The 144179-nt window shown below is 40.6% G+C and overlaps 7 protein-coding genes across 21 annotated transcripts; 2 read left to right on the top strand and 5 right to left on the bottom strand.

The window, feature by feature from the left end:
- Positions 1-26971: 26971 nt before the first annotated feature.
- exd1 (exonuclease 3'-5' domain containing 1) lies at positions 26972-29170 on the bottom strand. The gene has a single exon (XM_058415866.1). It carries the CDS (start codon positions 29112-29114, stop codon positions 27663-27665), a length of 1452 nt encoding a protein of 483 aa, XP_058271849.1. The 5' UTR covers positions 29115-29170; the 3' UTR covers positions 26972-27662.
- A 2710-nt stretch (positions 29171-31880) lies between these two features.
- On the top strand, positions 31881-45971 carry smpd4 (sphingomyelin phosphodiesterase 4). 3 transcript variants are annotated; one of them, XM_058415386.1, is made up of 20 exons: positions 31881-31957; positions 32340-32429; positions 33475-33561; positions 33745-33881; positions 34328-34403; positions 34478-34574; positions 34671-34723; positions 35348-35499; positions 36012-36144; positions 37135-37206; positions 38322-38411; positions 39473-39621; positions 40117-40207; positions 40463-40563; positions 40759-40922; positions 41264-41469; positions 41904-42134; positions 44015-44146; positions 44512-44640; positions 45117-45971. In XM_058415386.1, exons 2-20 carry the CDS (start codon positions 32388-32390, stop codon positions 45435-45437), a joined length of 2463 nt encoding a protein of 820 aa, XP_058271369.1. In that variant the 5' UTR covers positions 31881-31957; positions 32340-32387; the 3' UTR covers positions 45438-45971. The 3 variants fall into 3 exon arrangements, with proteins under 3 accessions (XP_058271369.1, XP_058271371.1, XP_058271370.1); XM_058415387.1 differs by lacking the exon at positions 31881-31957 and adding an exon at positions 32043-32063; XM_058415388.1 differs by lacking the exon at positions 38322-38411.
- A 1993-nt stretch (positions 45972-47964) lies between these two features.
- Positions 47965-86300, top strand: sptan1 (spectrin alpha, non-erythrocytic 1). 8 transcript variants are annotated; one of them, XM_058415379.1, is made up of 56 exons: positions 47965-48119; positions 58951-59190; positions 60064-60189; positions 61648-61788; positions 62013-62293; positions 62409-62553; positions 62640-62794; positions 63068-63203; positions 63333-63434; positions 63645-63782; positions 63918-64028; positions 64127-64204; positions 64303-64458; positions 64573-64777; positions 64890-65071; positions 65406-65649; positions 65734-65856; positions 66064-66281; positions 66556-66648; positions 66746-66880; positions 66992-67140; positions 67967-68026; positions 69035-69233; positions 69319-69423; positions 69621-69653; positions 69757-69792; positions 70028-70075; positions 71123-71214; positions 71325-71469; positions 71937-72118; positions 72303-72402; positions 72489-72686; positions 72842-72988; positions 73069-73172; positions 73265-73427; positions 74230-74244; positions 75523-75654; positions 75940-76077; positions 76172-76276; positions 77259-77467; positions 77550-77670; positions 77754-77875; positions 77979-78111; positions 78426-78524; positions 78610-78769; positions 78863-78939; positions 79109-79318; positions 81802-82098; positions 82321-82433; positions 82777-82794; positions 84366-84420; positions 84828-85024; positions 85134-85187; positions 85328-85474; positions 85564-85711; positions 85864-86300. In XM_058415379.1, the coding sequence occupies exons 2-56, from the start codon at positions 58954-58956 to the stop codon at positions 85987-85989; spliced, it is 7443 nt and encodes a 2480-aa protein (XP_058271362.1). In that variant the 5' UTR covers positions 47965-48119; positions 58951-58953; the 3' UTR covers positions 85990-86300. The 8 variants fall into 8 exon arrangements, with proteins under 8 accessions (XP_058271362.1, XP_058271364.1, XP_058271363.1 ...); XM_058415381.1 differs by lacking the exon at positions 47965-48119 and adding an exon at positions 52750-52890; XM_058415380.1 differs by lacking the exon at positions 47965-48119 and adding an exon at positions 56059-56214.
- dync2i2 (dynein 2 intermediate chain 2) lies at positions 73564-92020 on the bottom strand. 2 transcript variants are annotated; one of them, XR_009207226.1, is made up of 10 exons: positions 91595-92020; positions 89977-90237; positions 89782-89891; positions 88939-89096; positions 88436-88545; positions 88084-88251; positions 87723-87955; positions 87489-87646; positions 86894-87184; positions 73564-74843 (listed from the first exon to the last, which is right to left on the bottom strand). XR_009207226.1 is itself a non-coding variant. In XM_058415389.1 (9 exons), exons 1-9 carry the CDS (start codon positions 91670-91672, stop codon positions 86952-86954), a joined length of 1509 nt encoding a protein of 502 aa, XP_058271372.1. In that variant the 5' UTR covers positions 91673-92020; the 3' UTR covers positions 86329-86951. The 2 variants fall into 2 exon arrangements, 1 of the variants encoding a protein (XP_058271372.1); XM_058415389.1 differs by lacking the exon at positions 73564-74843 and having other exon boundaries at positions 86329-87184.
- An 850-nt stretch (positions 92021-92870) lies between these two features.
- Positions 92871-115416, bottom strand: LOC131369028 (calcium/calmodulin-dependent protein kinase kinase 2). Of its 5 annotated transcripts, none has more exons than XM_058415416.1 (18): positions 115251-115416; positions 109394-109464; positions 108460-109089; positions 107257-107304; positions 106056-106109; positions 105564-105615; positions 105298-105431; positions 105172-105208; positions 103772-103793; positions 103195-103283; positions 102905-103104; positions 102689-102742; positions 102488-102561; positions 101876-101963; positions 101517-101648; positions 100855-100955; positions 100584-100634; positions 92871-98126 (listed from the first exon to the last, which is right to left on the bottom strand). In XM_058415416.1, the coding sequence occupies exons 3-18, from the start codon at positions 109030-109032 to the stop codon at positions 98054-98056; spliced, it is 1782 nt and encodes a 593-aa protein (XP_058271399.1). In that variant the 5' UTR covers positions 109033-109089; positions 109394-109464; positions 115251-115416; the 3' UTR covers positions 92871-98053. The 5 variants fall into 5 exon arrangements, with proteins under 5 accessions (XP_058271399.1, XP_058271401.1, XP_058271398.1 ...); XM_058415418.1 differs by lacking the exon at positions 115251-115416 and adding an exon at positions 115103-115174; XM_058415415.1 differs by lacking the exon at positions 109394-109464.
- A 574-nt stretch (positions 115417-115990) lies between these two features.
- Positions 115991-120155, bottom strand: snrpd3l (small nuclear ribonucleoprotein D3 polypeptide, like). Its single transcript, XM_058414814.1, has 4 exons — positions 119998-120155; positions 119108-119242; positions 118306-118498; positions 115991-116398 (listed from the first exon to the last, which is right to left on the bottom strand). The coding sequence occupies exons 2-4, from the start codon at positions 119231-119233 to the stop codon at positions 116331-116333; spliced, it is 387 nt and encodes a 128-aa protein (XP_058270797.1). The 5' UTR covers positions 119234-119242; positions 119998-120155; the 3' UTR covers positions 115991-116330.
- An 11897-nt stretch (positions 120156-132052) lies between these two features.
- adora2ab (adenosine A2a receptor b) lies at positions 132053-143757 on the bottom strand. The gene is made up of 3 exons (XM_058416108.1): positions 143549-143757; positions 139040-139655; positions 132053-134185 (listed from the first exon to the last, which is right to left on the bottom strand). Exons 2-3 carry the CDS (start codon positions 139369-139371, stop codon positions 133243-133245), a joined length of 1275 nt encoding a protein of 424 aa, XP_058272091.1. The 5' UTR covers positions 139372-139655; positions 143549-143757; the 3' UTR covers positions 132053-133242.
- Between the last annotated feature and the right edge of the window lie 422 nt (positions 143758-144179).

Raw genomic sequence — 144179 nt, 5'->3', positions numbered from 1 at the left:
CTCAATGACCAATCACTGATCCCCAGTGTTTCTCAATGACCAATCACTGACCCCCAGTGTTTCTCAATGACCAATCACTGATCCCCAGTGTTTCTCAATGACCAATCACTGATCCCCAGTGTTTCTCAATGACCAATCACTGACCCCCAGTGTTTCTCAGTGACTAATCACTGATCAGCACTGTTCCCATAAATTGTCATAGTCTGTCCACCTGCACATTTCTCTCTTCTTTCTTGAGAATATTTATGGTAATAAAAGCAGGTTATTCCATCCCTAGTCATAGCCATATTTATCTCCAGGCTCCTCACTACCACTGCTTGATTTGGACTCTGTACTTGCTAGAAATGGTAGAATTTGGTAAATGCGTAAATCTTTTATTTTCTAAGCTAAACATTCTATCCTGTTCTGTTCTAAGTGTCTTCTAAAAATCTTCCTTCTTCATTTTCTTTTGCAAATGTTCATAACTCAATCAATATGCAAACAAATCTATAATGTCATCCCATGACTTCGAGCAACGTTTTGAGTATACATGAGTTACTTTCCTCTGAAATGATTTGGCACAACTAGAGTAAACATGGGCTTGGCTGATCTACACCAGGGTAAAGGAGGGCACTGTGGGTAGATAATTGGTTTCCAAACTATTGCTTTACAGAACTTTCCAATTAATTAGCATTTGCTATTTTAAGTAAGGCCTAACTTGCTTTAGTAAGTGCTGTATTGTATATTCCATAAATGGACAAAATCCTTTTAAAAGCAGATGCATTCTTTAAAGTATCTGAAGTGCATATGCAGTTTTGTAAAAGAAATTGTGCTGCATGTCACTTCGCTCTGTGCTTTTAGATTCATTTTTTATTCTTTGGCATTTTGATCTCTCTCTCTCTCTCTCTCTCTCTCTCCCCCCTCTCTCACTCACTCAGTCACTCACTCTCTCTCTCTCCCATCTACCAAATTCATTAAAAGTTTGGATCCGACGTTGAGAGGAGAGTGGACGTGAGGTGTTTACCCACTGGCCCCGGCAGCTGTCAGGGTGAAATATGAAAGCGCTTAACCTCTGTGAGCTGAAGGAACCGCAGGGAACCCGGTGCGTGCGCTGAACTGCACGGCTTGCATGTTTATAATGAGAGGAGAACTGCTGCAGAACATAAAGGAGCGAGTCTATTGCACATTAAGCTGCTGAATGTTTTACAGACGATAATAAACTCGTGCCTGGCTAATCAAATTCACAGAAAAAACGCCATCATTCAACTGACTCTAGATCCCATCCTGTATGGAGTTCTGTTGATAAGCACTGATTAAATAGGTTTAGCTGAAAACGCACAAAGTGAAGTCAGGTACATTGGGACATCAGGGAAACTGGGACAGTTAAACTTAGTAAGGTTTATGAGTTGGTGACCGAAAGTAAAAACTTATGTGTCTAATTCCTTTGCAGTGGAAGTGCTTGACAGAAATGACATGATTTATTTCACCTAACATCACAGCAGGAGCGGTGATTAGCATGGAAGTTGACCCCAGGATTCTTTCCCCTAAGGTATAAAACATTGTCATGACTAATATAATTCCACATATTTATGATGCATACATACACATATAAGAAGGACATCTATAACAAAGCAAGCATAAAATACTGCAAATCGTGTTTAATATTTTTGCCTTTAGTATTCTTTTAAAATACAATAAGTGGAGCGAGGGAAAGGGAAGGCAGTTAATGGATGTATGAATGGATGCATGAAACATCATCAGGTGAATGATGCACTGATGGATTTTATGTGGATTAAATGGCTTTACGAAGCATCTTAAAAAGCAGGGAATAAGGCAGACTGGGAAATATAGAACATTACTCAGGCTTATTACTGAGTATGCAGAGAAATTTATTCCGCGTACATAGTCTTTAAGAGATTGATGCTGGGGTTTCATTTTAAAAAAGGCTCCTGTGTTTTGTCGCTAGTGCAAGCAATACATTATGAAATGTTACTAACCGTTGTTTTTTTTTACTGCCTTTTGCCTGGATTTTGCATTATCTAGTTTGAATACATTTCAGAAAAGGTTATGAATTTGGAAAATACTGATGGATGTTTTTTTTTAAACCGTGTCATTGTTGTTGCTTAAAAAACGAATTATAGTATTAAAGTTTGTTGCGTCTTAGTCAATGGTACCGTGTTTACTGTTTATACAGTATTAGAATAGGTTGATGATGAATTTGGAGAAGATCTTTACAAGGTCTGACTGTGAAAAATGATTGATGTCATCAAATAAGCATGCTGCACATAAATAACATTACTCAGGATTAAATGAAAGGTCTAAACCTAACAAATCAGCACCCTAACTACTTGGTTATGTCGGAATCGACACTGAACTACGTTACCCATCGGCCCCAGCATGTCACATGTCCCTCCCACCTGTTAAAACTAACCAGCATCAGCACCCTAACTACTTGGTTATGTCGGAATCGACACTGAACTACGTTACCCATCGGCCCCAGCATGTCACATGTCCCTCCCACCTGTTAAAACTAACCAGCATCAGCACCCTAACTACTTGGTTATGTCGGAATCGACACTGAACTACGTTACCCATCGGCCCCAGCATGTCACATGTCCCTCCCACCTGTTACCGCTAACCAGCATCAGCACCCTAACTACTATGTTTCATGGTCTAGCTTTTGTTGTTGTTGTTGTGTGTCATATGTTGGCCTCACTCAGTCTTTCATTATCTATCAAGATTAAAAAGCACAGAAAGACTGAAGCTGCTGATGAGTACATAAGCTCTGTCTCTCTGTTTAAATCTGACAGTATTCTGATGAAAGGCGACCTGCCCACAGACCCAATAGCACACGTTTAACCTGACCCCACGTTCACCTGCACCTACACACGTCCTGATCGTCACAAACAGGAGGCTAATCGAGGTCATTGTTAACTGAGCGCAACTGAGCGCTATAACACATGCTTCAGTGTGTCGTATGATTAATCAGGTTCATACACTTTCCAATTATTAATGCTCTAATCCATCCCTCCTTCCTCTGAGGAGGCTCCTGGGACAAAGAATAAACCTGCTTGGTAAGATGTGTAAATAAAATCAGCACTTTTTTTTTTTGCTTAATCAAAATTGTGTGTGTGTGTGTATATGTGTGTGTGTGTGTGTGTATATGTGTGTGTGTAAGATCTTTCTACTGAGCACATCTGTCAGTGTGTGTTTCACTGTCTGTCTGTATGTCTGTCTGTCTGTCCGAATGTCTGTCTATCTGAAAGTTTGTATGGTTATCTGTCCAAAGACATGTCTATCTGTTTGTCTGTCTGTCTGAAAGTCTGTATGGTTATCTGTCTAAAGGCATGTCTGTCTGTCTGTCTGAAAATCTGTATGGTTATCTGTCTAAAGGCATGTCTGTCTGTCTGTCTGTTTGTCTGTCTGAAAATCTGTATGGTTATCTGTCCAAAGACATGTCTATCTGTTTGTCTGTCTGTCTGAAAGTCTGTATGGTTATCTGTCTAAAGGCATGTCTGTCTGTCTGTCTGAAAATCTGTATGGTTATCTGTCTAAAGGCATGTCTGTCTGTCTGTCTGTCTGAAAATCTGTATGGTTATCTGTCTAAAGGCATGTCTGTCTGTCTGTCTGTTTGTCTGTCTGAAAATCTGTATGGTTATCTGTCTAAAGGCATGTCTGTCTGTCTGTCTGTTTGTCTGTCTGAAAATCTGTATGGTTATCTGTCTAAAGGCATGTCTGTCTGTCTGTCTGTTTGTCTGTCTGAAAATCTGTATGGTTATCTGTCTATAGGCATGTCTGTCTCTCTGTCTAAATGTCTCTCTGTATCTGTCTGTCTAAAAGATGGTCTAAACAATTGTCTTTCTGAAAGTCTGTCTGTCTGTCTGTCCAAATGCTTGCATGTTTTTCTGTGTCTATCTGTGGGAAAGTCTATCGGAAACCCCGTCTTTCTGAAACTCACTCAGCCTGAACATCTACCCGTCTGTCTGAAAGTCTGGATGTTTGCCTGTCTGAAAGTATTATGTATATCTGTTGATCTGTCTTCCCGAAATGTTTATATATCTGTCTCTCTGAATGTCTGTTTGTTTGACTGAAGATCAATCTGTCTGTCTGACAGTCTATATGAACGTCTATTATGTATACGTCTATGTATGTCCAAAGGTTTGTAGGTATATCTATCTGTCTGTTTGAAGGTCTGTCTATCTGAATGCCTGCTTGTATGACTGAAGGCCAGTATTTTTTGTCTGAGAGTCAGTTTTTCTGTCTGTCTGAAAGGCTGTCTGTCATTTACTCAGTCTGTTTGAACAGCTACCTGTCTGTCTGAAAGGCTGTCTGACGGCCTTGGAAAGTTAGGGTTAGCAATTCTGTCATCCATTCAGTCTGTCTGAACATCTACCTGTCTGTCTAAACGTCTGTATGTATATCTATCTGTCTGCATGAAAGTCTATGATAATGTTTGTTTGTCTGTCTGTCTGAAAGCTTTCTGTCTATCTATCTGTATCTTTAAAATCTTTTCTTTCTAAATTCTTGTTTGTCTGACAGGAGGTCAGCCTGTCTGTCTGAAATTCAGTATGTATATCAGCCTGTCTGTATGAAGACCAATCAGAATGTCTGTCTGTCTAAGATCTGTCTGTCTTTCTGAAAGTCTGTCTGAAGATCTGTCTAAAGGTCCGTTTGAAAGTCTGTCTGAAGGTCAGAATGTATATCTCTCTGTCAGACTGTTTGAAAGTCTGTATGTATGTTTGTCTGAGCATCTGCCTGAAAGTGGGTTTGTCTGAAAGTCTCTCTGCCTGAAAGCTTATCTGTAAATCTGTTGTGCTCTCTCTCTCTCTCTCTCTCTCTCTCTCTCACACACACACACACACACTCTCTCTCTTTCTTTGACTTGCCTGTCTGCCTATCTACCTTTTTCACATTTATTTTTCTACTTAGATAAGATGCTTTTTATTTTTTATGTGCTATAAGTAGAATAAAGGAGTAAAAGATAAAATGGAAGCAATTACGCACCGTTAAAAATAGTAATGCACCATTTAGCTGCCACATCAGTTGTGCAAAACATATGTGCCGAAATACCCAGAATGTAAAGATGTGCTGAGAGAGGGTGTGTGTAATGTGATAAGTGATTTTAAAATGCAGCTCTTATACACGATGCACAGTATTATCAGAGAACAGTTTAATAAGCTGTGTGTGAGAGCGAATGATGGCTTGGGAAATGTTCTGCCTGCTTCTATGTCCTTTGCCATCAGTCTTACAGCAGTCAGGGAGAAGCTGTCGGTAAAGCCACTTCGGTGGGGATTTTTCTTTTTTCTTTCATGTAAGATATTTTTAAAAATTGAAAAAAGGTGAATAAACAGATTAAAAGATGTGTTTAACCTGAAGATCCTCACGTTGTCCAGGACATCATTCAAGATGGAAAACTGCATCATTCAAGATAGAAATCTCACTGGAGCCAATTAAGGAAAACGTTCAGTGATATCTGATAGAAAAAATATACACATTCAAATTAAAATATATTATTATTACTTACATACATCACATATATATACACTATATTGCCAAAAGTATTTGCTCACCTGCCTTGACTCGCATATGAACTTAAGTGACATCCCATTCCTAATCCATAGGGTTCAATATGACGTTGGTCCACCCTTTGCAGCTATAACAGCTTCAACTCTTCTGGGAAGGCTGTCCACAAGGTTTAGGAGTGTGTTTATGGGAATTTTTGACCATTCTTCCAGAAGCGCATTTGTGAGGTCACACACTGATGTTGGATGAGAAGGCCTGGCTCTCAGTCTCCGCTCTAATTCATCCCAAAGGTGTTCTATCGGGTTGAGGTCAGGACTCTGTGCAGGCCAGTCAAGTTCATCCACACCAGACTCTGTCATCCATGTCTTTATGGACCTTGCTTTGTGCACTGGTGCACAGTCATGTTGGAAGAGGAAGGGGCCAGCTCCAAACTGTTCCCACAAAGTTGGGAGCATGGAATTGTCCAAAATGTCTTGGTATGCTGAAGCATTCAGAGTTCCTTTCACTGGAACTAAGGGGCCAAGCCCAGCTCCTGAAAAACAACCCCACACCATAATCCCCCCTCCACCAAACTTTACACTTGGCACAATGCAGTCAGACAAGTACCGTTCTCCTGGCAACTGCCAAACCCAGACTCGTCCATCCGATTGCCAGATGGAGAAGCGCGATTCGTCACTCCAGAGAACGCGTCTCCACTGCTCTAGAGTCCAGTGGCGGCGTGCTTTACACCACTGCATCCGCTTTGCATTGCACTTGGTGATGTATGGCTTGGATGCAGCTGCTCCGCCATGGAAACCCATTCCATGAAGCTCTCTGCGCACTGTTCTTGAGCTAATCTGAAGGCCACATGAAGTTTGGAGGTCTGTAGCGATTGACTCTACAGAAAGTTGGCGACCTCTTCGCACTATGCGCCTCAGCATCCGCTGACCCCGCTCCGTCAGTTTACGTGGCCTACCACTTGGTGGCTGAGTTGCTGTCGTTCCCAAACACTTCCACGTTCTTATAATACAGCTGACAGTTGACTGTGGAATATTTAGGAGCGAGGAAATTTCACGACTGGATTTGTTGCACAGGTGGCATCCTATCACAGTTCCACACTGGAATTCACTGAGCTCCTGAGAGCGACCCATTCTTTCACAAATGTTTGTAAAAACAGTCTGCATGCCTAGGTGCTTGATTTTATACACCTGTGGCCATGGAAGTGATTGGAACACCTGATTCTGATTATTTGGATGGGTGAGCGAATACTTTTGGCAATATAGTGTGTGTATAAACAGTATATATATATATATATATATATAGTGTATATATATATATATATATATATATATAGTGGATGGACTATACACTATATATATACTATATATACACTATATATATATATATAGTGTCTGTAAAAACAGTCTGCATGCCTAGGTGCTTGATTTTATACACCTGTGGCCATGGAAGTGATTGGAACACCTGATTCTGATTATTTGGATGGGTGAGCGAATACTTTTGGCAATATAGTGTGTGTATATATATATATATATATATATATATATATATATATATATATATATATATATATATATATATATATATATATAGTAAAATTGGATCAAAAGGGGGATTTTTAAACATTTAAATAGAATACAATACTATGAAATAAAATGAGAAAAAATCTAAATGAGATAAAATCTAATAAGATGAAGTGGAAACACATTATATTGCCAAAAGTTCCAAATCATTGAATTCAGGTGTTGTTTTTCAGTGGTTGGGCTTGGCCGCTTAGTTCCAGTGAAAGGAACTCTTAATGCTTCAGCATACCAACACATTTTGGACAATTTCATGCTCCCAACTTTGTGGGAATAGTTTGGGGATGACCCCTTCCTGTTCCAATATGACTGCACACCAGTCCACAAAGCAAGCTCCATAAAGACATGGATGAGCGAGTTTGGTGTGGTGTTTGGTTTGGTGTCGTCTAACATCAGTGCCTGACCTCACAAATCCATATTACATTAATGTGCATGTAAAGGCAGACATCCCAAAACCTTTGCCAATATAGTGTAGCTGTGAGTAGCAAGTGAAATAAAATAAAAAAATTTTAAAAATGCAGCATATGAAACGAAACAGTTGCTGATGAAATACGGTGATATGAATATAGGATGACTGTGATGAATAAGTGTTATGACTAGCGGCAGAGGTTTCTAGGTAACGACATGATTATATAAAGCATGATGCACAAATAACGGACTGAAAGGTCACTTCTGTTGTTTTAATGTAAGCCACAACGGTCTTGCCCTATAAGATAACTCTCTGTACCCACTTGGCTGAGTCTCTCCTGCTTAGTGACCTAAACTCGATTGCTGGAAACTCATCAAACTGCTGAGGTGGTTTAATATAAATGAAACTCTGCTCGCTCTACTGAGTCTGATGCGGATGGGGAGTTTCAGGTCATAAAAGTTTTACAGGCACTCCGTAACCATTTCCGTCTGTACAGGAGGGCATCTGGCAGAACTGCATGCTCAAAACGAATGGTCAGGAATTAGCAGGAATTGCAGGCTGTCGGGCTACATCCCAAATTGCTTCTGTACTAAATAGCGTCCTCCTGCGACCTGGACCTGTTGTTAAATCCAATTTCGTCTTGCTATCTGTCACTACTAACACTGATAACTGCTGAAAATAGGCAATGTCTTGGAACATGAAGTAGATTGTGGGGGAAAAAGTAATTGGAAGACAACATGGGATCTAACAAGGATAAAAGAGTGTGCTGTGAACATGAGCATCTCAAAGATAAACAAAGGAGCAAGAAAGGTCTTGAGCTTATAACAGGGTAGGACAGAGAAAACTATTGCATAACTTAATTGGATTTGATTTAATTAATTAAATAAATTGATCTCCGCTTTTTTTAGTTTTAGTTTTTTAGTTTGCGTAAAAAAAAAAAAAAACAATAATTCACTTATAGATGTCATGTTGATCTTTTGTCCTCTCTGCTGTGTCCTTAAATCCTAGCACTAAAACTTCAGTGATGTTTTTAGATCTATAACGTCTATTATTTATAATGTTTTTTTAGTTCTGTAATGTTTTATCGAGTCCAACTGATGTCTGAGAGCATTTGTTTTGTTCTGTTTTTTTCCATTTAAAATAACATATACAAAAAGTTTTAGGATTTTGAGATATTTAGAGCAAAGAAACAATTTATTCACCATCTTATATTAGTATATTTAATATTCAAAAATTCCGCACTATTTCTACTCCCCATTCAAAACGTCAGATTTTCCTCATGCCTAATCCTAATCATTTATTGAAGACGCTCGGGTGGATTCGATCTAAAATGGATCCTAAGTTTTTTGTACAAACCTGTGGAGGCCGTGCCAGCTCGAGTGCACACTGTCATTAAAGCAGAAAGGGGGTGTGGCAAATGCTAAGAAACATGGAAATATTTCAGAGATTTGACTTTTCACTCAAATTACATTTTATAAAATATAGGGTGACTTGAAAGGTGACGGGGATGACACAGTGATTGAGTGAGAACACTTAACAGTAACTCGAGAGACTCACTGTGTCAATTTAATCTTTCTACATTTTCCCAGAAGATTGAGAGGCATCAGGGGAAAAAAAAAGTTTCTTAAGGTTGACTTAAGCCCTTAAAAGCCCTTCAAAGGCCTCAGTGGGCTTCTTGTGGAAATTGAAACACAGCTTGGAGAACAGCTATTAAGTGTCAAGTAGGAGACAAAGTTGATGAAAAATTTGAAATTGTTCTTCAGAAAGAGCATCTTCATACCTGCTCTGTCCTCGTCATCTTTCTCCTTCCTCTTCCTCCTCCTCTCGCTCCACTTATGTCCTGACAGCTGCCGCGACTGGGCCGGAGCCATGAAATCCATCATCCCACTTCACCGCGCCACTCGCCCTGTCTGATCAATGATAGTGCTAATAATAACCGCCACACAGCCTCCTCCGGCTCACTGCTGGAGCCGCACGGCTTGGGGCCACCGCTCCAGATTGCCCTGTCCGATTAAGAGCCCATTACCAAACCTGTTTACTCATAAAAACCCCTCAGGCTTAGACCCGCAATGTTTATGTGAGGTGACCTTCTGAAACTTCATTCAAGGCGATTTTTATTTCTCTTTCATATACAGTGCATTAAATGTTTTAATACACTTCCAGCACTTCTATGTGGCATACACATTATTTGTAATACTATCAAGAATTTATTTTTTTAAAAAGCTAACTATATTAAATCAGTATGCCTACAGATGACCTTAGTAAGATTTAGAATTTATATTTTATCCCATTTATTTTTTACATTATAATAATAATAATAATAATAATTATTATTATTATTATTATTATTATTATTATTGTTGTTGTTGTTATTATTATACTTCACAGTGGCATGACACTGCAGTCTGGATTCTGATTGGTCAGAAGATACAAACTGACAGTAGTGCAGAGTTTCTATTAATGTGCTTATTTAATATATTATCTTTTAAATTGCACAATAGCAAACATTGTTATTTAACAAAGACATAACTGCTGATAATGTCAGGTTTTCAGTAGTAGTCTGTGGAGTCAGTGTCAATGGTGGGACACAGCTGGAAAATCCTCTTCTGCAAGAGATACAGTATTTATTAAAAATATACACTGATCAAGCGATCAAAATGGACAAGTGTAAGGATTTGAGCGAGTTTGACAAGGGTCAAATTGTGATGGCTAGACGACTGGATCAGAGCATCTCCAAAACTGCAGGTCTTGTGGGGTGTTCCCGGTCTGCAGTGGCCAGTATCTATCAAAAGTGGTCCACGGAAGGAACAGTGGTGACCCAGTGACAGGGTCATTGGCGGCCAAGGCTCATTGATGCACATGGGGAGCGAAGGCTGACCCGTGTGATCCAACAGAGGAGCTACTGTTGCTCAAATTGCTGCAGATGTTAATGCTGGTTCTGATAAAAAGGTGTCAGAATACACAGTGTATGATGAGTCAGGGCTGTTTTGGCAGCAAAAGGAGGACCAACACAATATTAGGCAGGTGGTCATAATGTTATGGCTGGTTGGTGCATCATAATAATAATAATAATAATAATAATAATAATAATAATAATAAAGGAATAATTAAGGGAGGTAGTGGAAATTTGTGAGCAGCAGTATGGCTTCATACCCAGAAAGAGCACAACAGATGCAATTTTTGCTCTGAGAATGTTGATGGAGAAGTATAGGGATGGTCAGAGAGAGTTGCACTGTGTGTTTGTAGACTTGGAGAAAGCGTATGACAGGGTGCCAAGAGAAGAGCTGTGGTACTGTATGAGGAAGTCAGGAGTAGCAGAGAAGAGTTGTCAGAGTGGAGCTGGACAGTGGTGAGGTGTGCTGTAGGTCAGACAGAAGAGTTCAAAGTGGAGGTGGAACTGTGTCGGGGATCGGCTCTGAGCCCCTTCCTGTTTGCTATGGTGAGGGACGAGTTGTCAGAGGAGGTCAGACAGGAGTCTCCTTGGACAATGATGTTTGCAGATGACATTGTGATCTGTAGTGAGAGCAGGGAGCAGGTGGAGGAAAACCTGGAGAGGTGGAGGTTTGTGCTGGAGAGAAGAGGAATGAAAGTCAGTCGTAGTAAGACTGAGTACATGTGTGTGAAGGAACGGGAGGGAAGTGGAACAGTAAGATTACAGGGTGAAGAGGTGAAGAAGGTACAGGAGTTTAAGTACTTCAGGTCAACAGTCCAGAGTAATGGAGAGTGTGGGAAAGAGGTAAAGAGGTGAGTGCAGGCAGGTTGGAATGGGTGGAGAAACAAGAGAAACCGAGAATCAAGGGGAAGGTGTACAGGACAGTGGTGAGACCGGCCATGCTGTATGGTTTAGAGGCAGTGTCAGTGAGGAAGAGACAGGAGTCAGAGCTGGAGGTAGCAGAGCTGAAGATGTTGAGGTTCTCTTTGGGAGTGACACGGTTGGACAGGATTAGGAACGGGTACATCAGAGGGACAGCTCATGTTGTACGTTTGGGGGACAAAGTTAGGGAGGCCAGATTAAGATGGTTTGGACATGTCCAGAGGAGGGAGAGTGAGTATATTGGTAGGAGAATATTGGACATGGAGCTGTCAGGCAGGAGGCAAAGAGGAAGGCCAAAGAGGATGTATATGGATGTAATAAATGAGGATATGAAGCTAGTGGGTGCAAGTGTTAAGGATGCAGAAGATAGGGATAGGTGGAGAGAGATGATTCGCTGTGGCCACCCCTGAAGGGAAAGGCTGAAAGAATAATAATAATAATAATAGTGATTTCGTGTGAGTATAGAGGCAGCACTGACACTAAAAATAAAGCACTTTCCCTTATATTCTTGGTGATTATGGATAAGGAAGAATTACAACTGATACATAGTTCAGGAAGACATTATCCTTTTTAAATCATAGAATTATAGTTAAGTAGCCTTTCCAAGGTGATGGAAAAACTGTTTTCTGGAAAAAAAAAATGAAATGTAAAAAAGAAGATCTAAACAAAATAAAACAAAAATGCATTTCAATTACAATATATCTTTGTAATAGAGGATTGTTCTGCATGAGCTTCTTCAAATGCATAATTGAAATCTAATTTTCTATTGTAATTACTTCATATTTTCCAAGCTATGCTGTCAGCTACATCGCACAGAGTTACGGCTTTATTAAGGTTCTGATTTACACGTAAGTTCACAGATCACTTTTTTATTTTTTTTAAATAGAGCTTCACAAATAATGCAGGTATCTAAAGATGGTTTTTAAACATCTACATTAAACCGTCCTAATATTAAATGTACATTAAATATAACTTTTTAAAGCAGTTCTTTGGAAAAAAACAAACATCTTAGGCTCACTGATCAGCTTTCTATCATGTCTAATAGGAGAAATGGGAGGCAAGAGAAACATTTCTTCATTACCGTTGGCATTTATTTAACACATGGGTTATTAATTCATTACAAACCGTTCAAGTGAAGGTGTTCAGTCAAAGCTGATCATTATCAATAAATCAGTATTTTCTGACCTCTAGTCTGTGAGTGATTAGAAATGTGGCTGATGTGGATATATACTCTTGCAGCACTGATGTGGATGTGATGAAGCACAAGCTTCATGGATTTTTTAAGTGTCCATTCCTGATTGAAAAAAAAGAGTCTGGAAGCCCGGTTGTTAGCGCTTCCTTAATAACCAACAGTCCGCAATCATTCGGTCTCATCACTTAGAGCTCTACAATCAGCTGGAGTGGATTTGCAGACCGAATGTTTTACTATTAAACTCGACCACAAACATGGACCAGACGCTCGAATCCAGCTTCACTGCGGCGTGTGACCCAATTACAGCACTCAAATAAAATCATCATTACAGCCTGGAGAAGAACCGGCAGCTCTTTGCTTTTCCCTTTTCCGTCATCAGTGTCTCACCTCTGCATAGAGACCAACAGATCTTTAATCTTCTCTAAACAGCAAATTCAATTTCACTGACTTCATTCACTCCAAGGTCCATTTCTGTGAGGATAATGAATGGATAATGAACACTGCACGGCTCTGTGAAGTGCCGCTTTATTTATTCGCTGTCACAGTGCAGGAATCAACTGGTGTGATCATGCTTTTTGATATTGCTCTTACAGAAGAAAATCACATACGTTTCATGTGCGATTATGTGGGACAATACGTGATCACATGAAAAAAAAACGAAAAGGGATTTCAGGTCATTATATGTCAAGTTCTGAAAATGGGCACGTGTATAGCCTATACACATGTAGCAGCATCAGTGTAGCGTGGGTTCATGCAAAGATGAATAGTCCATGTGAGAAAAACACGTCAGAAGAATAAATGAATCAGGTGAAATAACCAACATGTCAAAACGAACAGTGTAACACTGGAAACGAATCATCTGTGAAAGGAAATAAACCGTGAAATTATATCTTCTCAAAATAAACGAATTATAAGAGTGAAGAGTCAAAATGTCTTTTTAATATAATAATGTGAACCCACAGACAAATAAAAAATAATACCAAATCTCACGCAGTGCAACATTAACATGCTTATGTCTAATTCTATTTAAACCACATTTGAATTGTTCATTTATTATTCAGTCATTATTCAAGTTCATGTGACTTTTCTGTAAGGATTATAGAGCAACCGAACACCAGACTTCAAATTCTTAATGGTTGACTGACATTCAGTAGAAAATAACCGCTTGCGGCAAAAATAAAAAGCAAATAATGACTGCATCCTCGGTTATGAATGAGACTTAAGATGTCTCTTATGTCAGGATGTCTCAATAAAGACAATGACTTAATCTTAAGACATGGAAATAAACACCTTTTGAGAGTCATGTATTATATTTCCCAGTTGTTGTTGTTGTTTTGAGAACACGCCCTCTTCTGGATTACAAGCTCAGATCTCATATAGGCATGCATCTTATCTGCAGCTGCTTTTACTGTAAGCTAAATATCAATATTAAACTTTCTAGATGTAAGATACACCTCCTCCATGCCCCTCCAAACAGCAGCGCTGCTTCTCCAGTGGACTACAGCAGCTTCGCTGAAACAGAGCAAGGTTTAAGACGCCCGTCCTTCTTACCCAGACTCTACAAACGAGATCACGGAGCTATGTGGACAGTGGAGACGCTTAAACATGTCTACTGATTTTGTACAACATAGTGTCACTGCACATTCTTCCATTTACAGTTCTATTCACATTTATGACTTTTCTTATGACTACTATACATTTTTTTGCATACAGATTACCACAGCTTCTCATCACACATGTCTAACCTACAGTTTCATACATGATGAATTGATAACAATAGATATGGAGTCTATTTTTATTCCCCTTATATTTGTAATATATTGTTAGTTTATTGATACTCAATGTGGTATAGTGTCAAACAAACGTTGGATTGGTCTTCGTCCTCACTGTGTTGTATCTGTTTCCCCTAGGGGATTAATAAAGTACTCTCTATCTCTCTATCTATCCATATACCAGTGTGATTTAACCAAATCTATCTCTACACCAGAATTTGAATAAGAGTAATACACAGATCAGGCGTAACATTATGAGCAGTGAGAGGTGAAGTGAATAAAACTGATGATCTCCTCATCATGGCACCTGTTAGTGGGTGGGATATATTAGACAGCAAGTGAACATTTTGTCCTCAAAGTCAATGTGTTAGAAGCAGGAAAAATGGACAAGCATAAGGATTTGAGCGAGTTTGACAAGGTCCAAATTGTGATGGCTAGACGACTGGATCAGAGAATCTCCAAAACTGCAGCTCTTGTGGGGTGTTCCCGGTCTGCAGTGGTCAGTATCTATCAAAAGTGGTCCAAGGAAGGAACAGTGGTGAACCGGCAACAGGGTCATGGGCGGTCAAGGCTCATTGATGCACATGGAGAGCGAAGGCTGGCCCGAGTGATACGATCCAAGCTACTGTTGCTCAAATTGCTGAAGAAGTTAATGCTGGTTCTGAAAGAAAGGTGTCAGAATACACAGTGCATGCCAAGTCAGGGCTGTTTTAGGTGGACCAACACAATATTAGACATAATGTTATGCTTGGTCAGTGTATGTAATAAATAAATATACCTTTTTAAAAAATAAATTGATTCATGTTGAAGGTCTGTATTCACAGTAGCTTACAGAATTTACTACCTACAAACTCTCCATGTATTGAAAATACTCTGCGGCATCTGAAGCAGGGATCGAACCCAGATCTCAATGGTAGTCTCGATCGCCTGCATTACAGAGCTTCAGAAGCATACCCAGACATAGCTTTATTAACATAACACAAAACTAACACGACAACAAATACAGATACAAAACAAATGAGACATTGGTAACAAAAATATGACTACTACACGGATACATGGAATCACAATGTTGTCACACTGAATCACATGTACACAAAACAATGACTGACAAAGACTGGGCTGGTATACATATAAGAAAACATTAGGGAAAATGGGGTACAGGTGACACGGCGGGAAAGCGGAACAATAAGAAGTGCATGGCACGACACACGTAAGGAAAACCTAAACAAAACGCAGTCTATGGTGAAACAGCTGCCAGCACCCCCTCTGGTGGTCTGGCAGGGAAGTGTCCCAGTAGCTCCTGGCACTTTGTGGTTAAAGTGTTTGGCCTACTGATTGGAAGGTGGCGAGTTTGACCCATGAGTACCAAGCTGCCCTTGAGCAAGGCTCTTAACCCTCAATTGCTCAGTAGTAAAAAAAGAAATAAATGTACGTTGCTCTGGAAAAGGGCGTCGACCAAATACAGTAAAACAAATAACGGTGTGAAGCTTTTATTGTCATTTCAACCATTTATAGCTGACGCAGTACATAGTGGAATGAAACACCATTCCTCCAGGACCACAGAGCAACATAACCTACACAACACAGAGCTACACACTAAAAAGTTAATCTGGCCACATAAAGTGCATAGTGTGCAACCCAGTGCAAACAACAAGATATAATAAAATTCAGTGTAGACAGACAGCACAATACGCTACAGGACAGATGTTTTAGCATGTCAGTCTAATTCAGATGTAGTGGTTCATCCCATACAGAGCTTTTAAGACACTCATGTCATGCCTGTTCCAGGATGTTGATTTTCAACGTATTGAATGAAGGTGCTGCAGTTTGCATACTGGGTTTTTCAGACTGGGTTGTCCATCATAAATAACCAACAAACAAATACACAAACACAAAAACCAGTGAAAACAGGCCAACAGTACATGTTCAGTATAGTGCTTTTCCGAATCACTTGTCTAATGGCCCTCATGGAAAGCATGAAGTGTTTCCAGATGGCCAACGTTTCACTGTTGACCTGCTGCTCAAACTGACGCTGAAGAGCAAATTACTGGGCAATTATAATTAGCACCAAGGTTATTTCTAAAGTGTTAGATTGGCACTTTATTATAGAAATGTTTTTGGCACTTAACTATAGATAATTTTTTTGGCCTTCTTGTTTTGGCCAAAAACTGAAAGTGTCATTTTTTCTGACTATTTCCAAAGGAGATTTTTTGGTGCGTCTACAAGACAGTCATGATCTTGAAACATTCTTTATTTATCTTGAAAACGATTGCGCCACATTTGTGCATTTTTCTAGCACAAATGCTAAAAAATGACTAATATGAGACAGGGGGACGAAGCTTCCACATGTCAGTTAATCCTTTAGACGCAGATGTTGATCAGTTCATTTTGATTACTTATTTATTTATTACTTACTTATTTGATTACTTATTATTTTGAAGACAACTCTTTTTTGTGGTGCTCTTGCACAAAATGCATAAATGTTGTGAAAATATTTCTTTCTTGGTATTTGGTGTCTCACCCTTCACCTGCGCCTCCCTGCGGTTCCTGATTCCTGCTTATTTCACACGTACAGTGACTTGCAGTGACAAACTGACCACAGATCATTCATTCTCAATGAGTGCTCTCGACTGACGGTGACCTGAATGATGGCAGTCATCGGTGACTGGATGTGGGCGTGTCCAGTGATGTTAAACTTGTAAATATGGAGTGAGTACCAGTGGGAGTGAAGACAGTAGAGAGCACATGATCCATGACAAAGAGCACAAATTACTTCTCCTACATCTCCTATGATATGACTGCTGAATTTTATACATAAACCCCAAATCACCCTCCACAATGTTTTATTTTAGCAGCAGTTTTTTATTAATACTATAGTTGCACCACCCACTGAGAAACATTGTTACCATGGCAACCAGTTGTAGGAACGCCTACTGACGACTTCGTGGTGAATTGCAGCCGCAAAATGAACGTAGCATAATTGGGTCTTGAAAGTGAGGGTGACTTTGACATTTTGTGTTTTGTTTAGTTGAGTATTCTCCTTTAATTCTTTTTAAACTTTACTACCAGGTCAAAGACAAAACCTGCATGATAATTTTTTCCCTGTTTCAAGCAGCAGGATGAGTTGAATGCCATTTTCTCAAAATTCTGACATTTGCCATAATTGCGACTTTTTTTTATCTTGAAATAATGACTTATTATCACAAAGTAATTACCTTTCCCCCCCCCACAGGTATTACTTATTATCAGTGGTGGAATGTAACGAAGGAATAATTTTGCCCACGTCTCTTGGCCACATCCCTAATGAAAATCAGCTTGTGATTAGAGACAGACGTCTTTAGCATCGAGACTCTTTCTTGTACTTTCACCTTCGGACATTTAAGTGGATCTAGCTGTTTGTACCATTCCACTCTAACTTGAATTAAGAATTAGGCGATTTACTTTCATTTGTACTGATTGTACCGATTAGCGTTTCCACTTTTATTTGAATAACAGTTTTCTGTACAACTTCCACTTCGGGGAATGTGCTATTGCATTAAAATAATCACAGTTTTACTGTAACTGCTCAGTGTTTATTACTTACATAAGTAAGCCAAAAGCAAAACATTTATCAACATTAAGGAGCCTTCGTAGTTCCTCTGTGGGAATCCTTAATGGTTCTATGTAGAAGCCTACAAGAAGATGTTTCCCTGTTTATCTTGTGAATTATTAAATGAACCTTTAAAGAAAGAAGCACGTATCTAAAATGAGTTAATATAATACTGCAGTAGCCTGAGAAATGAGAATATATTACAGTTCATCTTGATACATCACAAATTATAATAGAAAATAAAATTGTGATGCACTTTCTTCGTCCTTTTGCTCTTTTCCAACTTTAAATGTTGAGGTAAAAGAGTTCCTAATAGACTGCTATCATCCCTCCAGCTGATAACTACAATAGAGGCTCAAAGCTCTGATAGGAGACTGGAAAGGGAAAAATAGATGCATTTCCATCCATCTTTTCCTCCTCTTATCAGCCAGCATTAGTCTCCGCCCATTGCCAGGAAGACCCATCCCCTCCCACACCCACCTCCCATGAAAAACCCCCAAGGCTGCCCTCTCCATGAGATGGGCTGTTTAACTTTCCATTAAAAGTCTGGCTGTACTCTGAGGGCCAAGGGCAAATAAGAGACCTGTTACACTTTACAGTTTTAGTTTTAAAAAGTCTACAGTGGACTGATGTAGCAGTTCAGCTTTAAATAAAAATGTCTCCAAAGTTCTCTCTTATCACATATATAGTCAAGCAGCTAAGACGTGTTTGGTGTCTGAAGTTTGCTTCTTTAGTTTTTCACTGCTACAAGCCTGATGTAGCTAATATGTAATAAACGTTTACAGCCTCCATCATAAAAACTGGATTTCTGAAATCGTGCTGAATGTACTGGCATAACATTATAACCACCTGCCTAATATTGTGATGGTCCCCCTTTTTTCTGCCAAAACAGCCCTGGTCATGCACTGTGTATTCTGACACCTTTCTATCAGAACCAGCATTAACTTCTTCAGCAATTTGTGCAACAGTAGCTCGTCTGTTGGATTCAGGGGCCAGCCTTCACTCCCTACGTGCCATCAACGAGCCTTCCATGACCCTGTCACTGGTTCACCACTGTTCCTTCCTTGGACCACTTGTGATAGATACTGACCACTGCAGACCGGGAACACCCCACAAGAGCTGCAGTTTTGGAGATGCTCTGATCCAGTCGTCTAGCCATCACAATTTGGCCCTTCATCAAACTCGTTCAAATCCTTACGCTTGCCCATTTTTCCTGATTCTAACACATCAACTTTGAGGACAAAATGTTCACTTGCTGCCTAATATATCCCACCCACTAACAGGTGCCATGATAAGGAAATCATTAGTGTTATTCACTTCACCTCTCACTGCTCATAATGTTTTGCCTGATTGGTGTATATGAGGTCATGTGATCATTAAATAAAAGCTCATCACATGTTGGCACATCGTTCGTCTTACTCGCTGATTTTATATTACAAGTACATAAAATGACCCCGAATAATCGTTAACTTTTTTTTACCAAGATTCTATGTCACTTAATTTGAATGTCAAATGAAAATATAAATTATAATGAAGCTGTCATTAGTTACCATTCAGCACATTAGGGGAGGAGAGGTATTTTTTTTTTTACACAATTACTTTTAACCAAAACATAATTCCGATGTGTTTTCTGCATTTTTCTTAAACCTCCCAACTTTCTAGTAGTAATATTAACATTTGCAGCAAGTTGCAAATGAGTTATTTGAGTTTGTGCAAAACGAGGGCACATTGTAATATAATTCCTGAAAACATGTAGCTGTGGTTCAATAGACGGCTACATTTCTCAGTTTTGTCTTAAGTTCCTAATTTGCATTTTTATTTTGTCTCTATTGGACCTGCATGCTACATTGATGAAAGAGATTTTTATATAAGAATGTACATGTTTTGTTGTATTGTACTAGCCTTTATTTTAATATGTCCCCCTATTTGGACAGGATTTGATTTACAGCTGCGCTAGGGTAATACTCTGTGTATTTATTTCCATCCCGATAGCTCTGTCATGTGATTTTCTTCCTCCTCCTGTAAGAAACTTTTCCAGTATATTCAGCAGTGGTCTCATCATTTTAGCTCAGATTTGTCTGAAAGAGTGGCGATAAAACTGCAAAAGTGTATCACTTTATCATGGAGGGATCATTAAGAGAGTCATTAATATGAATAGGAGAAACTTATCTATATGATCTGGCCAAACGCTTTCGGAGATTTTACCATTAGACCCATATGTGCTTGCTGAACATCTTGTTCCAGGTTTAGTCTCCACTTTGCTCTTATAATAAGCTCCACTCTTTCAGCAAGATGTTGGAGCATGGCTTTAGGAATTTGCTTGTTCATCCACTAGAGCATTAGTGAGGTCAGACACTGATGTTAGGCGAGGAGGTCTGAGGTGCAGTCAGTGTTCCAGTTCATCCCAAAGGTGTTCAGTGGGGTTGAGTCAGAGTCAGGGATCTGTGCAGGACACTAGAGTTCGATCACTGCATACTTAACAAACCATGTCTGTGTCCAAATATCCCTACTACCTCAATAAACAGTTGTAGTGTATCTAGTGGTACGGAATTGACAACATACATAAAGAGTAGGTGAGAAATACCATTTATAGATAGATAGATAGACAGATAGATAGATAGATAGATAGATAGATAGATAGATAGATAGATAGATAGATAGATAGATAGATAGATAGATAGATAGATAGATAGATAGATAGATAGATAGATAGATAGATAGATAGATAGACTTTATTGATCCCATTAGGGAAATTCATGTGTTCATGTGTTATCGGTGTATATATATAAATACATATATATATATATATATATATATATATATATATATATATATATATATATATATATATATATATGTATTTATATATATATACACCGATCAGGCATAACATTATGAGCAGTGACCGGTGAAGTGAATAACACTGATTATCTCCTCATCATGGCACCTCTTAGTGGGTGGGATATATTAGGCAGCAAGTGAACATTTTGTCCTCAAAGTTGATGTGTTAGAAGCAGGAAAAATGGGCAAGCGTAAGGATTTGAACGAGTTTGATGAAGGGCCAAATTGTGATGGCTAGACCACTGGATCAGAGCATCTCCAAAACTGCAGCTCTTGTGGGGTGTTCCTGGTCTGCAGTGGTCAGTATCTATCAAAAGTGGTCCAAGGAAGGAACAGTAGTAACCCAGTTACAGGGTCGTGGGCAGCCAAGGCTCATTGATGCACGTGGGGAGTGAAGGCTGGCCCGTGTGGTCCGATCCAACAGACGAGCTACTGTTGCTCAGATTGCTGGTTCTGATAGAAAGGTGTCAGAATACACAGTGCATGACTGGTCAGGGCTGGTTTGTCAGCAAAAGGTGGACCAACACAATATTAGGCAGGTGGTCATAATGTTATGCCTGATCGGTGTATACATACACATATAAGCACAAAAATATAAGAAGAAAGAAGAAAAACCTTAAATATAGGATACAAATAAGTTAAATTAAACATAGCAGTGCAGATATGAAACACAGTTGTGGATTTAACCATATTTATGTAAGTATTTACATTATAGTACACGTGCAAATTGGCAGTAGATTATAAATATGAAGTAGAGTGTGAATAGTTGTAGTACTGTAGTGTGAGAGTGTTATCAACTGTCATTGCGAATGTTATGAATGACCTCCTGTAACATTCTCTGTTATTAACGAATCTGAAGCTGACTCTTAGAAGTGTGCTGTAGAGTGGGTGAGACAGATTGTCCATCATGGAGAGCAGTTAGTTCAGTGACCTCCTGCTCCTCACTGACTTAAACGTCTCCAGTTCGTATCCAATGATAGATCCAGCCTTGCGTATTAGCTTGTTAATCCTTTATTTAGCTCTCTTTATGCTCAGAGGTATTTTTGAACTGGAACAAGCATGGTTCTACTGAAGGGAAATCATAATTCTACAGCATACAAAGACATGTGTAACTTAGTGGCAACGGTTTTAATGAAGGGCCACATATGGATGTAGAGGTAGAGGTCAGCAGAGGTCACTTTTTGCCATGTAATGTATTTGTTCCTTCTCTTCCCTACCATTAGAATTTCCTTCACTAGTTTAATACAGACTTTAGTGTCCTACTGAATCAGAACAATATTTCTAGCAGTAAAAAATGTTTAATCCAATATTAAATCCACTACACCGATTTTACAAGCAGGTATGATGAAATGATGGATGTTCTGGAAGACATAAAACATGAAAACTGCTGTCACTTTATCTTTGTTCTGTGAGACTGAAAAAGAAAGAGTACGACGCCACAAATTGATGAACTTGGTCGTGACAGATGCAGCTGGTATAAAGTCTGACTTTTATGAGCATATGCCATAATATCATGAGGGTAATGTGCTGTAAAAAATTTATAATCCAATAATATGAACCTACCACCATGTGTGTCACCAACTCAAAAACTGGATTGCTCGTCCCGTGTTCATGCTGTATATAGTCATCAATAGTCAGATGTCGGGCTGGAAGACCTTTATTATGAAGGAGACGTGAAAATGTTTCATTACATGACTTCATAAAAACAAATCCTGTCCAAATAGACACCAGAACACAAAAGGAATTCCTTGCACATCCTGTACTTGTACAATATATAAAGGAGTGTGGAGCTCTTTGATGGACAGGATTTCACGGTGTGTATTCCTGCCTTGTGTTCCAGATCCACCGTGACCTTGATCAGGAGTGAATTCATATAAAAATCCACCTTTACTACACAAGTGATATCCGGCTCCAGCTCAAAAAAACCTTGTGACATCTCTGGCAGTGGTGGAAGGAATACAAAACAGGCTGACTTGAGTAGAAGTGCAGCTACTGTAGTAATAATTCACTTGGAGAAATGAGGTGATCAAGAAGTTTATTCAAATCTGATTAACGAAGCTATTGATTAAAAACGATTTAAATAATGACTTTATAGCTTTTTTTTTTTTTTTTACTTGTCAATTTTCCACCTCTATTATCACCATTTTAGCTGATAAACAAACTAAGGTTAATTAGGATCATTAGGAAGCTAGTTTATGTCAAATCATACACGTTGCCAGGAAAATCCAGGTAATAAATTGTTAAATAGATGCCTATAACCTCTACCGTGCATATTGATTATTATAAATTGGAAGGACATCTTAGGCTAATAAAGACCTTTTAAATAAGTAAAGCATCGAATGATCTGGCTAGCTCACTCAGCTAGCTAAAAGCTTCCCTTCCTATGTTTCTGGAGGTTGGGATGCTGAGCTGTGAAATGCTGATGTTGCATAATTTGCAGATTATCATAAAGGATTCAAAAAAAGATCTGATAAATTGGGGCTGGGATGTTCATCTGTCTCCACGCAGACATTGTTGCTGCTGACTAAGCATTTGGCACCTGAAGTGTAGACATTTGGCAAGAAACTGCTTTATTTTCGATTGGGTCTGGAAATTGAATTATATCAAATTTGCACACACTGTTTTTTAACTGGCGCAGTGGGCAGGGCTGCTGTCGCCCAGTTCCACGGTCCCCGGTTTGATCTTGGGATATGTTTGATCCAGGTTACTGTCTATTGGGATTTTCATATGCTTACTCAAATAAAAGTACCATCATTTAATTCTATTTTATTTATCACAGTGAAGCAAGTACTATAAGGAGAGTACATTACCTTCCGACCCTGGAAAGTAAAATACTGCAGCTCAGGCACAGATATGAATTAATTTAGTTAAGTCGAGATATAAAACAAAGAACATTTGGATTCAGTGAAAATCACATTCTATACAGTCCCTGAACTATTAAAAATAAAGATGCCTTTGATTAATGGTTATGTCACAGAGAGAGAGAGAGAGAGAGACAATAATGCAGCTGCAAATCAAGGTTTACAGGGTATTAAGTTTCTTGTTAACCATCTGCTATTGTTTTTAGATATTTGCGATTAAAAAAGTAAAGTTTGTAAGTGACATCATGAGGCTTGTCTGTAAGGACATGATAATTTTACATCCATGAAAGGAGTCTCCAGTGTCAGGGTTTTTGTAACAGTCAGCGTGTATAAATGGGTATCTCTGCATTTTCTGCAATAAAAAAAAAAACGTCTTCAGGATTCTGTGTGGTTTCTGGGTCCCATGACAAACTTTCTGAATGAGGAAAAATGAGGTCAGTTTATAGCTCCTGTAATGAAAGTAACAGGAACGTGATTCATGAACATTCCAAAACATTACAAACGGATCAGACTGGTGTGTTGTAAGAACTTTGCAGTGGCAACAATGACTCTGCTTTATCACACAAACCTGTCACTTGGTATTTTACTTAGTTGGGTTTGTTAGCAAAAATACATTGTGCAGTCTTTAGTAGAAGGTGTGCAGTCATTACACTCAATAAAGCAACAAAAGCCCTCTATGATAAAGACACTTTTACCTCTATGACAAAAAGGCACTATTGTTCCCTTCTAAATGTCTTTACAGCTACAGTGAGGACATAAAGCAGGACAGAACAGTGAATGCTCCTTAAAACTAAGCAAAGTGTCATGCTTTGGCCTTCAAAGAGGTCAAGAGAAGGTTGCATCAATCACCGGTGGAAAAAAGGCCTTGTGTCGGTCCTCCTGCTCTCACACAGCATCTGAGTGATGACGGCCTTGCTCCAGATAAGAGCCGATCCATTGGCCTGATTTGTGGGCAGCAGACCAATTTCAATACCCGTCTGTGTGCTGATAGATGAGGCATGCCTTTGATAAAGGGCCAATTTGCCGCAGGGCCGATGGGAACGGAATTGCTGCAGTTGCCTTTATTTTGTCTTTCTCCGCATTTCAGACAGGAGCAGAGCAAAAGAACGGAGAGAGAGAGAGTGAAAAAAACAACACAGAGTGGCAGGGAGCTTAAATTACCACCGCCTCTTTATTAGCGGAGAAGACAAAGCTATCTTTTTCTTTAGTTCACTGACTCAGTTGAGGGGAATTTCTCAGACGTTTAACGTTCCAGACGTTTACAGAAAGAAATGTATGTGATAACGATAACACGTCTCTGGAAACCTCTCAGCATCACGCTGTGGACGAAAACTACAAGCGCTTCCTGGAGTAATCACAAACGGCCGGAGGCATGTTATGTAATTTCATGCTTCTAACTTCCTAATGAGATCATGCAGGAAGAGAAGGACATCTATGGACAGAAAATTCATTAAAGTGGAGGAGAGACAGTTAATCTGCCATCGACAGGCTGGTTACCTTCAGTTTATAGAGTACAATTACATAAATATAGGCAACATTTACTACATCTGAAGAGTGAGGACAAGGAACATGGGTCTGTATTGCATGTTAGGGAGGATAAAATGACAAGAAATAAACGTCTCTCATTAGCATCTGATATTAATCTGTTAATCCAAACAAAAGATAATCACATATATACACCTCAGTCTCCTGAAACAGAAGGTCAGTGGTGGAACCTCTGCGGGTCATTAATACTCATAGTGTTTCTCCATCACATTTTATTAAAACTCCTACACACACGTTCCTAAATCTCTATTAATTTCAAACCACAGCGATCATTAAAATATATACTCACCGTCCACTTTATTAGGAGCATTCATGCAGTTATCTTATCAGCCAATCATGTGGCAGCAGTGCAGCGGTGTAATGAAAAAAAAAAAAAAGAGGAAGCATGCAGATACAGGTCAGATGCTTCAAGTCATGGGGAATGGGGGAAAAAGTGTAATCTCTGTGAATTTAACTGTGGAATGATTACAGCTACCAGAAGGGCTGGTTATAAAATTGGGGAAATCACACACAACAATCTCTAGACTCGAACCGAGCTTGCCAGAGAAAATTGGTCAGATTGGTTCAAGCTGCCAGGAAGGATATCATAAATCATATAATCACTCTTTACAACCATACTGAACCGAAAAGCATCACAGCATGCACAAAACATTGAACATTAAATGAATGGATTACAGCAGCACAAAAGCACACTGGGTTTTCACGCCTGTCAGCCAGGAACATGTATCTGAGCCCATCATGTTTCCCTGGACTCTGCTAAACTGGACAGTTAAAGATTAAAAGAAATAATCACCCGTCTAGTTTCAGCGCATCTGTGCCCATGATGGCCTTAGATTCTTGTTTTCCAAAATGAGAAAAGACAGAGGAGTTTGTGCTTTGTGGTTTCTTGGTAACCTCATTAAACCTCAAGACAGAGGAAAAAGAGAGGCTAGTGAGGGAACGACGGCGGTCAGCGATATCAGAGAAATAAATTGACTTTGCGGACATTCCCCTAGATTAAGATAAAATATAAACCATAATAAATAACCAAATAAATGAGGATCTCGTTATTTCATTGGTTAAACTGTTGTGGTCCATGGGGAATTAAACATTCTGGCACGTGTTTCGTTTTTTTCTTTATGGGAAAATACTCAGTAGGTGTAGTAAGAGGAACTGGGCTTCATGGATTTTTCCATGAAACTTAGTTGCAGCTTTCCATCTTACAGTTACAGAGAGCTGAAGACACTGGAGACGCCTTCCATGACATGTGAAATAAACATCTCCTCACAGAACACATCACTAAATCACCAATTACGCTTTTCTCTTCGTTAAATAACGAGATACTTTGAATCTGTTTCATTTTAGCCTATATGAAATATCCAACCTACAAGTCCCTGTGAATGAGCTGTTATTATATAAATGATACCAGACAGAAATCGGAGATTTGCAACCCCGCTATTGTCAGAGCAGCTATTATAGAAAATTAATGTGCCTCCATTGAACAGAGCTATAGAATAAGCAGGTCTATCATCTCTGACTGCGGATCGGATAAAAAGCAGTTGCCAAAAGAATAAAGCGCAAATGGGATTAATCGCTCAAATGAACAATGAACTGTGAAGATATTTGTGAAAGATGGGTGACTTCAGTTCAGGTCTTTTTACTGAAAAGTGCAGTAGTGCCTCTTCATTAAACTCTTTTTATACACAGTTGTTTAAAAAGGGTGAAAATGACAGTAGGCTCTGACAGGGCCACGCCTCAGGGATCACTTCATTATGGAGTGACTTTTTCAGCCACACACTGTGTTAGTGAAAGGAAGAACATCAGTCAGTGTGAGGTTTAACAGCTGCAGACCGCTGGGCCTGTCCACGCTGACTGAACGGCACATGATTAAACACGACACTGAACATTTATTGTAATGAGATACAGTAATGAAAACAGGGGCATTACAACATTCCTGCTGCATTAGTATCGCCCTCAGAGAGCTACAGGGACATTTAACACTAATTATTAATCAGCTACTCGTTAACTAAACGGATTAAACTCAGCTTTTGAACCAATTTTTTTTTTTTATTCTGTAAACAACACTGCCCCCTTCTAACACAACAGCGGTACTGCAGCTCAGTCAGAAATAAGAAAAAACTTCAGCCTGAAATTCAAATTGAAATGTCCTTGAGCTAAAATAAAACAGCAGAGGCAACAAGGCAGATGCATGAAATTAAACAAAACTAAATTATTTCTGCCATTATTCTTAATCACAGTCGAAAGTAACATGCTTAAATGTGCATTTAGACCAAAAATCAATCTTCAATACTGCTCTTTTTTACAATCTAACTAGAACTAAGCCACTAGTTTAGCATAGTGCATGTGTAAATAATCACACAAATCATATTCTTGTACACAAATAACTTCTAACGTATAGCTATGATGTCAAATCTAGGCCACGCCCCTTATCTGAGATAACTACGAGTGAACAAACAACTTCGTTGAGCCAGCTGAGGGAACATCAGATGGGATTATGACATGTAGGTACAATGCATATAGCTTTTTATTCCTCCTTCATGTCCTTGCTGATTTGGGACTACAACGATTTGTTAAAGAGTCCTCTCCCCATGACTGGCAGTGAACACATCCCATTTTGAGCTACGCCTCGCATGATGGAGACAGGTCCTGCTTCTGCAGGGCTCTTCTGGAGTAGTGCACTTTCTCTGAAGGGTACGTCTGGGGCAGGAAGTGCAAGTCCCCGCCCTAAACTTGGCATCGTAGTGGTCTCTTCACCTGGCACACTTCCTCTTCCTATTGTTGACGTTACAGCAGGATTTGGATCTGCTGGAGTTTTTCCAGCAACTATGCTAGAATCCAGCATCTCAGGCTGTTCCTGAATCTCTAAGTCTGGCTCTGAAGTCGGTTTGATGCTGAAGCGGTCCAGAAGTCCATCCTCTGTGAGGTTATATTGGTCCACAGCCCATTTCTGTCTCTTACATTTGATCACCTCAATCTCACGCAACTCCTGAGGGAGCTCCATGTCAGTCTTGCCAATGTCTTCCATGCGAACAGGATTTTCCTGGCCAGTCTTCAGACAGGAGTCTACCAGACTGGTGTAGTCAGACATCAGGGCATCCAGAAGCGTAAGACGAAGAGGCTGCAGGTGGATCACAGACAAAGCCATTACTCTTAGAAGTGGAGCTGGACAAGGACGGACATACCACACTTCTTTGTTTTCCATACAGAGCTGATCTTTGATTCTCAAAGAGGACAGACGGGATAAAGGTATTTTTAAGTGAAGGCTAATGACCTCTTGGAGCGTGCTCACCCGTGTGGGCAGGAAGCCCCCGGTCTCTGCGTAAAACTGCATCACATCTGCGACCTGCGTGTCAAACACGTTCGACAGGTTCACGCCAAACTGCAACATCAGACACCAGGAGATCCTCCGGCAGTCATGCATGACCTTTAGGATGTCTGTGCTCTCCAGAATGTTAGATAAACCATTTCTAAAAGCTCGAGCTCCAAGCAACAAGATGTCAAAGAGGTACACCTTGTTTTTTACAGCCACCTGAAGCCAGCAGAGCCTCTCGCTCTGGAAAACACCCACTCCATCCAGTCCAAGCCCGATCACCTTCTGCTTCCGGATGTGCATGATTGCAGGACCAAACTTCTCATGGAGCTCATCTACAACCACGTAGTTCACAAACTGCTCTTTCTCACCATCATCATCTCCATCACCTAACAGCGTATTTCTGTAGGGCTGAAACTCAGCCAGGCTCAGCTGGCCCACCTTGTCATGATCCTCGTTTCCCAGGACATCTTTGTTAGATGAGGAAGCGAACTCAACATTCACGATTTCATGTCCGAAGAAGAGTTTAGCTCCGGCAAACCGGCTGCCGTTCTGATCCTCGACCACGTCCTCTAATACGATCGTTTTGTTCAGATTAATGCGCTGCACAACGCCGACAAACGTGCCACATTTGGTTGTGAGCCGGATACGTTTCCTTTTAAAGCTCTCTAAAAACCGATAATCATCCAAAGACACCATTTTTATATCTGTAACGAAAGAAAAATATATATATACCCCTCGTTCTTGATTTTTGGTTTGTGTGCGTCGCAAAAAAGTGACGTAAATGTATCACGACCACCTTTACAACAGAAAGTTATGTTAATGTCAAAAGGTTTGATGGGAATAAAACGGTAGTATACACTGTAATCCTCTTCCAAATGTAATGTCCTTTTTTTTTTAAAAGCAGTTAGTTGAAGCAAAATAAAAAATAAAATAAAAAAAAAGATTGTGAAAGTTTGCACATAATGCCAGAGGACATTGAGATGCTTGTTGTGAGGCTGCAGGTACAGGTACAGCTGTGCAAAACAGAATATTGTATATACACAAAAACACAAGAAGATCTTTAGATAGGAGTCTTCCAGACTGGTGTAGTCAGACAGCAGAGCATCCAAAAGCGTAAGTCGAAGAGGCTGAAGGTGGATCACAGACAAAGCCGTGACTCTTAGGAGCGGAGCAGGACAACGGCATACCACACTTCTTTGTTTTCCATACAGAGCTGATCTTTGTGTTCAAAGAGGACAGACAAGATAAAGGCATTTTTAAGTCAAGGATAATGACCTCTTGGAGCGTGCTCACCCATGTGGCCAGGAAGCCCCTGGTCTCTGCGTATCAAGAAGATAATGGGGAAGGAGAAGAAGAAAAAGGGGATTTGTTATGTACAAATTCAATATACACTCACACTGTTTTATTATTATTATTGTTTGTATAAGAAACATTATACTAATAAAGAGTCGGACCATGCTCGCAGGAGTTCTTTGTGGCATGGCTCCACAAGATGTTGGAAACATTCCTTTGAGATTCGGCTCCATGTCGATATGATTGCATCATGCAGTTCCTGCAGGATTTTCCAGGAGCACATTCAAGCTGGCACTAAATTCTGACGCTACCATCAGAAAAAATAAAGATTCATCAGACAAGATTATGTTTTTAACTGTCCGGTTTTGGTGAGTCTGTACCCACTGCAGAAGTGGAACCTGACGTGATCATCTTATGCTGTTTGTAGCTCATCTGCCTCATGTTGTGCATTCTGAGATGTTTTCTTTTCACCACAATTCAACATAGTAGTTATCGGAACCAGCTTGAACCGGTCGGGTACCGACAATCATGGCACGATCAAAATCACTGAAACTGATCGCTGTATGCTTTGCACTGCTGCCACATGATTTCTGAATAGATTATTGCAGGAATGTGTAGGTATTCCTAATAAAGTGCTCAGTGCTGAATATATTAGGCAAACTGATATGCACTCCTGATATTTAAGTAGGTGAAGTGTGACTGTAGACATGTATGTACAGTCTCAGTATGTGAACAAGAGTGCAGAAAATAAATTGTGTTGCAAAATGTAGTGAAAATAAATGTCTAGTGTTTGATCAGTCTTCTTTAGACATAAAAGAATGTAAAAAGCAGATCTAAAAAAAAAAGTATACAATAAACTGGATGTAGTACTATACTGCATGTAGTTTTAATAAATATGATCAGCATATTGCAAGAGAGACCTTGGCAGCAGTAAAGTAGTAAGTAGTGCCCTTAAAAGTGACAGCATCATGTGAAGGCAGAATCATGTGTTGTGGTGTTTTTGTGAGCCTTCTTTAGACTTTGTATATGAAAGTTGTTCTGTAAGGCTGGGAGTTTGTTGTAAAATGATAAGTTCAGCTCAGTCCAGACAGTAGTGGACCCACCTCTATTCTAAGGTGATCAAGCTATTTGGAGTGACACCAATTTTCCTAAGCCTCCACAGGAAGTAGATTCACTGACGAGCAGATTTCACATCTGTCTTTGTGTAAGGGGATCAGATATGGGCATCAGTGAGATGCACACCAAGGAGCTGGAGACTCCTGACTTTTTCCACAACAGCTTCACCGGGATACAAGTGGACGTGGAACTTGAAAATGATACCTGAGCTGTGCTTGGTGACACAGTGGTGACTGAACAAGAAGTACCGGGTGAGAACATGTCCCTGTGGATCTCCTGTGCTCCGTGACAGTGTGGAGTAGATGCGGTCACTGGGGTCTGCTCATCAGAAAGTTCGTAATCCAGTTGCATGAAGATTTCAGTACTAAATCCATGAGATTTGCAATGAGATTGGCCTGAATGATGATGTAAATAAAAAGGACAGGTTTTTTTGTGTGTGTGTGTGTGTGTCTGCCTGTCTGTGTGTGTCTGTAAGAGTTACAGTAAGTGATTTACCCTGGTCTGGGTTGCAGTGGATTCTGAGCTTGTTTTAGGAACACTGTGTGTATGAGGTCAGGGAATGCACTCTACAAGGAGCACATAAGGCTAATTTATCTTCGCCAAGCCAGCTACTGGAATGTTTTTGGGGTTTTCTTTAGGTTTTTTAAATGCAATGGATTATCTGTTTTAAATTCACTAACAATGAACAAGCAATACAAAGAGAAACCAACATATAAGACATAGAGGAAATAAAAAAAAGGAGGAGTTAATGCTTTAATGGTCTAATTATGTTCTTGTGAAATTTAGATTTAATTTTAAAAAATATTTATTTATTTATTTATTAGACTGAAAATTTTTATTAGAAAAATTTATTAGGAAAAAATCAGAAAACAATATTATTTTTTTTAAAAACAATAATGGCGTAAATAATTAACAAAGCAAGACAAATATGCGCATAATAATCCATATAACAATATAACACACACAACATTAAAAAACATTGTAAACAAGTAAAACATTGAAAAACATTAATTGCTAATATTTTTTCATTTTGTTTAACGGAAGTTTGATGGTCTTCATGGAAGTGACGTCATAAGCTTAGCTTCAAACCGCTGCGGAGGTGGACGCGGCATTTTGGAATTTCATCTTAGGTCTATATTATTTCCGTGTATATATATATTTTATTTATACATTGTACATTGCTTATTGTATTAAAAAGAGTTATAAGCTCGTTTTGATTCGGAGACGGTAACCACGGTGAGATACGGTGGGGTTAGCTAAGTTAGCTAACTGTAACTGTATGCGTGCGTGTGTTTATTAGCTGATAGAGTTAGCAAGACTAGCATGCCGAGTAGAAGTAGCAGTGATGGAGTTTACAAGGATGTTACAGGGACATGCCGTTTGCAAGAGTATAACAGTATGAGTAGGACGTTGTGTGAATATGTATACCTCGTTATGTTTATGCAGTAGGGATTGGCTTTAGTGTGGGAAACTTTGTTAGCTGGCTAATGAAACTTGTGCCATTCGGATTAGGTTCAACTGAGGACGCTGGCACGAGCGCCTTCATCCGCGTGAACAGTGATGGCTGCTCCTGCTGCCATACAACAGCCCAGTTATCTGCTGGTAAGAAGATCTCAAAGTACATGTCATCAACACACTTAGGGTTCTCTATGGATGCAGACAACTTTTGGCTTTATATTTGCAAGTTTGCATTATTAACAGGCAGGTTTGACAGACAGGCAGCTGTCCTGCAGGCTTCAGCTTTAAGCTTTATGCAGCATATATAGGGTTAACAAAACAAGTCTTAATCTTTACACACGTTTCATAGTAGTTAATATAACTTGGGTCTTCTTTTTCAAAGGTAAATTGCATCCGTAGCAAGTTTTATTTTTGGTCTCCACATCATCTCAGCCTCGAGAAGTGAGCTGGGGCTGATTTCTTTCTAGCACAGCTGTATGTACATTCATGCGACCTGTCAGTGACCGTCAACAGGATTACATAGAGTGAAACGTCCGCTACATATGATCTGCATTAGAGCTAATAGGTTTAAACAGTGATAATGAAGGGCATAAGAAGTCATCTTTTAATGTCTCCCCAAGTCCCTTTGAAAATAAATAGGCTAGATGTGCACTTGTCCTATAAAAGTCAAATTACAAAAAAAAACAACAGTTGTGGGTTTATGTGTTTTAACTTTTCTGTCGTTTATAGAACACATTTACATTTCTGGCGTTTGGCAGATGGCCTTTTCCAGAGTGACTTACATTTTATCACATTTTTGTACTGAGCAATTGAGGGTTAAGGGCCTTGTTCAAGCACCCAGCAGTGACAGCTTGGTGGACCTGGGATTTGAGCTCACAACCTTATGATCGGTAGTCCAACATCTTAGCCACTAAGCTGTCAATCAGTTGGGCATTATGAAATTTAAGCTCTTCAAAAAAAGAGAGAGGAATCATCAGCGATTTTGAGACTTTGATGTACTGCATTGTTTAACACTAATATTTTCATTATTCAGCTATTGGTAAATATTTTAGATTCTAGCTCTCACTTATGACATCCTCATAACCGATCACTGCTTTATCCTGTCCCAGTATTCACACACCAAATCACTCATACGTGTGAGGACACATGGCCACTAAAGCTGATTCTAATTCTGCTTTATTTGGAACAGGCAAATCTTAAAGCAGACTGGAGCACTAAGCCACTACTTCATCAGTGTCAGGAGCTGGTGAAGGTGATAGACGACTATCCTGCTAAGGTACAGCACTCTACTGTCATTACGGTAGGAATAATATACACTGGGAAAAATATAAATAAGCTCTGGGTTGAGGTGGGTTGTGGAATTTGTAATTCTTAACATTTGAAATAGGGCTTAATGTATATGAGCAATAGGGAAAAATGACAGGTATTTCAATATGTGACTTGACTCTCCTCCAATCAGGAGCTTCACCTGGTCTTCCCCTGGCTGGTTGAGGGAATCTTTGGCAGTCTGGATGGGGTCATTGTGGGCTGGAACCTGCGATTTCTGCATGCTCGCATGAATGAATATAACATCGTTCTGGACTTTCTTGATCCATGGTTAGTTTGCCTGTTTTTTGTTGTGTCTTGGTGTTTAGATACATTAGTGAGGTCAGACAATGATGTTGGGTGGGGAGACCCAGTTCAGTAAAGGTGGAATTCCAGTTCATCCCAAAAGGTGTGCAGTAAAGTTAGATATTAGGGGTAGGGGTAAAGTTAGATATCCACATTGTTATGGCACTATAGTGTATTAGACATGTTTTTTGCATATAGTCCTGAGATTATCATGATTATGACTTACTTCCTATGATGCCTACAGCTTATAAAACTGACTAATTTCAGCCTCAGAAGTCTTTTCAGTATTCAGTTCTAAATGTTAAGGTTTTGATGTATACTTGAACTTAACCTGCATACCATTCACATGTAAAAATTCTCACTTAATGATTTCATTTGGACTGCTGTGTATACATCTTTCATGGTGTGTTGATGTAATGTTTTCCCTACAGTGGCCCCATGATGAAGTTGGTGTACAAGCTACAAGAAGAAGACTACAAATATGACATCCCCATTAGTTATTTGCCAGTAAGTCTAACACACATTTCAGATGTCTTGATATGAGACCAGTAGTCTATTTGCTGACACTGTGTTCTATTCAGGGTCCTGTGAAGGCGTCCATTCATGAAGGAGTTCTGCCAGACTGCCCCCTTTTTCACAATAAGCTACAGTTCCCCATGTCGGGCCTCATCACCTTCAGTATGTCTCTAAAGCTAAAATATTTCATGTTTTTTAGTCTACTCCATCATTCTGTCTGATTCCCATACGCTATCTTTTTTCCTTAATCTTTCCCAGATCCGTTTGAATACTACATGTTCAACTTTGCTTCCAGTCTCATTGCACCAAAGGTATGCTTATCTAGCTTCTTTGAGTGAGAAATGTTCCCTGAAGAGTATATCAGATAATCTGTTGTAAACCAATGGGGGCATGTTTAGTGAAGCTGTTTTCCATTTTTCTGAGAAATTTGTAAAGGAACAGTGAGTATGGTTAATTCTATGGGCATTGTGAAGACAAAATTCAAGTGAAAAACAAATGGCAATATGTTAACGATAGAAAAGAAAAAACCTTATTAATGTACTTTTTGGTACATATGGTTTATAGAGCTCCCAATGATTCTCTCAAACTTGAATATAGCCCCAGTTCCAGCTGAAGAGATGCAGCCCCATCTTGCTTTACTGTGGGTGTGGTGTTCTTTGGGTTATAAGATGCCTTGTTTTTGCATCAAACGTATCTAATTAAATAAAATTATGCCCAAAACATCTACTTTGGTTTCATCAACATTCAGCACACACCACCACCACGTCACATGGTGGGCATTTTTTAAAATATATTTATTTGTTTATTTATTTTTAATTGATTTGTTTTGCCTTTTACGATGGTAAAAGTTACCATTAATTTTGTTGCTTGCTAGTTTAAACCCAGATTTTTTTTTTTGTTCTTTTTTTTGTTCTTTTCTTCAATAACATTTGCAGAACTATCCTCCTGGGCAACATGGCAGCTGTTCAGACAGTGCTTACTTTGTGCTTGTTGATGCCTACCTTAAGCACTTCCTGCCCACAGAGGGAAATGTGCCTCCACCTCCTTTCTCTGATCCCAGGGGCTCTGTAGCCTCTCCGGCTCCACGGTATTTTGCTTTCAAGATATCTTTTGTTCTTTATACCATTATATAGCTTTATATTGCATTTAATTTTAATAATATGTATAAATAAGCATATAACCATGCTGGAACTAGTGATAAGTAATATATAGTAGAACACTGGAGCACAATAATGTATAATACAGTCCAGTCATTTTTTGTACTGTAAATGTTTTTCATGTGTCTCACTGTGTTCAATCTGCAGTAATATGTAATTAATTATGACAAATAAATAACAAACTATATGGTTAATATGTAAGCAGCAGTCTCCAGGAGGTTTCAAAACCCCTGGATATGCAGTATTCATGGAAAAACTCCTTCTTGGTGACCTTAAATGGATCTCTCGTGTTTCCTAGACTGAGTCTTAGGTATCTGGTTTTACAAATGAACAGACTGCAAGAAGAAGGATTCTTTGAAATATTAGTTCCGTGCTACTGGCTATTTAACAGTAAAAATAAAAATAAAAAAATCAGCAAACCTTGGATTTCTCTCTGCCCCAGATCTCCCAGTGTGCCTTATGTTGGCTATGGCGTCCACAGCAGCAGCCTGCTAAAGCGACACATATCCCACCAGCCCTCAGTCAACGCTGACCCTGCTGCTCAGGAGATCTGGAGATCTGAAACACTCCTACAGGTGAAAATCTCACATGCATCAGACAAAACTCTAACACTCATTGATTTAGAGTGAGAGGGGTTCAGTCAAGCGGTTCGTGTTAAATTCAGTTAACATCAGTTTTGCTTCAAGTACACAGTGTAGTTGATCAGCTGTGACATGTTTAGTTTCCAAAATTTGCTTCCTTACTTCTTGGGTGTCAAAATGATCACAGGGTTTTAATGAAATTTATATTGATTTCTCATTAGGAAAATAGTCACTAAAATTTCAATAACTGTAATTAGTGGGTATTATATGTGGTCAAAAATTAAGAACTAATAGGTTTAGAGTTTTGCTGATATAAACAGCACCATCCACTTTATGGCCAGACATATAATTAGTATAATTATCGAACATCGAACCCACATGTGTGTCTTTCCCAAACTGTTCCCACAAAGTTGTAAGCACGAAAAGTCTTTATATGCTGTAGTATTACAGTTTCCCTTACACTGGTACTAAGAGGTTGCAACATGACATTGGCCCTGTGCACCAAGTGAGCTCCATGTAAACATGGTTTGGAAAATGTTGTAGTGGAACGACTCGAATACCCTGCAGAGAGCCCTGACCTCAACCCCATTGGGATGAACTGGAATGCTGGGTCTGTGCTTATAAGTCATTGCACTAATAGTGGTGTGGGTTTGCCATAGGTTCTGTGCCTGTCCTGAGAACACTGGGCATGTGGCACTAAATGGGATGTCATTCCATTTTAGCCAGTCCACCCTAAAATTGTTTTGGGAGGTAGAAAGGAGGAGAATCTTGAAGAAACCAACATGGACACGGGGAGAACATTCAAAGGCTCAATCCATACACTTTGAAGCGTTGAGGTGTCACAGCTACCTGCCGCTGTCATGTTGAATTACTTATTGAAGCCAAAGCTATAATGTTATTATTTGTTGTTAGACAGTGGTCTAATAATTGTTGGTACTTCACTGGAAATCCTAATATGGGTTATGTTCCTGTTTGGTTGTGCAGGTGTTTGTAGAGATGTGGCTCCATCACTACTCTCTGGAGATGTACCAGAAGCTGCAGTCTCCTCAGGTGAAGGTAAGGCTGTAGCATGGATCTCCTCTTCACCATTCTTTCTCCACCGCATGGCTGACCAGCTGAGCACTTCCACCCTGCAGCCGTGCTTCATATGAGGGGATGGGGGTCGCTGCACGAGTCTGTCACAAACAGCGTGCTGTTTACTACACTGCAGTCTGCTGTTGGCCTATTTTGCTAATCTCTGGGTGACTAGATTTTAGAGGAGCATTTTAGAATTACTTTCAAATTTTTTTGTCTTTTGCTTTACTTGTAGATCAGTCAGATTCTTTTAAAATGGGTAGGGCCATGCTTCAGATCACATATTTAGCTCTCTAGCATGTGGTTCTGGGAGTATGACATCTTTATTTTTTTTTATTTTTGTTTTGTTTTCTTCAAGCATGATATCTTTAGAATCTGCTTTGTCTTTTGGCTGTAAGCTTTTTTGCCTCTCTGGATTCTGAGCTGCTGTGGTGTGGTTATAGCATGGTGTAGGTCTGCTGTTAAAATCAGAGTTTTACCAAATGTTAGCATGCCTCCAGTCAGCCCAAAGCACTCTACACCTTCATATGCATTTTACTTTACTACATATCACAGATTTAAAGGTAATCACCAGTTTACTTGAAAGTGCTTTGGATGAATGCTTTTTTTTATATAAGACATTTAAAGTGGCATCTGCCTTCATTATCATCTGTTTACAAAAAAAAAATCAAGATGCAGTGTCACCTTTTCCTTTCTGTTATTATAGGCCATTATTATTATTATTATTATTAGACACCTACTGGTTTTGGGTTTGTTTTCATAAGCTGCCAAATGTGCAGCCCTCAGTAAATAAAATGTCTATAAACTTGCTGATATTGATATGTGAGAAGGGAATCTGCATCTTGCTAATTTTCATAGCATTGTGGTCAATATTGTTTTGTTTTCTTCTGTTCTTTCTTTTCCATTTTTGTTCATTCTCATTTCGGTTCTTACTTTGTCCAACACTTTACTATTATTTCCTTTCTTGGATTGCACTCTTTTCCTTTTTCCTTTCTATTGTCATTTTCACCTTCCTCCTCGTTTCCTCTCACCTTTTTTTCCCCCCTCCTCTCCTCCGTTGTGTGTTCCTTCTCCCCACTTTATGATGGGTCCTTCAGCTGGCGTTGCTGCAGTACCGCCTCAATATGTCCAGCATGCTGTGCCAGCCCCCGGCCCCACCAGGCTCTGGGACCCTCCACACATACCAAGTACTTTTACCTTTTCATTCGGGCTTCCTGGAGGTAAACCTAAGGGAATGTTTCCACTGCACTATCCTCCCGTACCAGCGAAGTGCTACCATGGGCTATCATGTTACTAAATACTACCTACTAGCCGTTTATTTCCCCCCTCTCAACCAAAACGTTTTTACGTTAAAACTACAGTGAAGGCAAAATGATATGCTATAATTAAACCTTTGTCATCTGCTTAACTGATGATTATGAATCAGTTCTAGGTAGTAAGATAGGCTAGTTATTCACTGGCAAGTGCGTTGTTATGATTAGCATGTATGCGTCACGGCAAGACATTCTTTCCATATCAGCACAAATGCTCCTGTCGGTGAAAATGAAAGTATTGTAAGTGATGGACTGAAAGAAGCTTGAAGCTTTCAGCCAGCTTCTTGATTTTACCAAAAATGAGTAATGTGGCATATTAATAAAAGGTTTCTACACTACAAAAAATTCTTCATTATAAGTAATTCAATTGCAGGCAACATGAGAAGACATGTTATAAGATATAACCAGAGTTATATTGTGCAGCTCCTACTTTGGACTGGTGCTTGTTTTGTGATGTGCAGTGGAAAACCTCTTAAGTGTGCAGATAGCTCAGGGGTCCTGGCAGAGGTCTGTGGGGTAGTGTTCTATTAGTCCATATGGAGCAGTTCAGGTTTATTGGCCTATGGTTGCTGTATAGACATGTGAAGTAGGAAATCATAACCAAGGTGTCACAATGAAGAAAACTACAAAACTTTTCTGGAAGCTCATTTCTCTCTTTAAAGAGCATGCGTATTATATTTTAAACGTTGTGGGTTTTAACATGTCTTGTGTGTTTGCTGTGTGTTAAGTGCTTTTTCTGACCGTATGTACAAACAACTTTTTTTTCTTTTTTTTTTTTGGGTTTTCTAATGCCTAAAACAATATTTTGTCTCCTAGTAAAGAAATCTATAGTAGTATTTTATTTTACTGTTGTAGTGCAAGTGAGTGTGTTGATGATACAGAATTAAGTGTCTATATTACTGTGTGTGTGTGTGTGTCTGGTGGTACCACCTTAGGAACCCTTCAGCCCTACAGAGGAACATGTCCTGGTGGTGCGTCTGCTTGTCAAACACCTGCATGCTTTCTCCAACAGTCTGAAGCAGGAGCAGGCCATGTCCTCCCCCTCCACACACTCGCATGCCAGCCCACTTGAGGAGTTCAAGAGGTGAATTTCACAAGCAGCTTCCACAAACTCAGCAACACCTCCCCAAAGCACACAGCAAATATTCATTACTAACATGTACTATGTGGACAACTGACACCTGACCATCACACCCATATCTTCCCTTCACTGGAACTAAGAGACCCAAACATGTTCCAGGCTGGAAATAAATGTAACATTCTCATCCTAGTAAACTGTACAGTCAGTGTTATAGATTCAACCAATTAATGTGTGTTGATTGATCAAAAGCAAATGCTGCTATTATTTTATTTGAAAGTAGGGCAATGTAAACTGTTAATGGTGTAGGCAGCCATATTGACATAATGTTGAACTGGGTTGGGGGCACAATATTTAGGGGCAATTCTTTTGTTTTTCTTAAGCAAAGGTTGGAAATTCTCAGTTATGAGCTTTACTTGAACACCCTGGCTGCTGCAGTGATGATCCTTTACTGTTTCCTTCACTGCTCCTTCATCTTCCTCTGCTTTCTTCTTTCCACAGGGTAGTGGTGCAGAGGTTTGTTCAGCAGAAGCTTTATGTCTTCTTGCAGCACTGTTTTGGTCACTGGCCTCTGGACGCGTCATTCAGAGCGGTATGCATTTGCCCTTATATTTTAATGAAGTGTTTTACAGTACATCTGTTAATTTATTTTCCTCCATTTTACATGGCAGCAGTGCTACTGAGACAAATTAGGGTTTGAGTAGAGTGTGTGATGTTTCACACCGTTACTTGTTAGCAACATTAGCCCCGTAATTGTACTGCTATATTCAGCATATAATTTACATTTACTCATAATAATGTATGTCTGATTACAGTTTCTAAGATCACTTTGCTCTATGTTTTTCAGGTGTTAGAAACATGGTTGAGTTATATCCAGCCCTGGAGGTACACAGGAGAGACAAACAATCCAAAGGCAGAGGCTCAGAACAGATCAGTACCTGATAAGTGGTAATTTCTACATGGAAAATAACATCCACATTTAGTTGTCATGTTAATGTGCATGGATGTAGGTAAATGTAATCTCTACCTACATGTTATACAGCTGTAGGGGGCATCCAAGTGCTGTTTTCGAGACAATACAGACATCATATAGAATAAAAGTAAGTCACTTGTCTTTGGCATAATCAGGCTTTATTTTCACAGGGCTTCCTTTGTACAGGAGAATCTCCTGATGTACACAAAGCTCTTCCAGGGTTTCCTTAATCGGGCTTTACGTACAGACCTCGTCAATGCCAAAAATGCACTGATGATATTCAGGGTTGCCAAAGTCTTTGCACAACCAAACCTAGCAGAGATGATACAAAAAGGTAAGCATCCAGATTCTGTTTACAGCACATTATAAGAACACTGTGGACAGAAAAAATGTGAGCATGCACAAATTGAGCATACTGTACATAAATATTTCAATATTTTCTTTATTGGAATATAGTTAGGTGTTACTACACTGGGCGTGGAGATAAGAATTAATCTGATGATGATTTATTGTATTTGAATATTTATTACAGAAAGCTTGTGTTGTTTATGAAACCTCATTCAAGTTACTTTTGCATCCAAGTATTGCTTATCATAACTCATTCATGCACCAAAAGCACACACAGATATTCTGATTGTGAAAGCTTTGTACAAATACTGCCTGTCTTGCATTCAGGAGAACAGCTATTCCTCGAACCTGAGCACGTCCTCCACCACCGGCAGGCACGTGTCTTCCTCTCTCCTGCACATGGCGGCAGCTTCCTGTCCTCCCGACAGCCTGCAGGGACAGACGCAGTTTTTAAAGTCAAGAGTCATGTGTACAGTCTGGAAGGACAGGACTGCCAGTACAAGCAGATGTTCGGCAGTGAGCTGCGTGGAGTGGTGAGAATAACACTGCTTATAATTACACTTCACTGTTTATGTTCCTCGCATCAGTAATACACGGATAGCGCGTGACAATGCAACAAGCAGGTTCTAAAATCTATGCCATCATTGTTTTCTTTTAGCCGAATGTTGCCATCTGCTTAATATTTTTTACACATCAATAGAAACATGAATGTAATAATTCAGCCGTATCCCTGTATGAATGGAAATGGAAATTTACAAATATAATAAGTGTTTCTTCACCATAAACATCACCATATTAATAATTTCTGTAATGGAAAATGAATCAACACTATCTACCCAGTCAGATTTAGGAATTGAACAATTCCTAGGTGCTAAAATATAGCTTAAGATTTATAATATTTATAAGCAGAATTTATAATGTGCAAATGTATTCCCACCATAATATTCTGTGTCTGGATAACATGCAGGTGTTGAAGCTGGTGCAGATCATCGCTCAGGCAAGACAGACGGCAAAGCGGATCTCGGATCAGTCTGCCGAAGTGGCAGCGAACAGCTCATTCCTGTCGTGGTTCAGCGTGGGCTTCTCAGATCCTAACTACACTTTTAATGGAGCAGAGGCTGATGAGATGGGAGAGTGTGTGAAAAAGACTCATGAATTTCTGGACAAGGCCCTGGATTACCTGTGTCTCATATTTCGGGTCAGTTTGCAAAGTTCTAAAACATTCCTGAATGTGCTTTTCTGAAATTTTTACTTGGTGCTTCTCAAAAAATTTTCACTGCTATCCATGTTGTATGTGCATATATACTAGAGAGAGATGTATAGATATAGGTACACTATATTGCCAAAGGTTTGGGGATGCCCCTCCAAATCATTGACTTCAGGTGGTCCAATCAAGCACCTGGAGTCACACAGTAAAAGAAGTCGCAAACTTTCTGCAGAGTCAATAGCTACAGATCTCCAAACTTCATGTGACCTTCAGATTAGCTCAAGAACAGTGCGTGGAGAGCTTCATGGAATGGGTTTTCATGGGCGACAAGCTGCATCCAAGCCTTACATCACCAAATGCTATGCAAACCATAATGCCGCCACTGGAGACATGTTCTCTAGAGCAGGGGTCCCCAACCACCGGGCTGGGCCGTGGATCATTTGGTACCGGGCTACAAAGAAACAATAAACGTATATTTTTATATGTATAACTTAAAATTATATGTATTTTGTTTAAAAAAAACTTCCGCCCGCGACCCACTCCCGCATTTGACTCGGTCACGGGTTTTTCCATACATCAGTAATGCCGAGTTCACACTGCATGATTTTAGCTCTATTTTCACTCGCCGACAGGTTTTGCGAAATCGCCAACAGATGCCAAAATCAAAGGCAAATCGGAGCTCGTGCCCGTGAGTGACAGTCGCGCAGTGAGAGAATCACTGATGACCTACAACAGCCAATGAGAGAGCGAGATACATGGCAGCGGGCAGTTCGGTTGGAGCACAATATTAGTTTATAGGTTTTTATCAGAAGAAAAAATGTCTTAAATATAGTTATATCAGAATAAATAAGTTTTACAACAGCACCAAACAGAAATAAAGCAGAAATATTTACTTGACCAGTCACATTGGCAGCAGCACATTGCAAAATTATTCATTTGGTCAATTCTGCAGAACACACAATCCTTGTTCCTCGCACTGACCATTTGGATGGCGAACTTTTTGCAGGGTTCCATTTCCAGTCTCGCGTGAGAACTCTGATCTCACGTGTGATCTTGCTTTATTTCTTTCACTTCTCGTGTACATTCGGTCGTGAAACGCAGTTTGCGGACCAGACAGAGTTGTTGGCGAATTCTTCCTATTGTGAAGTCCTGCAGTGTGAAAGCTCCCGTCACCAATCCATAGTCCCGTGTGAACACAGCAGAGACTGAATGCTACCCTAGATAGTCATGCAGTGTGAAAACAACCATGATCCGACCGCTTTGAAAATCGTGCAGTGTAAACTTGGCATAAGTCTGCAAGCTAACCCACGCTAAAATGACCAAAAACAAAGGTCACTAGAGAGCTAACCCTAACCCCTATCAAACAACCCCCACAGACCCCCCAAAGCAAGGTCCATAAAGACATGGATGAGCGAGTTTGGTGTGGAGGAACTTGACTGGCCTGCACAAGGTCCTGACCTCAACCCAATAGAACACCTTTGGGATGAATTAGAGCGGAGACTGTGAGCCAGGCCTTCTCGTCCAACATCAGTGCCTGACCTCACAAATGCACTTCTAGAGGAATGGTCAAAAAACACATTCCTAAACCTTGTGGAAAGCCTTCCTAGAAGAGTTGAAGCTGTTATAGCTGCAAAGGGTGGGCCAACTCCATATTAAACCCTATAGATTAAGAATGGGATGTCATTAAAGGTCATGTGCATGTAAAGGCAGACGTCCCAAAACTTTTGGCAATATAGTGTATATGCCGTGGTTTACTTCCCAGAACATAAGTAACAAACAAGTTACAGTAAAACCATGTAGTCCAGTTTCTCTTATACAAGTGCTTGATTTTCATTTCCAGTTAGATTTCACTCTCCACTGTGTCTCTTTAGCTGAATTCGGGGCAGCTGGCTCAGCTGATGGTGAATATGACATCTACAGTTGATGACAGTGAGTCGAAACAGCTGCCTGATTGCATCCCGAGTGACAACGGTCCCGTTCTCACAGATCTGGGTAGGATGCAGGTAAAGATTTACAGTTTCTGTCTATATATTGGAAAGTATAGAAATGTATTTACTATCACTTTAAATAGGTTAAAGTGTTTATATTGTTGTCTGAACCTATATGTTAAAATTAAAGTTTTAGGGTTAACTCATCTATTTCTGATTGTATCGGTTTGGCCCAATTTTTAAAAAAAAACTGATTAGGGGTCAGAGCTACATATCAAAACAGTGTCTAACTTTATTTTGGCCTACTATTGGCTGAAAAATCTTTTTGTAGGATCATTCATTGGTACAGAACCTTTGTGCTAAGTTAGTTTCTATATAATTCATGTTGTTATTATGTAGGTATGTTAGAAAACTATTCGATTTATTAACTCTTGTCTCAGATCATCAATGGCCTTCGCCGATTTGAGATCGAATATCAGGGAGATCCAGAACTTCAGCCAATAAGGAGCTACGAAAACGCGTTCCTGGTGCGAATGTTGTACCAGCTCTCCTCTTTCCTCAATGAGCGGGTATGTATTTTTAATGGTAAAAATGAACTTTTGCATTAACTGAACTGATGCATGTCTGTAATATTTCGCTCCAGATGTCAGATTTCAGTAAAATTTACAATCAAAAACACATAGTAAACAAGAACATGAGGTATTGAAATGCATGTGAATATAAATGAGTGTATAATGCTACAGTGTGCATGCATTACCAGCAGCTTCATGATCCAAGCACTTAAGATAATGTATCACTTTCTAAAGTAAATGTAATCATGACCACAGTATCCTGATATTTAACTTGATTTTACATCATTTGCTGTCTTTTAACTTATGGTCTGCTGTTTCTCTCTATTGTTTGATTTAACCTATCTGATTTCTTAATTTTTTTTATATTATTCTATTGTCTTAATTGTATACTAATTTGTTACTGCACAGCACTCTTGGTTTCTTTTTAAATGTTTTAGAAATAAAGATTACTTGACTTGTCATTTGACCTGTAGTTGGGAGGCCACATGGAGGCGCTGTGTTCACGGCAAGACTTCCTGGGCTGCGTGAGTCGACACTACCTGAGCGCATCACCAGCGTCTGATCAGCGATGGAGGAGTCCAGCTTTGCGTCAGACGAGAGGGCGAGTTCGGCAGCCACGACTCAGTCTGCGAGCACTAGCCAGCTATCGTACGATGCTCACTGTGCTGCTGCTCTACCTCTTGTTCGCTTTGTTCTCATTCGGCCTGCTGTCCAGCACTGCGATCATCCTCCTCATCAGCCTTGTGTATGAACTGCTTCTGCTTTTACTCTCTAACAAACTCAAAACTCACTGACTCACCAAATTGAGGCTTTCTATTTATGAAAATACTCTCTTAGTTCAGATTTAAACGTGACTAGTGTGAGATTGAACACGGACCGTGTGATGCCTTGCACAAGTATTTAAGTTTTACTACAGTTCAGCCCACAATGTCCATATTGTCCTCTTTATGCCAAATGCCTCCAGTCAGCTAGGACCAGGTTTGTAATGTCTGAGGTTTGCTTCTTTGGGTCTGCAATGCTAAAGATGTATGATGATTTTTGACCATGTGCCATGATAAACAATGATAAAGAAAGATGCTCCTAGTTGTAAGCTACATTATCGTAATAGCATTTGGTGTGAAGGGACATTTGTGGACACTTTATGGTCCATATACTACCAGATGCTTGATCGGTATGGCAGCCATTTTGTACCATTACATTAAAATGTTACAGAGTGACTAAGCTTGAACAATAACATAAACATACTCCTAAACAATCACAGTTTTTGAGTAATACTACACACAAACACATTTGGAGGCAAAATGAAAGTGTTGATTTTAATAAAAATCTTTATCTTTTTGTTAATGATTGTAGAGTCTTTTAATTCATTCAACTGCACACTGACTGGATGTTTGATATAAATTGCTCTGCACAGCCTCTGCACTGTCTGTGGGCTGATTATTCAGCAGAACTCACTGTGCCTGCTTTAGGGCGTCAGCAAATTATGCAGGCCTCAAGAATCAGGCATTTAAGCACCCTGCTGAGTATTGCATTTTACTTGTAAATCTACTGCAACCTTGGTGTAGTTCTGGACAGAAATCTGTCCCATATTTCTATTGCCATATTGATTATTGCTGCTTGTTCCTGGCAGATCTTCCCTTGTGATCAGGGAGAATGCTGGACAATTATCCAGCCTGAAACACACAGAGTTGTTTATACCCTCTGGACTTTTTACTTGTTTCTATCCAGGTGTGAAGAGCTGCTCCATGTCTATGTCCATTTCACCTTCCCTAAATTTTTGATTGTGCAGCAAGGGGTACCTGTTCAGCCCTTGCAACTGATCCAGAATGCGGCTGTAAGGCTTGTTTTCACTCCAAGTTCTCTCCCCCCATTGCTGCATCCCCTTCACTGACTTTCTGTAGCTGCTGCGTCAGATTTAAAACCACAAAGCCAAAAATGGACCTGCCCACACATAAAAGAGGGCACTTTTTACACCACACTCTCTAGCACAACTCGACTAGACCCGCCATCCCTTACCGTAAAAGAAATTCATGCGTCAGGATACTTGGCACCTAGGTGCTGGAATGAACGTGCTGTGGCTGAATTGCTGAGTCACTAGCAACCTTCAAGTGAAGTCTAAGGAACATCGTCACTTAACACTTAAGCACACGCAAATATTAAATAAATAAAACTAGAAAATGGATGTGAATGTTTTTAAAATGATCACACACAATTTAATTGTTGAGTTTCTGTGGGTAAAAACACAGGAGAAAACTTTTAATGGTTAAAAAGGTACTTACCTGATGAATATTTGGATTTGATTCATAAAGTAAATTTGTACTGTAATCCTAACCAACACGGTGTAATGTATTTTGCACATTCTTGGGGTGAAACAGTCGTGCAGTGGTTAGCATTAGCTTCTGCACATTTGCCCCAAGTCCACCCAGGTAGACTGGTTTTCTCTCACCTCTCAAAAATGTCAGTAGATGAATTGGTACAATGTGTACAGTGCACTGGGAACCTACACTATATTGGCAAAAGTTTTGGGACACCCTTCCAAATCATTGAATCCTGGTGGTGTTTTTCAGGGGTTGGGCTCGGCCCCTTAGTTCCTGTGAAAGGAACGTTTAATGCTTCGGCTTCATACCAAGACCTTTTGGACAATTTCATGCTATTGGATGAATTAGAGCGGAGACTGAGCCAGGCCAGGCCAAAAGTGGCACATCTGCCTTTACATGAATGTAATATGGAGTTGTCCCGCCCTTTGCAGCTTTAACAGCTTCAAACCTTCTGGGAAGGCTTTCCACAAGGTTTAGGAGTGTGTTTATGACCATTCCTCTAGAAGCGCATTTACGAGGTCAGGCACTGATGTTGGACGCTGGAATAATTCATCCCAAAGGTGTTCTATCAGTTTGAGGTCAGGACTCTGTGATGTTCCTTCCACACCAAACTCGCTCACCCATGTCTTTATGGAGCTTACTTTGTGCACTGGGGTACAGTCATGTTGGAACAGGAAAGGGGGTCATCCCCAAACTGTTCCCACAAAGTATGAAATTGTCCAAAATGTCTTGCTGTGCTGAAGCATTAAGAGTTCCTTTCAGTGGAAAAACAACACCTGCATTCCATGATTTGGAGGGGTGTCCCAAAACTTTTGCCAATATCAAAGACGTATCCCCGACTCATGCTCTGTGATCCCGGGATGGACTCAGGACCATGACAACGTAAAATGAATAATGAATAATTATCAGGAGGCTCCATCACAGAAAGTCTAAACGTGTGGCTAATTCGGCAGAACATTTACAAAACAGCTATTTCAGCAAGGTACAGAGTGGTCTTCAGTACCGTCCGGTTTATCGCTGCGGCGGTGACGTCACCACAGCACCTCCCCCAGGTTCCTCAGGAAGACAGACAGCAGCAGCGTTATTTCATTAAGAGAGGTATTTACAGCCTGCATCGCTCCGGTCCTGTATACATCGGAAAACACCACATCTACCGAGGTATGAGGCTTTATTCATTGCATGGCTTTGTGATTTAATCGACATAAAGATGTATTTAAACGTGGATGTGTGTTGCTTGGTTATTATTCGATTGAATGGAGTGAAGTCGCTGCCCTGCCCTCGGCATAACAGCTACACTACACCACAAAAAAAAAACACACACACTATTAACCACACTAACCGCATGATTCTGAATATTCAGATTTGCTTTGTTTTCTGCAATAATTTGATTAATGGTTTGTAAATGGTAATGAACAAACGCACGGTCAGTATTATGTATTGTAATTCGCTAGTTAACCAGAGCTAGCTAGCGGGCTAATCTTATTTCCTATGCGTCTTGTGGGACGGATAAAAGTCGACGTATTTACACACCCTATGTCTATAAACACCGTGCTTTACATTCGAAAACCTTAACAGATTTAATACATGTATATTTTATTCCTAACTACGTCGTCAACATGATGGCTCTTCTGTGCCATTTTAACCGCCGTTCTGTCGACAGGAAAGCAAGCTAGCTGAACTAGCTGCAAAAACAAGAAGCGCGTATCTGTAATAAATCTGTAACAGTACACCCAGCTGCAAAACTTAATTTTTAAACACACCACATAAAACCGTAATCGTTCCTCATATGCTGTGAAAATTATATTTTTTATACGACCCAAATATGTCCTTGACTCTACTGTAGGAGCCGCCCTGCTCATATGGCTGGGAGTCGATACTAAATGATTCGGAGTCGATTCTTTACAGTTAGATTGATTCGGCTCTAGTTGGCGCAGAGAAGATGTAAAACGACAGAGTATGTTAGAACCCCATTTTACACAGGGAAAAGTAAATAAAAAATGTTTACTTTTATGAGCAATAAAAAATAAATATTGGTCTAATCGTTTCTTGGGTCCGTTTTGCCAACAGCAGGAATCGGAATCAACTAGGAGTCGACTCTGTGGTAGAACGGCATCGTAGGTTTTGTATCCATAATAATAAGAATAATAAATATTATTATTATTATTATACAATTTAAAGTAGCTGACAAAATATATTTTTAACCTATTTTAGCCTCCATTTTAAACTACTGCTAGATCTGTGAAGTGTTTTTGTTCTCTTTAATTACCATTACACAGTTTAAAAGGCCAGTTTTCCCCAATCATAAGCTGGTTTCTGGGAGTCTGTGTCTATTGTAGCTTCAGAATCCTGTAATTTACCGACATGATCCGGTCTTCTTCTTCAGTTGTAATCCCATCTGCATGCAGGTTTAGTGTGTTGTGCGTTCTGAAATGCCTTTCTGCTCAGTACTGTTGTTAACAGTGATTATTTTGAGTTAATATCCTGTCAGCTCAAACCAGTCTGGCCAATCTTATCTGACGCCTCTCACCAACAAGACATTTCCACCCACAGAACCACAGGATTTTTTTTGTTTGTTTGTTTTCCTTCAATTTGAGTAAACCGTAGTAACTATTGTGTGTGAAAATCCCAGAAGATCCTCAGTGAAATGAAATGAAACACTCAAACCAGTTCTTCTGGCACCAACAGCTCAAGGCCATAGGCAATGAGATCACATTTTTGTCTGATATCTGATGTGAAAATTTACTGAAGATTATGAGCAGTACTTATATGATGATGATTCTTGAATGAATGCACAGGGGGTTCAGTAGTTCCTATTAAAGTGGCCTGTGTACACTTTTGTACAGCACAACAAATCCAGCCTATAAAGTGAAATGTGATCCAGGCTTTAAACGATCCTCAGTGAGGGTTACTTTAGCACACTCAGCATGTTGCAGTGGCTCTGCTTTACATTAAATGAAGGGTGGAAATGTTTTATGCTCGACCATTAGCATGCAGAGTGCGTTATGTGTAGACTGAAGGCTTGCAAAGCTGTTTACTTCTACCCGAGAGAACACCAAAAGGCTCCAACTTACACTCCTATGCAGGCTTCTTCCTTCCTGCTGTTGTCACACAACATTTTTGAAATATTTTATATGCATCACAATGCACAATCCTTCCCTTGCTTTTCCTTTTTCCCTTTCCTGTCCCCCTCCTTCAGGCTTATGTAATGCTCTCCGAACTCTGAGGACGTGGGTGCGGTGTGTAAAGTCATAGCCCTAGAACGCAGGGTTCTCGGCCGAGGTCCCTGTGGGAATTGTTGCTTCCCCTTATGTACAGCTGTGTAAAGTCTAACAGCTGTTTTTTTTGTGCACATTACGTTACAACACTCATCAGTTGATTATTTTTTTTCTCTCTTTTAAATACTAGCACATCTGCATCACATTATGCTTATCATCAGGTGACACTTTTCAAATAGCTTTCTTTAGAATATGTTAACTGGCCTCAGTGCATTCCTGAAGCCTTTGTGCAAGTGGAATGTGAGTGTAAGGGCTAATGGTGTCATGTGACGTCGTGCTGCAACACAATCCCGCAATGGTCAAGTCCTAGTGGAGCAAGGAGACTCCCTGATCTCTCACATCTGTCTCACATTTGTATCACATTACACATATGAGCACTTCCATGCTAGAGCTTGGCTAATTCAGCTGTGGCTGGACTGGTTATAAGGTGTTATAGCATGGTGCAGTGTTTCAAATGATATCTAAACGCATTGCTGTCTCACTGACCTTGTTTACTTTTATGCCCTGTGATGGAGACAGACAGCGCTACCATGTCCAAGTTTATTAAACCCAAACTGAAGGTAAAGTGTGTGTGTGTGTGCTTGTGGTGTGCTTATGGTGTGCAGTGGTCTCACTCTCTGCTTAAACAAATGATTAGAATAGCACATTTAAAAGGAATTTTTATTCCTCATTTTCACTGTCTTGCATTTTGAGCATCGGGACTATATCCACATAACCCTGACAGTGTCCGTGGATTTGGTCCGCTTTAAAACTAAGATGGATTTTAATTGTAATCGAATTCATCTCACTGAAACCCATCCAGTAGGTGATACACATGCTCTGTGAATGCTGACGGCATCTTTCAGAAGTGTTCGCACCAGCCACAGAATAATGAGCTTATTTATAAAACAACCAATAAACCAACATCACTGGAAGTTGGTGTTGGAATAATGAATTGATTTGCACGTTCATGTGTAACACAGGAGTCCGATTTGAGTTCGTCTGACCGGAGACACTGTTAGCTACAAGCCTAGAAGGTAATGTGATGAACAAACAGGAAAAATCCAAGACCGAGAAACTTGTAATTGGACATAATGGACAAATGGTTTGGAACATATTCAGTCAGGGGGGGGAAAGTTTTCAGTTTTGTCTTTATCTAAACCATAAACCAGGTGGGGAAATAATAAGTACACGCTTCCTACTTCTAAAATCATTGAGCGTAATTATCAGCTCGGTGTTCATAATGAATTGTACAAGATTAGTTAATCATCAGAACGTATTACGATCTATATAAAAGCAGAACTTTTGGACACTCAGTTTTCTGAAAGGCGAAGAAAGGACATCAGTCATGACCCCAGAGGATCGTGTTGCTGCTCATTATTCTGGGAAAGGTTATAAGGGCATCTCCAAGATTCAAGACTGTTGCCAGTTTTCCCAGGAGTGGCTGTCCCAGCAAATTCAGTCCAACATGAGACCGTTTAATGTTCAGGGAAACCCACGAGTTACATCATGTGATATCCAGATCTCTGCCGAAGACACTAAATGTTTATGTTCATGAAAGAACAATCAGGAAGGCTTAAGTATGGCTTTCATGGATGGGGGAGGATAGGAAAAACCTGTTCTCTCCCCAAACATATGGCAGCTTAACTGCATCTCAAAAGTTCTGGAATAAATCCTTTGTATTGCTGAGACCAAGGTGGAGATGTTTGGTCACCATTACCAGCACCATGCTTTTTTTTGGGGGTTGTGCAGCCACAGAAGCCAAGAAGCTTCCTGCCATCGAGACAACAATGAACTCCAGTTTATACCAGAATATCATTGAGAGAAAACCTCTCCAGGAGTTGGGACATATCCACAGCATACCAGCAAATCGAGATATGAATGGATAAAGAAAGATCAGGTTGTGTGAAGTCAAAGTCCAGACATCACCCTCATAGAGATGCTGTGCCTGGATCTTAATTGTTGCATGCGCTGTAGGCCATGAAGCATTCTGGGAATAAATTCAGCACTCTAAAAGACCAATCCCAAGCAGCAACTTAGCTTTCCATCATATTTGGAAGTGAGAGAAAGTCATTAGAGTCTAAATTGTCGGTGTAATACATGCCTGGGATTAGCCGAGAGCGAAAGCATGTCCAGGATATTAGATTTTTATTCGTAGCTTCCCGGCACACAGAGAGAGGTTCAGTTGAAACGCTGATAAAGTGCTTACCAGCAGTTTTTATTTCTCCCATCCACCAATCAGAGAAAGTATAACAATGCCATATCGACTTGCACAAAGCTATTCTTATCATTGATGAGCACATCAGGGAACGCACAGAAAAAAACCATTCTGCCATGAGCTGACCATCTTCTCGTAGCGTGTGCAGTTTGAGCAGCCGTGATGGAGTATAAGTGATTGTGATGGGTGTGGAACGCAGTGCAGTCAGCAGGATGTAGACAGCAGAGTGGTACGAGAGCGGTGTTTTCTTCCTGGGCAGGGCCAGGACGGCAAGCAGGGCTGAGACTTGGCTGCGTCCCTGCATGCGTTTATCACTGCAGCATTCCTGCGTCTGTCCACACGGCAGAGATAGAGAGAGGCTCACACTCGCACTTTTGCCTAGTCATGCCTCTCACAAGGTTATTGCAGCTCTGAAATCACTTCTCTCTCTTTTTTTATTTGCAGGTTGTGTTCTGAGGTAGGTCTGTACATTGAGATGTCGTGCATGTGTATGAATATAGAGTGCTGCATGGTGTGTGTGTGTGTGTTTTCTCTCTGCATGACTTTGCAGTGTGATTAAAATGAGTTGAATTTAATCAGCCATGTTCATCTACGCCACTCGTTTTTAGTCTGCCTGATAGGCTACACTATACTCATAGTCATCATCATTACTAGTCAGGCATACTTGCAAACACAAACCAGGCTATTTCACATCTTCCAGTATAGGTATGTATTCCTTTTCATGGATAAAGCTTTCAGCTAAAGAGCACTGAAATACAGAGGAGCTTTTAGGTGCAAAATTAGACTGAAATAAATAATGCAGAGGTATGGCTTCAAGAAATGGACAAATGTAACCAGGTTAGCTTTCATAGCCGAGATTATAAACATCACAACTGCTAATCTTTAATTAGCTGATGAAGGTAAGCAACATGATGATGATGATTAAACGAATGCAGGTTTAGGTGTTTTTCATCAGTAATGACATTTTTGCATAATCTCTGATTCCCCAGAATGTTTGCACACACAATATAAAGCAAAAATATAGTGATTTTTGTCTTCAGATTTTAATATTAAAGTAAAAATAAAAAGTGATGATTCATCCTGCACCCAGGGGCGTGTGCTCTGCCTCTGCCTCGGTCTCTCTCTCTCTCTCTCTCTCTCTCTCTCTCTCTCTCTCTCTGCTGTAAATGTTATTAGTAATTTGCTCGGTTTGTTAAATGCTCTTGGCTAGTGTAGAAATAACTCAAGCCTCCTTTTTCAAAAGGAAAAGAGCATCAAGCCATGTGCACTGTACATAAAAATCCGTCAGAATCGATTCAGATCGGGAAAATATATCCAGTAAAGAGCCTCAGGCCGAATACGACGTCAACGCCGACCTTTATACTCGACATTCGTATCGTATTCCTCGGTGTGCCGAGAGTAGGCGGAGCTTAACCTGACCAAAAAGCCAGCTCCAGTAAGCAGTGCGCTGATTTCCTCAACGTTTATCTGCCCTGTGTCCTCCCTGTTCTCCTACACTGGTAACAGATGTGTTTCCATGGAAACTTGCTCGTTTTCCACCGATGTTGATTTCCCAGTGCGAGTGCTGCTCTCTACCTCGGTGAGATGTGATTGGCTCTCACAGGATGTTATGACGTTATCAAGATGCCTGAAGGACAGTGTAGATTCATGGAGGATTTAGTAAAGGAATGTGTTTGTTTGTTTTTGTTTGTTAAATCAGTCATGACTGTCACTTTGTTGAGCTCAGTTTGATACTAAATAGGAATATTCAAGCTTTAAACACATTTATACAAGATTGTGTTTTAAGCTTTATTTTTCTTTAGTTAGATGATGGCTTGTCATGTGAATGTGTCTCTCTCTCTCTCTCTGTCTCACTTGCGTCCTCTCTCTGTCTCTGTCTCGCTCGCCCTCTCTCTCTCTCTGTCTCTCTCTCTTGCTCACCCTCCCTCTCTCTCTCTCTCTCTCTCTCTCTCCCTCCCCCCTACCTGTGATCTGATTTATGTGGAAGAGGGCAGATAGCTCATTCCTTCATGTGTTACATTGCATGAGCTGCAGCACAAAAAGACGCAGAGTTTGAGTCTCATTTATGAATCTTTTTTTCTGTACCACTGATCTTCTTTGTAATCACTTGGTATGTAACTCGTCGTCAATTCTATAATTTAAAGCAAGTCAATCGAGGTTCACATTAGTGAGTGTCCTCAAACATAATTTCCACAAAGAAGGAGTTACAAACATTTTCCCCAACCACCTCAGAGTTTACCCAGACAATAATGAATAAAATGACATTTCCAGCTTGAATAATGAGGTCCAGCGTTATCGTGGTGTTTCTCATCCTCTGCCTGATACTGTGCATTAAAAAAAAAAAAATCTACAGTAAGCGAAGCATACGCTCATTATCACTGAAAGGTGTCGCACGTGGTGGCGATGCTGCCGGAGTGACACACTTCTGCAGCGGGGTGTATAAATATCTGAACTAGTCCTCTCCCAGCGAGGTCACGCAGGACGTCTTTGCGAGGACGAGCTCATTATCAGGACACTGTGGGAATAAGAGTCTTCTCTCTCTCACATAGACCTGAATATCTGATAGATAGGGAACAAGTCACATGGTGTCAAGTGACCATGACACAGTGTGAAAATGCATGTAAACTACACCGTAAATATTACATTGTTTCCTAAAGTAAAAAAAAAAGCCGGACAATTTTTCATCAGTTCCAAATGTCTAGGGAAATTTGCAAGATTGTAAATGATTCAGCTGCCAGTTTCCTTCTCACCTGCTAGCTCTCCCGTTATCATACACCAGCTGCCATGAAGGAAGGGTGAAAGCTCCTGTGTGCTCTCTCTGAGAGTAATGAAGCCAACAAATAACATGCTCCTGCTGAATCACTGCAAAATGGAAAGTGCTGTCTGCCCTCTTCCACATCCATGAGCTCACATATGTGAAGCTCCACTGAGCTCAAAGTGTTGCTCTGATTGACCATGCCATGCTAGTGGCCGAGGATCAACCACCAGTGACGTATTAACCACCGGCTATTTCGTTTTCCCCACAGTTCCAGTGACGTAATTTAATTTTTATACATACTGAGTGATGCGATGTGCCACATTGATTCAGATTTCTCTAAACACATGGCTGTTGAGCTTGAGTGGGCGGGGCTTGTGTGTGTCACTGCCGTAGGCAATGTAAATATCTCTTGCCCATACAAGCAGCCTGGCATAGGGGAACAGTGAATAGATATTAATAAATAAAGGAAACATCTGGACATGAACTAAAACATTGTACCGTAGTTGTTTAAAGCGTGTGTTTGCTAGAGTTAGTTAAAAATGAGTATGTAGAGAAACTCGCTCGTAAGAAGACCACCATAGCTGTTTCACCCTGCATACAGTTACCAATGCTTTGGTGAAGCACCATAGGTTTAGTCTTCAGGTTTAGGTTTAGGAATGATATAGCACACAGCGGTTAGTGTGAGCGGATGGAGGGCGTAGGGATGGACTTTGTCTCTGTCATCATTGAGTTGGAATGTGAGAGAGTTATCGTACTGCACAGTACAGAGAGGGAGGGAGAGAGAGAGGGAGGGAGGGAGGAGAATATTCTAGAGTGCAGTGAGGAGCTCTAATGGGGGAGAGAGAGACGGAGAGAGAGAGATGGGGGTGTAGGGAACGAGGGAGAGCCAAGTGAGTAGGAGGAACATCGCGAGTGTGTAGGAGGAGTGCGAGTTGGTGTTATCTCGATCCTGCACACTGCTCGCTATCTGACTCTAGCTGCACCTCTTTAGCACTCCGAAACAAGCTTAACCGTCACACGTTGGTGAGTTTTTCTGCCCATTTCCGTTTGCATGTATCTGTAAGCTTGGCTTTTTTTTATGGAACGGATTGTAATCATCAATTAGAGGAGGAGTAATGATGATTAACAGGCTGAGAGAGCACACTGCGGTCAGCCGAGTCGCACCAACGTGAAGTTTTTCTCAAGTGACCTTAAAAATGTCGCGTCATGCAGGTCCCCATGACGTCACTTCAATGCGTGCATGTTAGTGCGGGGTGTGGCATTTATCTGTGTACAGCCACAGCATTATTGTGCACAGTTTCATGCTCCTGACCCTGATCCTCATCCCCGCTGCGAGTCTTTAGCGCAGGCAGAGATGTGCTAAATTCACTCAGGGAAGAGGCAGCACTGCCACCGAAGGTTCTTTATGACTTACAGTTTAGCCTAAAAAGAAACATCCCTATTTAACTTAAGTATAGTTATGTGAATTTAGCTTCTGTAGATTTGTGCTGGAGCTATGAGAGCTAAGAAGCGATGGAAGTATATATCCCCTAGTTTAGCATGCTGTGCTTTTAATGTGTACCACAGTCATGACTCCTCAACCTGGCTTTGTGGAGTCGTTCAACATTTCTAAACAGGTAGCAGATGTGGTTTCTGATTCTGTTATGGTTGCACTGAGCTCCTAAGTGGTGCATCACATAGGAATCCTGATCAGACAGCTGTTAATGGCCGACCGAACCGATCACAGTATCTGGGTGGGAGGAGATTAATACTCTCTCTTCCCTGTCAATCACTGCGACACAAGCCAATCATATGTGAGGTCATGTATGTGGAAGATGGCTGATGGCATGACAGTTATGCTGTCCTGTGTCTTTGGCTGGATTCATTTTTCCTGGAGGAAGTGCGTGTGTTGGCCTTACACCCTCGCTGGCTGGTAGCTGTCATATGATAGCGGACCGTTAGCTAGTGGCTGGAAATTAGCAGAGAAAAACAGTTGCAGAGAAAATGAGATGCAAACTTGGTAACATTCATTGTAATGTTCCCCGGGCATGTACTGTACACACACAGACCATCGAAAATTACTGACCTATTCAGATTCATACAGAATTCTGAATTCCCAGAGATAGTAATAATAATGGCATTAATCACCTTCCTGCGTAAAAGTGATCCACGATGAACAAGTGAAAATCTGTCTTCAGGTGTGTTTGCTGTGATGCCACACCAGCGCCAGACTGAAGTAAGGCATGAGATATGAAGCCAGAGCTGTACAATACATGTGAGATAATACTAGAGTTTATGAAACTGTTTATTGAGTGAGAAATACGTACCGGAGAAACTGGTGTTTGTTCGCTTCAGTTACTTTTGTGTGTGTGTTTACGCTGTGCTGATCACGGGCGTGGTCTGGCGGTGGTGTTTTCCAGCTCCAGTAATTCGACTGATCCATTTCGTCCATTAGTCGCTGTAATGTGCTGTGTTGTTCATCCCTGCTGTCTGTCTGACAGTCTGTCTCACTCCGGTTGCCTTGACAACAGTCTCTCATTCTTTGTACATCATTGCAAGTCTCCTCGTATCCTGTCTCATTTCCACCACCCCCTGTTTTGGATGTTGCCGGGATGCTGTAACAAAGCCGTGTATTGATTAAGCACAGCAGTGTCATGGCACAGCCTCAGCTGGTTATTCCCCATATTAAAGGCGTGTCTGTGGTTTAACCCTCAGGCCCACCGACCTCGTATTTCTCAGACTTTTCTCACATTATTCCAGACACATGACTTCATGCCTTTGACTGCTGTTCGAAAAACACGTTTCAGTTAGGCTAATGGAGAGGATAATATATATACGCCGATTGACTTGCCATAGTTTCAATATGGAACAGTACATTCATTTATCACTGCTTTCAGACTCCATAACTGTGAAAATGACTTAAATGTCGTTTGAATTCTTTGTAATGGATGTTAAGTATCTGTAGGTCTGTTTATCTTTAAACTCTGATGCTCCTGTCAGTGTGATTAGAAATCCCGGTTCAGTGGTGAGGAAAATATGTGAAAGGCGTCATGTCACACATGACTAGTGGATTTTTCCCGATCCGTTTGTCGCTGTGACATCTGTGTCATTCCACTATAAATAGTCCTGCAGGGGCCGCACATTCCCTGAAATCCACTCCATCCGATGCTGGGGAGGAGTGGAATATCCGGAATGCCAAGAAAAATATCCGTAATGCAGGTGCGACCCTTTTCCTAGTTATATGTGCCCCGGTTACTCAAAGATCTCCTGCTAATCCCCACACTGTAAAAAGGGCACAGCTGATGGGGGAGTGGTGGTGTTAGTGGTGGTAAAATGTGTGTGTGTGTGAGAGAGAGAGAGAGAGGGTAGGGGGGCTTATTCCCAGGGGGGCTGACAGCAGCAGTATCTTTGTGCTGTTTGTTCAGAGGTATGTGGAATTTCTGCTCATACTGCTTGTGTACTCAGCTGTTCTGTGTGTGTGTGTGTGTGTGTGTGCGTGCAGAGCAGCACTCGGAGAGATCTATCCTAAGTTTGTAATTATTTCTTATGGAAATTGTGAATTGTAATTGAAAATGCTGGGAAAAAAAGAAAATGCCAACAGTCACCCTCAGCAACATGGCAAAAAAAAGGAACTTCATGATAGATTTTTCAGTTATATACCACTTATAAGAAAATATAAAAATATTGATATATTTAAAATATTAATGAAATATTGCCCTGTTGGTCACCACAACCTTGCAGTGGGAATCGCTCACAGTATAAATTGTGTGTGTTTTCTAGAGAATGGATACCAGCGGCACGAAAGTTCTGGAGACAGCCGATGACATCCAGGAGCGTCGGCAGCAGGTCCTGGACCGCTACCGGCGCTTTAAGGAGCTGTCGGCTGTGCGCAGGCAGAAACTGGAGGACTCGTACCGCTTCCAGTTTTTCCGGCGTGACGCAGACGAGCTGGAGAAATGGATCCAAGAGAAGCTGCAAATCGCCTCTGACGAGAACTACAAGGACCCCAGCAACCTTCAGGTGTGTAGATACAGGATACAGGGTCAGCAGGGTGGACGATTGTTTTATGATTTAATTTTCGGTTTGTTTGTTTATTTATTTATTTATTTTAAGCGATAGAGGGTGGAATTTGCAAGGATTTATTGTATCGTGGTAAGCATTTCTCAGAGGAATTTTTTTTTTAAACTTATGGAGAATACAGTTCCATCTTTATTCAGTATCAGGGCTTCTGAGTCAGTGAGAGTAAGTAACATTTATTTACCACTCAAATGCATTAAATGCTTTCCCTTTGGTGACTCTGTGGGTCTGTCAACATCTGTGCTGCAGATAAATCCACCACAGTTCAAAAACAGCTATCTTTATACTCTTTACTGTTCTCTATATTCAGCTAGATCACTGTCTGGTTTGTTTAGATTCAGTCTGTGGTGTATCTGGAATGCGATTGGCCGTTGTGTAAATCAGTTAAACACTTCAACTCTGTCACTCTGATCTGTTAGCCTGGTTAAATATTATAGAGCATCGTCTTTAGTGCATGTTAACCTTTGTGCTATAATCACCCTTTATTTCATTTTAACAATTTCCTTGTAGACATTTTGCTTGCAGACCCTGAACTGGTTCATTATAAAAACATGTGACCGTCATCATCTTACCAATAAAGCATGATAGCGTGGAGACTTTGTTCATTATTCAAGTTCATTAAAGTGCATTACTGTAATGGAGTTAAAACGAAATATGAAATTGATATAAAATATATAAGATTCCATATAAATGCTGTTTTCTTTTTCACCCTGAAACCAGTTTCTGCTTTTCTGTTAAGTACCCTTTGTAGTACCTTGATGTACCCCTAGGACTCTGATTAGCCATTTGATTATACAATGTGTCTGTGTTTCTCAGGGAAAGCTCCAGAAACACCAGGCCTTTGAAGCAGAGGTGCAGGCCAACTCTGGCGCCATCGTCAAACTGGACGAAACTGGCAACCTCATGATCTCTGAGGGTCACTTTGCTGCCGAGACCATCCGGGTAAATCCTCCCCACAGTTCCTTTCATTTATTCACTGGTTCTCTATTCACTCAGTTTCTCAGTCTAATTGAGTCACTCACATTCACTTACACTTGCTTTCATTCACTTATCTCATTCAGCCACTGACTCCCTTATTCACTCATTCACCACTTATCCCCTGACTCTCATTCATCCACTGACTCATTTTCTCACCGACTTTTTCTTTCTCATTCCCCCATTCCCCCACTCCGTTTCACCCATTCACCCTTTGACTCATTCACTCACTGGCTCTTTTATTCACTCTCTGACTTCCCTGCTGTCATTTGCAAACAAAATTCATGGTGATTGATTTCGTGTATCCTGTTGTATGTCCTATATCAATGTTGATGTGAAGCTCTGCATGCTAATCATGCCAATGTTAATCATGCGAATGATTTGGCTCAGTCCTTCACGCCATACCGGACCGCCCAGAGGCCAATTGTAAAAAGTGTCAATTATGGAACTTACATCCAAGTAGGTGTCTGGATGCTGTGAAATTTCTGAACCTTATGGTACAATCAATTCTTACCTTTCCTCACTGGAAGTATGTGCGTGTGTGCAGTGACGTTTACGGCTGGTTTATGCTTTTGCACTGATATATATCTGTAGAGAGATGGGTCATTGGTAAGCGTGGCACACTGACTCCAATAATGATATGATGGCATGTGTGTATATGCAGTAAACTGCTATTTTTCATACCTGCTGTAGCGGTAATTATAATGCACACTTTGCTTTTTTTCCCTTTAAATGGACTGAGAATCATTCAGTTTGCTTTTCCTGTATATTCTATGCAAGGGTCCGTAGTTGTTCTCAGGGTATGTGGTTGCAGAAGGATAAACCAGCCTTTGCTCAACATTTATTCTCTCAATCTTTAGTAGTGAACTCTCCTATGCTTGTTTATCAGGCGTCACTTTGGTTTGTACTCTTTCATTTCTAGACAAATTCAAATGTTCATAAAAATAGTTTTTCTGTCATCTTACACAGTTCCGATCGTTGATGCACTGATCTCTAGTAGGTGTTCCTGCTCCTGGTTGCCATTATTTCATGGTTCCAGTCTTCAAACGTGTGATGCATGTCAACAGGTGGCCTAGCCGTGACCCTTGTGCCAACTAGCTATACTACAGGCCATAATAGCAGTTTTGTTTGTGGGTAATGTTTAACAGAGGTTTAATGGCAAAGTTTCGCTTCCCTTTTGCATCAAGTTAAACATGACTTTTTCACATCACCAGGACCCACACACTTTGCTTAATCTCCTGTGACTCAAAATCATTAAAAATGAACACCACCTACTGTGTGTTGTAGTGCATCACTGTTAGTCTAAACATAGCATGTAACTCCTTTCTCTCTTTTTGGTAAGGACAGGATGAATCTAACAGGATGATTTTCGCTCTCTCTTTCTCTCTCTCTCTCTCTCTCTCTCTCTCTCTCTCTCTCACTCAGAGTCGCTTAGAGGAGCTGCACCGGCTTTGGGATCTGCTACTGCAGAAGACTAAGGAGAAGGGTGTGCGTTTGCTGCAGGCTCAGAAACTGGTGCAGTACCTGAGGGAATGTGAGGATGCCCTGGACTGGATCACTGACAAGGTTACACACACACACACACACACACACACACACACACACACACACACAGACAGACATATGGATGGATGGGTTGATAGAAGGATCAAGAGTTTAATGGATTGATTTGGTAGGTTGAAGAATAGATGGATGGATATATACTTTAAAATAAATATTAAGTAGATTTATAAAAAGATTTTACCTGTTGGTATATGATAAAGTCAAAACACTCATGCCCACTATTATAGGAAGCAATTGTCACCTCTGAGGAGCTGGGTCAGGACCTGGAGCATGTGGAGGTCCTGCAGAAGAAGTTTGAGGAGTTCCAGACCGATCTGGCAGCCCATGAGGAGCGTGTGAACGAGGTAAACCAGGCTGCAGCTAAGCTAGCTCAGGAGAACCACCCAGAGACTGAACTAGTCCTGAAGAAGCAAGAGGAGGTAAACGCAGCATGGCAGAGGCTGAAGGGTCTGGCCCAGCAGAGACAGGGCAAACTGTTTGGTTCTGCAGAGGTGCAGCGCTTCAACCGGTGCGTAACAGAACAGTGCTAGATTTTCATGTTTTTTTCCCTTGTATTAGATATAACTGTGCCCTTTATGTGAAATTAAGTCTGTGGCTTACAGTTTTCCTTTTCTGTTCTGCAGGGATGTGGATGAAACAATCAGCTGGATCAAAGAAAAAGAGCAGCTCATGGCCTCCGACGATTTCGGACGTGACCTGGCCAGCGTTCAGGCTCTGCTGCGCAAACATGAGGGTCTCGAGAGAGACCTGGCTGCTCTGGAGGATAAGGTCAGTCTCAGTGTGCATTTCACTCTCACATGGCTTTTTAACCCATACACACCTGTCACTGTCCCTTATCTGCTGTGTGTGTTCAGGTGAACACTCTGGGTGGTGAAGCTGAGCGTCTGCAGCAGACCTACCCCATGAACGCCTCTCAGATCCACCTCAAGAGAGACGAGCTCATTACTAACTGGGAGCAGATCCGCACACGGGCTGCTGAGCGCCATGCCCACCTCAATGACTCCTACAGGTGTGCATTTTCACCCTGAATAAATACCATGTCATTGTTACGTTTTATTTAATAAATAATTTACTAGCTCGTAAATGGGTGAATTTAACATCCTTTTTGTCCTCTAGATGGTGCTGCATCTTATACAGTTTTGTAAATGTTATCATTTTTGTTTCAGTATAAATTCCCATTGGTTAGTGTTCTTAATTTAGCTTTGTTAGCAGCAGCTGTAATATCCTGGTGACCCGAATTCTAAAGGCCAGTTTTGATTGGTGGTTGTGTCGTGTTTTCCAGGCTTCAGCGTTTTACCGCTGATTTCCGTGACCTCACCAGCTGGGTGACGGAGATGAAGGCTCTTATCAATGCTGATGAACTGGCCAACGACGTCGCTGGAGCTGAAGCCCTACTCGACCGGCACCAGGAACACAAGGTGGCCCCCTTTCCTTTCAGCTACATCTCAGATCCACCTTTTTTTTTTTTTTTTTACACAGAAAATGTCTGTTTTATTCTATATAGCTGACAAATGGTGACGTTAACACTACTGTGGCTTTGTTTATAGGGAGAGATCGATGCCCATGAGGACAGCTTTAAGGGCACAACAGAGGCAGGGGAGGCTCTCCTGAACACCGGACATTACGCATCAGAGGAGGTCAAGGAGAAGGTAGGATCAACATCGCACTGCACCACCCCACCTCACACCTGCCTGCCTTAATTTTAGGTTTCCACTTCTTCAATAAGCCGTATTTTACTAATAATTGTTTGGCACATACAGTGTCTTCGTTCAAGCTCACAAATCTGAACAAATAAGATAATAGCTGTAATATTAGTGTGCTTGTGAACACATTTGATCTTATTTTGTGTGTATGTATAGCTGGGTGTTCTGGCAGAGGAGAAGGAGTCTCTGCTGGAGCTGTGGGAGCTGCGCAGACAGCAGTATGAACAGTGCATGGACCTCCAGCTCTTCTACAGGGACACTGAGCAGGTCGACAACTGGATGAGCAAGCAGGAGGTGTGTGCATTTTCTTGCTTCATGCAATGAAATGCTGTCACGTTTGTCCTCAGTCAGATTGCAGATCAATGTAAAATTTGAGAAAAGGTTTATTAGTATTAATTAGGCATTAATATAACCCTCTCCTTCTGTCAGGCTTTCCTCTTGAATGAGGACTTGGGTGACTCTCTGGACAGCGTGGAGGCCCTGCTGAAGAAACATGAAGACTTTGAGAAATCGCTCAGTGCCCAAGAGGAGAAGATCACTGTGAGCTACCATGCCACTGTTTCACTTGCCTTTTTGTAAATAAAACAATTAATTCACAAAGTGTTCTGATCCTTTATTCTGTTTGGCGGTGTCTTTAGGCCCTGGATGAATTTGCCACCAAGCTGATCCAGAACAATCACTATGCCAAGGAGGATGTGGCTACCCGCAGAGATGCAGTAAGCAGACCACAAGCATCCTCTTCCTGATTTTTTTCAGATTTTCCCTTTTTATGACCTCTTTATTCACACCGGTGTCTAAATCTGAATTGTTTCAGTTGTTGAGCAGGCGTAACGCTCTGCACGATCGTGCCCAGTCTCGCCGTGCCGCCCTGGAGGACTCCTTCCACCTGCAGCAGTTTTTCCGTGACTCTGATGAGCTCAAGAGCTGGATCAATGAGAAGATGAAGACCGCCACAGACGAAGCCTACAAGGTGCATACATGATTAAGTGCTGTGGGTGATTGTAGACCTTTCCCCCACATTGTGCTTTTTGTACAATCATTTTGTGTCTCTCTCTCTCACACACACACACACACACACACACAGGACCCATCCAACCTGCAGGGGAAAGTGCAGAAACACCAGGCCTTCGAGGCAGAGCTTTCTGCCAATCAGAGCCGTATCGACGCCCTACAGAAGTCTGGTCAGGAGCTGATCGATGGGAAACACTATGCCTCCGCTGAGGTGGCCACTCGCATGGATGAAGTGAGCTCCCAGTGGAAGAAACTTTTGGAAGCCACCGAGCTCAAAGGTAATACATTTATTATTATTGATAGTAGTAGATGTTTAATACTATTCTTTTTTATTATTGTTAAACTGCATTTAGTGGCATCCTCATGGTTCTGTGTGTGTCACGCTGTTAGGTATTAAGCTGCGTGAAGCCAACCAGCAGCAGCAGTTTAACCGTAACGTGGAGGACATCGAGCTCTGGCTGTATGAAATGGAGGGACACCTGGCCTCAGATGACTACGGCAAAGACCTGACCAGTGTTCAGAACCTGCAGAAGAAGCATGCCTTGCTGGAGGCTGACGTGGCTGCACACCAGGTGAGCTGACTTCATAGTGTTTAGCTCTGTAGCGTTTGGAGTGGTTGTACAGTATATCATGCATTTATTATTGATGGCTTTCGAGAAGCATTCAGTTTGTTACAAACTCCTGTCACAGTATGTTGTGCTCACACAATGATCTTTCTAATACAAGATTAGCTCATACTCAGTCACTTGCAATGCGAGCTGTCTCTCACAAGGTTAGCTTTCAGTCAATTCTTACTCACTAGGTTAACTTTCTGTTGTTAGGTTAACTCTTAAAACCAGTCAAAAAAAAAAGCTGTGTAGATGGGCCGAGTAACATCAGCTATGTACCTCTTGTTCTTGTCCACAGGACCGCATTGATGGCATCACCATCCAGGCTCGGCAGTTCCAGGAAGCTGGCCACTTCGATGCCGATAACATCCGTAAGAAGCAGGAGGCTCTGGTTGCACGCTATGAGGCTTTGAAGGAGCCCATGGCTGCACGGAAACAGAAGCTGTCGGACTCTCTGCGGCTGCAACAGCTGTTCCGTGACGTGGAGGATGAGGAGACGTGGATCAGAGAGAAGGAACCCATCGCTTCCTCTACTAACAGGGGTGAGGCTGTGAATCAGGTTAGCTGGATCATGATCAAGACTTGATAACGGTGTTAAAACTGCTTTGTTTCTGTTTCTCCTTCAGGTAAAGACCTGATTGGTGTGCAGAACTTGCTGAAGAAACACCAAGCCCTGCAGGCAGAGATCACTGGGCATGAGCCCCGCATCAAGGCTGTTACCCAAAAGGGCGAGGCCATGGTGGATCAGGGTATGTGCTGCTGTTTCTTCTCAATTAAGAATTCAACTGTATTTCGCCATCAGCTTGGACAATTTAGTTTGTTAACAATTCATATTTGCCCTGGTCTGGAGAAACAATGCGTGTGATACTGCAAATTTGAAGCCGCCTTCCTAATGAGACAGCTTTAATCTCAGAAGAGTGTAAATCTGTACTGCTCTGGTGTTCTCTGTCCTCCAGGGCACTTTGCCGGTGAGGATGTGAAGGCCAAGCTGGCGGAGCTGCACGGTCGCTGGGATACTCTGAAAGGGAAGGCAGCACAGCGCAGGCAGGATCTGGAGGACTCCTTGCAGGCCCAGCAGTACTTTGCTGATGCCAACGAGGCTGAGTCCTGGATGAGGGAGAAGGAGCCCATTGTAGGCAGCACTGACTACGGCAAAGACGAGGACTCAGCTGAGGTAAGTGTGGGGAATTGTGTGGATTTTATTTATTTATTTAAGCCATGTTAATGTTTTCAGTAGATTAGCTTAAAAAACTAGCTAGAAAAACTGTTATGTAAGAAACCATGCTATTTAAGTATCTAATACAGAAAACAATCACTGAGTTCCACCATGTTGGATTTGGGGAAATCACATGACAAGCATGCAATTGCTTGAAAAGCATCAAAAGATGTTTGAATAGCTCCTCAATCCAGTATACTGCAGCTGATCCTGGATTTCTTGCTCTTCTTAGGCCCTGCTAAAGAAACATGAAGCACTGATGTCAGACCTGAGTGCTTACGGGAGCAGCATCCAGTCCCTGAAGGAACAGGCTCAGGCCTGCAGAGTGAGTGTGCCATCTTCTTGTTAAACCAGCCATAAAGTCATACTCCTCAAGCAGAGGGAATCTGAACCTGATCTTCTCTCAATAATCTATCCTACAGCAACAAGTTGCTCCTACTGATGATGAGACCGGTAAGGAGTTGGTGCTCGCTCTCTATGACTATCAGGAGAAGAGCCCTCGCGAAGTCACAATGAAGAAAGGGGACATCCTCACCCTGCTTAACAGCACTAATAAGGTAGAATTCAAAGGACTTCTCTTTAAAAATTTGACTTTGAGTGATTAAGAGATGTTTGTTAGGTTCATGGACATAGCTGAGACTGTTCTGTATGCTGTGTCTGGTCCTCAGGATTGGTGGAAAGTGGAGGTGAATGACAGGCAGGGCTTTGTGCCAGCAGCATACGTTAAAAAGCTGGACCCGACTCAGTCTTCCTCCCGCGAGAACCTGCTGGATGAGCAGGGCAGCATCGCGATACGCCAGGAACAGATCGAAAACCAGTAAGAGTGACCCCTTAGTCCTCTGACCTTTTAGCACATGAGGTTTGATCTAACTTCTTATCAGAACTGATTTCTTGCTTTAACCTAAGGGTGCTTTCACATATGAAGTGTTTATCCGGTTTGAATAGAACACGTTGTTGACCTCATGGTGCAGTTCTTTAGACAGGTGAAAAGACTCCAAAATAAACAAGATCATATTCCACTTCCATGCAAATTCTATTGCAGTGAGAAAACAGTTTGATTTAACTGCAAGATGGTCACCAAATCTGCTGTATGTGTTTTAGGGTTGCAGCTGCTGAATTGAGCAGTGAGGCTCAAACTGAGCCAAAGGTCAGAGCTGTTGGTCCAGATGTTGGTATCTGGACCAACCAACAAAAAGAGACAATAAATCACATCACTAGATGTGATACACGCATGTTGTTTAGATCACCCTTTAAATAAATCATTTAATTAAGGCAGCCTCTGAGTTCGTAGTTCTCGTGTGTTGTTTTCCCTCTACACACGTTTGACAAGGAAATGAAAGAGATTTACAAGTTGAAGTTCAAACCTACGTAAACATCAGCTTATGCTTGCATTCTGGTTTAATGAATTTTTTTTTGCAAAACCTCTTTATTCAGGCTGAAATAAACTAATAAGTGTGAAAGTGCCCTAAACCTATTAAAAACCCCTTTTTACTTCCTGTAACAATCAGCTTCAGTCAGACAACTAAACTATCAGGGCCCTGACTCTTCTTTCAATCTTACTAATGTCTCTGCCTTTCTTTATTCCTCTTCTGCTTCTCCTAATCTCTAATGCCTGCATGTGTGCTTGCCCTGCCCTGTGGCAGGAATGTAGCCACCAAGGAAGCGTGCAGCGTGTCTGTGCGCATGAAGCAGGTGGAGGAACTGTGAGTAGGATCCAGGCTTGTGCTTTTTCTCATCCATCACTCTGCCAGCTTTAACCCATCGACTCTCTTCATCATCCTCTTCTATTAGTCTCTGACGCTTCTGTAGCTGTCATGTTGTGAATCTTGCCCTTTATCAACATTTCCGATTCATCTCTCTCTTTCCTGCAAGGCCATCCTTCTGCTTATCTTCTATTCAATAAAGGAATAGAAGTCATGCCTGTTTCTCCTGAAGCTTGTCTAAGAGACGGGCGATGCTTCAACGTGGTCATTCTCTGCTTTCTACCGTCCTTTCACTCTTCTCCTTCACTGCTTTGTACAATGTGCATTTTAGGTGCATTAGTTTTAGATTCAAGCAAATCATAGCATGGGTTATGGCGAAGGTAACCATGAGGTGTCGAGAGATTGTTGGCATGGAAACTCCTCACTCTGGTTGGCTTTACACAGTGAAACATCTGGAAAAGCTTTATTGTTCTTATACCTTATCGATTTTCTTATTAACAGTTTTGAAAATATGGTTATAGCTTTACCGCTAACAAAGTGCTGATACTGGAGACTCTTCTTCTTCTTCTTCTTCAAAAAGTCTTCTTACAGAAAACCACATCATAAATTTGTCCATGATTTTTTCTAATCCATTTATGTGAAACATCTGCCCTATAAGCCATGTGAAGGAGGTATACTTAAAGCACGATGAACATTTTAATATAAACCTTTTATAATATAAACCTATAAACCTTAATATAAACCTGATTTGTAGCTAAACCTTTGTCAGAGCTACTGTTATAGGGAAATAATCAACACCTTCTCATAATCTGAATTTTCTGTTGTTGATGTTATGGATGAGGAGATTGAATAAAAAAAACTGCTGTTAAAGCAGCAGTGAAACATCCAGTCAGTGTGGAGGAGGGGAATGCGAAGTAAATCCGACCCACAGGATTACCTTGTTAGCCACAACTTTAAGATTCGCTTAAACCCGATTCGAGCTCTGAAACCTCCTCTCGTCTGCTTCAGGTACGGCACCCTGCTGGAACTGGGCGAGAAGCGGAAGGACATGCTAGAGAAGAGCTGCAAGAAGTTCATGCTGTTCCGCGAGGCCAACGAGCTGCAGCAGTGGATCAACGAGAAGGAGTCGGCGCTGACCAACGAGGAAGTGGGGTCTGACCTCGAACAGGTGGAGGTGCTGCAGAAGAAGTTTGACGATTTCCAGAAGGTACGTTCTACTCCAAATGCAAGTGTGTTGTTGAACAAGTCTACCTCTGTCTGATGTCACTGTGTTTTATTTCCCCTTAAATCAGGATCTGAAGGCAAACGAGTCTCGTCTGAGGGACATCAACAAGGTGGCCTCAGAGCTGGAGTCAGAGGGACTGATGGCTGAGGAGGCTCCCATGGTGCAAGCTCAGGTAAAGCATATATTCATCAACCAAATATTTATGAGATTTTTACTATTATTATTATTATTTATAAATAAGCACATCCTGTATTCAGTTAGCACATCATGCATGCTATCAAGAAAATTAGCTATGATGTACAATAATGTCAACCTGTATCAACTAATAAGGAAGCATTCTTTGTTCTCTCCCCTCCTTTCCTCTTCCAGCAACAAGAGCTGTTGGGCTCAGCTCCTGGCAAGGTCTTTATCGTTTTAATCCTATATATACAGCATGCCTGAGAATATATTATCATTTGAAACATGTAGAAATTTCCACTACTAACGTTCATCTCCTAATTTACAGGATGAAGCCGATTCAAAAACCGCCTCTCCCTGGAAGGTAATCATATTTGAAGTGAATGTTCAAAACCAAAATTTGGTAATAACTCTAATATGGAGAATCGTAAGAATTATCCAGCAAAGTTAGATGTAGAGTGCGCATGCTGAGATTTAGAGAATAAGGAAGAACTATGGACACTAACATGGTGGATTTCTCCTGATTTGGTGTGATTTTTTTCTTTCCTCCTGTTTTTCCTCTCCCTTGATTTTTTTTTATTTTTTCCAACTCGGTGTAGTCTATTCGCATGGCCGTCCAAACGACGGCTAACTTTAATACTATTAAGGTAAGAAATACTCCTGCTGTGTACTCCCTGTAGAACATCATCTCATCCCCTCACTAAATCATCCTCGTCCTCACGCCTGAAGGACTAACCCTGTCCCCCTCACCATCGTCCTCTCCTCCCACTCTGCTACGTTGGCCGTTTCTGTTCTCCAAGCAGTGGTGTTTAACACCTGCCAGTCCAGCGTGTCTCCCAACAGCTCACAACCTGGCCACTGTGCTTATTTGTGTTTTCACAAATCATTTGTTGTCTTGTAATGTCATTGTGACTGTGAAAAGTGATTAATATACATGTTAGAGCCCTAGATAGAGACAGGGTCACTCTTTAGCCTTATCGCTGATTCGTAAAGCCCTGGTCAGAATGACTGAATCATCTGTTTAGGGCTCTAATATGGAGATCTGTGGCTGTTCTGTTGTCTGTATTCAGTCATCCTTCATCATGAACCCATGTCCCCTCCTCCCAGACATCCTGTTCATGTCTTTAATTATTATGAATGTTTATATATTAATCATATGTTTATATTCACACAACATGGTTTGATTGATCTAAATCTGACTTGACAGAAACATGATCTACGTCCAGGCTGATATTCAGGTGCATTTTTGATACTTTAGAAAAACAAAACACAGGTAGAACAGCAGGTAAGAGCATTAAGCATTGTGTCAATCTTGTGTTTGACCAAAAAAAGTGACGCATTTTGGAGTACAACACCCCTAAAGTTCTTTGCAAAGGCAGATTTAGAGGCAGTCTGTTTTTACATTTGTGACCACGTTCTCTGTAACAACACATGGTTGACAGCCGTGCTTTAAAGGTCAGTGCAGTGAATTTGTGGGGAAAAAAGGGAAATTATAATTTCATTAGAAAATCTCCTTTTTATTTATGCTCAAGCGTGTTCGGAATTGCACTAAGAAAAAGAGACACGTGGTTCTGGAAAGCCTGGAATTACTTACAATAAAATCTCTTCGGTGTGGTCAACATGCTATAAAGGTTTCAAGTTGTGTAGCGTGCGTGTTAACAGATGACTGACTGCTGCATTCGGGATGTTTCCAGGAGCTGAATAACCGCTGGAGATCTCTGCAGCAGCTGGCGGAGGACAGGAGTAACATGCTGGGAAGCGCCCATGAGGTGCAGAGGTTCCACAGGTAGAAGTGATTCAGTTCACTTTGGTTTCCTGAAGATAGTGTGTGTACATGAAGCTTCTAAAAGTGCAATAAGTAAAAGACACACTGACTAGAGATTCTGTGTTTTTCAGGGATGCTGATGAGACCAAAGAATGGATTGAGGAGAAGAACCAGGCCCTAAACACTGACAACTATGGTCACGACCTGGCCAGCGTTCAGGCCCTGCAGCGCAAACACGAGGGCTTCGAGAGAGACCTGGCTGCTCTGGGAGACAAGGTCAGATTGTACCTCTTTTTGTATTTTTGTCCTACTGATGTCCTATATAAGCCCACTACAGGGTCTTCACCTTTTGTAGTACACTGTATATTAAAATAATGAGTGATTTGAGAGTTCATGGGAATGTAGCATGTGATTTCTGTCTCTGCGTAATTGTTGATTAAAGACAACAGTGAGTGTGTGGATGTGTCTCACTGAATAACAGTCAAAATGTAGATTTTTATAATAATAGTTTCTCTAGCCCTTTTCACTGTGACTTATTTTAACAAACAATCCAACACTGAACAATGAATTTAAGGAAAGAAGAAATGGGGAAAAAAAACCCATTAAATATCAGTGTAACTGTTGATTGGTTTTTATTTTATGTTTATTATTTGGTCAGACACAGTGTCCTGGCTTATTGGTTTAGACTGTTATTGACTTTCTGCTTATGAGATAATAAAATAAATCTCCGTGTCCTGTGGCAGGTCAACTCTCTGGGCGAGACAGCTGAGCGTTTGATCCAGTCCCACCCTGAGGCTGTGGATGATATTCAGGAGAAATGCACTGAGCTGAACACGGCCTGGAGCAGCCTGGTGGGACGTGCCGGTCAGCGCAAGGATAAACTGGGCAACTCACATGACCTACAGCGCTTCCTCAGTGACTTCAGGTGTGGATAGAGAACTACTTATTGTATTACTCAACTTTTTATTGCAGCTTGTTTTATGAGCAGGTAAACTTAAGTAGGCTGTTTATTAAGTTCCACAATACCACAAAGTCCTGCTCATCATATTTTGAGCTCCAAACTGAATCACAATGATACTAGAACATATCCCCGTGTGTCACTCCTGCAGGGATCTGATGTCCTGGATCAACGGTATCCGAGGACTGGTGTCTTCTGATGAGCTCGCCAAGGACGTGACTGGAGCTGAAGCACTGCTGGAGAGACACCAGGTACTGAACCCTGTATATGTCTTCTCACCAGAGCCTCAGTGGCCTTCTCAGTCACATCACATAAACCCCTTCTTCTTCCTCTGCAGGAGCACAGGACTGAGATCGACGCCCGTGCTGGAACCTTCCAGGCCTTTGAGCAGTTCGGGCAGCAGCTACTGGCACGTGGTCACTACGCCAGTCCTGAGATCCAGCAGAAACTAGAGGCCTTGGACCGCGAGAGGGCAGACCTGGAGAAGGCCTGGGTGCAGCGCAGGATGATGCTGGATCAGTGCCTGGAGCTGCAGGTGAAGGAAAACACCCGTTACTTTAGTGAAGATAGCATTTTTTTTTTTTTTTTTTTTTTTTTTTTGTAGTTTTATTGAATTTATTAATGTTCTGGAGCTGTAGTTTTTTCCTAATCATGTTCCAGAATGATTAACTCCTGTTGTTTTCTCTGCAGCTGTTTAACCGTGACTGTGAGCAGGCTGAAAACTGGATGGCAGCAAGAGAAGCTTTCCTGGCTACCGATGACAAGGGAGACTCCCTGGACAGCGTGGAGGCTCTCATCAAGAAGCACGAGGACTTTGACAAAGCCATCAATGTTCAGGTTAGCAGTGTAATGTGGACCAGTCTGAGTGAGCATGTGCTTTTCTAATCAGTCACCCTGACCCCACGCTGTCTCCACAGGAGGAGAAGATCGCCGCTCTGCAGTCCTTCGCCGACCAGCTAATTTCTGCCGACCATTATGCCAAACCTGAGATCTTCAGTCGCCGCAATGAAGTCCTGGAAAGGTCAGAGTTTTTTTTTCCCCTCCTCAGCATGAATCTAGTGGCGTCGCTTACGAGGAAAACGTAGTGTAAATGTAGTGTTTCCTGACCCCCAGGTGGCGCCGCCTGAAGGCTCAGATGATTGAGAAACGCTCCAAGCTCGGCGAGTCTCAGACTCTGCAGCAGTTCAGCAGAGATGTGGATGAGATCGAAGCCTGGATCAGTGAGAAACTGCAGACGGCCACTGATGAGTCCTATAAAGACCCAACTAACATCCAGGTACAGCTTCACTCTACACTGACCACACTGCCCTCACAAACTGAATATGATCAAAGTCTATCTAGATTTGGACAACAGTCAGTGCTTTTTTTTACAGACCTGCCAAGCTTCACTGATTTTATGTAAAGAGCTCCACATTTTAACGTTAATTTTCATTTTGGTTAATGATGAGGATAGTTGGGAATTCCATTCCCTCCTGCCCATCAGTTCTTATTGTTTGTCTGCAGTATTTTCTGACGAGGGTAGTTGATTGTATTTGTTGAAATAATAAAACTATTTTTTATCATCATAACCTCAAACAGGATAAAGTAGTAACTGGAATGAAAGTTTGAAGGCAGTAAATTTGATACAGCACAAGTAATATGTATACACCCATGTTAGCAAATGCCTTTCTTCATCTCGTGAGTTTCCAGTCTGACAGCAACGTGTGTAAAAACGTGAAAAAGACTACAGCTGCTTAAATGGCTTTAATGTCAAACCATTGAATATTTTTTTTTTTAATGTAAATGAATTGATGCAGAGAATGCAGATGCTTGCCCTTCAAAATAAAATGATTTATTTACCTGTCGATTTTTCTTTCTACTGATATAAGTGCTCTTTAATTTGGTCCAGCTCTAGTTGTACTAGCAGTTTTGTATATTGTTCTACAGGTTTGAGTGTAATCTAATCCTAATAATTAAATTATTACTGTTTAATAGACTTGAGTTATAAAGCCTGGTAATGCTTCCTGTCTCTCCTGTAACCCCCTCAGTGTGTACTGAATCAAACTGAACCTCTCTCTGTTCTCATGTCTTATTTTTAGCTGTCCAAGCTGCTGGTAAGTGGAGTAGAGTGCTCGCTTACTAACATTAGTAGGGTTTCATCACATGTATGCCTTTGTGTGTGTGTGTGTGTGTGTGTGTAGTAGAGCTCCAACCAGTGTCCCTGGTCTGTGTCCCCACCTTGTCCTGTCTGTCTGCTTCTTTATGGACTCATTTTATTTCCGCATCTCCTGCGCTGTAATGTGTTTTTGTTCCAGCAGTTTGTGGTAATTTTTTTGGTCTGTTCGTCAGATTTGGGCTGATTTTTGTTTGGAATTTGTTCCACACCATAAACGTGTTGAGGGTCTGCATAACAAACACAGGGTTGACCTTGGGGTGAGAGTGAGAGGGAACGGAGACCTATGTTATGCTCTGCTGTAGTCGTTTATTGGTTTGTGATAATGCAGTGCCATAGCTGCTTCATACTCGCGTGTCTGAAACAGTCAGCTTCTCCTTGACGTCTCCTCCCCTCTCTTTCTCCAGGTGATCAGATGGTGTGGAACTTAGAGCTACATTCACATTGCATGCCTCATAGCTCGTTTCTGCAGTGATCTGTACCGATGAGGTTTATTTCTGCATTTCGGTGCGTTTTTACACCCAAACGCAGCTCAAATCGCTGTGCAGTGTGAGAAGGAAAAACAGAAAGAATAAATAATTAGAATAAAATAGAAAATTTGCAAATATTAGACAATGGCATAGAAAATGTGTGTGTGTGTGTGTGTATATATATATAAAATAAATAATAAATGCTGTTTGGAAAATACAGCAGAAAGAAGAACAATAATAATAGTACTTTATAGAAGTCTATTCTTCTATTAGAAGCCATAAAAATTGTAAATTGTTCACAGGAGCATTTACCCAGAAGCCATTTGGTGATTATGTAAATTTACAAAAGGTGACTTTGCTAAAGTAAACCTCAAGTCATGACTTCATTGGCAAACTGTGACTTTATATACAGATTACAGTTTCCTGTTAATGACCTAAAAGAAAGGACAAATACGATTAGCAATTCGATTCATTTTTCCCTCCATCACGGCTGTCTGACCTGTAATGTGAACGTAGCCCACATGACACAAAATAGCCCAAAGACTCTGATCAAATCAAATGTTCTCTCTTTGCTGCTGTCCTGCGAATAACAGCAGTAAAAGTTCTAGCTCATTTATTTGTCCTGGTCTAGTGGTATGTTTGTTTCACCTTCACCACGTTTCATCCATTTTTCCTTTGTGGTCTACAAACATCAGCAGAATCAGGTCCCAGAAAGTCGCAACGTTCTCAATCTTTTTCACTGCTTTCAGAGCAAGCACCAAAAACACCAGGCATTCGAGGCGGAGCTTCACGCCAACGCCGACCGTATCCGGGGTGTGATCGATACAGGAAACGCGCTCATCCAGAGGGGTGCATGTGCAGGAAGTGAGGATGCCGTAAAGGTAAACATGTCTTATTTATGTTACAGATTTAAATTATGATGTTACATACCTTTTTAATTTTATCTGGGGTTCAAGTAACATTATTTTGATCACACCACACACGTCAATAAACCATAAATGATATCTAAAATTAGCCACTGACTTATCCTGACATAAATGTGATTTTTCAACTGCACTATTATCAGAGCTGATCTACAGAAAACTAATCACCTCTTTATGACCAGTCAGAATCCCGAATCCTAGGTGATTAATTAAGACGTGTGTGTGTGTGTGTGATGTCTCCAGTCTCGTCTGGTGGCTCTGGATGAACAGTGGCAGTTCCTGGTCAATAAATCAGCTGAAAAAAGTCAGAAACTGAAGGAGGCCAACAAGCAGCAGAACTTCAACACCGGCATAAAGGACTTCGACTTCTGGCTGTCGGAGGTGAGAAGAATTTCCCAATATCCTTTACAGTGGAATGGTTGAATTGCTGAACTGGACATGGTCATATTTTCTGCTCTTTATTCTCCGTCTGCAGGTTGAAGCTCTTCTCGCCTCTGAGGATTATGGGAAGGATCTGGCCTCAGTCAACAACCTGCTGAAGAAGCACCAGCTTCTGGAGGCTGATATCTCTGCCCATGAGGTAACCTCGCTCTCTCTCACTCACTCTCTCCCACTCTCTCTCTCATTCTCTCTCACTCTTTCACTCTCTCTCTCACTCACTCTTACTCTGTCTCTCGCTCTCTCTCTCTCTCTCTCTCTCTCTCTCTCTCTCTCACTCACTCACTCACTCTCACTCAGTCTCTCCCACTCTCTCTCCCACTCACTCTCACTCAGTCTCTCCCACTCTCTCTCCCACTCAGTCTCTCTCTCTCTCTCTCTCTCTCTCTCTCTCACTCACTCACTCTCACTCAGTCTCTCCCAGTCTCTCCCACTCTCTCTCTCTCTCTCTCTCTCACTCACTCACTCTCACTCAGTCTCTCCCACTCTCTCTCTCACTAGCACACACACATTCTCTCTCTCACACACACATTCATACACACTCTCTCTTTCTCACTCACACACTCATACTCACTCTCTCTCACTAACAATCTCTCTCATTCACTTTCTCTCTTTCATACACTCTTTCACTCACTCTACATGGCACACCTTATATTAGAATTTATGTAGGTGACAGGAGTTAAGTCACACACATATTCCATAAGTAAGTGCACCCCCCATAGAGTCAGATTGATTGATTTTTCCTGAGCTGTCACTTTTCTGTTGGGCCCTTGAGCAAGGCCCTTAACCCTCTCTGCTCCAGGGCCGCCGTATCATGGCTGACCCTGCGCTCTGACCCCAACCTCCAAGGATGGGATATGCGAAGAAAGAATTTCACTGTGCTGTAATGTATATGTGACAAATAAAGGCTGTTTCGTTTCCAAATTTGTAAATTAACAGCAAGATAACAAGTTTATTTAGCACATTAGCTCTGAACAATAGCTGAGCTAATATCAGTACTTTTTTTTTTTTTGAGAACTTCTACAGTAATTGTCTCACAGGATAAATGTTAATTGCATCCACACTAACAGGGGTTGCTGTTCATCACTAACGCTGCGTAAACATTTCTCTTTCCGCTGTTCCAGGATCGTCTGAAGGACCTCAATGGCCAGGCTGACAGCCTGATGGCCAGCAATGCCTTCGACACCTCTCAGGTCAAAGATAAGCGCGATGCCGTTAACGGACGCTTTGGTAAAATCAAGAGCATGGCTGCTGGACGCCGAGCCAAGCTGAACGAGTCACACCGCCTGCACCAGTTCTTCAGAGACCTGGATGATGAAGAATCTTGGATCAAGTGTGTACTGTAATTTAGTAAATATTGCCATTTTGTTTCACTTTCTATTTCTAACACACATTTCTCTGATTTGTGCTGGTAGAGAGAAGAAGTTGTTAGTGAGTTCGGAGGATTATGGACGTGATTTGACTGGAGTACAGAATCTGAGGAAGAAGCATAAGAGACTGGAGGCTGAGCTGGGAGCTCATGAGCCGGCCATTCAGGTAAGGAGCTGTCTTTGTCGTGATGTCACCCGAGACGCTTTAGCTGTGGTGGTGTTTAGTTACTTAATGCTTGTTCTCTCCAGTCTGTGCTCGACACGGGGAAGAAGCTGTCTGATGACAACACCATCGGACAGGAGGAGATCCAGCAGAGGCTGGCGCAGTTTGTCGAGCACTGGAAGGAGTTGAAGGATTTGGCCGCTGCCAGGTGAGAACTAGCTTCCTGTTTAACAAACTGTAGCATTTCCTTACAAAATCTTTCTACTAAATACTGTGTGTGTGTGTGTGTGTGTGTGTGTGTGTGTGTGTAGGGGGCAGAGGCTGGAGGAATCGCTGGAGTATCAGCAGTTTGTGGCCAATGTAGAGGAAGAAGAAGCCTGGATTAATGAGAAGTTGAACCTGGTTGGAAGTGAGGATTATGGTGATACGCTGGCAGCTGTGCAGGTACAAACACATTCACTGTTACACACTGCAAACAGGACACTAGAAATATTCAGAATAACACATTTTAAAAGCAGTGTGAGAGATGAGTACCATCAGCTTTTTGTGAGTAGAGCTATGCAGGCATTACCCAACGTGAGCCCCACCCACTTTACATTAAAAGGGACATATAAGCGTACATAACTAATCACCAATTATTCAGACTCAATTAAAGCATTGGCCCAGCTTTCCTGAAGCTGTCAAAATTATGAATGGATAATGTTTTCATCTCCATGCACATCTCTGACCATTTTCCGTCTGTGTCCTAATGGTCTCAGGGCTTACTGAAGAAGCACGAGGCGTTTGAGACCGACTTCACCGTACACAGGGACAGAGTGAACGATGTTTGCTCTAACGGGGATGAACTCATCAAGAAGGTAGTATTTCTGTTCAATATTCATTCAATCTGTAGTTCCCTGTAAATGTTTGTGCCGCCACACTGACACTGAGCCAATGCTGCAGGAGAACCACCATGTGGACAACATCACAGCCAAAATGAAGTCCCTGCGTGACAAAGTGACTGAGCTGGAGAGAGCTGCCGCTCAGAGGAAGGCCAAACTGGACGAGAACTCTGCCTTCCTGCAGTTTAACTGGAAGGCTGATGTGGTGGAGTCATGGATCGGTATGCTATCACTCCCTGTGTGTGTATTTGTGTATGAGAAAAAGCTTTAACACACTGTATGTGTTAACCTGTGTCTGTATTATGACCGCTTAGGTGAGAAAGAGAACAGTCTGAAAACGGATGATTATGGACGAGACCTGTCATCAGTTCAGACGCTGCTCACTAAGCAGGTATGGAAATGAAACTTGCCTGAAATAGCACAGCTATTAAAAACAATGTGAGACGTCCATCATATATTTTATTACAGACGTATACAGGAGGTATCGTCTGATACTCAGACTTGGTCTGGAAAATAATAAATGATCTTTTGCTGTACCTCTGCTCCCTCCCTCACTGTAGGAAACATTTGATGCTGGACTTCAGGCATTCCAGCAGGAGGGCATCACCAACATCACTGCACTGAAGGATCAGCTTCTGGCAGCCAAACATGTGCAGTCTAAAGCCATTGAGGCTCGTCACGCTACACTGATGAAACGCTGGAACCAGCTGCTGTCCAACTCTGCAGCCCGCAAGAAGAAGCTGCTGGAGGCTCAGGAACACTTCAGAAAGGTAAAAACACACACCTTACATAACACCTGAGCCTGACCTTCAGCCATCTGATAGAGATCTTCCTCACAGTACTCAAAGCTAATATACGAGTCATTTAAGATTTAGAGAAGGTTTGGACAGACAAATTAAAAGAAAAAAGTTTGTGATTGTATTCAGGTAAAACAGGAATGATTAAAAAAAAGTGATAAATAGCACAGGTAATTTCTTACATTTGAGACTAAATTTAACTTTGCTCATTTATTTGTTTTATTATTTATATTTTAATATTATAAAATGTCTTCAAGGTTGAAGTTAATGGCACATCTGCAACACTAATATCTAAACCAGAGGTCAGCATGTGGCTCTTTCATCCCTCTGCTGCGGCTCCCTGTGGCTTTGGAAAATAAATAATGAGTATTTCATTAAAATTGATTTTATTTTTGTCCGTTAGTTTTTTTTTAAATGTAATTCTAAATTTGTAGATTATGGTGATCTTGTAACATTAAAATAAAACGTGTTTAATTTTTTGTGGCTCAAAATATGGGTCACAACCGCCGATATGCGACACCCGACGGCACGATTTATTGAGCTTTTCAAAGTGAATCCAAAAGTGCTACGTGGGCAGATTCATTTGCTTTCACTGCTGACGAGACTGGTTTAACAGTATGCTTAATATGTGGTGAGAAATTGGCAAACAACAAAAAGTCGAATGTTGCAAGATATTTCCAGAATAAACAAACAGCCTTTGCTGAAAAATATCCGGATGGAGATGAGAGAAAAAAGCCGTTTTGGAACTGATGCGGAAGGTTCAGAAGCAGACGGCATTTTTGGTTTGCTGCAGGTGGATAATTTAACTTAAATTTTAATTTCATAATTAATTTTTTTAATTTAATTTTTTATTTCATAAATACGACTCAAATAGAAATTTTAAGCATTTTATTTGAAAGTAACCTTCAACCCAGCGTCTTTTTTCCAGAGTTGAAAAAGTTTTTGTTGCATGCAGAAATTCCATGTCGTTTTCTCTGTAGCAGTTCACTGATTTCATAAATGCAACACACACTAGTTGTTTTTACACATAGCATAAAGGAAAAAATAATATATGCAGTGTTTTCTTCATTTTAGATCAGTGGAACGATTCTTTTTAAAGTCACTCACTGAAATGAATCGAGTCAGTGATTCCTTTTGAGTTAGTTCCTTTCGAAAAGTGATTCTTTTATAGCCCTCGTTTCCTATACAAACGCTAATCATGGTGGGAAATAGTGGTTAATAATTTAGTGACTATAATTATGGCGTGTATGTTATAGTAATTGCAAGTTTTTAGAAAATCTTTGACTATTGCATGATGGGTAACCAACCGAATGTTTGCCCCAGGGCGTGATGTGCGCTTGTTCCGCCACTGACGGGCAATAAACATGTCCCTACAAACATACCAGTGCAACAAAAATTTATTAGTAATTTATTAAGTGCCACACAAACAAACACACACAAACTTTAACACAAATATAAAAATGAAAAATGTGCAAATCAGTTATATTAACCAAAAATGAAATATGTTAAAGTATCCAAATGGAATAAAAATAAATATCTTAAATAAAGAATAAAACAACCAAATTGGCATTTAAGAATATCAGCTCATGCACTTGGGGGGTGCTGAGAATAAACATAAGATTCTCAGCTGAATCGGTCTATAACCCGACTCCGCGAGTCCACTGAGAATCAGCTGAATCGGTCTATAGCCCGACTCCGCGAGTCCACTGAGAATCAGCTGAATCGGTCTATAACCCGACTCCGCGAGTCCACTGAGAATCAGCTGAATCGGTCTATAACCCGACTCCGCGAGTCCACTGAGAATCAGCTGAATCGGTCTATAACCCGACTCTGCGAGTCCACTGAGAATCAGCTGAATCGGTCTATAACCCGACTCCGCGAGTCCACTGAGAATCAGCTGAATCGGTCTATAACCCGACTCCGCGAGTCCACTGAGAATCAGCTGAATCAGTCGATTCATATATATATATATATATATATATATATATATATATATATATATATATATATATATATTCTTATACTGTTTTTTTTTTTCTCTGCTATGTTTAATAACTGCATTTATTTAATGTATAAGATATAATGTTCTGCATTGTTTAATAATGATGATGATGATGATAATAAAAAGAGCACGGTAGCCATAGGATAAATAAGAATGGGGTTAATTTAGACCTCGGGCTCATGAATCATGAGTTAATATGCAGAATCGGATCATTTAACTCGGGTGAGTCAGTCAGGACCGGTACTATTTTAGATAAGGGTTTTGTGGCTCCCGGTGTTTTCTTTTCTTTGGGAAATGGGTCCAAATGGCTCTTTGCATGTTTAAGGTTGCCGACCCTGATCTAAACTATTTCTGCAATATTGACATTAAAATCTGATGGACATACACCATGGGTCAGTGATGAAGTTACAGTCCAGACACTGAAACCATTTGTCCCCTGTGCCATCTCACCCAGGTGGAGGATCTGTTCCTGACCTTTGCTAAGAAAGCATCAGCCTTTAACAGCTGGTTCGAGAATGCCGAGGAGGATCTGACTGACCCGGTGAGATGTAACTCTCTGGAGGAGATCAAGGCTCTGCGCGAGGCCCACGATGCCTTCCGCTCCTCCCTGAGTTCCGCTGAGGCCGACTTCAACCAGCTGGCCGAGCTGGACCGGCAGATCAAGAGCTACCACGTGATGTCTAACCCCTACACCTGGTTCACCATGGAGGCTCTGGAGGAGACCTGGAGGAACCTGCAGAAGATCATCAAGGTAACGAGCTACCAAGCCACCTGGCCAGGCGCTCCACTGAGTTCATCACTTCAACTAGCGGCAAAGCTGGTTTTCCGCTACATAGAAAACTCTATTGGATAATAAAAGCATCTCTACATAGAGCCTTCATTAAACATTCATAAGCTTAACTTAAATATGTAATAAAGCAATAGGGAAGGAAATTTGTTCTTATTTGTGCTGCATGCTGTGGTTTTATTTTAGGAGCGTGAGCTGGAGCTGCAGAAGGAGCAGAGGAGGCAGGAGGAGAATGACAAGCTGAGACAGGAGTTTGCTCAACACGCTAATGCCTTCCACCAGTGGCTACAGGAGACCAGGTAAAGGAAGAGTACACAGCCTCATCGCTCTACACATATGATGCATGCAACATGTAATCACGTTTCTATTGCCTGGATGGTCCACCATTTTGCACAGAGTCATCAGTGCATGCTTTGCTGTGTGTTGGTGTGTGTCTGTGTGTTTTGGGTAATGGGATCATTTTAACAGTCACATTAGTACCGTTTTTATGTCTGTGTGTTTGTGTAAGTGCACCTCTGTTTACATGTGGGTGTTGAATGCTGATGATGTCACTGCTCGATGATATAACTATTTGTTTGTCTCTCTTTTTCTTCCCACTCTCTCGCTGCCTCTCCTGATGCTTGGGATCATTTTTCTAATCAGGACATATCTTCTGGATGGGTTAATATCTTATTTTTTCTCCATATCTTCTATAATTGTGTGTGTTTGAGATAATGTATAAGGAATATATGTACAATAGTGAAAGGTATGAGGTAAAGGCATATAGAAATACACCCATAAATAAGATTTAAAACAAAATTGTTAATTTTTATTTTTTTTTAATGAAGCCAGTCAGCCGAGACATGTTCCCGAAGTTTCTTGTGCATCTTGGAGGCTATTTTAATGGATTATAGTATACATTATGTATATTTACTTTTTGGCTAAACTGTAGTGTGTGTCTATTTCATGTTTGATTTCATCTCCATTGTTTTGTGTTTTTGTCTTGCTTTGTATTTTCATGCTATTATTTTTTTTTTTCATTCCTCCCTCTTTCCCTGCTCCTGGTCTGTGAATAGCATAGCCTATCGCCGGGTTATCCGAGTCTATCAGTATGAAGTCGATGATGATCTTTCTGGAAGGTTTTCTTTCCATTTTGATTCCCCCATCAGTACCAAACCCACCCTCCCACCCCCCACATTGTTTGGGTTTCCTCCTCATGCACTTGAGTCTAAACCCACCATTTGAGCTGTGCGTGTGCTCAGTCTTCTCTACTAACCCTCACTGCAATGTGGCCATGAGGCAGGCAGATGGACCCTTCGGCTTCCTCATTCTGCAGAACCTGGCTCCACTCCAGCACTGCAACTCAGTGCATTTATTACCCTTTTTTATTTTTTTATTTTTTTATTTTTTTGAGGGGGTGCCGTCATGCACTAGATTCAGGGCTGGAAACTGCAAACTAGTTTTATGCCAAATCATCAACTTGTTAGAAATGTAATTTACTCATGTTTTCGACTATATGGCCTTCTTGCACCAGGTATATTTTCCAGCGTTGGCCATAGGTCATAGTAATTGCAGTACACACGCTTGTTCCATAAACTACTGACAAAAGCACACACAGTATTAGAACTAAGAGCCCTATACATGTTCCAGCATGTTGTATGGATTAACAGCAGAAACAAGCAAAAACAGCACAAGCAGGAGAGACACCTAAGTGGTGTTGGCACCCTCTAGTGGTGTATTTTAGAGGGTACAGGACCTAAACATCTGGCCATCACTTAGTAAGACTTGGGAACAAGATCATACGTTGAAAATAAAAACTCCTGCTATGTATTCTGTATCAGTGTTGTAACTTAAAATATCTAAAATACCTTTCGTTTACCCCCATAATTTACAAAAATGAACACAGTCTCTAACACAATCAGTTTCTGGCCCTGCTGGCTGTGGCGTTATTCTAGCATGGACATGAGCACAGATATGAGGCACCATTAGCATGAACTAAGTGGCTGTTCTGGGTGCAGCAGTCTGGAATGGCTTCTAGTGTGGGGTTTTATATTCAATATAACGTCGTGGGTAAGTTTTACAAATACAGGAACAATGATGAGAAATAATGTCTGATTCACTGGATCTCCCTGAAGATGAGTTGGTGTGTAAAGTACAGACTGGAAGGATTTCTAGCAGTAGTTAGTGATGATGGATGTGACGTATTGCAAAGCCGCCTTCTGGCCTGATCTCACTGCTGTGTGTTTGGGCAGGTCCTGTATGGTGGAAGAATCTGGAACACTGGAGTCTCAGTTGGAGGCCACAAAGGTGAGTGTCGCCGAAATGGCTTATACTTCACGTTAGGAACAAAAACATGTTCCATTTGAGATCATACTACTCTACTAAAAATTTGTACACTAGTGTAAGTGCACAGTAATTGTATAGTATATCATTTGGGATGCATCCTTTTCTGTTTAATCTGGTGTACATGTCCCACTGGATGAGCTGCTATTAAATGATGATAAATAAATAAATAAACCTATTTATTTCATTTGCGTCACATTTGCGTTAGAGTTGCTGACCAATCAGAATTCAACAAAGTATACTGTAACCTCAGTATTTTGGCGACTGTTGATCCCTATTGCAAGCTCAAAAGCTGAACCAAATAGCACACACACATGATGATACACACGTCTTGATATAAACTGCACTTCCTTTACGTGTGTCTATAATAGCGTAAGCACCAGGAGATCCGTGCTATGCGCAGCCAGCTGAAGAAGATTGAGGATCTGGGTGCGGCCATGGAGGAGGCTCTGATCCTGGACAACAAGTACACAGAACACAGCACGGTAGGACTGGCCCAGCAGTGGGACCAGCTTGACCAGCTGGGCATGAGGATGCAGCACAACCTGGAACAGCAGATCCAAGCCAGGTATCACATGCGTACACATCCATCGTTTCATTTCACTCAGTATTTAGGGTCAGTTATATAGAGCTGTGGCCGTCCAAATGCTGATTAAACACGCTCAATTCCTTTACAGAAACACGACAGGAGTCACAGAGGAAGCCCTCAAGGAGTTCAGCATGATGTTCAAGTGAGTGCAAAATCAAAATAGCGGGTAACATCAGAATAGCGGGTAACATGACAAATAAAAAAAAAACAGAATTTCATTTGCAGTTAAAGTTTGTGGCCACTTTGCTGAATTAACAGTGTGCCTCTTGTTTCTCGCTCCAGACACTTCGACAAAGAGAAATCTGGTCGTCTGAATCACCAGGAGTTCAAATCTTGTCTGCGCTCCCTGGGCTACGACCTGCCTATGGTGGAGGAAGGAGAACCAGACCCAGAGTTTGAGTCCATACTGGACACGGTGGACCCCAACAGGTGAGCAACCAAGCCACAGCCTTCAGACTCCGCCCACCAACACACACCTGATCACACAGGAGCTCATCAGTGCATTTCTGTGTTTGCAGAGACGGCAACGTGTCCTTGCAAGAGTACATGGCCTTCATGATCAGCCGCGAGACAGAGAACGTCAAGTCTAGTGAGGAGATTGAGAGTGCTTTCCGTGCTCTCAGTGCAGAGAACAAACCGTACGTCACCAAGGAGGAGCTCTACCAGGTACGCAGTACTCCTGCTGTTATTGTGGTATTGTGTTTGTATGTAAATCAGTAGACACACGGATATATTTCAGTTTCATCTAATTGCAGTACAGAGTCACCCTTGTAAATTTCCAGGCTCATTAAATGTTATGTTCTTTCTCTCCACTGCAGAACCTCACCAAGGAGCAGGCTGATTACTGCATCTCACACATGAAGCCATATTTAGACAGCAAAGGTCGCGAGCTCCCGTCGGCCTTCGACTTTGTGGAGTTCACACGCTCGCTTTTCGTCAACTGATCCCCACCCCTTTGCCTGCCAGTGACCAATCGGGATGCGTTTCCCCTCAAGCACCAACACAGAGCTGAATTGCATGAAACTAACGTTAAACTTCTCTTTATCTTTATGTAGGAAGCTGACTCACACTCTCTCTGTGCTTCACTCACTCTAGTGTAGTGTGTGTATGTGTGTGTGTGTTATTCCGTGGTTGTGTTTCCTGTTTCAGTGCTTTGCTTGATTTAGAGAAACCTATACAGACAATAAGCTAAGTTGTAACACCGCCCGTAATTCTGCAGTGTGCATTAATAAACGCTACTGGTTAGAACTGGTGACCGTGTTGTGTACTGGTGTTTTTTTGGGGGGGAGGGCAAAAAAAAAATTATATATATATATAAAAATTACTTTTTTTCTGCAGATGGAAAACATATTTACAAACACAATAATTGTCTGGTTTTAATTACATCAAGGGCATCATCACGGCTGAGCATCCAATCATAAACTTTTATATGTGACATCAACACCAGCTGGACTTTTCTGGTCTTTGGCTCAACATTTAATGACAATAACACATCATAATGCTGCCTGGATAACAATGACCCCAAATCCACCTCATTAGCCATTTTTCTAACCAATGGCTTTAAAGACTTCAAAATTATGCTGGTTTTAAATAAACAATACATTAAATTAGCATAGTTGTCTGTAGGAACAGTTTCTACTATGTATAAAACCCTTAAGAAGGAGTGAATATTAGCAATGCTAAATATAAAGCTGCCTACTTTATGCTAAGTACACAAGATGTGAAAAAAAAATCGTCACTTGGTCAATAATTACAATAGGTGTTGTTTATGTGGGTAGAATTGCAATTTTTATCTAGTAAACAAAGCGACGATGTGTGAACATTTCATCCAACTATTATATCAGTCACCTGTCACTAAGAAGGGAAGAGTTCTTTGTTCTGGACTTCACCCTGCAGCCTTTGTGGGTCACTCGGGTACATCGTCTGCCAGCTGTTGCAGGATGGCGTTTTCTCTGGGCTGCTGCTCTGTGAACTCGCCGCTCAGCTGCCAGATATTCACTGTACCGTCTGCATTCCCCACTGCCAGGAGCTGCTGCTGGTTAAACTCCACACACAGAGCAGACTGAGCCCCAGTGTCCTGCTCAATGGTGGCCACTGGTCTGAGACACTTCTGACCCAAATCAAACACTTGCAACACACCTGCAATAGAAAACACGTAATGCCTCTATTACAGGTGAAACATGAGGAAGGAATCGACCATGGTACTACAACTATACCATAAACTCCACACAATGTGATCTAAATTCACCCTATTTAGATTATCTAGTCACATCACATAGTCCAGCACTTTTCGATAAAAAGCACAATGTTTTCCTTTAAGAAATAAAAATATTGCTAGTGTTGGCAAATTGCTATTGTATAAGAGGCTGTAAAACTATAAATAAAGGTAATCCTCTAGGCAATAATTTCACACTATGTCCTTCTCTTTCACAATTTGACTAACCTTGCCCAGTGACTGCCACGAACACTAGTGGCCGAACGGGTGACCACCGAGCTCCAAACACGTACGAGTCAGAAACACGCAGGGACAGCAGGGGAGCAGGTTGCAGGACACTGTGGACATGCGCCAAGCCGTCGGTCCCCACACTCACAAACAGGTTCCTAAAGTGAGCACAGGACCATGAAGGGTGTGTTTTTCTAACAGAGCTTTATAATGTCGTTAATCATTAACATTCACCTGTGGAAGGGGGAGAAGTGGAGCGACTGGATGGGGCCGGCTCGTGGTGAGAAGGAGAACTGTGCAGGAGCGTGTAGTGTCACACTCTCGCCATCAGAGGGCACTGCAGCAACTGTCTGACTGCTGAAGGAACACTTGAGCACCAGACCCCCCTCAGTTCCCACCAGGAACATGTCTGTATCCCAGGGTGAGAGCGCAAGAGAGGTCACGCCTATAGCTGTGTCGCCTCTCACCTGCCATCAGCAGAACAGGAGAGGCAGTATTTAGTGTTGTATATTATAGTATTGAGAATATACTGTACAAAGACTCATCTAATACTATAATAATCAATTTATAATGGGGTTTTTTCTGACACACTCACCCTGTTGGCTGATCGGCTCAGAGGGAGCTGCTGCCTGATGAGAGCGAATCCAGAAGTTAGGATCAGTTTACCTTCTGCTCCATCTACACTCCAGCGCAGGACTCGACCTCCTGAACACGCACTTACAACCAACATCTCTCCTCGACGAGGCCCTGGGACCCACTTCACCTTCACACACACACACACATATGCACTTCTGTATTTCAACAGTTCCATGCAGTAACCTGCTTTGTCAGTGCTGGAACTACTGTTTCAGAGAGAAAAATCTTCTTCTTGTGTGATCCTGATGCCACATAACCTTATATCAGATACAACCAGACCTACATTTTTCTGTATTGCTCCTCGCAGTTACCTCATAAACTGGCTCTTTGTGTGTATTTGAACACATCCCTGTTTGAGCTAAAACAGGATCCTGAGTGCGACTTGTATCCCACACCATCACTTCTCCACTGTACAGACCTCCTGCAGAGAGATCACAAATTGGACAGAACTATAAATTCATGCCTGTCTCACATTAGCATTCACATATTTAAACCAGCATTCCACAACATTACATGTAGCTACAGTGGGTAATAACTGTCTTTAAGAAATAAATCACTGTAACTGACAAATTACAGTGTGGACCTGCTGTTATAGGTAATTATATATATATAGAGAGTGTGCATGTTGTCTAGAACAATTTTCCGACAGGCCACGCTAATAAAACAAACCTGGAGCTACATGAGGCACATCATCACTTGCTTGTGTGACAGCAGAGAGAGTGTGACAGGATCGCAGCATCATGTCTGGCCTTTAGTCCTGGAATGGCTAATCAGTCTATAATAAACACCTGTGAAGAAGGAAATGAGGTTGTACCTGCAATCAGAGATGGACGCAGTGGATGGAAAGACACACTCATGACAGGTGTTGCCGTCTCTATGACCATGTCGGGTTGTTTCGGGTTCACTCTTCTACGGTCCAGATTCCATGTGCACACGTACGACCTCTCAGTGCTCCAGTCACCATCATCGACACTAAAAAAAGAAGCACATCAATGATAATGGCTGTGTTTCGAAGCACTTTTCAACCACATGGCATAAATGTGCTGTTCATATATTCCACATAAACTCTGACAAGGGTTTGACGAAGAGGCCAAATTGTGATGGCTAGACGACTGGATCAGAGCATCTCCAAAACTGCAGCTCTTGTGGGGTGTTCCTGGTCTGCAGTGGTCAGTATCTATTAAAAGTGGTCCAAGTAAGGAACAGTGGTGAACCGGCGACAGGGTCATGGGCGGCCAAGGCTCACTGATGCATATGGGGAGTGAAGGCTGGCCTGTGTGATCCGAAACAACAGACGAGCTACTGTTGCTCAAAGTTAATGCTGGTTCTGATAGAAAGGTGTCAGAATACACAGTGCATGACGGCCGGGGCTGTTTTGGCAGCAAAAGGGGAACCAACACAATATTAGGCAGGTGGTCATAATCTTATGCCTGGTCGGTGTATGTGTGGTGTCAAATTTCACATTAAAGATGGACTTTGCTATTATAACTAAAATCATTGTAAAGGAACTCATGAATAAAGTAAATACATGAGAGTTTTGTATCATGTGTAGCAAATTTAAATAAGGTCCAGAAATAGGGCCCTAATTATGACTACATCACTTAACACTGGGTGCCACTGTTTATTTATTTTTTATACACAGTAATAGGGGACTTACCGTCCAAAAGCACACACTATAACAGAACCGGTGCAGTTCCAGGACACGCTGGTCACCTGCAGCCCCCTGTCCTGAGCCTCACAGAACCCGAGACGGAATAAACATGAGACCTGTACAAGACATACACAGTTTCTTCAGCACACTGAACATCACACACACAAGTGACTGAGCTTCTCCTGTGTGTCTGATCCTCACCGTCTCATGCTGATCAGTCCAGTTCACTTCATATCCATCAAAAGCATGGCTCTTTGAGTTCTTCACCAGCTCCTGGATGACCAGGTCCTCCACACGATGTAGGAAATCCCTCAGCCCAGGCGGCTCAGCTGACAGATCCAAGTGGAGTGTAAGCTGATCATTGAGGCTCTCTGAAGGATCGGTCTGTGTGCTGTTGCTTACCACACTTCTGACCTGCGTCTCAGCCTCGGCTGTGTGAACTGGAACAGTCTGACTCGTTTTCTGAGAGCAGAGGCAGCAGTTAAGAAGGGCATGTACAACACATACACTGAGTCAACTCAAAGAACAGAGAGTCCTGTAGCACAATGAATACCTCAACACTACATTCACAAATCTCTTATGAACCTCAACAGACAATTGTAGGTCTGAACCTGATAAAAATACACACACATATATATATATATATATATATATATATATATATATATTCTCACATCATTAGTATTAGTATATTTTACTTTATTTTCTGTGGATCACCAGCAAAAATTGTATTTTTGCTTCAATCATCACTTTCTTTTACTTTTATATGACTCCACCAATATGCAAAAATAAATGCACAATTACTGATATAAATACTACATTCTGACAGTTTTATCACAACTTAAATGGCAAACTGCATTTATTTATTTTATATTCATGTGTGTGTGTGTGTCGCTGTTTGAGATTAAAAGGTGAATATGGGCTATATATGGGCATTATACACTGATCAGGCATAACATTATGAGCAGTGCTAGGTGAAGTGAATAACACTGATGATCTCCTCATCATGGCCCCTGTTAGTGGGTGGGATATATTAGGCAGCAAGTGAACATTTTGTCCTCAAAGTTGATGTGTTTGAAGCAGGAAAAATGGACAAGCATAAGGATTTGAGCGAGTTTGACAAAGGGCCAAATTGTGATGGCTAGACGACTGGATCAGAGCATCTCCAAAACTGCAGCTCTTGTGGGGTGTTCCCGGTCTGCAGTGGTCAGTATCTATCAAAAGTGGTCCAAGGAAGGAACAGTGGTGAACCGGTGACAGGGTCATGGGTGGCCAAGGCTCCTTGACGCACCTGAGGAGCGAAGGCTGGCCCGTGTGATCCGATCCAACAGATGAGCTACTGTTTTGCTGAAGAAGTTAATGCTGGTTCTGATACACAGACGGGTCAGGGCTGCTTTGGCAGCAAAAGGGGGACCAACACAATATTAGGCCGGTGGTCATAATATTATGCCTGATCATTGTATATTACCACTTTATCTGTCATTTCCTGATATTTGCATGCAGATGTATTAAACAACCAGGCTTAGTGTTTGAGGTGAGCAAAAGTATTGGAACAGACCGTCTTAAAAGTGAAGCTCACTTAATATTTGCTTGCATATCCATTGCGTTCATCAAGCATCACCCTACTGACTTCACCAAACCGGTGCACTATTCTTAGTACATTAGTTGTTGGTAAATATTTTATAATACTAATAAAAAAAATCATCATATTATAATGAATTACAGCTTTTCTGTGCATTCAAGCTTATGAAGCTGTATAATGGCTAGTCATTGTTTCCATACTTGAATATGCCTGTAAACCGTGATAAACTTCACATACCGAGTCTTGAGTCTGTCCATGCGACTTTTTCCACGATGACTGAAACCCGACAACATCCAGAGATTCATCCGTGAACATTTTATTTTTTAACCAAATTAGACAAAACAATTCCTCAAAAACAGTCAAGACGCTTATAATAATAATAACTACAGGTACCTACAGGTTTAAAAGCGACAATGCTAGGTGGGTAACGTTATGCTAGCTGCTGTTTAGCGTTATCCCTCAAGCTAGCTGGCTAACTAGCAATTAAATATATTTTAGTCTTCATATTAAATCATTGAACTGCAATTGGCGAAACATTTTATTTTATATATTACACATGCAATGTTGCGCTAAAGCAGCTAGCTGAGATGCTAAGACGTTTCACTGCTATTTAGCGAGTCCCTGGTTACCCATGGAAACTCAATGAGTCGTTCACTGAAGTGTCGATTCTATGAACCGGTTCTTTTGGGTGAACTTTGGGAGCCGACTCATATGTAAATAGCAAATCCCGAGAGGTTAACGTATCATTTTAATGCAAATTAAAGTATTCTCGTCACTGAATTCGTTTTGATTTAATCCGCGTATCCGTTCCATCACTCTTTATATTTTATAACAGTCATACAAAACTGATAAAGAGCCATTTTGGAGGAGTCGGTTCATGTCCTATTGTGTCGATTGAGTGCACAAAACGAGGATTCTGTCAGTTCACCGTCCCACAACGCGTCAATATTAAGTATACTTTAATGCAAGCCTTCGTGTGCACACATGAATCAGAATAAATATAGATAAACGTTGAAATATACTGTGTGATTGTAAATCCACTTTATTAGGTACACTTGCAGACCTGCTCATTCATGCAATTATCTAAACAACCAATCATGCTGCAGAAACACTGCACAAAATCATTCAGCTCCAGGTTTGGTTTATATTCACATCAGACAATAGAATGGGGAAAAATTGCACCTTTGACCTTGGACATTATTTATGGTACTGACTGGGTGAATTGAGTCATTTAGAAATTGCTGTAGAGAGTTGCTGTGTGGGTAAGAAAGGCCTTAGAAATGCATTACAATTTCCATTCACTGGAGCTAAGAGACCCAGACCTGTTACAGCATGGCAGTATAAAAATCTGTAAATCACAATTTATAAAGTTGACTACTTGATTACAAATCTACAGATTACAAACTGCACTTATAAACCATTCTTTTTGGGCTGCAGAAAGGAAGTGTGATTGATTGCTGTGTTTACTCTGCGAAGAAGAGCATTTAAGTGTAATAAAAAAAAAAAAACAGAGTAATGGCAATTTAATCAAATATTTATTCGGTTTATTCAAATATTGAACAGGTTACAATATGTATAGAGTGATAAGTGATAAGATCACTGTGACTCGTGTCAAACATTCCAACATGCTCAGAAATGGTGTGTGCTGATGATGATGATAATGATGATGGCATGCAGTTAAATCCATGTAAACACTTTTTTACTACTGGTGCTATAACCCTACGTGTGTGTGTAAGTGATATGTCCTCTAGCCCTTCAGTCAAACCTGGGCACACACCATTGAGATAAAAAGCCTACATGTATATACATATACAAATATCTTTCAGCATTGTTGCTTTTAAACTGCAGCTGAATTTTAGTTCAACTTGTACCATTTGTAAGGTTTGTGGGGAAAAAACGTAAGCAAACGCACCTGAGCGAGTGGCGTTCTGCATATAATAGGGTATATGTTGAAAATAAGTATATTTTTTGGCAAGTTAATACGATATTTTATATTGAACAATACAACAACATTCGGTTTTGTTTTGAAGTGTCACTTGATCTGCCTTTGTTTTTGGACCGTACTCAGAGTTCATGTGCATGCAGTGAGTATTTCATACCAAAATTGCACATAAAATTATTCAGACCTCAGACACTGTGTTTATGCTCGCAACTTGACACTTTTAAAGGTAACAGAGGAAAGTCTCAGCTCTGACTTTTGACTTAAGGCTGAACAAGAAGTAGTATTAAGTCCACTGCTATTGTTTGATGGTTTGATGTAACTAGAAGTACGCTGAAATTTATATTTGGGCTGTAAGAGACTAAAGACAAAAAAGACATTTAAAGCCAATATTAAATATATATAAATACGAGATAATTCATTAATCTTTACGACCCTTTAATTATTATTTTTTTACACAGAGACATGCATCTCAATCTAAGACACTGCTTAAATCATGAACCCAATTTCGATTAAAAATATAAATAGATAAACTTGTGAATTTGGCATGACGGGTCTTGGTGAGCCCAAAGTATCCTTCAAATCAGCAGCACTTATTTAAAAAAACAAATGTTTAAAGAAATAAATAAAATGCAAAATAATATGTGCTAAAAATTCATTTATTGGAGCTGTTGAATAATGAGAGTGGAAGTTATATTGTTGAATTAATCCAAATTAAAGCTCCTACTAGATGGTTAATGTCAAACCTTGCATCCTTCTAATTCAGATACTGTATCATATTTTTATTTTTTTATTTTTAAACGTCTTTAACATGTCATGTCATATTTGACAGCAAAGGAAACTTCCTATCCCTGATTTTTTTTCTTCTCTGGTTTAAAGGCAAGCGCTTGTGTTTGAAGGCAGTTGTCTAGATGCTATTGGGAAAACCCTGTCTCTGTCACTTCTACTCGAGAGGAAATTAGTGGGGACACCGATCTGCATGCAAATGATTTTTAATGCTCTTAATTGGAAGCCCAGAAATCAACTTAAATACCTATGTAACTGAACTAAACGTGTACAAATTTCTTCCTGTAAATCTTGACAGAACCTTCGGGCTTAAGTCACCAGCTCTGAATATGGGCCAGGGTAAATATCCAGGTCCAAATCTGTAATATAGTACAGTCACATTTAATTTGTTCCGGATCATTAAAAGCATAAATTTTAATTCGATTTTTGTTCTTGCCATTGTGGTAAATATCTGTTGAGCTCTTTTTTTAACATAAAACCCAATAGGTTCTGCCTTATGCTGTGTTCTGTTGTGGTTGGAACATGCAAAGATGCTTCTACAATACTTGTCAAATATCAGTATTCCATAGATGTCTGCAGTACACGAATAGCACTTTTCCACCAGACAGCACTGTACAATAACAAATCCAGAACCTGGTTGAATTTCTGTATCTGTGAACAGCATTTGAGAGACACCCTTATCCAGCTTTGCAGGATTGGGATGAACCTTCTGGTCCAACATTGTATCCACAGCTGTCCAGAGAGTCTCAGACATGAAGAGGGTGTGATCGAAGGTGGAGATTAGTGACGTGATAAGCATTTACGTACTACTTACGATTTTATCATCTGATTTAATTTTTGGGTTATAATAAGTGCGTGTCTGTCAGCTGCCACCGATTACATGACAGTTTCAAGGAGCCAAACAACAGGCAAAGGGTGCCAAAACTTTTACTTCTTTGTAAAAATACCGAGGCTGTTGAGTGCAAACTTTGTCTAGTGCTATTCTCCATAGTTAAATTTGTGTTTTATTGGTCATCTAGTGCAATCACATACAGTGATTTAGAAGCTATTTGGGCTTTTTTAGTCAATCGAGTCAGAGATCTATTCTGGCACCGCTGAGTTTGACCAATCAGTGATCAGCACTGTTAGCTCCGCCCACACATCCGTGTTTTTAGTTGACGTGAAAAGCAAAACTAAATTATGTCACAGTATAACATGTTAAGTCGTCTAATTAAGAGCTTGTTAACTGAGACAAGCTGCACTGCCTGGTGGAAAAGAGCTGCAATTGAAAGTCTTATAATCCGGAAAATAGTGCAAGTACATAATATTGTACTTCTTTATGAGGCCTTGTAAATATCAGTAAATAATACACACTCCATTAGAACCTCTTCTCCTGATATTCAACATCAGCACAACAAACACAGCTACATGTGCATAGTAATAGAGATAAAAACCACACTGCGCTCTCAGTCAACATGCAAGAAGCGAAATGCAGAAAACTCGACATACTCGTGCTCAAAGACGATCCCTCCTCACCGTGGAAGCACAAAACTATTTAACATCAAGGTGTGTGTGTGTGTGTGTGTATGTGTATGTGCGTGTGTGTGCGGCATAAAGGAAGTTCAGTGACAGAACAGCAGCAGCCACAAGCACAATGATATACAGCTGAAGAAGAGCAAAAGCTCAGAAGCAAAGAAAATCACACAACACACACACACACACACACACAACTGTTCTACACTACCGCAGCTCAAGCATAAATGATCCTACTTTACCTATATAGTATCAAAAAGTTACAATGAAATGTAAGGCATACATTTATGTCCAAAAAGTTCAATCAAGTCATGCATAGATTGTAAAAGTTATTGTATTTCTCTAAAAAATGATGCAATCTATATGTCTATTATTGAAATGTCAATAACTAATACACTTTTAACATGACCACGCCTCTTCTTTGTTTTTTTTACCCAAAGATGCACCAGTTTGTAATATTTTGGTAAAAGATCAGTTTATCATAAAAAGGAGGTTTGCAAATACTGAATATGACTAAATTACCCTTAAAAAAAAAACAAGGAACCAAATTAAATGGACAACAAATCAGCTATGTCCCTATCATGTTTGGTGTTGGACGACTGGTATTTTCCAATGCAGTTACAAGGCTAATGTAGCTATAAAGTAATAGAAACCACCAGTTGGTGGAGCATGGTGGATGTCTAAGTCATCTCAAAGGGCAGCTCACTATACACCATTTCTATGTTCCATATTAAATGTAACAGAAATATACAGTAACTATTATCTTAATAGGTCCTGAAGAATGTCAAATCTCTGGACAATGCTTCACTCATAGCTATGTTAACCTTGTATACACCAAACATGTCTTGTCTTGACTACATTTTGGGTGAAGGGGAATTTTGTAAAATTCCCTCAAACAGCTGTCCCCATTAAAGAAAAAAGAAACAGTTTCCTGACTTGACCTGATCCATTAGTGAGTGTGTTCACATTTATAACACACACACACACACGCACACACACACTAACCTGAATGTAGTTTACCAAGACAGGCCGTTTTACCTTTAACCATTAAGGACTTGCTAGAGAGAAATTTTTAATAATATTTATAATAGACTTGAGCCGCACACTAACTGTAATATTTTAGCAAAACATACAAAGCGTATGACAACAGGCTGAAGGGATTACTAACATTGCAAACGGGCTTTTTCATTTAAGCGAATAGCTGGGTGTTTGGGTTTAGCACTAACCTGGGCTGTGTCTCAAATCACAGACTACGATAGTAAGATTTATGATAGCATGAAATCCACATGCACAAATCTTGTTAGAGAGCACAAAACTCAATGCTACTCTCTCCCTTAACTGTGGGGGAAACCAGTATTTTGCATATAATTCAACTAAAGGTTAAAAATAAAAGTTCGAATAAAATGATAGTGTTCCAATACGTTTAAGATTAAAGTCTTGGACATAAGGTTTACGTGACGAGTGCCAATACTTGGTACGCAATTTGAGACACAACTCTGGGAGCGTTATTAATAGTTTGACCTAATGGCAGAGGAGGAGATGAAAAGCTATGTTTTTAGATTTGTTCAGTGTTCAATCTATAAAATAAAATTCCAAAAAATACCGAACACTGTTACTTTAACCAAGCTTCATCTGATACGGCAGTGACCTCTATTGCTTGACAGTCCAATGCAGCTAATGAGTAAAGTTTTTTTGCAGAATGTTGCACAAGAACCTTATTCTTTTTTTACATTCTAGTTATTTGATAAAGGATCTATAAAGAAATTCATTTCATACATATTTAATATCAAACCCTGATGGTGATCTGGACACGGTCTGACTTCTCGATCCACGTTGTCTTCCTTTTGACGTCCTGATAAGTGGTTTAAATTCCTGAAAGTGTTCCTGATCCTACAAACACGGAGGATCCATCCGTCACTAACGGAATCCGTTCACCGCGAGGAAAATCTACGTGCTGATTTTATTAAACGGGTTACGTTGATCTGGTTAAAACAAAGCTTTGGCTAAATCAGCTAACTACAAGAAGCTACAAGTAGCTTTATGCTAACTGGAAGCTATATTTCCGAGTTTTCCGAGGTTTTTTTTGCACTTCCTGTGTAGAGAAACAGCCAATCAATCCAACCGCCTCCAATACGTGCTTTAAGAAATAGCATGAGCTCACTCCATATAGTAAAAGTGCAAGCACAGCCTCCACACTGGACAGGAGGGGAAATAAACACACACACTCGCTCACACTCACACGCACAGATGTAAGGAAGAGTGTGTCCTTAGATGACACACAAACACACAGCGCATGCTGCTGTAAAACTGTACAAATGCATGCATGTTGTACGGGAAACGCCCCACACGCCATCCTCGTGTCCCAGCTGCACGATGGCACTCAGGAACCGTTCCAAATCCCCCATCATCCACTTCCCGGGGGCGCGAGACACTAAGCCCTTTCAGTCAGGCATGAGGCATCAGGAAAGCACTTCATCCTCGCCTACGAAGGGCAAGTCCACGCTGCGTGCACCGTCTCCACTCTCTTGTTTCCTAGGAAACACACACACACACACACATACAGTGTGTATTAAAATGAATGCACACCACAAACCTAAAAAAGCCATCATCAGTCAGATCAGAGGCGTGATAAGATCGAAATCCCAGAAAACACAACATTCAGAATGTCACAATGCAACAAAGTCTGTATAAAAAGACCCAGGATATTAAAGTGATAAAACAGCGGCTGATCAGTCTGCACATGGGAGTGGGAGCTCTCTATATTTAGTGGTATTGTTGCATTGGTATTACTGCAAATGAGAGTGCCTGAGACTGCCCTCTGTCTTACTACTGGTTTTAACTCACTAGGTTAACTTTCACTGACTAGATAAGGTTTCTTTCTCACTAGGCTAGCTTTCACGCTGTAGGTTCACTTTCTAGCTTTCACTTGATGGTGAGGTGAGTAAAATAAATCATCTGACTGATGGACAAGGAGCTTAGAAATGCTTTACCCAAGTTTAGCTCCGCCTACTTTGCACTAAGAAAGGTGAAATTGTGCTGAAATTTATGTAGACATTAAAAGTTACCAAGTATTCACACGTCCAGGTTTTTCTTCCCTTTCTTCCCCAATAGTAAGCTCCTGTCGATATTTAGATGCATCTTGCTTTAGTTTAATTCCAGTACAGTTAACAAATATTCATCTCACTCTCACTATAACATAAGATGTAGTAGTGATGTATCTCTTTCACCACATCCTGTCAAGAGGTTCATGGTCATTACTGTGAATCTACACATGTATCAGTGTAATTACTGTAACTGATAGTCCTGGATTTTTCCTCATTTTTCTACAAAGACCACTGGTTTCTTGTATTGAAGGGTACAATAGTGGTTTGTGCCCGTGCCGGTCAGTATCACACTGACATCAGCGCTCCACAATCATCAGGAGTTTCAGTGCTTCAAAAGCAAATTCTAAATGCCATGACTAGGAGCAAAAAAGTGGGGCAATCAACACTGTTAGAGCAAACTGCTGTGGACTTTCACAGTAATTTACACTGACACTGTGGTTTAGTAGTAATGTACACTACCAGTCAAAAGTTTGGACACACCTTCTAATTCCATGGTCTTTCCTGATGTTTATTTCTTTCTACATTGTAAAACAATGCTGAAGGCGGCCGAAATACACAATAATGTCATTTGAACGGTTGATATTGAGATATGTCTGCTACTGATGCTCTGTAAAGCCTTCATAACGGCTCTAATCTGAGGTGCTGTTAATTGGTGATTTCTGAGGCTGGTAACTCTAAATGAACTTCTCCTCTGCAGCAGAGGTCAGTTTTGGTCTTGCTTTACTGGGATGGTCTTCATGTGAACCAGTTTCATCATGGTGCTTGATGGGTTTTGCAAAATGCACTTGACAATACTGTTCTTGCAAGAACTATTCCAGAACACCTGACCTTCGTGTCTTAAAATAACAACTGACTGTTTTTTGTTGTCATTACATATGGATTACTTAAGTCCATGTGTGTTATTTCATAGTTTTGAAATCTCCAGTATTGTTCTAGAATGTAGAAAATAAGTCACTAAACAAAAAACACTGAATTAAAAAGTGTGTCCAAACTTTTGGCTGGTAGTGTATTGGCTATTCCTCTCCTTACTGGACTGCAGTTTCAGCTTCAGCTCCAGGACAGAACACTCCGGTGTCATGCCTGAGCCTCTGATCTGCCAGGACACATAACATGCAAAAGGCAAACACACACTAAACTCCTTACAGCATTTGTCAGATGGAGTTTATAGTGTTTACTGCAGGTCACATGATCTCAGTGGACGGGAGTCAAGAGGAATCCATCATTAGAAATGCTTCATAAATCATGAGTTACACGCGACCATCCTGAGTCATGCTTCATGTGCGTGCTCATTCGCATGCCTACCTGGCTCAACAAGAAGTGGAGATTAAATTACATCACATCAGCCATTTGCAAACTTGGGATTATGACATCGCTGCTCATTTTCCATACTGTTTTGGAACCTTAGCAGAAAATGCTGGTGTTAATCAATTTAAGGGTTACTGAATGTAGCTATGGCTGAATGACTCCAGATGAATGTTGATCTGTTAGAGGATGCCAGTGTTGCTAAGTTATTTAAAGCTACATGTCGACGCACAGAGGTGAAAGCTCAGTCTAGCAGTGATGTCATTCACATTCACAGGTTTGTGAATGACTTGTGAATGTAACTTGAGCAACAACTGCATAGAGCTTGGAAGGTGACAAAATAACGTACATGAATTTTATATATTTGAATTGCATACACATCATATTAAACAAATCGCTGTTGTGTATATATTTCTATTGGAAAATCCTACTTTTATCAAGTTTAGAAGTAAAAACATTGGTAAAAAATTCTATTCAGACAATTTTGTCAGCTTTCAAACTCCATACAACAGAAGCCTGTCATTCAGCAACATCAGGACAAGGGGGAGAGGGGAGGTGTCCAGCAAAACCAGCAATCCTTTACCTTTGGTTACCGTGAATGTAGCAGTATCGTAAATTCCCTGCTCTCCCTTTTCTAGAGGTCAGGACAGAGGGAAGCACCACAGTCACAATCTACACTCTATACTTAAACACAACACAGTCTATATTACAGGGGTGGGCGATATGGTGCAAATTTAATTTCTGGACAGAATAAATTCAAAAGCAGCACAGAACACATAATGTGAAACCCCTCATGCTAGAAATGAAATGAGGGTGTCTAATTTATATTCCTGTACAGCATGTGAAAGGCTTACATTAGGCTGTGTCCCTGGGCGGTGGGGCTGCGGTCCTCCCTGCGGCTCCAGTCGAAAGGATTCCCGAATGATCTCTTACGCAGCATGGTGCGCACCAAGATCTGAAAACAAGGTCATGTGATCACAAACACAGATTAACCACAAATAACATACAATACATGCTAAAAATCACTCACATGATAATGATCATTTACGTTAGCCCCCCCTAAGGTGTTTAAGGTTCATTTTATGTTAAATGTTAAATTAATAGTGCACCAGCTCTGGAATTGCAAGATCTATGTGTCAGAACCTGACCAAAAATCTCAGACACACCCTTCATATGCCGAACTATTATTTTACCCGGCTCCTGAAATACTTAAATTATTGCACATATTTGACATAACGCCTGTTCACTGACACACAACATCACACATTCATGCAGAGCTATGGTGGAACAGGAAGTAGCGATGTTGGCTAATAGCTCCAGGATTCCTCGGTTCGATCTTGAACTTGTGTTCTGTGTGGGTTTCCTGGTTCTCTCCACCTCTACAAACAACACCAGTAAGTGGACTGGCTACTCTAATGTACTAATAAAGCAAATGATGTGTTCATTTGGGTGTATATGACAGGGTCCCATCCTAATAAAGTACACTGTAAGAGTGTGTGTGTGTGTGTTTTCTCACCACTGTCGCCAGACTGGGAATATGTTTCACTGAGTTCTCCACCTCCTCCTCGGTCACCTCAATCAGACTGCAGCAGTTGTCATCCTCAGGAGGAAGAGGCTCTGCCCCATGCCGTGTCACCCAAGGGTGAACCTGATAACACACACACACACACACACACACACAAACATATATACACAACACGTGGATTATGTTTTGAATTATACCCTTTCTTTGAATTTGAGTGTGTATTTCTGTGACACAACTTGTCACAGAGGGATGAATAAAATGAAGGCGTCTATGTTTTAATTGCGTCACTGTGGATTTCAGAAGCAGCAGGTAACAGTTAACGTGCAGCACACGGGTTCATTGACACTAACCTTGATCTGTGGCACGGTTATGCGGTTCTCAGGATTTTTATCCAGCATCTTAAAAAGGAGGTCCTTCAAATCATCAGACACGTCGGCACTGTGATGGACATACAAGATACATACAAAATGTAAAAGATAAGCTTCGTGTTCAAGGTGATGGAATCAAACAGAAAATGGTCTAGACCGTCTAATCCTCATCGGAACATTTGTATCAATGATATTAATATCAATATCAAAAATTTGATATTAGTCTCGTTCTGTATACCTGCATGTTTTTTTTATATATCATGGCTGAGCCTTGCTTCTGATGTGATGTGTTATTTGTCTCTAAATGAAATGACATCAGTTCTAAATTGAAATCTTTACACTGTAGCCATGACAACAATTAGAAATAAACAGGTCACCCATGGCAACTACACTATTCATATAAAGAAAAAAGGAACAGTGGTTAGAAAGGGTAATAAATGTAATGAATATCATACCATAGCTATAATCACCAAAAAAACATTGTCTGGTGTCAGGACAGTAGCTTATACAGTATGGTAAAGTATTAAAGTATTTGTGTGTGTGTGGGTGTGTGTGTGCTACAGAAAATAAAAATCTAAAAACATAGTCACTCACTGCTCAGGAAGTTCCACGGGCTGAGTTTTGATCTTCTGGTGCAGACTGAGTATGCGCTCATCCATGAAGGGACACTGCAGGACACACACTTTATCAGACCTCACACACAGACTCTACGCAGTTCACATCACACTGCTTTGGATGTCAGTGACATCACTATGTGTGTCTCTGTGTGTGTGTGAAGAGTGATATCAGTCTCACCACGCCAAAGACGAAGCAGTACAGCGTGACCCCCATGGCCCAAACATCCAGAGCCTGGAAACGAACACATCATCCATGTTTGTGAGTTTTGAGATCACTAAAGATGTTTTGACACTGAATATATTTGCAGGAAAACAACAAATAAACAGATGTCCGATTTTTTAAGGTCTGCATCAAAATGTACGTACATAAAGTGTGAGATATTCTTTCTCTGACCTTGCCCGAGAAGTTTTTGCGGGTCTCAGAGAGAGTTTCTGGAGCGAGGAATGCCGGTGTTCCCACTGTGCTGGTCAGAAGGGCGTCGGTTCCCTCAAATTGGTTGCTGACTCCAAAGTCAGCGATTTTAATGTGTCCGTCCTCGCCAACCAATAGGTTAGACGGCTTAATATCGCGATGAATGATCTTCTGATAGTGTACTGCAGGGAAGAGAAGATTACATCAGCCATTTTCTTAGCGTTAAACTCAACGACCAAGAGTCACATGTTAGAGACGGTTCTTGAACTCACAGTATTCAATTCCCCTGAGAAGGTCCTGGAAGTAGAAGCGAGCCTGCTCTTCATTCAGGTGTTTGTCAGTGGGGACCTCCATCACCGCACTGTACACAAACACCAGATCAAAACATCACAAATGTGAGACACCGTTTTTGGAGAATCAACAAAAACTCATTTCATTTCTCAATAATTTTATGGGCATTTATTTACTTATTTATTTATTTACTCTGGTTTTATTCCATAGTAACGTTATATGTCAATCAGACTCACACACACACACACACACACACAAACATACAAATGGTCAGCTGCTATTGTTGAATTATATATTAGACCAAAAAACTTGAGTGGTTTGTGTAATAAATGTTAACAGCCTAATCATATTAATGCTCACTTTTAAGATGAAAAATAGTAAAAATAAATTTTGTAGATTAGATCTGGAAGACTTTCCTGTTTAATTTCTATCTAATAAACAAAAAAATGTAATTGTCATGATGTAGTTGTATCGAGAAAGATCACATTATAAAATTTTAGATGCTGTATATGGAGTGAATTAAATAAGTGCAATGGAATATACTGAAATTCTACTCACCCGCGCTTGACCAGTTCAAACACTGTAAAAAGAATGGAAATGAAGTGTGAAGCAGGCAGAATATCAAGCTGAAACTCTACTATCAAGAACTACAAATTTTATTTCACATACACCGATCAGGCATAACATTATGAGCACTGAGAGGTGAAGTGAATAACACTGATTATCTCCTCATCGTGGCACCTGTTAGGAGGATTTGAGCGAGGTTTGACAAGGTCCAAATTGTGATGGCTAGACGACTGGATCAGAGCATCTCCAAAACTGCAGCTCTTGTGGGGTGTTCCCAGTCTGCAGTGGTCAGTATCTATCAAGGTCCAAGGAAGGAACAGTGGTGAACCGGCGACAGGGTCATGGGCGGCCAAGGCTCATTGATGGACGTGGGGAGTGAAGGCTGGGCCGTGTGATCCGATCCAACAGACGAGCTACTGTTGCTCAAATTGAAGAAGTTAATGCTGGTTCTGATAGAAAGGTGTCACAGTACATATAAGGTCAGGGCTGATTTAGCAGCAAAAGGGGGACCAACACAATATTAGGCAGGTGGTCATAATGTTATGCCTGATCGGTGTATTCCCACATTAATATGACTCCAGTGTGCTGTGTTCTGATTGGCTGAGAGCAGAGTTGATAACACAGAACAAGCCAAGTTTATTTGACAAACCTGACCTTAGAATAACGTTTAAAAAAGACGTCACTGAAATCATCAAAAAAATATGAATTTTTAGATATTCCAAGTCAGCCATGTCACTTGTCATTTGTCACTTGTGGGCCTGACCTAAAGATGACACTTCAATTACATCTTTTTCTTCCACTTTTCCTCGTCAAACAGTAAATGGGTTCTACTTGCAGGTAAGAAGTAAAGTTGTGAGTAAGGCATTGAAGAAAAATTATACCACATGAGCCAATTACCTAGATTTGTCACTTTACAGTGTCATGCCTCATTTGCATATAAATAAGAAAACCTCAATTTATATTCTGCTTGTCACTGAAAGTAAGTACAGAGAAAATGATCAGCTTTCGCCTGCCATGTACTAGTCTGGACGTAGAGAAAGGCATAATTTAGATTTCAGATTTATTATTTATTAGAAAGAGCAAATGGCTTTAAATATGCAAAATTATTGTCTGCACTTAAGCTTTATTCATTAAGTGATCACAGATCCCACTGTGTTAAGTGATCTAATTTGCATTAACTCCGACCTCTATTTTACACCTGAAATAAGAAACACCCCAAAGTACATATCTATTATCAATTAATAGTCCACAAATCCCGTTATCAGCCTGGGATGTTTTCACACACACAAATGTGTTCTATCATAACAAATTGTGTACACTGTGACATCATAGTGACATCACCGAAACTGACCGTAAGGTTTACTAGCCATAGATTTTGTGTGATCACTTACCCATGTACAGATGGTCCTCACTTGGGTCATCCAACACCTACACACACACACACACAGCAGGGTAAGCACCACACAGTGTCCTCTACTGGTTGTCTAGATAAAACACACCACTGCGTACTCACACACCTCCACCAGTTTGACCACGTTAGGATGGTCGAGTTTCTTGAGAATGGCGATCTCCTGGTACACCCGCTCCAGGGGGCCTTTGGGCTGGGGTGGACCCTCGGGATCAGAGCGGGCCCCTCGAGGGGGAGGTCTTCCTGTACAAGCAGAAATGTGTGTCTGAGATTCAAAATACATACCACAGAGGTGAACACACACACACACACAAACATATACGCCTATGCATTCACCCCACAGAGCAGCCCATCTGCCATATGGCACACACTTACGTGGGAAACCAGCCTGCCGCATCAGACGCTTCTTGGACAGGACCTTCATCGCCTGTTGGGACACGGACATGGGGAAACAGACAAGACAATCCGAGCAGTACACACTCAACAACACATCGTCCATTCAGGATGTGAAAGAAAATGTGGTGTGCATGTTTCTAAATGGTGAAACCGACAAAACCGTTGCTGTTTTTTTTATTATTATAAATCGTGCATGTTCAGTTAATAACACTCTGTGACAAATTGCTGGGTTTTTATGTTCTTGTGTAGTGAGGATTATTTACTAATAGCTTATCCTGCAAATATTACAAGTAACAACATATTCTTTTTCTGACTTCATGTGAACAAAAAAAGGCACGAATCTGTCTGTTTTCAGGTCAGTTTAAAAAAGACACCAATGTCCTATTGTGTGTGTGAGGGAATTGATAGCCATGTTCTATAATATTGAAACTTAGAAAATAACACATGTGGACTTGTACGTGCAGGACTCACGTAGTAGGTGTTGTCGTCTTCATTGTAGGCCAGTTTGACAACTCCGTAGGACCCCTGGTTTTAAAACAAAGTAAAGATTTTTCTGAGAAACAGCAAACACATCACACATTCCCAGGAAAATATATGAAGATTTTTTTCTGTTTTATTCCTGGAATATTCTGAGAGTGGAACAATTGTACTTCAGCAAATATCAGAGCACATTATAATATTTTTTAGTAAGATCTTTCCTTCACAGCACCAAAACGCATTTTATAAACTATAATAATGCCTCAAAAATTGGAGGGATTAATAATGATGGTGTGTAATGTCATGGGAAAAATAACTTTACATTACATGAACATTATTGAAAGAAAAATTAATCAAATGAGTAAATAAGAAGACCAGCATCACATATCTGAATCCCCCTCACTCACACACGCACACACACACACACAGCAGGTCCAGTTGGTGGAGCAGATTGGGGGTCCAGCAGGAGCGCCAGAGCTCAGACGCAGAGATGAAGAGACAGCAGGAATCTCCATCCCTGCTCTCTCTCTCTCTCTCTCTCTCTAACCCACACACACACACACACACAAAGCACTGCTCCTCTCAGGATCACAGAAGTGTATTAAATGAAAACCTGCTTGGTAATTTATTTTATGAACTCAAAATAGAGTTTGCAGAAAAAATATTGCTGGCTCCCTGCACCCTGTTTAAACTAATTTTCGAACAATCTCTATCCAAGAGCTGCTACGATACACTCTAGAGTTTCAATTTGTCATACAAAATGAACAATAAAATTCTACACAGACTGTATTGCTTTTCCGGAGCACAGTGAGGCAGTTTTTCCACACGATTAAAAATAATACAAATAATATACTGGTGCTGAGGACATGGAGTAAAGCATCATTTTAATTTTCCAGTGTGTCTGTACATTTTGGGAATTAATAAAAAAAAAAAAAAACTGACTATTGCTCCTTTAAATCCTATAAACTCTTTATATAATATATTTTATATATTTATATAAATATATATTATACTCTCCTTATATAAACCTGTCATTACACATACCACTAGAACGTATTTTTTTTTAATGTAGGTCATGAGTTAGTGGCAGTTCTGAATGTACAGATGATGTCTCACAGAATAAAATATAAAAAATTGATCACATTAGAGGCAGGGAACTATTTACGGATTAATAATCAAACGATAATGAAATTACCTTTCCAATCTCATCTTTCAGCTTGTACTGGTTCAGCTGCACGCAGTCCTTGTGGAACAAAAGAAGAACATTTCAAGGAAATAAAAACACTGGAAATTCGATCAGCAAAAGCACGGAGTGGTTTAAATGGGTTTTTTGAAAATGGGCGAGGATTTTACCTAGTGTGTGTGTGTGTGTGTGTGTGTGTGTGTGCGCGTTTCCCTTGGGAAGTACCCTTTATTTAGGTCACAAAAATACTGTGCCCATTTCTACACACACACACACACACACAGCTACACGTGTATATGTAGTTCTGCACCTACTACAGAGAGTACAGATCATTACAGAGGATTCTCCATTATTCTAGAGAGTATTGTCAGCTGGTAAAATGCCCCAAAAACTGGAATTCCCAGGATGTCCATGTTCAGCCCAGAGTGTTTGTCATGTCACACTCCAACAGGTCACACTCAAGAATTTCTCTTTTTAACTAGCCGACTAGGGGCAATATATACACTGAAAAGTTCTTTCAAAAAAATGGTTCTAATGGTGCGCAAATAGTTCAAAACAAACCCATGAATGAAACCCATTTCTTCTCTCTATGATGCCCAAAGTGATTGTTCATAAGCATCTAAAACTTGAAGGCAGTATCTTCATCTACTAAAATTCTGTATCTGGTTATCCCAACAGAGGGAAAAACCCACACGGAAAGCCAACCTTATTTATATCAGACCTGTGATAAAATAATTCACTTTTTATATTTATATTGATCGAAAATATCCGATAAGTCGATTTCCATTTGGCCAGCATGCTGGAAAGCTGTATAAAGCCCTGTTAAGTTTTATATCCGCTGCTGGTTTGACCACAGTGACTTTTCTGTGGATGTGGTTGTAGGTGGGAATCAAATCTTTTAAACAAAATCAAAAGCATGTCTTCAGGGAAGGAAACTGATCCGACATGCTGTTCGATTTGTTTGTTTTGTAGTAAAGTGGAAGAAAAAACTGTAGATACTCTCAACTCGCTAAGTCTTTCTCACTAGCGAGACAACAAACTTGTATAAATTATATTCTTTAGTGTCGTTCAAACTGTAGCACTGTACCGAGCTAGACTTAGATCAAGGTCTGTTTCCAGATAAAAGGAGATGGACCAATCAAAGCAGGATGAACATCTTACCCCCCCAAAATTTTTAAAAAAGTGATCTTAGCCGATATCAGGCCCTGCGCCTACCTGCAGATCAGTGATGGAAACTCGGTGCGACTCGACTGTGGGTCGACGAGGTAAGCGAGGGGACGAGTGGGGTGAGGTGATTGGCGAGTAGGGCAGTGAGGGGTAGATATACCGACCGTTGAGGCCAGGTGAGCCGCAGGGAGAGGAGAGGGTGTGTGAGCGCTCCTGCAGTGACAGCTTCCTGTCAGAGAGGTTTAGCCTGCCACGGTGTTCCTGCGCATCTGGGAAGAGAGCCTCAGGTCGACTGGCTGTATGCGATAAAAGGTCACAGGATGGCGCGTGGAAGGGCGGAGGTGGAGCTGAGGCCAGCTCAGGTGTCTCTGAGCTATCCATCTCCTCTGGCTCCTCCTCCTCGTCGCCCATCCTGCCCCCACTAGGTTCATACTCCGTCACCACAATGAGGGACTCCATGTCAGCGATACAGGGGCTCAGGGGAGGGGCTGAGAGCGTGGCACACCCGCGCAGCAGGTCCGGAAGCGTCTGATCAGGTGACTGGGCTGCAGGAGTGGATGGGGCATAGCAGAGAGGAGCGGTTGCTTCAGCAGAAGTCCATGAGGAGACACAGGGAAACATGGTGTCCTTCCTGAAAGCCTCCCAACCCCCCCTCCATCAGGAGCGCAGCAAGATGTTCTGTGAAGCAATCAAAAAAGATAAAAGTTATGAGATACAAAATGTCCCATACATGCTGCCTCTTCTCCTCATGAACTAGAACACCTTCCTGCTGATGGACTTTGTTCCATCTTAAAAATAGGACAGGATAAACATTTTGTCCCAGGAGTGACCTGAAGACAGGTAGCTGATCTAAAATAAATCATTGGACCTCATTTATTTATTCAGTAAAACTGCCTGGAAATGTTTTTTCAGGCCAAACCAATCTAAAGAAGTGTCAGTAAAACTTTTCTTTAACCTCATGAGCATAAGTTGATGAATTCACCTGTAAAGTGTAGAGTGTGTGCCGGCCGGATCTCATTTGCATTTAGTGACAACAACAAAACTCCATAAAAGCTGAAAGTACAAGGCAGAGCTAGAAGTTAAGTTGAAATGATTATTTAGAAGCATAACAGCACCTGAAAAGGCAAAATCTAAAACAAATTACAAGTGAATCAGGTATGATTAAGTGAGATGAAGAGAAATTGTTTGACATTAAAATGAAGCCAAAAGATCTCCACTGTATCCCAGTGATCATGAACACCGAACACTCCACACAGGACACTGCAGACTGAGACATACCGGCTGGTCACTTATCATTTACTTAGTGTTGCACAGTACTAAAAGAACATGAGCGTACTTTTTTATGTTTAGGTAGGTGGTACGTTTCAAAGTAACATCTACCCCTAACTCTAATAAGTACCCCAAGCACTGCACACCTACCCAGCCATCCACACGATATCAGAGAAAACCTGACTCCTCAGACCACGCCACCTTGTTCCACTGCTCTATGGTTCAGTTCTATGGTGATCCACCTCTGAGAAAGCTTCTGTAGGATTGAACCAAGATGGGCTCTTCCCACACGCTCATGACCCTGTCTCCAGTTCACCGATTCTCCTTCCTTTGAAAGACACTTTTGATAGATACTGACCGCTGCAGACCATGCACACTGCACAAGACTTGGAGATGCTCTGATCCGGTTGTCTAGCCATCACAATTTGGCCCTTGTCAAAGTCGCTCAGATCCTTACACTTGGCCATTTTTCCTGCTTCTAACACATCAACTTTCAAGAAATGACTGTTCACTTGCTGCCTAATATATCCCACCCTATGACAGGTCAATTTTAACAAGATGTTATTCACCTCACCTGTCGGTGGGTTTAATGTTATAGCTCATCAGTGTGTGTGTGTGTGTGTGAGACAATAAACATAAATATAAATAAATAGCCTGTGACTAATAGACTATGACCTTGAAAATTTTATATCTATTGCAGCAAATCCTGCTTAGATTCAGATCAGTACAGAGGAGAAAGCGAAGACGTGACACAAACGACAGTGTCGAGTTAGAAAAGGTTGTTTCAAGACCGTTTAAATGCCCTGATTTTACGATACTCATAACAAAATGTTTATTTTAAGCAAGGCTAAGTTTCTAAAATCCATTACAACAGCGTTAATGTGTGCAATGTGCAATCTCTGTTTCTCCTTCTTCTCGATTTAGCTCCTTTCAGTCGTATCGTCTTGGCAGGCAGGTTCTCCGTTGGTGTGAAAGATGGAGATATTCAGTGTATGTGTGGGAGTGGTGTGGAATAAAATCAGGTACAATAAGAGACATTCATCACTCTGGAGGGTTCAGGAAGGAGAGCGCGTGTGGGCAGGACCACCTCCTCCTCCATGCAGCCTCATTTCTCTTCCGCAGAGATACGGTCATCTTTCTGCTTTCCATCGCTCCTACTTTCTATCTCCTAATCATCTCTTTCATTCATAGTTTTAAAACAAAGACACATTACGTTGTAGATACATTTACATCGTATTTATATTTACACTAGCATTAGACATTGATGACTAGCTGAAGCAAGGTTAGGATCATCAGTGTCAAGAAAACACCGTGGAGAGGCTGCACACCGGCTGTCTTAGTCACTCATTCACTCATTCGTTTATTGATTACAACACTGCGGAACTGTCCATTCTGATTGGTCAGAAGGTGTCGGTTAATTTTCTATAATAGCAGCTCTGACAGTAGTGAAGGTTTATATTGTATTGATGCACTCATTCCAATAATGTGTTGTTTCTATAGTAACAACTTCACAGTCACAGGAACTTGTATAGCAAGTAGCTCGAATGATCTAAATCTAATAATAATGTGGAAAGAAACCTTAAGGCAAATGTATAATTGTTGATATGGCGAAGTTCGGAAATATTTATACCTGCTATAGTTTACGCAATATGGATGTTCCACAACATTATATTTGACTAAATTAGCTTTATTTGTCACATATACATTACTGCACAGTGAAATTCTTTCTTCATATATCCCAGCCTTGGAGGTCGGGGTCAGAGCACAGGGTCAGCCATGATACAGCGCCCGTGGAGCAGAGAGGGTTAAGGGCCTTGCCCAAGGGCCCAACAGTGGCAGCTTGGTGGTGCTGGGGCTTGAACCCCCAACTTTTCGGTCAACAACCCAAAGCCTTAACCACTTGAGCCACCACCACCCTTTACACATAACTATATACAGATAAATAGTACGTGATTATGTAATAAATAAACATTCTAAAACGCCCGGGGACGTGCTGTTCAGAAGATTTACCCGTAACCCAAATTCATCACACAACCCGGTCATTGATTATTTTCTTCATCATCATGTACTTAAATACAATGAGCTCCTGATTTGTCTAAAAATGAAGTCTAAAAATATTTTTCAAATAGTTTTAAAATATTTGTCATGTTTGTCAGAAACTGACTGACCGATGAAAGTAGCAGGCCAGATGAAACCATCTTCTGTTAAAGATGACTGCTGACGGGCTTATTGTGTTTGTACCAAAGCAGGAAAGCTGGAAATAAAAAAATGTAAACAACAGCATATGGTGATGAATAGCTAAATGACTTGGCAACCCAAATGGTGGGTGTTTTATGTAGACCGGCTGTCAATAATCCTGTGGCTTGAGAACAGGGTTACTTTAGAGCAGACGGATTCGAACTTTTCCACATAAGGCCCACTTTTCAGGGAACTTTTTTTGGGAGCTTGTGGGCTGATGCTCAAGAAATCCAAAATCTTATAATCAAGTCTTGATTCATAATATATATATAATATTCTAGTAGAATACACTAGAAAACCCCATTACTGGTGAATTGCTAGATTTGATTAAACGACTAGTGTGAAGCTGAGGGAAAGGGGCGGGGCTTCCACAGAGTGACAGTTCATATGAGCGGGTTCATAACATCAGTGCAAATGACGACTGGTTGATCTAACGTTTCATAATGAAAGAAGACAACTCTTTTGGAGTATTTTGGATTACATTCCAAATGATACACCATGTTTTTGTCTGAATTTAAAGTTACTGTTGTTGAAAGCGTCTGTGTGGCCCTGTGATGGACTGGTGACCTGTCCAGGGTGTACCCCTGCCTTTCGCCCAATGTGTGCTGGGATAGGCTCAAGCAGATCCCCGTGACCCTAATTAGGAATAAAGCGGGTATAGACAATGGATGTTGTTGAAAGAATAATAATGGCAACATCCAGTTCTTTTCCATGTGGAATCTGAAGAATGGTGACATTGATACACAATTTTACAGATTTTCGAAAACTTCAACTTAAAATGACCTACTGCTAATCATTTTCAAATTATTTACGTAAAAGTCTGGCTCATCCTCCAGACATTAGAGTACATGGGGGTGGGGGGGTGGTCCTGTAGTTAAAGTGCACTTATTACGGTCTCCTGAAACCCACAGCTGGATTGAAAAGGAATGAAGGGAATAAGAAGATTGGGGAAGAGGTTTGCTGACATTCCTGAGAAAAACAGTGAGGTGAGAAAGCCAGAGACTGGGCCTCAGACCTCTCACCGTCGAGCAGTCACGTTCCTATAACGTTCCTCGCCTTCTGTTTCAAACAAAACAAAGTTTCAATTGTTCATCACAGCTTCATCAGCCCTGCCGCATGCTGGGGACATACGGGAAGATTTTTGTTTTTTACTGAGAATAAATTGCACAATATATCGAGTCAGATTCCAAGTAAAGCATAACCATGGTGTTATGTTTTGCTTTGAACAGATGAGAAGAGTTTTCGATGCAAACAGATCCCAAAGCACAGTGTTAGAGCTGTCAGGGTGAGAAAGAGGAGAACGAGGAGAACGCTGTGTAGAAATGCAGAGATGTGTCTGAGATGTTGCAGAACCACGGGAGCTCTGGTTTGCTGAGTTATTTTAATCTGAAGGAGGTTTCGCATTGCTGCATGACCTACTTTTATCTCTGGTAGATTACAACACTATGCACATCCTATACATACCATACACATACTCCCTACATATCCTACACATACCATAGACACATATAAAAACGATGTGGATCCTCTTTATCTAGTTTTAATTCTTAGGTGAAGATCTGATCCCATTTCAGGTCGAATCACAGAAAAGGTTCGCAAACGTTCTCACGGCAAACGTTCTCACGGCATTGTACAGACAGTCATTGACCTAATTTATTAGGAACACCAGCACACATTCCTTCACGCATTTCTAGTTGGAATCATTTCAGTTAATGTTCACATCGGACATCAGAATGGCATGGTTGTTTGCCTAACTAATGATCTCTTGAGATATTCACACACAACAGTCTCTAGAGTTTACACTGAATGATGCAAAATACAAAAACATCCAGCGAGCTGAAGGAAATGCCTCGTAGATAGGTTAGGGTAAAGAGTAGACTAGAGTTTATCTCAAACATAACCGATACACAGACCAGGCATAACATTATGACCACCTGCCTAATATTGTGTTGGTCCATCTTTTGCTGCCCAAACAGCCCTGACCCATCATGCACTGTGTATTCTGGCACCTTTCTATCAGAACCAGCATTAACTTCTTCAGAAATTTGAGCAACAGTATCTTGTTTGTTGGATCGGATCACACGGGTCAGCCTTCACTCCCCAGGTGCATCAATGAGACTTGGCTGCCCATGACCCTGTCGCCGGTTCACCACTGTTCCTTCCTTGGACCACTTTTGATAGATACTGACCACTGCAGACCGGGAACACCCCACAAGAGCTGCAGTTTTGGAGATGCTCTGATCCAGTCGTCTAGCCATCACAATCTGGCCCTTGTCAAACTCGCTCAAATCCTTACTCTTGCCCAAAATGTTTACTCAAATCCTTACTCTTGCCCACTTGCTGCATAATATATCCCACCCACTAACAAGTGCCATGATGAGAAGATAATCAGTGTTATTCACTTTATCTCTCACTGTTCATAATGTTATGGGTGATTGGTATATACATATATATATATATATATATATATATATATATATATATATATATATATATATATATATATATATATGGACATCTGGTTATTTTACTTTTATCGTTCCTCAGTGCAAACAAACTAGAGTTATGAACATCAGTGTACAAGTATGTGATCTGATCTGAGACAGGGCTTGGGAATCATCTCTAGAGAAACTCCACAGACAAATTATATGCAAATAATATGCAAATAATACCATCTAGACCACATTCGTTTACATTCACTAAGACTTGTCTTCACACATAAATGCGCAGATACATTACACATCTTATCCTGGCACCCCAAAGGCAAACGGACCTAACTGATATCCAATTAAGCGCTGCCTTTATTTTAAACAGCTGATTAACAGACATGACATTTCTGTGTTGATGTTTAGGTAACGCAGCACAACGCCCCTAACCTAGCTAGCCAACATCTGGATAAACTTAAATGTAACATCATAAAAGCCTTTAAAATATATAAACGAATCACTGTTCGCGTTTATCAGCCAGATAACACCAAAATGAACAAATCAGATCAACATTCTGTAAAGACAGTTCAGGACTTCGGGAAGTAGGAAGCGTTAGCTAGCTAGCTAACCTCCTGATAAAGATTGTCCATAGCTGTGGCTGGAGGAAAGCGAAAAATACCACGCCGACATTCAGAAAAACAAAATTCAAGATTCAGATCACATCACCGAAATATCCGGGAAATAATGCTCATATTTACCGACATCTTTCTTGGAGCTTAAACAGACTAGCAAGTGGGTGTCTTATGAAACAGATGTTGAGGAAAATCCGCGTTGCTTAGCTAACGGAGGATGGTCATCTTGGAGAAATAATCACAAGTAATCGGATATTGAGACGTTTGTTCTTACCCTGTTTAGTCAAAAATGTCCTCTTAAAGCCTTCGCAGGCGAGGTACTGTCCTTGCATGTGATACACGCTGTGATGTGCATGCAGAGAGGATGAGACGAAAGCAGCAGCATCCCCCGCTCAGCCCACCAAGTCCGCGCTCTTAAACCTCAATTAACCGCCAGGGAAAGTGAACTCACCACGGCTTCGTCCCACTACTGTCATCTGATGCACCCTTATCCACCTCCCTTTATGAAAATAGCAAACTTTTACTTTAGGATGTATATTATATTCCAGTACAGTATGTAGACTATTAGAACACGCCACTTATATCATAAATGAATCAAACGAATTATGCCCAAAAATCTGTTAGTCTTTCAGACTTTAAAGCCAGTGAAGGGAATAGCATGGATAGAGAAAAACAGACAAAACCTCTTTCATTCCAGTTTTCTGAGCAGGAGCTTAAAGGATGGTTTATAATTTCTAGCAGTGGGGATACAAATCAATCAGACCGGTCTCAGGTCACAGGCATGCCCATGCATTAACCATTTATAGTTTAAAAACAAATAAAAACACTCCTGAGGAACATTTTTTTACTCCATCAAACCTGTTCAAGTTTTGTATACTCTGCTCCTGAAGCATTTCATTTACCCTGACCTGCTACCTTTACCTTTATTTAGTCTCGTTACAGATACATAGTGCTACACTAGAAAGTTGGTGTTTGTGAGGGGAAGAAAAACGAACAAAAAAAACCCACACAATAAACTATTAAACCTTTATTAAGAGTGCGCTGTATTTCAATACAACATTTTACAAAAGATAAATGAAGCAGTCAGGATTCCTCAGCATGTGAAACACCGGCATTAGAGTGTAATAATAATAATAATAATTACACCTTCATTCATACGATTTTTCCAAAAGCAGTGAGAAACGAATTCATCAATTCAATAACTACCAAAAAAATAAAAATAAATCAGTTACATAAAGAGTCAATTACGAGGGAAACTGTAAGTCAGGCCTGAAAACCTAATACGGGGCATGTGTATAAAGATCATGAAAAAAGAAAAAAAATTAATAAACTGTACAGAGTTCTGGGAATCACATTATCGTCTTTTCTGGAAGATGTTTCCTCGTCCTCCCGGCCCACCCCGGCCTCGACCTCTCGCAGCCACTGCAACAGAACAAAGGTAATCAGATCAGGTTTTTTACATAAAACTGCTGCACATGTATAACACAGCTCAGGATGAGGATGTAGCTGTGCTGCATCTTATCCACTGAAGTTAACACACAACAGGAGGTTGGTACTGGATATAAAAGCAGCACTTCAGCGCCCCCTAACGACCGTCATGTGTTTGTACAGCTAGTGTAAATTCAATGACAAAGCACTACATTACAATAAGCACAAAACATCTGCAGATAAATATCTATACTGCATATATCTATACTACCATTTTCAGCACATCAGCTGCATACTGCCCTTTCCCTACCTCATTTTTGGATTGAATTAAAATGGACACGACTATGAAATGGATCAGAGCTTTAGATTACACTATCCAATTTTACCGTAAGATCATTACATTACATTAACATAACTGTACACTGTCCATCTAAACTGACTCATTTATACATAGAATTCAGATACTGTACATTTGAAAACTACACACATCTGTACATTCATTCAAACAACGCATATTTCTACTTCTGTACACAGTGCATTATTTTCTGTTTTCCTTAAATTAGTGTTACCTTCCATCCCTACTGTGTAATCCCTGTGCATGTCTGAACTATTATGCATGTTTGCAATATGCCCCTACTGTCTTCTGCACCGGAGCTCCTGTCGCCAAGTCAAACTCCTTGTGTGTGTAAACATACTCTGTAATAAAGTTCTTTCAGACGTCTGACTTATTTTTATGGTTTACTTCTGCAATAATGACCTGAAGATATACTTTGAAACCCATTTACACGTGAGAACACAAATCATGAAACCTAAACACAACTCTTAAGCTTTTCAAATTCATGTAATGGCTCAAAAACATTTTTCTTCTTTAATACACACTGATCAGGCATAACATTATGACCACCTGTCTAATATTGTGTTGGTCCTCCTTTTGCTGTCTAAACAGCCCTAACCTGTCGAGGCATGTACTCCACAAGATCTCTGAAGTTGTGAGGTGTGCTGTGGTAAGATGTTAGCAGCAGATGCTTTAAGTCCTGTAAGTTGAGAGGTGGGGCACATGGATACGTTTGATAGATACCAACCACTGCAGACCGGGAACACCCCACAAGAGCTGCAGTTTTGGAGATGCTCTGATCCATCACAATTTGGCCCTTGCTCAAATCCTTATGCTCGCCCATTTTTCCTGCTTCTAACATCAACTTTGAGGACAAAATGTTCACTTGGTGTCTAATATATCCCACCCACTAACAGGTGCCATGATGAGATCATCAGTGTTATTCACGTCACCTCTCAGTGCTCATAATGTTATGCCTAATCAGTGTATATTTTTTTAAATTGATTTTTAATGGTTAATGGGTCATTACCATTAAAAAGGTCATTGCTCTAAACACAAGCATGCAAAAAGTATTAAGAAATGTTCATTAGTCACTCCATGAGATTTTTTTGCGATTGATGCCAAAAAAAATAAAATTGTGTGATGCACAGAATGTTGTTTTAAACTCCTACCAGTGAAGACGTATGTAATTACTTTTTATATGATGGCTGTACTCATGCTCAACACGTGGGAATTAAAAAGGGCTTCATCTGAATGTGTTCTATCACATGATGCACTTTAGCCTGAATCTGTGGTGTAGTGCAAAGCTTAATTTCTGCGATTGCAAAATCCTGAAATATGACAGATTTTAAAAATAATTTCTGCTTAATTTTAAAGCCAACTGTTTAATTTAAGTAAATTAAGGAAGGAATTTCCCAAGGAAATAATCTTTTGCTCATCTGCCATCAGCAGATGACACTGAAGCACATTTGCTCTTAAAAACGTATTTAAAAAATAACACGCACTCCGACATGTGAGCAAAGTGTAAAACGTGTGGTGGTGATGATGAACCGGTGCCATTCTTTACCTTGAGCTTTAAGAATAGCAGCTTTGCCACGTCCGGCTCCGGCTCCCTGGTTCTTATTCTTCACGCTCTTCAGCATGGGAGCGTTTTTCAGCATGTCCGGTAGGATGAGGAAGCGGATCTTACTGCCGCGGATGTAGACCTGCTCCAGCTGCGCCACACGGCCATCACGATACGTCACTGTGATGTTGGACATCTGAGAGAGAAATTATGGTTAGTGTGTGTTTCGCTGCAGTGTGAAGCAGAAAATCTTACACTAAAAGTAAAACATTACATGGCAAACAGACATCAATACTTATGCTAAATATTCACTATAGCTACAGAAACTGTTCGATATCCAACATGTGGATAAAAAGACTGGTTCTGAGCGAAGATTATAAACCTTTCTTCGTTTCCACTTGTGTTTGGAGTTAATTTCAGTGGAAATCATTAAAAAACTACAATCAAGACAATCTATAGAGAAAGAAATTTCCTATAATATACACAAGTAAGTAAATCCCTTGTGTTTGAAACAAGAAATGACCACAGCAACTGAGAAAAAGAAACTGATCATCCCAATTTGTTGGTAACTGGTCAGAAATTTCTTTTTTTGGAATATCTGTAGCCTAAATGGCTCTTGATCACTGACCAGAAGATCAGGGTTCAAGCCCCGGCACCGCCCTTGAGCAAACCCTTAACCCCACCTGCTCCAGGGGTGCTGCAACATGGCTGACCCTGCGCTCTGACCCCAACGTCCAAGGATGGGATATTTGAAGAAAGAATCACACTGTGCAGTAATGTACATGTGACTCAGTCCCTCCGTTACCTGACAGTTCATGTTGTCCTCTGCTTCGATCAGTTTGCCTCTGTAAACCTCGCCGGTGTTGGTCTCACAGGTGACGATGTGGCCCTCGGCTTCATGCAGGACTTTGATGGGGACTCCGATAGACATGATGGAAATCTACAACACGACAGAAAACAAGTTACAAATACTAACACACACAACATCGTCTGTTCTCCGTTTATCTACTCTGACTGAAATAAATCACAGGAGCTGCATTTACATGTCAGAATTTCACCTTTCGGTTATGGATAAGAAAGTGAACAAAGCCTCTAATTTTATGACTCTTATTATGTATAAATATTATATGATCGTCCTCACCATAACACAGAGCTCCTAAAATCTATTTTATATAATATTGTAGGTAAATTAAAGAAAAAATCTGCAAATTTTTTTTTAAAAGTTTCACAAAAGAGAAAAAGCAAATATTAAACAAAGGAGATATATATATATATATATATATAGATTAAAAGACATATTTAAAGACTATTTCTGTAACATTTAAAAAGGTACAGAAGTTTATTGAAGCAGAGCATACAAACCACTGCAGTTCTCAATTTACCAAACTACCTGCAATAAATAAATCAATTTATAATGTAAATTAATATCTACATAGGGACAAGAAAATAAGATTACAAAACAATAAGATTTTTTTTGACATAAATAAACCTCTACTTATTGCTACGCATTTAAACAATGTTGAAGCTCGCGCAGGCTAACTCTTACTAGCACACTGGGGCTTTATTGCTAGCTGTTAGCTAACGTGGCTAGTTTCATTCAGACTTCACTGAAACATTAAAACTCTAGTTCGCTGTTTAAAACTCTCAGCCACGCACACAATAAATTATAAACAATGAACCCGTTTGCATATTTACCTTTAAGCGCGTGAGAATAAATAAGAATCCTTTACGCTTTCCAATTCAATCGGAAGCAGCAACGTGAGTATTTGTAACGTTTTCCCGCTCCCACAATGCAGCAGAGCGGCGGAAGTGATGTCAAAACCGGAAAACGTGTCCGTTCGTGCATCATGGGAATTGTAGTGAAACGTTGCATCGGTTTTGCAATCATTTCAGATTTCCTACATAAGAACCTTGAGCTATATATTCTGTTCGGATTGTTAATTTTTGTTCAGAGAGGCGATATAAAAGTGCATTTTTTTTCTTTGTAACTTAATTATTTTATTTTATAGCAAAATATTTTCTATCCACAAATGTAAGGTATTAAAAGTCACCCCCCCCACACACACACACACACTTTTCTCTCACTTTCATAAAGATATTAGAATTTATATGAACTCTTTGTCCACTTCCTGTAACAGAAAACCTGCCAATACAAAGAATATATGCTCACAATTTAATGTTTTTATTTATTTGTTTGTTTGTCTGTTTATTTTTCTTACTTACTTATTTTTAAGTATATTTTTAGATTTTGTTTTATCTATCTGTTTGATTGTTTGTTTTTGTTTGTTTGTTTTGTTTTGTTTATTGTCACAGAATGCTGTGGAGTTTATGTCTATACCTGTACCCCTGCCTTTTTTATTTCTTGGTTCCTATATCATGTTAACAAAATAATGAATGAATGAATGAATAATGAATGAATATATATATATATATATATATATATATATATATATATATATATATATATATATATATATATATATATATATCTTTATATATATATATATTATATATATATATATATATATATATATATATATATATATATATATATATATTATATCTATATATATATCTTTTCTGTATAGAAGATAGATTTTTTTTTTTTTTTAGCGAGTAGTGCTTTTATTATCTTATTTTGTGATGATGGATGTAATTGCATAACATTTACATTTATGTTTATGGCATCTGGCTGATGCCCTTATCCAGAGAGACATACAAAAGTGCTTTGAAGTCTCTATCAGTGAACCCATCAACACTGGTTCACTAGATCACAGACTAAAGATATAATCAATCTAAAACTCTTGGCAGGAAATATAGTAATATTATAAATGAAATATATATAATTTTTTAAAATACATTAAACAAGCATGAAAAAATAAGTACTAGTTAAAAATAAGTTCAGGAAGATGTAGTTCTTCATCCATCGTATGAAGACGGTCAGTGACTCGGCTGTTCGGACATCTAGGGGAAGTTCATTCCACCACCTCGGTGCCAGAACAGAGAAGCGTCTCAATGAATACCTACCTCTAACCCTGAGAGATGGTGGAACCAGTCAAGCAGTGCTAGTAGATCTGAGGGAGCGTGGTGCAGTGCGAGGAGTAATAAGAGCTTTGAGGTAAGATTCTTAGCTTTGTAGACAAGCATCAGTGTTTTGGATCTGATCTGTGCAGCTACAGGAAGCCAGTGGATGGAACACAGCAATGGGGTGGTTTGTGAGAACTTAGGCAGGTTGAAAAGAAGTCACATAGCTGCATGTTGAATCATATGCAGAGGTCAAACTGCATTCAGAAGTAGACCTGCCAGTAGAGAGTTGCAGTAGTCCAGTCTCAAAATGACAAGAGACTGAACAAGCACCTCAGGAGCCTGTGTGGATAAAAATGGCCAAATTCTTTTGATGTTGTAGAGAAGAAACTGACATGAGCATGTTACATTAGCAACATGGGACGAAAAGGACAGTTGATTGTCCATGGATACCCCAAGGTTGCGAGCAGTGGCCGAAGGGGAGATCAGAGAGTTATGCAAGGGTATCACAAGATCCTGTCCTGGGGATAATTCACCCGGGATGACCAGCAGCTCAGTTTTGCTAGGATTGAATTTCAGCTGATGAGCCATCATGCCAGACTGCTGAGATTTGAGCAGAAGCCGTGGTATCTGAGGGAGGAACGGAGAAGATAAGTTGAGTGTCATCAGCATAGCAGTGGTAAGAGAAAACATGTGAGGACGTAACTTTGCCAAGATAATGAGTATAGAAGGAGAGGACCAAGTACTGAGCGTTTTGGGATGCCTGTATGGAATCTGTGTGGAGCAGATCCCCTCCATGTTATCTGATAAGAGTGAGTGTCCAGGTAGGAAGCAAACCATTCCCATGCTGCTCCACGAATTCCAAGACTGCTGAAGGTGGACAAGAGAGTCTTATGGATGACTGTGCTGCCGAAAGGTTGAGGAAGATGAGAACAGATGACAGCTTGGCTGATCTAGCAGCTTGTAGTTTCTCAGTGACTGCCAAAAGGGCAGGCTCTGTGGAATGTGCAGCTTTGAAGCTAGACTATTTGGGATCTTGGAGGTTGTTCTGCGATGATTAAAAGCAATGCGTTCAAGAATTTTAGAAAAAAAAGAGAGAAGTGATACCAGTCTAATACCAGTATAATAACATAAGACCATAAAGCTTTAATTATTTGCACAGGAAACATTTTAGAGTTTGTTTGGTCTGAAAAATGTCCAATGAAGTGTGTAAGTTATTAAAGCATAATTTACTGGACTTTTGTGTAATAATTTTACACTGTCTATGTAAATGAATAAAATCTGTGAATAAAATACAGAATTTTGTCCATGATGATATTATTGGCAATCAAAAAAATAAAGAGGTTATTTATTAATTGATTTGTTTGTTTGTAATTGATATGTTTTTTGTGCAGAAACTTGACCCTGGTCAGGTTTGGTATTGGAATTAAATTTGTTTGTTGAACTGAAAAATGGACATTAAACTCTATTGTAGTTTGTACCCAGTGGTGCTGAGGTGTGTTTATATCTACAAATGTGCACCATTAGAATTAGAAATTGTAATATAAATAAAAATAGAAAGCTATACTAGACCTGATGCAGCAGAACTATTTGTTTTACATCTTTCTGGGGAAAGAACACACCCGTTTCATATAACGTCTCTTTAGCAACCCTGTTTTGTGTGTATTACTTTGTCAAACTCAGGCAGCACGGTGACTTAGTGGTTAGCATTGTTGCCTCACCGCAAGAAGGTCCTGGGTTCGAACAGGCAGGGGCCTTTCTGTGTGGAGTGTGCATGTTCTCCCCGTGCCTGCTTGGGTTTACTCTGGGTACTCCGGTTTCCTCCCACAGTCCATAAACATGTTGATTGGTAATTCTAAATTGCCCATAGAAGTAAGTGTGCATGGTTGTCTGTCTATATGTGTAGGCCCTGTGATCGACTGGGGACCTGTCCAGGGTGTACCCCTGCCTTTTGCCCAATGTGTGCTGGGATAGGCTCCAGCAGATCCCCGTGACCCTAATTAGGAATAAAGTGGGTATAGACAATGGATGGATGGATACCTTGTCAAACTTTTGTTATTGTGTGTGTCTCAGCATCAGTGGTACAGCCTTGCTCATAGTCTATGCCTTTGCCTTGTATTAATAGTTTATGGTTCTTGTTTTTTCCACTTGTTTTTATTTTTTTTGGTTCTTTGTTTTGCCTTTTTTAATATAAAACATCTGCAACTGCATCCATCTATTTAACTGAATCCTGACAGTGTGTAAGCAGCAGTTCAACCTATAATTTATTTGTATTGATCTGAGGCTAAAGAAATAAGTTTGGACTTTCGGTGTCAGTTAAAGGAATAAAGCACAACTGCACTTGTAATGAAAATCGATTAACCTACAGCGCTGTTGGATTCTGATTGGTCAGAGGGTGTTGATTCATTTTCTGTGAACTCTTCTCAGCTCCAGGGTTCCAGGTTCAATCCTAAGCTTGTGTTACTGTCTGTGTGGGGTTTCTGTGAGATACTGTAGAGAAGGAGAAAATGGTTTCTATTTAATGTCCACTTTACAGAAAATAAGGTCAGCCAGCAGAAGTGTGTTCAGGGTGCATCTTTTCGCACTGGAGCTACCAGGTTGAGGTACATCATCCAGCCCAAAATCTACACCACCAGACTACCAGAGGGCGCTCTCACCTAAAACTTCAAGCAACTTGTCATTTCAATTTCCTATACCACCACTGCACAACAGAAATGGACGCTAAAACTTTGTGAAGTCTTGCAGTTTCCACAGCCTTTCTAGAGACTTCCTTGTTTTCTAGGTCGCTACTATGATTTTGATGCTGTCTTTGCCTTATGGTGTTTTTGACCTTATCAATATAATACACCAAGCAGGTGTAACATAATGAGCAGTGAGAGGTGAAGTGAATAACACTGATTATCTCCTCATCATGGCTCCATTTAGTGCGTAGGATATATTAGGCAGCAAGTGAACATTTTGTTCTCAAAGTTGATGTGTTAGAAGCAGGAAAAATAGGCAAGAGATGGCTAGACGACTGGATCAGAGCATCTCCAAAACTGCAGCTCTTTTGGGGTGTTCCCGGTCTACAGTGGTCAGCATCTATCAAAAGTGATCCAAGGAAGGAACAGTGGTGAACCAGCGACAGGGACATGGGTGGCCAAGGCTCATTGATACACGTGGGGAGTGAAGGCTGACCCGTGTGGTCCGATCCAACAGACGAGCTACTGTTGCAAAATACTGGTTCTGATAGAAAGGTGTCAGAATACACAGTGCATGATGGGTCAGGGCTGATTTGGCAGCAAAAGAGAGACCAGCACAATATTAGGCAGGTGGTCATAATGTTATGCCTGGTCAGTGTATTTTGTATAGATGTTTGTAATTTTAGATTTCCTAGTGTTGACCCTGCCTGTTCGGACCCTGGTATTCTGTCTAATTAACTTTGTGCACATACATCCTTATAACCTGTCCCTGAGTCCTCCGGTACAAGCCTGTGTCACCCAAAAAAGTCTTTAACCTCTGATCTTCAGTGTAGTCATGACAGAAACCTTATAGTGCAGCTCAACACTGGAACCGTACTTATAGACACTGCCATAGACAGCAAGAATAATATTTTTCATTCTAGTCTTTAAATCATATCCCCAGGATCTGCTGCCTAGCTTCAGTTTCAGAAAGTTTAAGCTGGAATGTAGCAGGAAGCAGGAAGTCATGTGTCGATGATGAAGGTCCAGTTTAAACTTAATGTTTAAACAAATTACACACTCTCATTTAAATTGTTATCAGATTACGAAGCTTAATAAAATGTCATAGTAAAAAAAAGGGATAATAAGATTTGTTTGGTTGTTTTATAGATAAGCTTTTATGTGACAAACTTCATGCACAGCACATCTTGTCTGATTGACTACAGTCACAAAATGTGGAGCAATCTGGATGCTGAGTTTTTCTTAAACAAGCTGTACCTTAAAAATATCAGTCATTAAAGTTGAAGCGAGTTGTGTTTTTAATGACTCTGTGGCCACCAGGAAACAGCAGGTGAGTTTATTCAACACTGATCTCAATACCGACCTTGGGAACCTGAAGTTTCAGACATTCCTCTGATGTACTCGGCTGGAAAGAGAAACACAAGTCAGTTGATGTTGTTGTAAATCTCAGAAACATCCCCGAATATCATTTTAGCAGCTGAATGAAGGTGTCAGTAAACACTGATGTGTGACTCACTGAGTCTCTGACTCACACCACAATAAAGACGTCAGTGGAGGGAATTCAGATCACAGCACCAGATCCTTAAAGACAATATCTGTCTCATTAAAGGATGGAGCTGTCACAGTCCAATAACATTCTGATAACAGTAAGAATAAAAACTTTTATTAGATGCACTTTTGCACACACACACACTCTTCTCCTTCTTCCTCTAAATAATAAGAATAATAAAACTGTATATACACTGGTCAGGCATAACATTATGACCACCTGCTTAATATTGTGTTGGTCCTCCTTTTGCTGACAAAACAGCCCTGACCTGTCGAGACATGGACTCCACTAGATCCCTGAAGGTGTGCTGTGGTATCTGGCACCAAGATGTTAGCAGCAGATCTTTTAAGTCCTGTAAGTTGCGAGGTGGGGCCTCCATGGATCAGACTTGTTTGTTCAACACATCCCACAGATGCTCGATTGGATTAAGATCTGGGGAATTTGGAGGCCAAGTCAACACCTCAAACTCATTGTTGTGATCATCAAACCATTCCTGAACCATTTTTGCTTTGTGGCACGGCGCATTCTCCTGCTGAAAGAGGACACAGCCATTAGGGAATACTGTTTCCAAGAAATGGTGTACATGGTCCGCAACAATGCTTAGGTAGGTGGTACGTGTCAAAGTAACATCCACATGGATGGCAGGACCCAAGGTTTCCCAGCAGAACATTGCCCAAAGCATGACACTGCCGTTGCCGGCTTGCCTACTTCCTATAGTGCATCCTGGTGCCATGTGTTCCCCTGGTAAGCGACACACACAGCCATCCACGTGATGTAAAAGAAATGTGATCCATCAGACCAGGCCACCTTCTTCCATCCATTCTTTGATCCGTGGTCCAGTTCTGATGCTCACGTGCCCATTGTTGGAGCTTTTGGCAGTGCGCAGGGGTCAGCATGGACACCCTGACTGGTCTGCAACTATGCAGCCCCATATGCAACAAACTGTGATGCACTGTGTATTCTGACACCTTTCTATCAGAACCAGCATTAACTTCTTCAGCAATTTGAGCAACAGTAGCTCGTCTGTTGGATCGAAGCCTTCACTCCCCACGTGCATCAATGAGCCTTGGCCGCCCATGACCCTGTCACCAGTTCATCACTGTTCCTTCCTTGGACCACTTTTGATAGATACTGACCACTGCAGACCGGGAACACCCCACAAGAGCTGCAGTTTTGGAGATGCTCTGATCCAGTCATCTAGCCATCACAATTTGGCCCTTCGTCAAACTCGTTCAAATCCTTATGCTTGCCCATTTTTCCTGCTTCTAACACATCAACTTTGAGGACAAAATGTTGACTTGCTGCCTAATATATCCCACCCACTAACAGGGGCCATGATGAGGAGATAATCAGTGTAATTTACTTCACCTCTCACTGCTCATAATGTTATGCCTGCTTCAAAGAAATTGAAAAAATGAACAAAACATAGTGGTCCTACAGAGCTTTCTTCAAATACACTCATAATACACTCCCCATCCATTAGGAACATCAGTACACCTGCATGTTCATGCTAATCAGGCAATCATGTGGCAGCAGCACAATGCTTAATATCCTGCAGATTCAGGTAATATTCACATCAATCATCAGAATGAGTAAAAAATGTGATCTCTGAGACTATATAATCGTAACATTGATGCAGAAGGGCTGGTTGAGTATTTCAGAAACCGTTGACCTCCTGGGATTTTCACACACAAGAGTGTCTAGAGTTTACAAGGAATGGTGTGAAAAACATTGTGTGCGGGGCAGTTCTGTGGGTGGTAACACCTTGTTGATCAGAAATGTCAGAGGAAAATGGCCAGATTGGTTCGTGCTGCCAGGAAGAATATAGTAGGGTATAGAATCCACAGAATGTGCTGTTTTCTCCTGGTTACAATTAGCCCTGCTCTACAGAAAAGCAGAGTTTCTTCTCAGACAGATGTTTTATTGAAAAACCTTCCCGTAATATCACACACAGTCCTGATTTCATCACCCCTGACAGCAGATTTACACCAGAAAGCTGACTGAGGATCATCCTGAAAGAGTTTGACATTTTAAAATATAATTTCAGCCACTGTTTGTTATAAGGATGATATGTGAGAGGAGTAAGTTGGAAAAACCTTCAGTTTGGCTTGTGAAGAGCTCATACTATAAATACAAATGGTTTGTAATGGATAGCGGGATTTAAAGAGGAATTCGGACTGAACTGGAAGTTAATCTGGAGCCAGTGTATGCGATTTTCCATGGCTGCTCCAGGGTATGGTGGCATTTTGAAAAAAAAGAAGAAGATATAAACAGCTGGAGCTCTTCGAATGTGCAAGTAGCAATGCCAGAAATGTCTGCATGGAGCCTAATTATAGATAATAGATAATCCTCACTGTAGCTGTTTGTCTCTTCTACAGCTCCACGAGAACACATCAGGAAGATAATCTACAGTTTGCATCCACCAGCATGTGCAAAAAGAGATTTCATGTTTTCTATGAACACAAATAGAGAAGAAAAGAAAAACTTTTTAAACTATAAACCTCACTAGATAAGGAGGGCTAGGTTTTTAATGTCTCATAGGTGTATGTACACAAAAAGATTGTTTTTCATTGTATTGCAAATTCTAATGGCTGCACTGTTAGACCTAAGGTCAAAAAAGGAGTATTCTTAAGAAACAGCTGAAGAAAGTACTTGCTGCAACTCAGAATATTAACTACAGAGCTTCAACCATGAAATGTGGTCTTTGGCCTGCTGATGAAGTGCAAATTCTGTACAACACTTCCCTTTTTCTAAAACAAGAACAATGGACTAACTACAAAAGAGACTGGATGAGCAAAAGGTAAGGCAGACATCATTCTAATAAAGATCAGACAAATGTTAGCAAGGAATGATATAGTTAGGATTAAAGGAAAGCCGTTGTTCTGCTAGACGTAGCTCGGGTCTGAAATGTCTGAGACCGTATAGGAGAGCAGTGATGGTACGTATTTTTCCAGTTCACCTCACTGACAATGACTCTGATACTGGTGCAAACTCACCACACATACCAGCAAACCAGACCCATCTTGAAGAGAGATTAACAAAACCTTTGGGGGAAAACGCAATAATTCATGTTTATTATTCACATTATTCATATCAGAAATGTCTTCTTTTATTTGTTGCTGGAAATATCATTGAGGTTAATACTGTTTGCATTTGCTATTGCAACCTATTTGGTTACCGATTTGGTATCTGATCATATAGAGTGTGTCGTATATCAGTGCCTTCAAAGGAAATGACGTCAGTATTCAGAGATCAATAGGCTGCTGGATACTGAAGAAGACTGAAATGACAGTGCAAACATAAACAATAGGTATTAGTGGTAAAGAAAATGAATACCAATTGAATCAGTAAACGATTCGGTTAAGGAATCGGTGAAGAGTCAGTGAACGAATCAGTAACTCAGTGAACAAGTCGCTGAATAAAGCAGTAAATGAATTTGTAAATGGAATGAATAGATGAACAAATCAGTGAATTAACTGGTAGATGAATCAGTATGTATTGGGAAAAATGTATTGGGAAAAAAAATTAGTGAATGAATGAGTAAATGAATCAGTGAGCCATTATATATAATTATTATAGCGATATATAACGAATATATCATAAAATAATTGGTGACAATAATCAATAAGTGATTAATCAAATGAATCAGAGAATGTATTGATGAACAAACAAATCAGTGAATGAATTAGAAAATGCATCCGTGAATGGACTGGAGAACAAACTGGTAAATGAATTGCTAAATGATTCAGTGAATGAAGTGGTGGATAAATCAATCTATCCATTTTCTATTCCCGCTTTATTCCTAATTAGGGTCACGGGGGTCTGCTGGAACCTATCCCAGCACACATTGGGCAAAGAGTGGGGGTACACCCTGGACAGGTCACCAGTCCATCACAGGGCCACACATATGGACAGACAACCACACACACACACTCACACTCACTCCTATGGGCAAATTAGAACTACCAATCAACCTAATGTACATTTTTGGACTGTAAGAGGAAACCAGAGTACACCCACGGGGAGAACATGCACACTACACACAGAAAGGCCCCTGCCTGTTCGAACCCAGGAATTGAAACCAGGACCTTCTTGTTGTGAGGCAACAGTGCTAACCACTAAGCCACCATGCTGCCTGTGGTGGAAAAATCCACCAAATGGAGTCCAGGCCTCCGTAAATCTGAATAAAAATTGAACATATTTGTGAACAAATTAGTGAACAAATCTGTATATGAATCAGTCAACATGGCCCATTTTACCTTAGCAGATGACTAAAATTTGAGTATGCCTGAAAAAACCGTATCAGCCAATCAGCTGCCAGATCATTATAACAAAGATCAAATTAATACATCACTAATTCTACACAACCGACTGCAATCCAACCACACACACACACACACAGACTACTAATCAAAAAGCAATTGAAAAAATGGCTTTATTATGTCGAACTCTGACTGTATGAGAAAGGCTAAATCAGGTGAAAGCCAGGTGAAGATTTTTCATTGGCAGCAAAAGAAATTAAAACAGTGAATCATTTTCCTGGAATATCATCTTTTCTGTTCCATCTATTTGCTCCCTCCTTTAATAGACACCGCACCTTTTTCCAAACATATGTACTGTATAGTTCATCCTCCAGAATATGTTTTTTCATTTCACCTGTAGCTAAAGCACTGTATTTTATGAAGCGGACAATTTTAACGTGCATCTCTTTTCCAGCACAGAGTCTCATAATGAGGTCAAAGGGGAGCTAATGGCACAATAAAAGGCACATTCAAGTCCCTGTGCATCTGATTTGTATAACATTAGGATGAACCACTGGCGTCAGTCACTGCTATCGAAACAAAATCAACAATGACGTGTGTATGTGTGTGTAACAGCGCACAACAGTACAGTATCAAGCTGTCATTCTTTAATACACTATTTATGATGTACTGTTTCTTACATGTCTTGTAACACAAATAGGATCAATGCCTATCTGACTGAAGGATCTTTGTTGTTGACTTCATTGTTATTTAGTAAAATTCACAGATAAAGCTTAAAGACAACTGGGGAAATGCTCGGTCAAACATCACAAACCTACATCTATGCATCAGAATATTATTTTTAAGTGAAATGTACTGTATTATTTTCATCTATGCATTGCTATAAAGAATGTATGAACTTATTATGACTTGTTCATTTGGTCAACTCCAGTAACTTCCTTTCACTTCCTGTGGTTTCAGTCAATCCACAGCCTTGCAACACTGGGTGCAAAGTGGTACAAAGTGGACACAGTAAATACAGTTCATCGTAGAACATTCACACTCTCATTTAAGGTCATTTGCACGGCTTCCTGCATTTTATTTATTTATTATTGACAATGAAGTGTCTCTTTTTTCTTGCACAGTTACTGATTGCTTGCTCCTATAACTGTTACATGAATGTAAAATAACAACAGATTTTTATATTTATGTTTAAGTTCTGTTTAGACTATATGGCAGATTATACACCGATCAGGCATAACACTGAATAGAATTACACTGATGTCATCATGGCACCTGTTAGTGGGTGGGATATATTAGGCAGCAAGTCAACATTTTGTCCTCAAAGTTGATGTGTTAGAAGCAGGAAAAATGGTCAAGTGTAAGGATTTGAGTGAGTTTGATGAAGGGCCAAATTGTGATGGCTAGACGACTGGATCAGAGCCTCTCCAAAACTGCAGCTCTTGTGGGGTGTTCCCGGTCTGCAGTGGTCAGTGTCTATCAAAAGTGGTCGAAGGAAGGAACAGTGGTGAACCAGCGACAGGATCGTGGACAACCAAGGCTCACTGATTCACGTGGGGAGTGAAGGCTGGCCCGTGTGATCCGATCCACCAGACGAGCTACTGTTGCTCAAATTGCTGAAGAAGTTAATGCTGGTTCTGATAGAAAGGTGTCAGAATACACAGTGCATGACGGGTCAGGGCTGTTTTGGCAGCAAAAGGGGGACTGACACAATATTAGGCAGGTGGTCATAATGTTATGCCTGATCATTGTATCTCCACCATACAAGTTTCTCAGAATGAGCTGTTACTATAGAAAACAGAACATACTACAATGAGCGCTGTGCAAAAAAAAAAAAAAACAAATACAATAATAAGGTTCCTTTAGAAATGGTTAGTTCCTTAACTGAACCTTTTCAAAAAACACTTGATGCAACATCAGTAGTTTCAAGAATATATTTTGCAAGCTAGAGTTAAATGAGGTCTCAACACAGGAAAATATCTGTAATAAAGTCACATAGCACTGACATGAGCTTTGTTTTGTTTGTTTTTTTATTTGGTAAAATTCAAAACCACCAAAAAAACACTAAATGTTTCACAGTCAGTAGTGTGGGCTTGTAGAGGAATCTTCCAGAACTTCATAGAGCTGTGACAAGATTGTGGTGAAGCCTGGCTTTATGACATACATAATGTGTATAACAGTATCTATCTATCTATCTATCTATCTATCTATCTATCTATCTATCTATCTATCTATCTATCTATCTATCTATCTATCTATCTATCTATCTATCTATCTATCTATCATTCGTTATACTGGCCATTGTACTGAGGGTCAACAGAGTGTCATTTTACATGCCACAATGTCCTCATTGTTTCCTAAATTAATAACAACACTTCCTGGATTTCTTTGTGAATTCAGCTTCACTGTTTATACCTCACAACAACTCCAAAACCGGTGATACCCCATGCACACTGGCACAAAATGGAGCTATGAAGTTTGAGAGAAATACCTCAGCTCATGCTCCACTTAACTTCCTATAAATCCTTTCCTTTTCTTTCTTGAGTTCACGCAACACCACATTTTGTACAATCCGCGTCTACTTGCTAACATTTGTCAAGTCTTACTTAAACACACTAGCAGGTGACAAGTCACTTGTGTCCGTTGTAGCTTGTCGCTGGTATTTAGGTCTCATTTGATATGTTATGGTGGTTTGTTTGATTTGCATTCATTGACACTTCTCTTGCCAGAGGTACCGACAACGCTACTTCCACTCAAGCTGTAGAGTTGCTCATAACATCGCTATACACATTTAATGCGAAGTTGTTAATGACAACATAAGAAGGTTTTCTTTACTTTTTTTGCAAGTCATACAGTAAATGGGAACTAAGTGTAGAAAGGAACTAAAGTGGTAAAGGGGGAGGAAGTGAAGAAACATCGAACCACACATCACAGGACAGGACAGTGGAATCACTAGCACTAAGTTTGTCACTTGTTCACTTGCTAGTATGAAGATTTTCATGGCTCTTCAAGGCCAGCACATGTTTGTGGAATTCTTCCCCTCTTGTTATAGTACCAAAATCACCATCCATAGCATACATGAATGTGCGTCTAAAACTCCCAAACTATTAGAAACATCATGGGGGGAAAAAATAGACTTTATGTTTGACAATAAATGTGGACCTTTCTGTACAGATTCATTGAAGCATGGTTTCTGTTGGAGAACTGAAAACTTCAAAAGCACTGTAATTACGAGACATGTGGGAAATCCATCCGATAAACCAGACATGTGAGATGTGTCACATTTTAATAGCCATGTTCCCACACGAATGTTGGTACACATATCCTGAGGCTGATCTGGCTCCAGACAGTAGCGAGAATCAGGCCTCAAATGTACAGATCACACAAAGCTATATGTTTGTTTGAACTTGGCTAATGTCATGCTTCATGAGACCTCTGTGAGCTCCACCACATGTTTAGTCCTTGAGGATATGGAGCTCAGACTGACATTAGTGATAACACAGCAGTCCTTCACCAGCATGATTTCGGAAGGAATTTCGTTGCTAATCTGATCAGGAAGTGGGTCAGAAATGCTGCCGTCTGGATTTTTATCATTTTGACTGGAATTTGAGTCTCTATCTGTGCAATGGATTTCCTTTACAACTTTAAGACTTTTCCCAGGACTGCGATCTGGCACTTTGCCATTAGTCATGTTGATAAAGGATGACTCAATGACACTAATCCTGGTGGAGGTGTTGCTCTTGGTCAGGCTGTCATGCCGCCTGAGGAAATACTGACGAATAATCTTGCGAAACGTCAATCTGAAGTCTCGGATGCGGTAGGCATAAATGAAGGGGTTCACTACGGAGTTTGCGTGTGAGAGAATAATGGCGAGGTACATGATCCAGAGTGGCGGGCGTGGGCATTGAGGGCAGAACAACGTGAAGCAGTTGATGATGTGCAGAGGAAGCCAGCAGACAGCGAATAGTCCCACAATGATGGCGAGAGACTTTGCAGCATGGACCTCCTTCTGCAGCACCGAGCGAGACGATGAGGACGAGGACGCTCCCTCACTGTGGCTGTATGATGATTTGTGCTCCATCTGCCTGAGCTGCCGACGAGCCGCCATGAAGATCCGGGCGTAGATGACCAACATGACCACCAATGGTATGAGAACACAGACAAAGAAGTTGAAGTAAACCATGTAGTCCATAGAGACCACTCTCTCAAACAGACACTCGGTCATGCCCAGGGGACACGTGCTGTTGGTGACGTTGGTGCTGGGCATGTGCCAGCCGAGCATCGGCGTCAGACCAATGACCACAGACAAGATCCAGCACAGACAGATGATGCCTTTAGCTCTCTGATTCGTCACCAGGCTGTTGTATCTGAAACACACACACACACACACATATACACACACATATACACACACACACATACACACAAATTAAATGACCTGATATAAAAATGAAATAAGTCTCTAATAACCTTGACTACTGAAAAGTCTGTGTTTCTGTTTGTTTTATCTATCTATCTATCTATCTATCTATCTATCTATCTATCTATCTATCTATCTATCTATCTATCTATCTGCCTATCTGCCTGTATGTCTGTTAAGTGACCATATGTTTTGGGTTATTTATTTATTGCAGGTGTTTGGAGAAGTCGATTAGTCTGGTAATGTTTTCTGTATTTCTGATAAATGAAAGACAAAAACCATGTGTTAAAGTGCAGCAGGGCCGCTACAACTGCTAATCCTGGGTTGTCTGTAACATACCGCTGTTTATATATGACAAGAGACAGTTACTAAAAATCACACCGTTATTGCTGGGACCCTTCGTTCAGACCAGCGCATACAACAGCCAGCTGTGCTGCATATATCTTCTCCCAAATGGCCTCTGCTGGCAACTGCTCACATGATCTAGTTCCTTCATGGGGACTCTGAGATCTTCCCAGAGGAGAGCAGCACAAAGGTTCATTTAAACTGACATACTCACACATTCAAGAGAGTTCAGAGCCTGAGAACCCGCACCTCACCCAATCAACACCTCCAACACCTGAAATGCACAAGCTGCACTGACTTCTACAGAAATTCCCCGCACTCACAGGAACAAATATCTTGGAGATGTCAACCTTGGATTACATCAAAATCAATTGATTAATCAATTAATCCTGCTTTCTGCTCAATTTTTTTGATCCATCCACAACATTACAGATCAGAAAAAGGCTAAACATATTCCTTACAAGTTGTATTTAGAATGCTACACCAGACGTAGAACCCCGTTATGGAGCTAGGAGTCTCAAGACAACCTTCCTTCAGAATCAAAGCTCCTGTCACTTCCCCTGCCCTGTCCCTTTAGTCCCTTTTACTTTTCAAACATTTCCAAATTCTCCTCACTCAGCCCAAACATGACATCTCCAAATATATTCTGTCAAGTGTTTGCAGTTTTAACCCTAGCTATGATATTAAATTAGCTAAAAATTAATGGATGATTTTAGCCACCAGACTGGGAGCTGTTTTTAAAAGGGTTGTTAGCTGACAAAACCACCCCAATGTCAGATAAACACAATCCTCAAAATCAGGTTTAAAGATGATTTTAAAACTTTATCATTTTCACAAACAGCTCTTTCCTAAATTGGTCTGATTATACTACAGATATTGTAGTATATCTATGTAAAGAATAGATACAACACAATAAAATAATTATTTCACATATTTTTTCTATTGATGCACCAATCTACCCAATAATCTACTTTCTATTCTGATCCACAGTATACACATAAACTCTAGAGTCTTGTGTTTTGAAAATCCCAGGAGATCAGCAGATGCTGAATCTCTCAAAACCACCCATCTGGTAGCAAACTTCATCACAGTTAAAGTCACACAGATCACAATTTATATGATGTTTGATGTGAACAGCTCTTTATTTGTATTTATTATATATCTGTATATATATATTATATACTGATCAGCCATAACATTATGAGCAATGACAGGTGAAGTGAATAGCACTGATTATCTCCTCATCATGGCTCATGTTAGTGGGTGGGATATATTAGGCAGCAAGTGAACATTTTGTCTTCAAAGTCGATGTGTTAGAAGCCGGAAAAATGGTCAAGTGTAAGGATTTGAGTGAGTTACTGCAGCACTTGTGGGGTGTTCCTGGTCTGCAGTGGTCAGTATCTATCAAAAGTGGTCCAAGGGAGGAACAGTGGTGAACAGGTGACAGGGTCATGGGCGGCCAAGGATCATTGATGTCCGTGGGGAGCGAAGGCTGGCCCATGTGGTCCGATCCAACAGAAGAGCTATTGCTCAAATTGCTGAGACAGTTTGTTGCATATGGGGCTTCACAGCCGCAGATTAGTCAGGGTGACCATGCTGACCCCTGTGCACAGCTGATAGCAACAACAATGGGCATGTGAGCATCAGAACTGGACCACAGAGCAATGGAAGAAGGCCTGGTCTGATGAATCATGTTTTCTTTTACATCACGTTGATGGCCGGGTGTGTGTGCATTGCTTACCAGGGGAACACATGGCACCAGGATGCACTATGGGAAGAAGGCAAACCGACAGAGGCAGTGTCATGCTTTGGGCAATGTTCTACTGGGAATCCTTAGGTCCTGCCTTCCATGTGGATGTTACTTTGACACGTACCACCTACCTAAGCATTGTTGCAGACCATGTACACCCTTTCATGGAAACAGTATTCCTTGATGGCTGTGTCCTCATTCAGCAGGATAATGCGGCGTGCCACAAAGCAAAAATGGTTCAGGAATGGTTTGATGAGCACAATAATAATTTTGAGTTGCTGACTTGGCCTTTAAATTCCCCAGATCTCAATCCAATCGAGCATCTGTGGGATGTGTTGGACAAACAAGTCCGATCCATGGAGGCCATCCATCTCGCAACTTACAGTACTTAAAGGATCTGCTGCTAACATCTTGGTGCCAGATACCACAGCACACCTTCAGGGATCTAGTGGAGTCCATGCCTTGAGGGGTCAGGGCTGTTTTGGCAGCAAAAGGGAGACCAACACAATATTAGGCAGGTGGTCATAATGTTATGGCTGATCTGTGTGCATGTGTGTGTGTGCATGTGTGTGTGTGTGTGTGTGTGATATATGAGAAGTATGTGAGAGACACATGCCAAAAAAACCCTTAAAAGCTCTAATAACGCATGGTTTTCAGCATTAATGTGTTCTAAACTTAGGTCAAACTTGTGCTGTAATGCTAACTACAGTTTTAGAATATGTTCTAGGTGTGAACTTTAATAGTGTTTGACGTGTGTGTGTGACTGTGGGTATAAATACATAACTGCACAGATAAAAGGATCAACATGACTAAAACGAGTCACCTTCAGTCTAAAAAAAGAAAAGAAAAAAATGAGTTTGTTTTAGTAAAAGTGACTAACGGGGCCAAAACCTCAACCACAGGATGTATTGTTTCATTATTATCTTGTTGCCTTGATAGCATCTGAATAGGAACTAAAGTAATCAGAACAACAATTTGTCCTTTGTGCTTTATCAGCTATTTTCAATAAGGAGATATGATAGAGTCAGCCTCTGTTCCTGTGTACAACCCCCCCCACACACACCCCCACATACAACACATGGAAATGCAGCTACAAATACGCATAGATTTATACATTATAATAATCAATTCTGTGCACATTAGCCACTGCTGCTACAACAATTATCATTCATTATGACAAATAACATTCCATAAGCACGGACATAACAAATATCAATCAAATTTTAACATTACTTACTTAATCAAAACTATCTACCTCAGTAAACTTTCTGGCATTCACTTAAATTTCATCTGTTCTAAACTTTGGGGTAAACATTTTTGTGTTACTTGATGTAGAAAATAATAATTTATAATTAATAATATGATAATAATGAATAATTTAATTTGTATTTTTAAATTATTAATAAAACAGTTTTATATAAGTTTTTAAAAAAAATTCAATATTAAGCTTATGTTGTAAAAGTGCCATCACATATACAGGACCATAAATATTTGGACATTTGCTAGGAGATTGTTATTTCAGCTGTCTGGCACAGAATATGGGTATATGTATATGTGTTCCCTCGTTTTTAAGGAACCATGGTAAATTGGCAGGCTAACATAATCATATATCACATTGTCATTTTTAATATTTGGCTGCAAATCCTTTGCAGTCGATGACTTCCTGAAGTGTGGAAGACGAAGATATCGCCAGACACTGGTAATGCTCTGCCAGGCCTTAACTGCAGCTGTCTTCAGTTGCCTTTATCCAGTGAAATGCATGCTCAGTTGGATTCAGGCCAGGTAACTGACTTGGCCATTGCAGAACATTCCACTACTTCGCTTTAGAAAAGTTGTTTTCAAAGTATGCATTGGGGCAATGTCCCTCTGCATTGTGAAGTGCCAATAGGTTTTGAAGGATTTAGCTAAATTTGAGCAGAATGTATCCTGCTATTTTTGTCAGAAGTCACATCCTCAAAAAATTCAAAGGAACCACTTCTTTGGGCAGCTAGGGATGTAAAGATACACGGTGACACAATGCATCACAGTGCAAAAATGGGACATTTTGGAGATATGCATATGAGCATTCTATAAATCATGCATGTAATACAACTGCAATATACAGAGAGCACACTGGTCACATGAGCGTGTTCTTTAATGGAGAGACAGGGATCATATGTATTTGTGAACTGACCAGTAGCCTGATAGCTTCAGACTGCAATGAATAACATGCATTACTAACACGGTGCCCAAGAAAGAGTCAACAGAAATTGGCCATTTTAGCCGACTTTGGAGCTCTATTTCTGCTACTGAGCTCCTTATATTTCAAAAGTCTTTATATCAGATACTTTGCTCATTCAGTTTATTCACTGGTAGTGACAGCTCTTTGGACTTTATACTGAGAGTTAACAGCAACAGAAATGCCACAATTACATTTGGTTTCATTATTTAAATTCAACCCCTATATACTGTGCTAGACATCTAAAATGACCAAATATTTAAGTAGTTCGTTTTCAGTTTAATTTAATACTTTTATCCAACTCAGACTAGCCATTAAATAAAAGACTGTATTATAATGATAGATAGTGAGGCATTAAAGAAATGTAAACTGAGCTGAATGTCAGCAACAAGAAAATAATGTTGCTTTGTGATTCCCTGATCCATGTACCTATGTACAAAACAATACAACTTCAGAGCCAAGTCACGAGGAAGCAATAGGAATCTCACCTGAGCGGGATCTTGATGGCGATGTAGCGGTCGACGGCGATGGCCAGCAAGCTGAAGATGGAACTCTGCGTGAGCACCAGGACGAAGCAGGCAATGAACAGGCAGCCATGGAAGTGACTGCAAAAGCCTGTGCTGATAACAATGGCGAAGGGGATGGCAAGGAGGCCCACAGCCACGTCGGCCGCTGCCAGGGACACCACGAAGTAGTTGGTGATGCTCTGGAGATTGCTGTTCAGGCTAACAGCCCAGCACACCAGCACATTTCCAGCCACAGCCAGTGCAGCAATCAGCAGCTCCAGGCTTATGTAGAAGGCAATTGCGCCGCTATCCATGCCGACTGTTTAACAGCGGGTGTGGTGTGGGACTGAAAGCACACAATGGCACTCATTGCTGGGCCACGGAGCTCCAGGCTCAAGGGTGAGGACAGTCTGAGTTGAAGGGCTGAAGATCCTTCAACCCTCCCTCCCTATACTGTGCATGCTGTTTCCTTCACACCAGTGTTGTTAGTTCTTCTGATGTGATCTTCGTTCTTGTTTTCCAGCCTTCCTGTTCCTTTTTTTTCTTCCTCCCAGACTGACGTCGAGAAACAGACACTTCAAGAGAAGGTCACTAAACCCTGCAGACAGAACAATCACATCTGGAAGATCAGCCTTACTCCAAGGGTCAAAAAAGCAATGATTCTCTGAAACAGAAGGTCATTTTCCCACCATCCCATTCCAGACCATCCTAAAGGCCAACAATACGGATGTATTTTAAGACACAAATATTTTTTGAATATCTGCAGTTCATCATACGACCAGGAAGTGTGCGTTTGACCTCTGCAGCAATGGTGCTATTATTGGCTTAGCAATGCAAAAAATGATTCTTTCATGCTCGCATTCACATGAATCTGTTTGGCATGGCTGACCTGAACGTCAAAAATGACTCAGGCTTTCGCCTCACACCATAAATCATTCAATTACACAATGCACCGTTGTTCCTGTTACTCGATTATGTCCCCAAAACAAATAGCTGATGTCCTCTGATATCTCATCTGGGCTTCTCTGGCTTAGATTTCAAAACCCAGCCTCAATCACAGAGTGACATGCTATGATGATAATATACTTTAAAAGAAAAAAAAAGAAAGAAAAGGACAAAAAGAGAAAACAAACAGAAATGCTGATAGGTTTGTCACTGGGCTTTGGCCCCTGTGAGGTCATTTTTAGATTTAGAAAAATGTAATTGATTCAGTCACAGAAAACTATGATTAAGATCAGATCTGTTTTTAATTTCACAGGATTGTCAATCTCTTGTGTTGACTGTTTTGCATGTTTCCAGCTTGAAAGATGGTTTTGTAACGGGGATTTCCAAACCGTACCTGTTTACTCTGTAGAAAAGCAAGAGAGGAAACCACTGTGGCACCTTGAAGTGTGATCTATGTAGATTAGCACAAGCACACAGACGTGGGTTTCTGCTTCTTTATTACAGTTTACTGGGTGCTACTGCTACACATGAAACAAACGTTACTGAAAAAATATCTGAATACAGATCAATATTAAAGCATAATGTGGGAACTGATATGTGTTAAAGGCTGATTGGCAGAAGGCTCTTTAAGATCTGAATGTTAAATGCTGGGTAAAGTGCTCTAGTCTAGTCAGTTCTGGAAAAAAAAACAGTCAGAGATGGGGAAAGTGTTATGTGTAACACACAAAGTTGTGTAACTTGAGCTCGACATCTTCCAATAAAAATCTACATCCTTAGACATATTTCTCTTTTCTCCACATGCTCCTTTGTCTTTAGGACAAATAAACTCATTTTAAAGTACACTTAAAGAGAAGTGCATGCTAATTTACTTAGCTAACTTTTAGACCTTACTTTCTACACCTGTATTCTGTACTGAGTTATAGTTATCTTATCTGGTGTCACCCCAATAGAGGACAGGTTTCCTTTTGAGTCAGGGCCAGGTTATTTCCAGATGTTCTTCATCACTGTTATCTCTAGCTTTAGTATTCGCATTAGAGATGAAAATCTCCCTCCAGATGTTTTTAAAACTGACTTGTGACAATGTTTTACTGTCAATTACAGTAAACAGGGGTAACATTGCGGTTTCAAAGGGCTCTTCAAATGTGGTTTACTGACATGACTCATGAAATGCCGAGCCAACAACTTGTTGAAGCTGCAAAATTTCATCAAATTTCAATTTCATCTGAATTACCACATAGACGCAGTAATCTTTATGTATACATTCATTACATTATACCGTACGTACTTAATGCACATTAGGTAAGTACATATTAAAAATAAGTGCACTATATTTTTTATAAAGGACACATTCACCGCCTTCTGAGAGGCACTGTAGATCAGATATGCATCATTTTTTCTTATACTAGTCATCATGTGTTTTTCCCTTCTGTTTTGTTCTGATACGTAAGTTAACTTTTACAAAGGAAGCAGCACCGTGCAGATCTGTCCATCAAAATAACCACAAGGTATAAATATGACATGATTATGGAAGTGACGTTACTGAGTGAACACACACACACACACTGTAAAACAACACTGGCAACCTCACCAATTTTTAGCCCAAATCTGAAATTCTGCACTCCAGCCAATTTTAAGATTAACCCAGATTCTGAATTCTCCTCCACAATGTTCCTTTGCCCCAAATGTACTCAATCAGCTGAGTTACATATTCAGCTTGCTTCTTTAATGCACTGGAGCTTTGGAGCTAGTCCCAACAAAAACAGTAGTGATTTTACAGTTCATACTGAAACATTATCATTATTCACCTCACTTCCTGCTTTAGGGTAAACTTTTGTCTCTGGGAGGTGGGGCCTATTGGGGTGGTGTTAAACCAGACCGGCACTGCAGACATTTTTATTGCAAGCAGAAGTATTCTTTTTAAAAATGCCTAAACAGATTTTGGACCTAAAGACAATCATTTGAACCAGAATCATCTTAAAAAATTATACTGCATTAAATAAACTTTTTAATTATTCATAATGGCCATTATTAATTGTCTCATTACATCACTATTTGAGCTGCAACTGAATAGCAAATGATATTGTCATGGCACTGATGAGAACCGCTTGTATAATATATCATTATATTCAGCACCTACTTTAATGTCACTCCGTTTACATTTCATGTGAAAGAAAGATCCTTAAGTATGCAGTGTTTTTGGTTAAATTTGCTCTTTTTGGACATGCTCTGGTGGACATGTGAGGAGACGCAGCCATAATTCTATTCCTCCAACCAAGAACATGTCAAAAAACAGGACTGTGGGTCCAGTATGATCCATTCTGATGTTTTTTTCCACCATAACAAGCCCTCCTTTTTTTTTTTTTTACATTGTTGGTTCCTGAGGAACATTTTTATTCTTTATGCTGCAAAGAACCAACAAATCATCCCCCATCATAAAATGTTATATCATGTGGAACCAAAATGCTCTAAGCATTTTTTCTTTTTATTGCGTTGTTCTAAAGCCATGCTTCTCAAACTACAGTCTGTGATCTATATTTCCTGGTTTTGTGACTGGGTTTGGACACGGGATTTGGTTTTTCGAATAATTTATTTATTTTGTTATTAACAGCAGTGAAGATCATCAAAACAAAAACTTTAAAAAAAAATAAGTGCAAAGCATGTAGAAACAGGATGAACTAATTGAAATTAGAAAACGAAAACCAGGAAGTGAGGTCAGTATAATAAAGATCGTTTAAAATCTATATCTGAATGAGTGAAAAGTTCAGGAATGAAAAATAATAATAGATAAAATAATAAATAAAAAAATTTAAAAAATAATAATAGTCTGAATATGTTAATTTGTTACGTGTATATATATATATATATATATATATATATATATATATATATATGTTGTGTTTTAAGGAATTCTTGTAATCTCCAGTTGCTTAATGTTTAAGAAGCTGTACTGCTCAGTGTCTGACTTTTGAATTCTAAGCAACTGGCCCCTTGGCACTGAAACTCCCTAACAGTCTGTCTTTATGACTTATGTCTCATAACCCCTCTGGTTCTCTGCACAGCAAGGTGGGATCCTACCACATAAACTAAAAACGGTGTGTCTTTTACATCACTGTCTCATTTTCATTTTACTTGGTGAAGTGAACTTCACGGTACCACAGTTAGAGGTTTATTTCTGACTCTTGCACTGAATGAGAAAACTTTTTTTTAGGTGAAAAGGCTACTGGGATTCATCATCATCATCATCATCATTATTATTATTATTATTATTATTATTATTATTAATAAAAGAACCCACTGCAAATTAGATGTTCTACCTAATTGTAGCTCTAGTAAGAAAAATATAAAAACAGCTTTTTTCCTCTATAAAATCTCAATAAAGTCCAAGTCATCAGCTGAAACACTGAAACACAACACGCACACTTTTTTACTTCATGAATCTCGGGAATCATCACATAGACTGAAACTAAACACTAAAAAGTCTTTTCATTAAACCCGTTGAATCAAAAGCACCGTAAACGTATTGGGTAATAAACACACTTTACTCACCTCTGTGTTCATAACATGAGAAGAAGTCCCGGAGTTTTCTGCAGCCAAAGGAAGTATCGGAAGTTCATTCAACATGCACAGTCTGCGTAAATCCACAATAACGCGTCACATCAGTTTCACATGGAGTTCTCCTCTGACCAAAAACCCCAAGTGGCGTCAACTTCTGCGTCCGTGCGTGCGTGTTCATGTGTGTGTGTGTGTTCCAGAAGCTTTATTTCAGAGGCTGTGTCCCAAACCACATACTACTGCCCCCACTGCAGACTATATGCCAAAACTAGTTTGTGTCACCGGCGGTCGTTTAAACGGTACACCAAAACCAGCACACTACAATCGCAGTGCTTTTCTATGAATAAAGAGTAGCAGAAACACTTAAAATACAAAAGAAGAAGAAGAATCAGCAATAAACCTGATTATGTGTGCCTTTATTAAAACCCTGATCACAGTAGGGTGATTAGTGCACTAGTGCGCGGTTTGGAGCGCAGCCGCAGGGCGCAGGGCGCACACAGTGCAGTGACTCTTTCCGTTCTTTATTCCATCAGTGCGTCACGGTCTACAGTAACACACTGTAAACGTTTTTTAGAGAGAAAATGTTTTGCCTCCTGGCTGCATCTGTGACATTTCCCGTTTTAAC

Source organism: Hemibagrus wyckioides, linkage group LG18 (assembly GCF_019097595.1).
Source record: "Hemibagrus wyckioides isolate EC202008001 linkage group LG18, SWU_Hwy_1.0, whole genome shotgun sequence".
NCBI lineage: Eukaryota > Metazoa > Chordata > Actinopteri > Siluriformes > Bagridae > Hemibagrus > Hemibagrus wyckioides.
This window is presented reverse-complemented; position numbering and strand designations above follow the sequence as displayed.

Coding starts and splice junctions, on each gene's coding strand:
- snrpd3l (XM_058414814.1), bottom strand. CDS start 119,233: ATGTCTATCGGAGTCCCCATCAAAGTCCTGCATGAAGCCGAGGGCCAC. Junction 118,499..119,107: donor AGGACAACATGAACTGTCAG/GTAACGGAGGGA, acceptor TTTCTCTCTCAG/ATGTCCAACATCACAGTGAC. Junction 116,399..118,305: donor TGCTATTCTTAAAGCTCAAG/GTAAAGAATGGC, acceptor GTTCTGTTGCAG/TGGCTGCGAGAGGTCGAGGC.
- exd1 (XM_058415866.1), bottom strand. CDS start 29,114: ATGGTGTCTTTGGATGATTATCGGTTTTTAGAGAGCTTTAAAAGGAAA.
- LOC131369028 (XM_058415416.1), bottom strand. CDS start 109,032: ATGTTTCCCTGTGTCTCCTCATGGACTTCTGCTGAAGCAACCGCTCCT. Junction 107,305..108,459: donor TTTCCATCACTGATCTGCAG/GTAGGCGCAGGG, acceptor TTGTTCCACAAG/GACTGCGTGCAGCTGAACCA. Junction 98,127..100,583: donor TACATTCACGGTAACCAAAG/GTAAAGGATTGC, acceptor TGTGTTTCCTAG/GAAACAAGAGAGTGGAGACG.
- adora2ab (XM_058416108.1), bottom strand. CDS start 139,371: ATGGATAGCGGCGCAATTGCCTTCTACATAAGCCTGGAGCTGCTGATT. Junction 134,186..139,039: donor GCCATCAAGATCCCGCTCAG/GTGAGATTCCTA, acceptor TGTGTGTTTCAG/ATACAACAGCCTGGTGACGA.
- sptan1 (XM_058415379.1), top strand. CDS start 58,954: ATGGATACCAGCGGCACGAAAGTTCTGGAGACAGCCGATGACATCCAG. Junction 68,027..69,034: donor ATGAAGCAGGTGGAGGAACT/GTGAGTAGGATC, acceptor CGTCTGCTTCAG/GTACGGCACCCTGCTGGAAC. Junction 76,078..76,171: donor TCGACTTCTGGCTGTCGGAG/GTGAGAAGAATT, acceptor CTCCGTCTGCAG/GTTGAAGCTCTTCTCGCCTC.
- smpd4 (XM_058415386.1), top strand. CDS start 32,388: ATGGCTGCTCCTGCTGCCATACAACAGCCCAGTTATCTGCTG. Junction 34,575..34,670: donor GTCGGGCCTCATCACCTTCA/GTATGTCTCTAA, acceptor AATCTTTCCCAG/ATCCGTTTGAATACTACATG. Junction 34,724..35,347: donor CCAGTCTCATTGCACCAAAG/GTATGCTTATCT, acceptor TAACATTTGCAG/AACTATCCTCCTGGGCAACA.
- dync2i2 (XM_058415389.1), bottom strand. CDS start 91,672: ATGTTCACGGATGAATCTCTGGATGTTGTCGGGTTTCAGTCATCGTGG. Junction 89,892..89,976: donor GGACTGATCAGCATGAGACG/GTGAGGATCAGA, acceptor TGTCTTGTACAG/GTCTCATGTTTATTCCGTCT. Junction 88,546..88,938: donor GCGTCCATCTCTGATTGCAG/GTACAACCTCAT, acceptor ATCTCTCTGCAG/GAGGTCTGTACAGTGGAGAA.